This window comes from Hoplias malabaricus, chromosome 9 (genome assembly GCF_029633855.1).
Source record: "Hoplias malabaricus isolate fHopMal1 chromosome 9, fHopMal1.hap1, whole genome shotgun sequence".
Classification (NCBI taxonomy): domain Eukaryota; kingdom Metazoa; phylum Chordata; class Actinopteri; order Characiformes; family Erythrinidae; genus Hoplias; species Hoplias malabaricus.
Genome location: NC_089808.1, coordinates 21,989,585 through 22,133,763, shown reverse-complemented (window position 1 = coordinate 22,133,763; position 144,179 = coordinate 21,989,585). Strand labels below are relative to the sequence as shown.

General features: G+C 40.3%; 5 protein-coding genes across 11 annotated transcripts in view; 4 read left to right on the top strand and 1 right to left on the bottom strand.

The window, feature by feature from the left end:
• zgc:110158 (uncharacterized protein LOC553590 homolog) overlaps positions 1-2,444 on the top strand; it is an 86,058-nt gene extending 83,614 nt beyond the window's left edge. For both annotated transcript variants that reach the window (XM_066680562.1, XM_066680561.1), the window contains one exon: positions 1-2,444. This exon is cut by the window's left edge and continues 1,256 nt beyond it. The gene's annotated coding sequence lies outside the window, so the exon portion shown is untranslated.
• Positions 2,445-4,777: 2,333 nt separating this feature from the next.
• Positions 4,778-10,238, top strand: znf622 (zinc finger protein 622). 3 transcript variants are annotated; one of them, XM_066681197.1, is made up of 7 exons: positions 4,778-4,905; positions 6,484-7,038; positions 7,842-8,096; positions 8,264-8,426; positions 8,679-8,782; positions 8,896-9,039; positions 9,308-10,237. In XM_066681197.1, exons 2-7 carry the CDS (start codon positions 6,486-6,488, stop codon positions 9,439-9,441), a joined length of 1,353 nt encoding a protein of 450 aa, XP_066537294.1. In that variant the 5' UTR covers positions 4,778-4,905; positions 6,484-6,485; the 3' UTR covers positions 9,442-10,237. The 3 variants fall into 3 exon arrangements, with proteins under 3 accessions (XP_066537294.1, XP_066537297.1, XP_066537296.1); XM_066681200.1 differs by lacking the exon at positions 4,778-4,905 and adding an exon at positions 5,618-5,627 and having other exon boundaries at positions 9,308-10,238; XM_066681199.1 differs by lacking the exon at positions 4,778-4,905 and adding an exon at positions 5,655-5,764 and having other exon boundaries at positions 9,308-10,238.
• Positions 10,239-10,846: 608 nt separating this feature from the next.
• Positions 10,847-15,826, top strand: d2hgdh (D-2-hydroxyglutarate dehydrogenase). Of its 4 annotated transcripts, none has more exons than XM_066680380.1 (10): positions 10,847-10,961; positions 11,398-11,709; positions 11,960-12,017; positions 12,100-12,239; positions 12,788-12,981; positions 13,183-13,351; positions 13,453-13,596; positions 13,946-14,088; positions 14,696-14,861; positions 14,976-15,826. In XM_066680380.1, coding segments are annotated over exons 1-10 (1,590 nt in total). In that variant the 5' UTR covers positions 10,847-10,960; the 3' UTR covers positions 15,239-15,826. The 4 variants fall into 4 exon arrangements, with proteins under 4 accessions (XP_066536477.1, XP_066536480.1, XP_066536476.1 ...); XM_066680383.1 differs by having other exon boundaries at positions 10,850-11,007; XM_066680379.1 differs by having other exon boundaries at positions 10,850-11,043.
• A 359-nt stretch (positions 15,827-16,185) lies between these two features.
• Positions 16,186-25,172, bottom strand: acvr1l (activin A receptor, type 1 like). Its single transcript, XM_066680384.1, has 11 exons — positions 25,039-25,172; positions 23,581-23,660; positions 22,336-22,415; positions 21,784-22,035; positions 21,245-21,456; positions 20,385-20,484; positions 20,101-20,247; positions 19,452-19,727; positions 19,005-19,202; positions 18,771-18,901; positions 16,186-18,347 (listed from the first exon to the last, which is right to left on the bottom strand). Exons 3-11 carry the CDS (start codon positions 22,400-22,402, stop codon positions 18,213-18,215), a joined length of 1,518 nt encoding a protein of 505 aa, XP_066536481.1. The 5' UTR covers positions 22,403-22,415; positions 23,581-23,660; positions 25,039-25,172; the 3' UTR covers positions 16,186-18,212.
• A 2,789-nt stretch (positions 25,173-27,961) lies between these two features.
• otomp (otolith matrix protein) lies at positions 27,962-124,837 on the top strand. The gene is made up of 9 exons (XM_066680240.1): positions 27,962-28,043; positions 28,486-28,622; positions 28,829-28,931; positions 29,670-29,855; positions 30,338-30,512; positions 31,692-31,759; positions 33,478-33,662; positions 34,448-34,619; positions 124,515-124,837. The coding sequence occupies exons 1-9, from the start codon at positions 27,962-27,964 to the stop codon at positions 124,835-124,837; spliced, it is 1,431 nt and encodes a 476-aa protein (XP_066536337.1).
• The last annotated feature ends 19,342 nt before the right edge of the window (positions 124,838-144,179 follow it).

Here is a 144,179-nt window from a genome sequence, read left to right as displayed (position 1 = left end):
GCAACGCTTCAGGACATATTGTAAACATGTAAATAAGCCAGTCTAAGATACCTCCTACTGATTTGTACCATTGTATCATTGTCTGTATACTCTCCAGACTGCTGTTTCCTCCCTCCGGCATGTTCTGAAAAACAAGGTGTCCTAGGGACACATCCAGGGAGACACAGTCACATGGTTTTTGTTTTTTTATCCTTTATTTCTTTTGAGATAGAGCGTAGGCTTGTTTCGGCTCGGCGGCGCGTAGCACGGATCGGCTCCAGCTCCTGGAACACATTTTGTTTGACTGCCACCTTCTCAGAAGACCAGCAGTGCTTTTACGCTGATATTTCTGCAAGGTACTGTCCACGGTGTCTGTGTCCACCCCCCTCCACCCCAAGTCTGTTTTACAGACGTTCAGTTCTGCAAAACCGTGTGGTCGAACGCTGCTTGTAAATACTCCTCGGCTACCACCGGCCATCTCTGTGTTGTCACTAAGCCAGACTGATATGACTGTGATATATATCATTTTTTTGTTTGTTTGTTTCACGTGGGAGCACTGCTTTCGGGATTTCCTCAACCGAATCAAGACTACCTAGAACTGCCGCCCCGGACCACCATCCGAGTTTTCTCACGGACTCCCGCGTCTCCAAAAGGGACTCCACCAAATGGGTGCTTCTCTCGTCGACCAAACAGACTTTTCCCCGTTTCAGACTTTGTGTCGGGAAACGTGAAACACTGTGGTTGCTGTGGAATCTGCACCAACGTACTTTGTGTCAGTGCAGTGTTCCTCCTGCCTTTTCCTTCACCACCCGATGTTGTTTGGGTTACATTTAAGCAAAATGTGTTTTAGGAGTCCTGGAATTATCCACCCCCTGCCGAATTAGCCACAGGAGATGTTCACAGAGGAGTAAGGCTCAAGATGGACCTGGCCCTCTTCTTTCTCTCTTCCCTTCACCTTACCATCCTCCCGGAGCCTCTCCAGATTTTTCAGCCTGTCGCCTAAACCCTGAACACGACGTGTCCCTCTTCTATATTTCTGTTCTGTTTGTTTGGCTGTTGTAAATACTGTAAAATGCATTTTGATATCATTGACATGTTTTGATATTTCTGTCACATACCAATGAACACATTGCTGGTTAAAAAAAGAAAAGGATGTAAAGACAAAAACAAATCACCTTTATAGCTGGACAGCAGACTCTCTTGTCCCGGGCCACCCCCCACTTTTCACTGTACAACCGCTAAAAGATGAGTGGAAAAGGAGGGAATGTTTAAAGGGCCCCTTTTTGTACTTATTTAATGATGACAGTTTGATATGCTGACAGGCAGCGGGTGGTGAGAGGCAGCTCTGTAGCAGAATATACACACCGTCCCTCCTCACACACTCCCACAGCCTCAGGATCAACATTCATGTTTTAAGATAGACAAAGTTACACGGTTTCCTTGGAGATGGGAAATAGCAGGAAAAAAGTGGCCTCCAAATTGCAGAGAATGGCGCTTTACCTTCACAAGCCCACAGTCACAAAGAAATGTTTGTTTTGTTATGGTTTTGTGTGATGCCCCGCCCCCTTTTCTTACCGACCAATCGCAGGCTTTGTTATCTTTTCCTTTTTCTGTTCTGGCTCTTTTTTTTTTTTTTTTTGGTCCATAAATTCCAGTTTTTTTCATCTCCAGGGAAACAAGTGTCACGTTTTAAAAAACAGAAACAAATAGCAGTAGCCATTAGCGCAAAAACGTTTGGGGGTTCATGCGAAAACACTCGCAGCTCCGAGACATAAAGGGACCACAACCAGACTTTGTTATGAAGGATTTCTCTTTTTTAAAATCTATTTAAAGTTTTAAAATATGTATAAAAAAGAAGAAAATTAAGAAAAAAGCATAACTTACGACCTGTAAAAAGTAGTAATAAAGAGGGAGGGAAGCGTGTGGAGAAGCTGTTTTTCTAGGTCGCCGTTGTCCTCGCCCTTGTTCTCCGTATAAAACTGTCCCATCAGCCTTTTTTGTTCCACTGTCGTGCTGTAAGATAACATACCGTTAAGCAGGAATGGCAGGGAGGTCAGGACGTGTGAAGGGGTCAGGGATGAGGTCATTTTCTCCTGCGCCGTTTCCATAGTCCTTTCCAAGAAACAACAACAAAAAAATACAAACACAGTATTGAGTATGAAGCAGTAGCCTCCACGGTTTTGCTTTGTATTTCATTGGTAGGTTAGTTTTGGATCCTCGTCTTTAGGGACTTCTTTCGTGTTTCGTGTAGTTAATAAAAGTCCTTTGTATGTTTTCTTTATATTGTAAAGTTTCTTTAGACAGAAAAAAATTTATTAAAAAGATTGGAAAAACTGCATCAATAATAAATGTTTTTTTTTTTTGTCTATTTGTTTTGTTTTGTTTTGTTTTTCATGGAGTCGTCACTTATTTTTGCTTGTGTCCCTTTCGTTGTAGATACAAATTTAAGACTAATAAAATAACGTAACCCCTTTTATCAAGAACTCTTGCTTTTTTCCCTGCTTTATTATTATTTGTTTCAGGAGCACTTCGGAAATGCATGCTTGCTTTTCTATGGCTTGGATTTTCTTATATTTGATGCAAGCTGCCATCCCTAAGAATCAAAAAGCCTCATGCGTTTATTCACACTAATGTTTTTAACCACTTCTATTCCCTGTGATGTTACTAACCTCACTGGCTGGATGAGCATTGAGTCCTCTGAGACACGCGTACATAAACCACAGATGTCAGGCCATTCTTACCGTCCTGATGTTAGGCCCGAGCGATGTGGTAAAACGGTTCCAAGCCGAAGATTTTGTCCTACAAACACATTCCCATTGGATATCACAGGATCCTCTAAATTATGAGGTCGTTGTTGACAGTTTGATTAATAAAACATACACAAGGACCAGTCTGATGTTTAGAGAATCAGGCTTGGGACTGGAAGGTTGCTGGTTTGAACTTGGGACTGGAAGGTCACTTCTCAACAGGCAGGCCGAATTGCACGTGAGAGGGAGTGGAGGAACGGCACTGTCTCCTCCCTCAACATCCATTGTTGAAGCTATCAAGGCACCTAACCACCAACTGCTCTGTCTGCACACACTGCTCTGTGTGTGTGAGTGTTTAATGTGGAAGACATTGTATCTTGTACAATGACAAATGAATGCATGTTTACATGAAAAAAAGCCTCATTGAAATGACATCGGATGACAGTGATCACATAACTGCAGCAGCAAAGATATTGGCTACTGCTCCCAGAGGAGCTTACCTTCCCACATTGGATGCTGCTTGCTCATTTGACTGCAATGTGAAATGTTAGCTTATGATGAAATTCATATTTTGACTTCTTTTGATCACATCCATCAAGAAACACATAAAGCATATGCCAATCTATAATGCAGAATGTATTCATCTGCTGTGGATACCCCAGGTGGGAAAAGCTGAAAACAAGGACCTAGACCAAGACTGATCTCTTTATTCAGAAGGTCCAGTAACAATCAGACAACATGTAATTCTATACAGACAAAATATCAGACTTGGAATAGTTAACTGAGCAGATGTATCAAAAAATCCTATTTGTTTTTATTAATGGTAAATGCAGGTTTTAAATTCTGGAATTCCTTGTATGGACATACAGCTGATCACAATATTGGCACTGAACCCACCCAGTTATCAGACTGTCATCTTACTGGAGGTTGCCTTTAAAGTTTGATGTGCCAGAAGGTTCTGGTTTCATCTACTGCCCAGAGAGTCCATCCTGTGTGAAAAGTGTGTCCTTGTGGAGCAAAGCCTCTAAATTTGTTAATTTGTTTCCTCCAGGGAAAGTGCACGCACGCCAATTTGATGAAACTGCAATTAACCGGACTGCGATTAATCACAAATGGCAGCAGCAAGGGCATGAGAAATGTGTTTACCAAGGTGCTTTAAAGATGTGGTTGAAAACCTCAATGGAGGACCGAGGTTGGTCCAAGTGTGGCCAGTATGTGCCTTTGTTGGTGCAACTCCAAAATACCCAGTGTCCCAAGGTTTGTAGACACTTTTTAAAATCAGTGAATTCAGCTATTTTAAAATGTGTCCATCGTGCAGTTTGTAACATTAAATCAAAACACTCTGGACGAACTGATGTGGCTGCACATGAGCCTTAACTCACTGCCCAATGCCAGGCATCTGTCAGAGGTGTATAAAGCCCCCAGTGTTCCTCAAACGTAAAGGCTGTTACTCCAGGAAAAACAGACATATTTGACTTTTAAATTTGTTTTTCACTATTTTAATCCAATACACTTATTTTAATTAAATTCAGAGTATGTTTCATCACCGTTTGCCAGCTGGTCGATCTGTTAACCTGCTGAAAAAAGGTCCGGTGTTTGTACACAGCCCTGGCTCAGTACAGTGGCTGACTCAGCGTTTGGATGGACTTCTGAACTTTGTAAAACATGAGAAAGTGTGAGGATGTTGCTTTACTCCTGCTCCATGGGTGGGTAATATTGACTTATTTTGCACTTTCAGGCTTATTATTTCTTTTAATGTGAAACTTTACAGATGAGTTCTTGTGGGAATTCGAACAGTGAATAAAATCTTGAAGGCAAGTTAATCTTCGGGGGGGGGGGGGGTGAGTAGTTCTCTACAATCGTTTTTTGCTTTTAATGCTGTTTGTTTTCATAGAAATGACAGGGGTATGTAACTAAGCAGGATGTCTCAGTCTGCCAGATAACTGCATGGATATATCCTTGATTTTATACACCTTTGAAAAAGAGAATGAAATAACCGAATCAGCCGTGGACCAATGCTTTTGTCCATGTGCCGTAAAGTCAGCTGAAGGTGTTTTTAGTCCGTTTCTCTGCCAGAGGCGCTGTAGGCCACGCGTGATACATCAGGATAGCTCGGTTTTCCTCGTGTTTTCTCCTGGAGAGCAATACCTTCGACTCAGAGAGAAGAGTCGAGAAACAGGTGAGAAGAAACAGAGCTACAGTTAACACCACCATTTTATTTACAGCTTCATTACGGTCATGAAAACCTAGGCAAATCTTCAGTAAACACCCCGCTGCGTGTTTTACAGACGTGGCTGCGTTAGCCGCTCCGCTAACTCCACTAACAGCTTCAGTCTGATAGAAAAACAAAACGGCAGTTATTTTACCTTCAATTACAAACAATTATTCATTTATTATTTAGTGACTGTAATCGCGAGCGTTCTTACATTGCCTTGACTATCGTCTACAAATTAAAAACTGATGCATTTATACATTCTGGGACTTCCGTTCCACCTTAAATGGTGCCGTAGACAGCCTCTTCGCACCACATTCATAATTACAAATTATATTCTTCAGTTCGAGATAAATAACGTATAGTTTTTGTTCCACATTAAATAGTATTTACATCCTGTTGTATCCGTTCCTCCTTAAATACTACTGTAGTTTGTTGTCACCGTTCAAATTTTAATAGTAGCTCAGCGTTATTTACATCCCGTTTTCTCCGTTCCACATTTTTAATACTTTCTTTTGGTTACATCTTCAATGATACTATAGCGGTACTGTACTTGAGCTTAAGTCTAGTCTCTAACTTAAATAGTGCAGTAACATTACATAATTTGCATTCAGCTGACACCGTTCCACCTTAAATAGGTGGTGTAATTAGCTACAGTTGTGTTTAAGGTGGAACGGCGTCAATAGAACGTAAGTGCCATGCCATTAGCATCTCAATCCTGCATTTGTGGTGGACGGGATTAATCAGAATATAAATACTGTACTATTTAGGGTGGAGCGAAATATCAAAACTTTAATGTACGGCTTTATTTAATGTGGAACGGGAGGTAGGTATCACTAACTGAATTCTGCGCGATAAAACAATGCAACTTCTGCATAGTTTAAGATGGAATGACGACAAAAAGCAAGTAATCTGGCCCAGTAAACAATGAACGTCCCTGGACGTTCAAAATAGGTCTAAAGTAGTCTGTCCGTCAAGGACATATTTTAAACGTCAATGGACGTCCACAATCCATCTTAATAAGTTAGTTATGAAGTGGTGACCAATCGATAACGTCAGTGGACGTCCAAAACGCTTTTTATACAAGTAATTTATTACGGGACCAATTAATAACGTCAATGGACGTCCAAAATACGTCTAATAGTCGTCTTTTCAATGTCTGTGTTTTGACTTCTGTTCAACTTTCATTTTCAACCTTAAGAGAACGTTGATTAGACGGCAGTCATTACGTTATTTTCATTACGTTATTTTATCATTACGTTATTTCAACGTTGCATCAACGGCTAATTGTTTTCTGTGAGGTTTCCACAGTACAGCACCTGTGTCAATGGCTGAAATACTATACTAAAGTACACTAAAGGAAGGACTACTAACATGTAGGACTCAAAATTAAAGCCTCCTTTTTAGAATAGTTTCTTTCCACCTTCTGGCAATGTGAAAGAATGTAGCTAGTGTGCCTTTTAAGGTGGAAAGGTAAATTAGAATAAGAACATAAGCAGAACATATCTTGAGTCGATTTGAGCTGGTTCTTGTCTCTTTCCACAGTCATGTCTTCCTACACCTGTATCAGCTGCCGGGTGCAATTTTCAGACGGCGAGGTCCAGCGGGCGCACTATAAAACGGACTGGCACCGCTACAACTTGAAGCGCAAGGTGGCGGACATGCCTCCGGTCAGCGCAGAGAACTTCCAGGAGAGGGTCCTTGCACAGAGGGCAGCTGCAACGGAACAGAAGACGGTGTCGAGTTCCTGCTCCACTTGCGGCAAGAAGTTTTCCACGGCCAATGCTTACACCAACCACTTACAGTCTCACAAGCACCAGCAGGCCGAGAAGAAGGCCCTCGCTGCCGTCCAGGATGCGGTCGAGCGCATGAACCAAAAGAACCTGGAGAAAGGGGCTGAGCTGGACAAGGACGCCCAGAATGAGGCTCTTCAGAAGGCTATGAAAGAGCAGCAGAGGCATGTTCCTAACAGAGCGACACCCAAAGAGGAGCAAGGCCAGGAGCGTCCAGAAAAGCCCCCAAGGCTGCAGTGGTTCGAGAAGCAGGCCAAGAAGATCGCAGCCGAAGAGGAAGCGGAGGAGGAGGAGGAGGAGGAAGAAGGTGAGTGATGTGGTGCTGAAACATAATACAGATCAGCCGTAACATTGTGATTGTCACCTTGTTTCTATTCTCTCAGCTCCACTGATCACACTGAAGCACTTTGTAGTTCTACAGGTACAGACAGTTGACCTTCTGTTGCACTGCATAACTTGTTAGCCCACTTTCACCCTATTTAATGGTAAGGACTCTTGCAGGAAAACCACAGAGCAGGTATCATGTGAGTGGTGGATCATTTTTGGGGCTCTGTGATGGAGGGAGGGTGTGTTCCTCCTTGGCCAAATGATTTCATGACCCTCACCATGATCAGGATGAAGTGCTTACAGAAGATAAATTAATGAATTATTGGATTTGCATAGTGTTTGTGTGTGCTGATTTAGGTGTGTGCTGTCTTTTAAAAAAATATACAAACATGTAAGCATTAATGTGCATTATTTAAGGTGGAGTGAAAGATAGGAGAGAAAATACTGCATTAAATAACGTGGAACGGAATAATTAAAGTTGCGCAAAAAACCTAGAAACTAATGAGTAACTCGACTACTAAGGTGGAACTGGAGATAGGAGAGTATATGCTGCATGATATAATTTGAAACCAAATAATCTAAGGTGGATCAAAAATCCTAGATTTTAACTGGTGTCATTTAAGGTGGAATGGGAGATAGAGTAAATGCTGGTATTTAAGCCTGCAGACCAGCACAGTAGAACAAGTGATAGGAGTATATAAAAATAATAGTATCAAAGAAAGATGAAAATTTATTATTGATATTCATTAAAATAGGAACTAAAATCCAGCTTCTGTTTTTCAGAAGAGTGGGAGGATATGGATGATGATGACGATGATGAAGACGAGATGGAGGCAGATGAAGATGAGCAGATGGAGGAGGAAGGTCATGCAGCCTCAGCAGCTGCCCCGGGGGCTATTCCTGTGACAGACTGTCTGTTCTGCCCTCACCACTCTCGCTCTCTCAGGAAGAACATCAGCCACATGACCAAAACCCACAGCTTCTTCATCCCAGACATAGAGTACTTGGTAGACCTCAGAGGCCTCATCACATACCTTGGTAAGGGGTTCTAGATACACACCACCATCCTAATGTTGGTAATAAGTTTTTTTAATTAGATGTTATTCCTATGAAACTGCATTGTGAACATCCTACTCTAATTTTCCTTTCCACCTTAAATGGTGCAAGAGGATTTCAGCCTGAATCATTGCGTTTTCTGTTCGCAGGAGAGAAAGTGGGCTTTGGGAAAGTGTGTTTATGGTGTAATGAAAAAGGCAGATCGTTCTACACCACCGAGGCAGTGCAGGCGCACATGAACGACAAGAGCCACTGCAAAATGTACACGGACGATGATGCAGCCCTGGAGTTCGCCGACTTCTACGACTTCAGGTGGACTTATATTTAATCAAATACCAAACAAGAACACATCTGCATTAATATTCCTACTAGTACATTTCTTATAAATACTGTAATACTGCAGTATACAACAAAAAGAACAAAACCAAATTTAGGGCTGTGTAATTTAGTTTGTTGTAAGATTTTAGAAGCTTGAGTACAATAAGGATTTATTTCATATGCTGTAAAAAAAAAAAAAAAATGCTTGACACTTTACCCAGAGTTCTGTGTGTCTGTGTGATTTAGAAGCACCTATCCTGACGCCGATGTGGAGATGAAGGACGGAGATGTGCCTGAGGTGAAGACGGTAGACTTTGACGATGAAACACTGGAGCTTACATTGCCTTCAGGTATATCTCATCTCATGTGAACACTTAATACCTGCTGGTAATGCAGCTGGCCCCTGTTTGTTGTGTACTTATACCAGCCTGTTCGCTCTGCTTAATCCTGGTTCTTTTTTCAGGGGCTAAGGTTGGCCATCGCTCTCTGATGCGCTACTACAAACAGAGGTTCGGTGTCCAGAGGGCAGTAGCAGTGGCCCACAATCAGAGAGCAGTGGGACGGGTTCTAAAACAGTACCGGGCGCTGGGCTGGGGAGGAGAAAACGGTGAGGAATTTAACACGTGGTGATTAAATGTTGCAGGACAATGCCGTATTTATGGAACACTTTACCCAAGTATTTTAATAAAGCCATCAGTGTATAAAGTCTGGTGCAAGTTGGATTGGGAGTTTTTAGGATATGGGCTCTTATAAAACTTCAGATGCCTGGGTCCTGTCATCAGTACTTTGAAAGAAATTCGCTACGCTGTCCCAAACAAATATTAAGCTGCATTTTATTAATACTGTGTTGTTATCTCTTGTTGTGTGTCCTCCAGGCAAAGGCTTTGTGAGCCAGCAGCAGAAAGACATGCAGTACATGAGGAGGATGAAGTCCAAGTGGATGTTGAAGATGGGCATGAACAGCAACGCCACCAAGCAGGCCCACTTCAGAGCCCAAGTCATGTTCTAAACACCACCTAAATCAGTCCATGTGAGGTCAATGTGTTACATCCATTGCCTCGATCCTAAAGGACGGTGTCCTGGGGCTTGTCTCAGCCAGATCTGTTGAAGGAAACCTCTGAAGTCGTTGGATTATGGACAGTGTGATGTGGACAGACTGCCGCAGAATAAATACCTCATCAGATTTAATAGAGAGTGTACAAACCCCTGCTAATGAAGTCCTTACTTAGAAGTTCAGCAATTAATGCCAGGAGATTTATTGGCTGTTCTATCAATTTTGGATTGTATCAGTAGATAACTACTTGATTGAAAATGTCTGCAGAGAGGTTTTACAAAATGTAGCGATATCAGTTTGGATTGTTCACAATGGTGGTGATGGTAACCTGAGCTCTGAATGGTTTAATGCCTCTGCTGCATTCCTCAGTTATGTTGAAAATTCATGAATTTGCTAAGGCAAAACTGTCTCTAAAGGAAATAAGACCAATTCTGAAATATCTATTATTTCACCAGTTTAGTTGACTGGTGGTTGTGGGGTGTGAATAAAATGGCTGCACTTTTTACACTAGGGTGTTTATCCAAGTCACCTCATATTAAAAACCCACTGAATTACTTTCAGTTAATTAAATCTCAATGCTTGCTAGAAAAATTGAAACCTGGGTGGAGTTTCCCTTTAAAATCTTTTTTTTTTTTGACTACAATTAAAAGCTAGCTATGTTTTCGGAGGAAACTTGTGAGGAACTTTTCTTTCGTAGTAAATTTACCAAAGGTCAACTTGGGTAATTACTACACTAAATTGTGTTTAACTAATAAAGATATATATATATAATAAATTGTGTGTTGACGCGTTTATAAAGGATTTAAACGATGAAAGTATGTAATTGAACCCACAGGAACCTAAGCTCTTTAGACACGCTCCATAACGGTAGGCGGCGTCGTTGAGGTCAATGTATTAGAGAAGAAGAGCGCAACAATGCGTTCCGATTTGCGTTGTACACTTCGAAGTGGGCTAGTGTACATATAGCATTTATGTGACTACACTAGCCATATCATTTAAACAATTTCATTTGTGTGTCTGTTACAGCAACTAATATAATTCAAAGAAACCGGAAAACAAGGATATAATTTAAACACTGGTAATCGTCTGTTAGTAGTGCACTAGAGCTAGTTTACTAATACGCCAATTGGCACGCACCCTTGGTGAACGATTAAAGCAAAGCTTGAGTCTTGTTTATTTTGACTAGCTAAGCTTCACTTTTACGTAGACATACATAATCACAGCGGTTAATACTTGCTTCGCTGTCTTATAGGTATTTCAACCAAGATAGCTGAACTACAGAGAGGCTGAAGGAAAGTAATTAAAACAGTGGTAATCCTGTACTTCAGTAGTGCACCATTACGCGAATTGGAGCGCAGCCCGGGTTTGTTGTTAAAGCTGGAGCTGCAGTGCATGTTTGTGTTGTGAATGTTTTAAAACAGTCACAGCGTGTAATTCGCAGCGCCTACAAAATAATGAAGAATCGGATTTAAACAGCAAGTTACTTCATTATTTAATAGTGTTCTCTGTTGTATTTGGGAGGTAACTGTAGCCTAAACCCGTCATGGATTATACCAAGTGTGTATCATTTGTGTTGTTCTGTTGGATATATTTATGCTAAAATATGCGGCCAAACAATTTTACACACCCCTTAAATGAGTGGAGTTCGATATTTTAAGGATCACATTTTGCAAACACAGCTATAGACTGAAATGAGGCGCTGTGAAGTAGCTACGAATAATCACTGGTCAAAATCCTCAATGTCAAGTGTCGCCTAGAGGTGCATTATTTCCCCAACATTAGGCTGTGGAGCAATGCAACTGGAATTATGAAGTACAGTTAAATTACTTCTTGTTGGTGTTTGTGATCCAGAACTAATCATCCAACATGAGCCACATCAGATCAATGCTTTCTTCACCTTCATCTCCGCAGTGATGGCTGTGTTTGAGAGAGTGACCCGACTCAAGTCTGCCTCCAGGTTTCTGCAGTTCTCCACAACTCTGTGGCCGGTGCCCTCACAGAGCCCGGAGAGATGTTCACCACAGCGGTCAGTGGGATGTCTCCAGCAGAGGCTTGTCCACGGAGGAGGATCTGGGGCTGTGAAAGCCGCCCCGACTCGTCGGCCTTTCTCTCGGGTGACCACAGGTGACCTGAAATTCTTCAGGCAGCTGCTGTCGGACCGAGCCATCACTGACCCAGACCTGCTGGAGTCCAGCAATGTGGACTGGCTCAAATCAGTGAAAGGTAGGTGTGAGTAGATTATGTTAGGTTAAACCAAATGCAGAAACAGTGCTTTACACGAGATGCCTGGAACATTGCTGTGAGGATTTGATGGCATTCAGCCACATTAACATTAATTAGGCCAGATAATTATGTTGGGTTAGTTCTGGACCCCAAACACCACTGGTTTTTGCTGGTGGACTTTATACCCGGTTGCCATTTTCATCATCACCATTTCATATACGAGCTCATTTTAGAATCTTTCTGTGTTCAGGTAATAGCGAACTTCTGCTAAGACCCAAGACGACAGAGGAGGTCTCTCAGATACTCAGGTAATACTTCACTTGTCCTTGCTGTGTTGGCCAGATACTGGATGTTCCACATCTGATCCATGTGTAATTGTATTTGTTCTAGATATTGTAATGAGCGAAACCTGGCCGTCAGTCCTCAGGGAGGGAACACTGGGCTGGTGGGAGGCAGCGTTCCTGTGTTTGATGAGATCATCCTCTCTACATCACTCATGAACCAGGTTCTTTCTTTTGACAGCATCTCAGGTACGTCAGTGTGTGTGAAAAAAAAATTGTGTGATACCGTTGTTAGACTAAGACACACATCTGTTGATTTCAGCTTGTGTACGTTAATGACAGAATCTGGAGCCCTCCAAAACACACTGATTTGCCTAAGTCAGAAACATGGAACAAAACGAGCCATTCTGATTTTGTGTTGCTAACTATGTAGAGTGCAGAGACTTTGGGTCAGGGTGAAAAGCGAGTGGCTCATTATCATTTAAAGGAACAGGTGCTGAAAGCTGCCATTGTAAACAGGGCTGTTTAGACGAAGGAGAACCCTGCTGTGGTGATCCTTGTGTTTTGACCAAAGCAGGTCACACATGTTTCATTAAGACCCAGAACTGTGTTCATTTGGGGAAAAAGGGGGAGAATATGTCCCTTTTAACATCTAATTACAAAAATCTGATCATGGCGAGCGCACACACAATCCCAATGTGTGTTGGATGAGACAAAAGATGCATTGGTTGCAGTCTTTTTGGACAGCATCACATAGAAATTCAAAGGTATCTGATTACGCTACCTCACCTGGACAGGTATCCTCACGTGCCAGGCTGGCTGTGTACTGGAGAACCTCGCTCAGTATCTGGAAGAGTGTGACTACATCATGCCACTGGACCTCGGGGCAAAGGGTAGCTGCCACATCGGGGGGAACGTGTCCACCAATGCTGGGGGCCTGCGGCTGCTGCGCTACGGCTCCCTCCGAGGGACAGTGTTGGGCCTGGAAGTGGTGTGTGAGCTTTCTAATTTATTTATACTAAATTCCACCAAATTCTGACACCAATGTTCCAAAATTGGAAATAGACTAGGCGTTGTGTACATTTGCCATTTTTAAAGTTATATACGCACTCATCAAACTCAAACCCCACCCCAGCCCCCCCGGACTGTCTGACCAGTCTGAAGGTCTCTCTCTGCTGTGTCCTATCTCTAGGTTCTGGCTGATGGCAGGATACTGAACTGTCTGGCTACACTGCGGAAAGACAACACTGGTTATGACCTGAAACAGCTATTCATTGGGTCTGAAGGAACGCTTGGGGTCATCACTGCCGTGTCCATCCTGTGCCCTCGGAAACCCGCATCGGTCAACGTGGCCTTCTTAGGTGCTCTTACCTGTCATTGATAGGAATCAGTACACACTAAGAATCCTAAAATATATATTTAGGAAAGCAATACACATCTCAGTACCTCTTGGTTCCTTTAGGCTGCGCCAGCTTCCAGGACCTTCTGGCGACATTTCAGACCTGCCGAGGGCTGTTGGGAGAAATCCTCTCTGCTTTCGAGTTCCTGGACGCCTCCTGCATGAGCCTCCTGGAGAAACATCTCAAACTGAGCAACCCTATCAGAGGTACAGGAATAATGTGTACAGCACATTTATTTTGATTCTACTTCTTCCCATCATTCATCTACTGACCAGTACTCTGCTAAAGTTTTCCTTTGGCCACAGCAAATTTACAGTCACTCCTTCAGTAAAGACACAAAGGAGCTGCACTGGCTTCTGGCACCTTAAAAGCTTCCATCCCTGTTGACACCACGGAAATGTGCACTTAAAGAGGGCCTTAGGGCTTTGTGTAAGAATTGGGACAGAGGCTAGGTCGCCTGTCCAGCTCCTGAAGGCCTAATAAGTGGGAGAGCTCAGCATAGCTGTACCTACCTAGAGACCAATGAGAACATGAGATTTGTCTGATGTTTTTCAGAGAGTCCGTTCTATGTCGTGATCGAGACAGCTGGATCTAACGCTGCCCACGACGAGGAGAAATTGCACCGATTTTTAGACAAAGTCATGACCTCAGCATTGGTCTCTGATGGTACAGTGGCAACAGAAGAATCTAAAATAAAGGTACAGTTTCTAACCCTCAGGTCAAAAATGTTTTAAAGTAGCTCTTCGGTTTTATAGTAATTATATAAAACTATATATTTAATACTAAAACCTACTGTAACATATTTGATATTGTAATATTATAATATTTATTTTTTACTATATTGTACTACACTAAACGATCACTGGATTACCTTGTGTCTACACTCACTGTCCACTCTGTTAGACACTCCTACTTTGTTGGTCCACCTTGTAGATGTAAAGTCAGAGACAGTAAAGTCATCTGTCATTGCACAGTTTGTGTTTGTCATCTTCCTTCATCAGTGACACAGGATGCTGTCGGCTTGATGTTTTTGGTCGGTGAACTATTCTCAGTCCAACAGTGACACTAAAGGCTTTAGTAGCCTTTAAACTCTAGCAGCACTGCTGTGTCTGATCCACTCGTGCACTTAGCACAGCACACACTAAAACAACATCACCATGTCAGTGTCACTGCAGCACATTCCACTGCCCAAATAATACCTACACTGTGGTCAGCGGAGCTGATTCAATGTACAATGAGTATAAACACAAGGTTGGTGTTCCTAATCCAGTGATCATTCAGAGTAATCGTCTTTTGGTTTTACAGGCTCTTTGGTCGATGAGGGAGAGGGTCACAGAGGCTCTGACGCATGATGGGTACACGTATAAATACGACATCTCTCTGCCTGTAGAGAAGATCTATGACCTGGTCACTGACATGAGGCACCTCCTGGGGAACAGGGCCAAAAATGTGGTTGGCTACGGACATGTTGGTACGAGGGAATGACAAATTTATAGCTGTGAATTACTCTGTAGAATTATTAGCACTGGCGGGACCTTTTGTTTGTTTTTAATTCCCAAACCCTGTCTTCTTTGGTTTTTCTCAGGAGACGGCAACCTTCACTTGAACATCATTTCTCTCTCCAAAGACCCGGCACTGCTGGCGGCTATTGAGCCATATGTGTACGAGTGGACGTCCCGATATCAGGGGAGCATCAGCGCTGAACATGGCTTGGGCCTGAAGAAGAGGAACTACATCTACTACAGCAAGAGCCCTGAAGCAGTGAGTCTCATGGGCAACATCAAGGCCATGCTGGACCCCAAAGGGATTCTCAACCCCTACAAAACGCTGCCGGACAATATCCACTAAAACAGAGAAAGGGCTTTTACAGTCTGTTTGGTTTTGGGAAGCATGATTATCACAATAATGGAGCAAACTGATTTTCTCCAGTGACATCTAGTGGCTTGGGGGATTCTGTACTAAATTATTTCTAACATGGATACCTCCATGTGTGGAACACACTCCAAGGAGCATATGCTAGGTTATTTAAGTCAAATAAAGTCAACGGATTCTACTTCTAACTTTATAGAAAAATGTAATCATGCTCAAATCATTTCAGCAATGGTGACGACTGTTAATATCATTGCTGGTTGCAAACATTTAGGTTGCATTGGTTGTGGAAGAGTTGTTTCCAGTAGAATTGGATGGACAAGTTATTCTGCTTGAGGGAATTAAGGAGACGAAAAGTACTGCTGCCAGAGAGGTGCTTTGTAAGGAAGAAATCTAGTGGAAATCTTGGAAAACCAAGAATTATGAAACTGTATCTTTATGGTGGATTGAGTTGATATTGAAATAGCACATTATTCCTAATGTAGCACTGCCACGATGATACATTTCAGATCCTGGGGTTAATGATGTCCACAAATTACCATCATAAACCAGTCATACTGGGCGGTTACTGAAGGCGTTTTATTAAACCAGCATGACATTTTTATTGTAATGCATCATATAAATATGCTGGCTTTCATTTAAGGTTCCTTACCTATAAATTTATTTCAATCTACGTAGGCAATAAAGAATTATTTTGGTTAAAAATTAAGGGAATTTTTTTTTTCCCCTGGCATGTAAAGATGTGCAGAAATTCTTTAAAACAAAAACACCTTAATGTAAACATGCAGCAAAGAAAAAAAACTGCTGGGGAAAGCAACAACAACTAAATGTTTTCTAAATTTTGTTTTCTTTCCTGCCTTCAAAAATGCGTAACAAGTAATTTTTGAACAAAAAAGTTTTCAACCCCGTTTAACACTGTAGAGGTGGTCAGACAAGCACATGTATGATTTCCAGTTTCATGCCTTCACCCCCGAATACACTTGATGAACACCTTAAAGGGTAATTCCACCAGTTTTGTAAACATTTCTACATATTTAAATGGCATTCAGAGTGGTTTGATGTTAAGTGTCCCATTCAGAAATGCTGAGATTTACAGCCCTATGACTGAATTATGCAGAAATGTCAAAAATTGGATGGAAGTTCCCTTCTTGTACAAAACAACTTGCTAGAAGAGAAAAGTAAAAAAAAAAAAAAACAAACAAACAAACAAAAAAAAAAAAAAATAAAGTAAGAAAGCCTTATTGATGCCTGATCTAAGCTACACTTTTTTTTAGTTCTCCTATCTTTAAATACAATATATTACATTCTATTACAGTCACAGTTCACATTGCAGTGTCTAGCGGTATTCCTACATCTTTGTCCTCTTTCATTATAAATACGAGTGTCCTACTGGAGGTAGGCTGCGTGAGTGCTATGGAAGCTGTGCCCACAGTAAGAATGCCAAAGCAGGGTTCCACATTAACAGAGTTCAGAAATTAGTGTTCTCCTTCAGGTGTGTTGAGACATAATGGTATATCAATGGCAGTCTGAAAAGAAGTAACGGCTGGCTTTGTGTGTCTCAGAGGACAAATTTCCTAGCTTTTATTCTTCCAGGTTTGTGAAATTCTGCAGCTGGGAGGAATATAAACAGAGGATGAAACTGAAAAAGATATTGAGGATGAAAGTGGGATTATAATATTATAACCTTGCCTGTAAAGAGGGAGAATTTAGTAAATAGAAAATATCCCTGGTGGAAAACACTGCTTTTGTGAATTGATGTAGACCATGCCCACACTGGAGCTGTTGTGCTTATTGTATTTCAGTACTAAAGTCCAGATGCAAATCCAAGCTTCTGGATGTTTATTCCCCATTTATGTTTTCCTGTCTGCAGATAGAGGGCAAACTGTGCTTATCTTGTGTACTGTCTGCAAGGTAAGGAAAAAGGTTAATGTTGAACCCTGCCCAAAGCTTCTCAAACAAGCAATCTACCAAGCTTAAAATCCTGACATTTGACTTCTATAAAGCTGATGCTAACCAACTTGTGTTTCAACTGCCCTTGCTCTGATTAAAATGCAATTCAACCTCAAATAAAGCACTGAACTGAGGGGTACACAAAGTAATTACAAGACTCATGAGGGTGAATATTCAGGATAATGCTAAAGAGAGTGACAGAAAAGGACCTACAAAGTATTTACTTGATATGACTCAAAACATTATGACAAAAAACACCCATAAAAACGCAGCATAGTTATTGAGCAGCAGATGATTGTCACTTTAGTTTTAGTGTTGACTGCAGGGGCATGAAGGAGAAAGAAGAGAAGGATGAAGATAAGAAGCATGCTTTTAGTGCCAGGATGGAGCAAAGCAGACAGAGGCAAAACTACAGTGGGGCACTAAGCACAGAACCAGGTGAACTGACCACAGTTTGGAAATCCACCGGGCCAATGAAAGGATGATGGAAAACCTGTTGAAAGGGGTTGGTTTCAAGAAGAAAGGCTCAGGTTCTTTCCAAAACTTGCAGTAGTGTAGAGTCTGAAAGACATCAGGGGATGTGTCTTAAACTCTCTCCAGTGTTGTGAATAAACTCCAGGATCAACTTCCTAAAGTCCAGGTAGTTTAAAGAATATGAGGTTCTGAAGCCTCACATTTTACTGTTTGTATTTCTCCTTTCTGGGAAATAATTATATGGCATCTGAAGGACATCCAAAGGACAACGCTGCAAACGTTGATATTTTTGTCAAATACAGGTCACAAAAATGAACTTTGCTTTTATTCCATGGATGTGAAAAATATGGCCCGGGTGTCAGCTACAGTCACAGTATAAAAAGAAGAACGGAGTGGAAATGAAACCGCTGGGATTCACAGAACAGAAAATGACTCACAGGTAATGTTATATTGTACTGAAGACCATGAGTAGCAGATCCAGGAACAGCTGTAGCGCTCAGTGATTAAACAAATAGGACAAGCTTAGGGCTCAGCTGTCTGGCTTGCCCTTCTCCAAGGAGCTGTGGATTTTGTCCAGAGTCTTTTTGATGCGCAGGGCTGTGAGGCGAGCTGATGGGTTCTGGTACCAGCACTCCTTCATCAGCTTCACCAAGGCTGACAGGGTCTGAGTAAGAAGGCACAAACAGGCTTTATAACATTGTAACCAGTGTTAACCCATTAAGGCATATACAGAAACATATCTATTTCTGCTAATAACAGTTACCAAATGCTGCTCCATTGAGTTTCATTTGTAAACAATGTAATAGGATACAGCTGTAAGTGTGTCTATACCATATAGCCTGGCTTTATACCTCTCTAGCCAATGTTTAACATTCAGCATGACCTAGGGCTCATGTGCAGCTGCTCCAGAGCAACCTATTACATTTTATCTGTTTGTGTAACTGAAGGCTTGTGTCCTAAATGAGTGTTAAATTCAGAAATTATGGTTGAATATCTGTATATCTGTAATCTGTAATATAACTACACCAAGCTGTAGAAACTGCTGTACCCAAAATCAAGTAGCCACCACAGTGTGAGTGATACATACAGGGTCTGAGAACCAGCGATTTGGGATAAATGGTCTCTGCTGCTCCACACACACCACTTTGCGCATGTCCTCGAAGCTGGGGTCATTAGGCACCAAGTCATAGAATGGAGGCCTGTAGTCCTCCACGATCCCTACAATGGATGGACAGCAATTACTCTCTAACCTGCAACACTCCTTAACACCCACAATTGTCAATGAACATCCATTCAAATGATTGTTGATTTTGGAGCTGACCATTACTGTAAGTGCGACGGGCGATCTCCCACAGCACCAAGCCAAAGGCCCAGATGTCCACTCTCTTGTAGGCATCAAAGCAGTCTGTCTGAATGGACTCATCCAGCACCTCAGGGGCCATGTAGCGCTTGGTGCCCACTTTAGGATTATTCCCCACGTTCAGCTGATTGTCTGCCTGAGAGTGAGTGACCGCCAGGCCTGGAGAGGATGAAAGAGGTTTGAGAAATGGATTTATCTGTTAATAAAGCTCAGTTTAACTAAAACTACAGATGTATAAAATCTATGTCCAAAGCTTCGTAGCTATATACACCACTAGCTGACCCTTGGCACTGGGTATAGTGAGGGTTGTGTACATTCTCCCATTTTTTTGGAAATGCTTCCTAAGGAGACATATAAAGTAAACAAAATAAAACCTAAAACAGGCATGAGGCGTGTAGGGGCACTCACCGAGGTCAGCAATGCAGCAGTGCAGATCCTTTTTCACCAGGATGTTCTTGCTTTTCAAGTCCCGATGGGCGATGGCTGGTTTACCCTCCGTCCCAAAAATCTCAGTGTGCAGGTGCACAAGGCCATTGGCCACTGAGGCAGCCATCTGCAGACCATCAGCCATGTCCACTGCCACTCGCTGTAGGTAATCGTACAGCGAGCCATTCTCGTGGTAGTGCGTGATCAGCCAGAGCTGAGTGCTGGAGTTACGAGATGTCATGTCCGACGCCATAAACCCTGAGGGCCAGACATTGAAAGAGGCTTTAAATCAGTATTTATGTATCAGTGTTTTAAAAAGGAGCACTTAAAGGCTAAAATTGAAACATTTAAACAGAACTACACCTGGTGTAGAATGAGTGAGACACTTAAGTACTAGAAACTCTACTTCAGAAGATGTGGGATTAACTTAGATGTGGATAACTACAATATTTTAAAGTAGAACTTTACAGGTGTACTGAAAGCGAGAGAGCTAATGTAACAACTAGGGAACACAATATTATATCTGTATTTATTAGCAAAGGGTAGTTCTGTGAAATTCTCACACAGTGTTTCACCTGAATTATATGACACAGTAAAACAGGAAAAAGAAGGCATAGAAGGGAAGCCCCACCTAATATGTTTTCATGCCGTAGCAGAACAGTGTTGTAGATCTCAGTTTCCCGAAACCAGGATTTCTCATCTCTGGAGGAGAAGATTTTCACAGCTACGTTCTCTCCCTGCCACTGTCCTCTCCAGACCTCCCCATACCGCCCTTTCCCTGGAAGAAGAAAAAAAAACAAAAAAAAAAACAAAAAAACAATGACAAATCCACAGCAGAGAGCTGATATTAGCAGCTGCGTATGGGGTTCAGATTTCAGATGTGTATCATCATGTGTAGCAGTCAGTCTCACTAACCAACACACTCCACCAGGCTGATCTGACGAGCCACAGTCCTCTGCACCAGGAAGGGCAGTCCTGACCCACTGCCTGATGTACAAGAGTGATCCAGGAGATCCTGCAAATCAACACATAATCAAGCCATTATATGGTGGGAGGAGGAGTACATAATTCAATTAAAATCTAAATTACCAACTCTCCTATTAAGAGATTATCAGCTTATCAAAATGTGTTACTTGTTTAAAAACGGTATATGATTAAGCTTTTTTTAAAATATACATTTTTCCAAAGGTCAAAGTACAATTATTTAATGTAACAAAAATAATTTGTTGTGGACTCATTCATGAAGTAGCGTAGATAGAGCAGGGCAGTTTACAATCTACAAGTCATGACTTATGGCGTTTTTCCACCACAAGTTCCCTACACTATTGGACCTTGTAGTGGAAAACCACCATAAGTCATGACAATTTTGAAGGGGTGGGGGGAGGTGGTTTATAGTGGAAAATCAGCCAAATATCAAGTGATTAGAGCCGTACAGAGTCGAGCAGAGTAGTGAAAAACATTACGACTCTAGAGTAGTGAAAAACACTATAAATCAAAGATGATTTTTTAGAGCTGATGATTTAAAAACTCATTAATTAAACGTTTGCACAATGGTAAAGGTAAAAGAGGAGCATAAACATCCATTATTTGCAATTATCGGAACCACTGATATCATCATGCAAACCTCAAACTGAGTTGTTAAACAATGTAATTCAAGTGCAATACAAAAGATGCAAACTTGCCTGCTTCACTATAAATACTGTAAAGGAACAATATTTAAAACTTGTTTGCATAACCTCCTATGCCCTAGAGAGAGGTACAGCAGAATCTCGTACCGCCAGGGTGCTCTCTCCCACGTTAGGAGCGATGAGTCCATCGATGGTGCCTTGCTCTGGGTCAAACTCATGCAGTCTTTCCAGCTGACCTGTGTGAATTCTGCGGAAGACCAACACAGCTAGAGTGGCTAGCAAGGCCAGGACCACGATGAGCCCAAGCAGAAAGAACACCAGGGTCTCCACAATGTTAGGTATAGACCTTTCTTCTGGACCTGCTCACAACAAATGTAAATGGAGTCAATGGGTGCATTTGAAACTTTATTATTTTTTTTAGACGCATCTCCTTAGATAATTTACCGAATTTGTAATTACAGGCCAAGAATTCCTGTGTTATTTCCTACAGCCAGCTAACCCAAGAAGTATTACTAACCCACAGGAAGAAATACACAGGTAACAACATTTAAATTGTAAATACGATTTCAGGTTTGGATTTATCATCTGACATCAGCCCAATATCATCTGGAGACGACTGCACAAACTACATCCCACAAAACCCAACTAAACACGTGCTTTTGTCAGAACCAAGTGATAAGTCTTACCCGTGAACAGAAGCTCAATGAGAGACTCGACCGAGGCATTGACATTGCACATGGACTGAGAGCAGCACTCCACCATGTGATTGGCCGAGGGGGCAGCCGAGCAGGTCATGCGCCTGCTCTCTGGGCCGATCAGACATCCGCGTCTGAACGAGGGCACATTGTTGCTCACAGTCACTGAGGTATAGCATTGGTCTCCCTTACACTGCTTTGACACGCAGTCGCTCCCCATACACACACAATCGATGGACCCATCTGGAGAGACACACACATGGATGAAACAAAGCAATCACTTTTGGAAGCTGGGCTAAAAAATTAATGACATAAATAAGCATAGCGAAGTCTTTTCCTGATAGATGATCAAGCCCGTTTTCTTCCTTTCTCCTGCTTCCATTTCCTCTAGCTCAAGTCTTATGGGTTTGCAGATTAGAAAGCTTCTATAATGTCTTAATTTGATTTAAATTTGTTACAAATATGCAAATACTCTACAGAGCAATTGTTCAGGAATCAATACATAGCTATGAAATGCAGAGGAGAAGCATGTCAAATATGTACCTTCAGCAAAAATCTGCAACGCCTGGAGCAGCAGGAGGAAAAATGTTTGGGTGCAGCAATGACCCATTTGGTTCACTGCACTGGAAAAGAGAGACGGAGAGTTAGACAAGCACATGCTTAGCCTAGATCCACAACCTGTAAGAGACTGTGTACTGAACACTGTGTGACAACAGTGGACAAATGTAAAATGAAACTAAACCTTATTAGCTTGGGAGTTCCTTAAATCTAATCACGTAAATTAATGATTTATTTGTTTCCCCGCAGTATTCTTGATTGCCTATATAATGTATTGTATAAGTTTTGACCTCACACCAGTAGATGGGGATAATAATCAATAAATTGTATCCCATTTCCCCTTAGGCCTGCCACAATATATCCTGAAGGCAAAATGGTTAAACAGCCAATTTAGCCTTTAGTTTACTTGTCGTTTTTCTTTGCTTGTTTTATCCGACAACAACACTGTTATTGACAAATTTTTTTTGTAATTCTTCATCAGGCAAAATCTTCATCATCGTGACAAGCCAACCCCCACCACCTCCACAATATATTACCTAATATTTTGTGAATCATGCTACATGAAGGAGCACCCATTGTGGACATACAGCTTGTGTAATCTCCACTGAAATACTTGAAATAAACTGGGAATCTCTGGAGCAGCTGCAAATGAGACTGAGGTCACCATGCTCACTGCGGAGATGCAGCTAAAAGGACATGAAATCCAGAGTCAGACACAGACCACTCACATAAACAATTAATCAACAAAGACTAAAATTTGAACCAAGGGGCTTCAGGCTGTTTGGACAGAGTGCCAGAGCCGGCTGGTAGTCGGACTCAGTCACCATGGCAACCCGGAAGCGAAGGGCTCAGTTGCTGAGTGGAGCAGAGCAGCACGTCACGAAAAGATAGAAAAGCTTGATTTGAGAGGCTGGAGGGGTACCATTAAGCTTTTATGCAGAAAGATTTCATCATTCACTCCAGGACATGGAACAATTATTGTCCCAGTTGTTCGCTAAATTGATTTCTTACACATTAGAGCCAAGTGGACTCTAATTCTGACCGGCTCCTCAGTATGTCAGAATAAAAAGCAGGAACAATTTAGATGGAGCAGAAACATGTTCAGTAACGTTTCTGAACATTTAAAGCGTCTCCTGGACCAAATATTGAAGCTCGTTCACTGATTGGTGCTCATACTGAGAATACTGTGTGTGCTAGGGCAACATTTACAATCAAAGCAGATCATCTTACTGGTACAAATGCTGATGTTATTCTCAACACGGCCCTTATATATCCTCATAGTCTGCCGTCTTCGCCAGAACTGTCATCTCCTTAAAATTAAAAGCAGAGAAATATTAGTGGGCCTTCTACTTCCACAAATACGGTTATTCATCTAAAAGATCCCTGCCTGCGGACCAACAATGTTACCCAAACGGGTCCAAACTGTAAAAACACTGCTGCCATGTGAACATGTTTTCCAGGGATGGGGAGTAGATAAACAATGAACAAAGTTCTCTTGGCTCCAGGACAATTTCTTTCGCCTAATACTGTCCTGCATTTGGCTCTCTGCCATGAATGAATATAAAAACACACACTGATCAGTAAAAACATTTAAAATAAATTAAAATGTTCCTTGTTTCTATACTAATGGTCTAGTTCATACTGGTTAAGGGTTGTGTGGATCTGCATTGTCATGGTTGTCAGTATGACTAGTCCACCAATCAAAAACTTCCAGCGTCCTGTGTCCACTCCACTAATGAAGGATTAGCACCAATAGATGGTTACAACTACAAGGTGGACCAGCAAGGTAGCTGTGTCTAATATAGTGGGTAGTGATTAAAACCTCTAGCAGAACTGGTGTGTCTGATCCACTCATATCCCATTAACTGTACATTTGTGGCTACTTTTTTTTTTTTTTTTTTTTTAACCTCGCCACCCAAACTAGTCATTTCTTGTGAGAGGTTCCAACATTCATTGCAGTGGCGAACCTGTATGGTCAATGGAGCTGACAAAATGGACAATTAATGTAGAAACAAGAAAGTAATATTAGTGCTATTTTATGAATGAACATGTTTCAGCCAACTCTGTTAAACTGAGGAACCCATCGTTACACTGGAGGAAATAATTATTAAATTGAGGGCACCTTTATTAAATTAAGGGAATTCATAACTAAACTGCAAACTAGGTATAAAACATTGGTAAATATATATTAACTTGAACAATGTTTATTAAACTGAGATAAGTTAACAATTAAACTTTTTGTTAAATATCTATATTAATGATTAAATAACTTGGATTTGACGTTAAATTTGGGGTATATACTCACAAACCTCTCAGAAAACTGGTAACATATTAGTAGTTAGAATTTAAGGTGGAACTGAAAACCTAATATTAATTTATTAATTTATTAAAAGTTCAACATATCTACAGACCACAAACGCTGAATAATATGGAAACATTCATTTAACACCGCTTATTAATATCCATATATCATATGCAATATGAGTAATGAATGCATGAACACAATTATCGCTAAAAAGTAAGTATCACACAACACTTTCCTCACAGCCCGGTAATGTAGCATTAGCTCTGAACTGAACTGCTGCGCCCCACACTCATTTAGCTAACGTTACCCAAAATTAAAGCACGCACAACCCACTTATGACAACCTCCTGTCGAAACACAATAACCGCCCGAGTTTGTCTTTACCTGAGCTACCGGTACTGACCCATTTCTCGTCACAAACTGTGTTAAATCCACGCTTTTTTGTTGGAAACACTGGAAGTGTTCTGGCCGTTAGCAGATGGAGCGCCACCCACGAACACTGCCACAAAGACGTCACCGTAAACAACCTGAACGGAGCACTGCATTATGGGTAGTGTAGTTCTGTAAATATATATTTTCTGGAAAGATCATCAATTTTTCAAAAGGTGTACATAACAAATAAGGTTTGGTTAATGTGGGAGTGAATGAGGTGGATTAACCATCAATTCGCTGTTGTTTCGTACACAAAACAACACAACAAACCCACTTCTTTTAAACTATACAACAACACACTTATTTAAATCAACCAATGAAACTACAAAGTCCCTTAATGCTGAGACTGAGGGGTTAGGAGCCATTTTGCATGGTCACACCCTTGAGTCCACAACAAAACATCCCATTAAACGTCTAATAGGATTTACTGTAAAACATTTAATTCCAAGCTTGTTGGACCAAAACTATTGGTCCATTACCATTAAAAATTTGCAGTGAAGAGAAAGTGTCTTTCCACAGTCAGACAAAAAATATAAACAAGTAAAACTGAAAAACAATGCTTGAACGAAACAATTCTATCTAATTCTATCTCTTGATGCATTTATATAAATCTTGGACTACTGTGTACAGATGAATTTGCTAGATCTAACACTTTTGAGATACTGTCACGCCCTCGTCTCGTCATGTCTGTTTTCTCTGCACATGGCTTTGTTTTGTTGTTGTTCCTGTCTCCGCCCTAGCCCCACCTTGGTCCTGCCTCTGTCTCATTATTGTCTTCAGGTGTTCCTCGTTTGCCTTGTTCCTATATAGTTCCTTTGTTTCAGCGCTCCTTTGTCTGGTGTTGTGTGTGTAACTCCCTTTTTTTTTTTGTGTGTCTCACAGGTCTACCCCAGTTCATGGCTGTCTCCTTTCTGTCTTTGGTTAATTCATAGTTTAGTCTTGTCTAGTTTACGTGTATCTACCCGTGTTTATTTTGATTCTATCTGTGTTTAATAAAACTTCCTTGCGTTTACGTCCGTCTCCTCGTCCTCCATGCACTGCCGTGACAGATACAGCCACGAAGCAGTCAATACGTTCATCGACCTCTACTGCTAAGTGGTCATTTTAGCATTACATAATAATAATAATAATAATAAATAAATGAATAAAACATCCACCTACCAACGTGTGTTTTTGGACTGTGGGAGGAAACCGGTAGGTGGATTGGCGACTCGAACTTTTCCGTAAGTGTGAATGTGTGTGTGTGTGTGTGTGTGTGTGTGTGTGGCCCTGTGAAGGACTGGCGCCCCCTCCAGGGTGTATTCCCGCTTTGCGCCCAATGATTCCAGGTAGGCTCTGGACCCACCACGACCCTAAACTGGATAAGCGGTTACAGATAATGAATGAATGAATAAATAAAACATATGCTTTTATTAATATTTTACACATAATATATGCATAAAAGCATTTAGCGACTTTGCAACAAAATACTGCTAATATTTCACCCCTTACATATTAAGACATCTTGTAGGATAAAAATAAATTATATGAACAGGTTACTAAAGTAATATCCTTTTAAAGACACCACTAAAATGGTAGAATCACTAATTCGAATGTAAGACATTCAGAACAAGAGGTTGATTTGAGACATATCCAGAAAAAGAGACGGAGAGTGGGATGGAATAATAATTGGCTTGTTACATGAAGATACAGTTTTATATTTGGACAGTTATTAATTTTTTTAAAAAATCAGTCAAACCTGCTTTAAGAATAGGTTAATGGGCTCATACCTTGTTCATTTTACATAACACTAGCTATGTAGCCTTATAAAGTCACATGCACACACATATACATACACAGGTACGGGGCTGATTTAAAACAGCAAAGTGTCCTTGCAGTGATAAGACTCAAGGAGCCAGTGGCCCGACAGTTTTTGTTCTAAAATAGCCCCTGATTAATGGCAATGTCATTTTCTATGCAGTGAGAAAGGGAAATGATGTCAGAGGCGCAGAAGGGTAAAAAGATAAGGGCGTTGACAGGCCTCAGGTGCACTGTAGCAGAGAACAACTGCTTCATACCGGCCACTGTGGATTATGGGACTGTGAGGAATAGTCTCTTAACACTTTCCTGGAGCCATGATAAATTCATTGCAGTGTTATGGAATCTTGGCTGCAATATATAGATATGATAGAACTCTACACTCTACAGCCCAGTGCTTAGAGGCATTTACTCTTCTAGTCATGGTTTGGTGTTGAACATAATGATCTTAGCTTGTGCTGTTCTCTAAGATATAGGTGAACATTTGCATGCCCATAAAATTGCTTGCAACCATCTTTGGCTCCTAAAACCACTCAATGATTAGAGGGTTGGTAACACAGGAATTAGGGACCAGATCTGGTATCAAGAAACCTATATGTTTCTTAAAGTTGCCGGCCACTGGAACAAAAGCATCGCCTGTGTTTCTATCAATAATCTCAGTTAGGCTTGGACTCGCTTCCAGGCCCTCAGGTTAATCCCTCAGGGCTTTAGTGACCGTCCCACAAAAAGCCATTGTGCCATTCTTAATTATAACCTCCGCTATCTGACCTGCCACGACCAGGGGAGGTGAAGTGTGCAAGAAAGCTGCATGCCATCCTCTATCCCTGTGGATAGAGGAGGAAACACTAGACTCGTAAGTGGAAAATAACCGCCGGACATTAGAACTGGGAAAAAAAGGGGACAGTGCAACTGGTAAGGGCTTAATGGAAAGTTCGCCTCTCATCCAACCCTTGTGCCTCCCCCACTCTAGCTTTCAGATCACTGAGAACCTGGAGAGGTTTGGTTTTTTTTCATCCTTACTTCCCACAGTAGTCCTGTGGCTTTGAGTGCATTTGGGACGCTGACGCTTGAAGGTGACATGGAACGGAGAGCTGGACACACATTGGTTCTGGCTTTCCTCATGTTTGGGAAGCTCTGCATGTCTAGTCAGAGCAACATTAGTGAGTAGTACTTCCATGCTATTCCCAGAATGTCATAACTGTGTAATATGGTTTTATTTGGATTTTTCCTAGAAATGTCTTGTGAAAATGAAGATCTTTACTTAATGACCATTTCGGCTAGATATTAAAGTCATGAAAGTTGATATTTGACTATTGCACTGTACAGCAAGCAGATTTGGTGGTGGATTATCCTTGGCACAACAGTTAGAGTGTTAATTGTTGTGTGGGTGCAATTGTATACATGTATAATACACATTACAGCATCAATGCTAGAGTCACAGTGGCCTCTGACCCAAACAAATGCATCCAATAGCGCTTTTGTTATCAGAAACTGACGACTGATAAAGGGCTAGAGGATGACTAACACTAGAAGGAGTTGATCTACGAATATTACATGTGACTAATTCTCAAATATAAAGGTGGTCCTTCTCTCTTTGGACAGTCACTTGGTGTGCAGTGTCCGATGCGGAGGAGCAGAAATGTCTGGACCTGGCTGGGAATGTCACAGCTCAGAATATTCTCGGCAAACTGCAGTGTGTCCGTGGCCTGAACCCTACAGACTGCATGCAGAGAATTAAGGTGGATGGGAAACACAGAATGACAATCTGTATCACCACTGTACACCTCAGTTAAGATGCATTGGGTTTAGAATAATTTCCTTTATGTTGCTGCATAGGTTGTCAATTTGATACATTGCCCACAAACTGTAAAATAATGCTCACGTGATGTGAACCTTGAATGAAATGTAATAGGAAAATGATCTGAACCTAGCTATATTTTTCCAGAATGGCACAGCAGATGCAGCCTCTATGTATCCAGATGAGATCTACACTGCTGGAATTTGCTATGGATTAGATGTTGCAGTGGGAGAATCCTACAATGGAGTAGGTAAGTGGTTGTGGAAAGAAATGAGGTATCTGTTAAATGTACAGTAGACGTAGCCCATATTTACAGTACAATCTCCAAAGACAATAATAATAGTTACCACACAAAACATTTAGTCATTTTTGAGTCATTGTCAGGGTTTTGGGACAATTTTATAGCTTGTGCTGGTTTAGTGTCGGTGTTCATTTTAAGATTTGAATTTATTTGGAAGTTTGGGTTGATATTACATTTTGGGCCAATTTCAAGGTTTAGTCCTAATGTAATATTTTAGTTCATTTGGATGTTTTTGACAACTTCTAGGTTTGGGGTCAATTTTAGGTTTTGACACAAATCTAGTGTTTGTATACATTTTAAGTTGTGGGCCAAATCCAGTGTTTGTATACATTTTAAGTTGTGGGCCAAATCCAGTGTTTGGATCAATTTCAGCATTAAACTTCAGGCTAAATCCAGTCATTCTGTCAGTCATTTCAGGAATTAGTCCAAAAGACTATGTGCTGGGCAAATAATAATCTTTTAGCCAAATCTAGTGTTTGGGTCCATTTTAAAATTTTGACTAAATCCAGGGTCAATTTCAAGTTTGAGTCTTTTTTAAGGTTTGGGCCCAATGCTGTATTTGGACCAAATTCCCTATTTGAGATTTCAGGTTTTGGGCCAGTGTTTGGGTCAGTTTTAAGTTTTGGGTCTTGTCCAGTGGTTGAGTAGTTTGAGATTTGTTTGCGTGCCCTTTCTTCCGTTGTTTAGATGGCATAAATTACTACGTAGTGGCCTTGGCCCGGAGATCATCCGGTGATCTTTCGTTGTTGGAAATGCATGAGCGCAGTTCATGTCACCCAGGAATCCGGACCACCGTGGGCTGGACGGTGCCCATCGGCTTCCTGGTCAATACATCACAGATCAGTGTGAACGAACAATGCAACTTTCCCCACGGTAAGGGTACTTCCACTCACTGGCTTACCATATTATTAGAAACACATACTTTCCTTGTAGTTTCTCTCCACCCACCTGATAGATACACTGTGTATGAGTACTATTACAGAGAGTAGGACAATATAGTTGCATTGTAATATGTTTGTGCATTCTCTACCGCTACCATTGGTAAGTTATAACCACAGAACCACTGTTAAACAGATATTATTTGCGTGGTGGATAATTTTCAATGCAGCACTGACACTACTTCCATGCCAATTAGCTATGGGCATGGTTCACTACCTAACAATATCCAGCCAAACTGGCCATCAACAAAGGGCAAAATCAACAGTATATCAACAAGCTGTGGCTGCAATGTATGTGGTTCTAATTAACCGAGTTACACTGGCTCAGTGTGCATATGAAAGCTAGAAAGTTGTATAATGTAATTAACTATTTCACTGGCAAATTTGACTATGTTTCTTCTCCCTGGTGGTCCACAGCGGTGGGGGACTTCTTTGGCTATAGCTGCGTCCCAGGAGCAAAAGACCCAGAGCATGACCCCAAAGGCACAAATCCCAGAAACCTGTGTGAGGCTTGTATAGGGGACGAGAATGACCGCCACATTTGTGTGAACAACCCACGAGAGCGCCACTATGGGGAGGCAGGGGCTCTGAGGTACATTGTGTGTGTGTGTGTGTGTGTGTGTCAGAAAGAGAGCCCTGGCCTTTGGGCTTATATGTATCCGGTTTTAAAAACTTATTGAAAGACACAGAAAATAGGATTTTCAATGGTGGAAGATCCTCACGTTTAGATGCTTGATATAAAAACTGGACCTCTGAGATGTGAAATAATATTTTATGAACTGATGACATTGTCCGGAGAGTAACAACTGTATTCAACTAACTAAACTTTGGAAGTATAATCATTTCCTTGTAGAACCTGTGGGAATATTGTACTTAATGGCTGTTTTGACTGGAATTTAGAGATCTCTGACTTCTGCAAACCTTTGATCTTACATTAAATTAGGATTGTTGATTAAAAAAATAAACAAATTGATCACAGTTTGCTAGAGTTAAATTGCAATTAATCACAATATCTTTTCTGAAGACTGAAACTTTTAATAATGGATATTTAAATGTAAAACAATGTATCAACACAGATCAACACAATGGAATTATATTTATATTTGTTGTTTCTGTCTATTGAAAGCCCATGACTGAAATGTGGAGGGATTAAGCAAGTTAGTAGATGAAACAGGAGCTCCCTCCCTCTCTCTCTCTCTCTCTCTCTCTCTCTCTGTGTGTGTGTGTGTGTGTGTGTGTGTGTGTGTGTGTGTGTGAATGTGTGAATGAGAGGGAAAGAGCAAGAGGTAGGAAGTTTGTGAGAGTATGTTATTCTATATTCTGAACTCGGCAGTAGTGAAGCTGTGGTTACAACCATAAATAATGTCATTACTTATTTAATTAAAAAACGAATTAATTAATTAGCATTAACCCCCTCCAGGGTGTGTTCCTGCCTTGGACCTAGTGATTCCTTGTAGGCTCCGGACCCACTGCGTCCCTGAACATTCATGCATGCTACTCAAAATTGTCCATATGTGTGAGTGTGTGAGTGAACGGGTGAGTGTGTGGTCCCCTGTGATGAACTGTTGCCCCATCCAGGGTGTGTTCCTCCCTTGTGCCCACTTATTCCAGATAGGCTCCGGACCAAATGTGAGCCTAACCCTGAACTGGACATTCGTTTATGGACAATGAATGAATGTATGAAGAATTCCCACATGCGTTAAGGTGTCCATTTTGTCTGCGTTAATATATATCTCTCATGTGTTGGTTCTGTTGGCCCTATATTCTACAGATGTGTAGCTGAGAACCTTGGAGACGTGGCCTTTGTGAAACACACCACAGTCTTTGACAACATGAACGGTAGGCTCATGCTTGATCCTTCTCCTTTCAACTAAGGGCTTTAGAGAGAAGCAGCTACATAAGAACCTTGGAGGTTTCATGTTTACATCTTAAGAAATGGAATATCTGAGAGCTACAGTGAGGCTGCATGCTTCTAATCCCTGAGAGTTCAGCCAGAATTCCCTGCCAACCTCTGCATAAACCAAGACATGTCATTTTCTCTTACAGACAGACACTAGGGGGCAGTGTTTCCCAACAGTGTGGCTAACTTATACGAGTTATAGAACAGCAGTCAGTCATGTCTGCCGCAAAATTGTTTTTGTTGCTTGGGAATTGGTAATTGGACCCTCCACATGCTGCTGGAGTTACTGCCATTTTATGATGCATCCTTATTTAAGTCCTAACATGTTCCTCGGTATCAGAGCGTATTAGATTACTACCTAGTATTACTAGTACTAACAAGTTTCCGTGAGAGTATGTGCAGTTTTACAGGACAAAGAAATGTCAGTCTGTGAAGCAGTAATTCAATGAATAAATGAATAAGCAAATAAATATTACATACCTGTTGGTTCCTTGCTGGCATTGGAGCCCTGGGCATATTGACAGTGTCACTGGATGGTCATTTTACAGGGGAAGGGAAAAAAATCATTGTTAATTTTGAATTGGGGTGTAGCCACAGTTGGGCCAAACTGGACCAAGGCCCACCCAGTCAGCTAATTCAGCTAGCCCCTCGCAAACAAGTTCACACTCCTTTCTGGCTGTCCTAACCCTAACCTGCCACCCTCAAATTAAATGTAGTTCACCATACTTGAAGCTACTTGAATCATAGTATGCAAATTTGTAAGCCAGTTTTAACCCACCATTTGCCACGCCCTCGAATGACACTATCCTCATACTGGAGGACAGTTTCCATTACAGTGGCGTAGTCAGAAATAGACCTTTGGATGCGCATGGTCAAAAGTGGGTGGGCTGCCAGGGGGCTTTATAACAGATGTATTGGAGAGAATGACATGTAGTTTCTCCAGGACACGGTGCTAATTTTTTCTATCTAAAAGCATGCTGTAAGTTCCCAGTATTTTAGCACTAAATTGCTGCTAACTCTGGCTGCTGAATGGCTTAATAAATGTGACAACTAAAGATGTTTAGCTGTCTTGAAGTATCTGCCCCTCTCTCCAGCTAAGGGAACCTCAAAATTATGGAATGAAATGTGTCCTGTATTAGTTCAAAATGGCTTTTAGTGTCCAAATACCGGATGACTGGCAATCCTAAACATGTCCCCTCATGCTGTAGTAACCGCATGCTAGGAATTAGCTTAGGCTGACTGGGTGGGCGGACCATGGCTACACTCCTTGCCCATTAGTACTTTTTTGCTGCAAAACACCACTTTGGTCTGCTTACCGTGTGTTTTTTCTCCATCGTTATGCAAATGAAAACAACAACACAGCAGAGCTCTGCCTATGTCTACAACGCCACTCAGTGTTTTCAGCTGTTTCAACCACAGACAGAGTTAGCTAAAGCTAGGGCTGTAGATATTTTTTTCAATTAATGTGAAGAAAATGTGTCTCAGAAAGATCTTTATTAAATCATTTAAAGACAATGACATCACTTTTTGGTAGCAGAGTAGTGGATGATTCTAGAACACCTGAGAAAGCTGTTTAACTTGTTGTAAGGTTGGAAATGGTCCTAGATCAGCTGAAGTACACAGAGGAGTTTAACTGGAACTGTGCTCTAACCTTAAGGTAAAAATCAGGAGTCTTGGGCTCTGGATCTGGAGATGGAGGACCTGAAGCTGCTTTGCCCAGATGGAGGCGAGGCCTCGCTCTTTCAGCACAAACGCTGCCACCTGGCTGTGGTGCCCGCCAACGCTGTGGTGGTGCGCCTGGAGGATAAGTGCCGCGTTTACAAGTTCCTGGAACGCGTGCAGGTCAGCCGAGACACGAGCAGTGCTGGACGCTGCTTGCCAGCTGGCAGAAACACTCAGTGACCCACTGGAATGAGCACAAAACACACACACAGACACACACACAGACACACACACACACACACACACACACACACACACACACTAAATACAACAACCTTGTTTCTAAACTCACTGACCATAGGTGCACTTTATAGGTCTACATTTACAAAGTGTAGTTCATCTGTTGCTCTGCATCCTTTGTTAACCCCTTTTTGTCAGGAGCCACAAAGAGCCGCTATTATTTAGATGATGGTGCATTCTCAGTGCTGCAGTGGTCTGTAAATGTGTGATGTGCTGGCTTTTAAACACTGTGTCCACTCACTGCCCACTCTGTTAGGCACACCCACCTCGTTGGGGCACCTTGTAGATGTAAAGTCAGAGACAATAGCTCATCCTTTCCTGCACAGTCTGTGTTGGTAATCCCCAGCCCTTCTTGAGTGGACACAGGACGCTGCCCACTGGAAGCTGTTGGCTGGATATATTTGGTTGGGGGACAATTCATTCAGCAATTAGTTCAGCAGTGACACTGAGAGGTTTAAAATCTCCACCCATGCTCCTGTGACTTATCCACATGCCACCAACATACCTATCTGTTGTGGTCCTGGGGGAGACCATTGAATAACACAGTGAAAAGATGCTAACAGTGTGTGCAAAGCAACAAACTGATTGCAATCTCCAGTTGTAAAACTACTAAGTGCACAGTTAACCCACTGAATATTATCTCTTGCTTGTTCCATTTTCTCCAGAATGCCTTTGCCAACACCACGCAAGGTTTCTCCCTCTTCAGTTCAGTGGGGTATGGTCAGCCCGATGTGATGTTCACTGACTCCACTCAGAAGTTCCTGAGGGTCCTGGGGACCTTCTCATCCTGGCTTGGGCCCAGTTACACCACCATGCTTCAGGCATTTGAATGTGAAGGTAAAGTTACCAAAACAACAACAACACCATAACAGTCATTTCATTACAGAAGAAGTTCATTCGGATGGGCAGAATCAAGCAAAACCAGTACAAATGGTAACATTCTTGTATCTCTTTACCCCAGTGCCTTAAGATATGACTTGGATCCTTATTCATTCAAAACTGCCACCAGGAAATACTGTTCTTACCAAATATACATCTTACTATAGGAAGTATACAAACAAATCATGTCTTTGAAGCTGGAACAAAGAGTCAAGCGTGAGTCTTGGCTTATTTTATCCAGAACGGCTGTTGTTAGTATCAAGTAAGTCAATCTCAAATATCTCAGTTCCATATGAACAACCCAGATAGCAGACACATTTGGGCCTAAACTGTGTCACTTTTGGTAATGGCTCAGAAACGGCACTGGCAAGTGTTGTGTGGGAAGAACGTGGGCTGAATGTCATGAGCTGGGCTTGACTTCAATTGTCCAACTGTGAATTTGGCCCTGATTTTATCGACATCACACAACAGAAATTGGCTGGGTTGAGGCAACCAAACTCAACCTGAGTCATTGCCATCATTCAAGGCCAAGTGTGCAAGCATAATGATGCTTTTCCACTGTATGGTAGCTACTCTACTCCACTTGCTTTTTGGGACATAGTACCTGGTAGGTTCTCCACTCTAATGACTCCCCTGAAATGTAGATTGTGACTTTGTAAATCGCAGTCTCTAATAAGAACAGCTGTCTTTGTAAACCACAACAACAGCAGCTGTAATGTTGAGCTGTGTTTATTCATCATGTGTTGGTGGGTGTGTTGTTATGGTTTGGGACTGAACACATTTTCGTCATCCGTTCAGACAGATCCGTAGAGTTTGTTCCTTCCTTGTTGCAGTGTCCAGCTCTCACTGGTTTCTTTTGTCTGCCACCGATCCAAGGATCGTTTGAACCACTTCAAAAGACCACTGCGTAATTTTACGAACTGCCGTTTTAGGTTGGATAAAAACAAATATGAACTCTGCTGTAGTTTGAAAGTTTTACAAATGCTTAGCTTGTGCTGGATATCTGCATCTCATTACGAATGACAAGCCTTTGTGGCCAATCAGCATCCTGCAAGGTTTAACACCTACTTGATTCAAGTAGAACTGAGTTGAGTCAAGTGGGTCCCATGCAGTGGAAAAGTGGCAAAACATTATTACTGAACCAGGGTGGGGAAATTAACATGGCTGAATATGAAAGTAGAGCAACACTATCAAATATCAGGTAATTCAGAATCAAGGTGGAGATACCCATACTTATGCCACCATATTTCAAATGTCCATCTATGTGTGTCAAAAAACACAACTATAACTTTACTTGCTTGGACAGCAATTACCAACACTCCTGGAGATCTACCTCCTTGCAGAGTTCACCAAAAATCAAACTCTTATACACCTCATTGAAGGTTTAACAAATTTTTATGAAGTCAACAGTTAGATGGATGTTGTTAGTGGTGCTAAGGTCTGTAAGAAGCCAGATCTCCAGAAGGTGAGTGAATGACCACTGCTCAAAGAAGTCATCAGCAACACAGAAAGTCATGCAAGAAGTCTTCAGATCAATTCTCTTGTTTAAAGTTGTTGTAATACTTTAAATATCTCAAATGTCCCATTGCTATGCATTCATCCTATTGTATTCCTGGCAGCAAATTCTCAAGCAGAAACCCAGCTTTTGAAGCTCTACCTTTGAGAAATGCTTTGTGATGTATTATGTACTTTGCAAGGTCTTTACTCAAGTGTGCCTTTTATTTGCCCATACATTATGCTAACCTACTGTAAGATGCTTCATTAAATAGCACACTGCACTGACCTTCTCCTTTCATTCCCAGGTTTGTGCTGATGTGATTGAAAGCCCCCACAACTCCAGACTCCAGCCTCCCATAACTCCCGTAATTCCTCCCACTCTCTTTCCCACTCTCACGGCCACATCCACCCTATTAACAAAGTGCTTAAAGACTGACGCTGGCTGTACCTAGGCCAAAGGACTGCTAGGTCCCATGCTTCATAGTCTCCCTCCCTCCCCTCCCCTCTTCTCCCTTCTGCTAGCGGCTAAATGCAGCACATTAGCTATACTGTTGCAGATCTAGGCCACTTGATCTGCGATCTCACGATGGAAGAAGGTTAACGCCAACATGCCATGATTTCCAGGTAGGGGGAGCCACTTCACACCATGAAGGGGTTCATTCTTTTGAGCCACTACTGAGTTACATATGCTTCAAATCCAGTGCAACTCAATATCTTCAGCTAATGCTAATGGCAGGTTGCTAAACCAGTGGTTTTTGATCTTGGTCCTAGGGGCCCACTGCCTGCAACACATGGAGTCTTAGCTGGAAATTGGAGCTGGATTAGTTTAACCTGACGAAGTACTGTTCTCTGAACAAATCTTTGGTCTTAATCCAGTATGAATTTGGAATGCGTGTTTTCATATTAATACAGTACAGTGAATGGCTTTCTGTAATTGGCTGACCCTAGAGCTCCATCGATTACATTACTATTCCCATAAAACCAAAGCTACCAATATACCAAAAACAAAAAAACATTGAAATTCTACCATCACAGACAGTAGTCCATTTGTTGATCTGCAGACTTTGTTTGCCCCCTTTTACCCTTTTCTTCAATGCTCAGGAATCACCATAGAGCAGGCATCATTTAGGTGTTGGATTATTCTCAGTGCTGCACTGACCTCCAGTGTGTTGCACTGGAATGAGTGGATCAGACATGACAGGGCTGCTAGAATTTTTAAACCTCTCAGCATCCCTGCTGGACTGAGAATAGTCCACCAACCAAAAATATCCAGCAAAAGAGTTCAGTTTCAACTGATGAAGGACTAGAGGATGGCTTACACACATTGTGCAGCATAGATGAGCTACTGTCTCTAACTTTACATCTACAAGGTTGGCCAATGAGGCAGATATATCCAATAGGGCAGACCAGCAAAAGTGTACTCTAATACACTTGGGTAAAACCTGTCCAGCTCCAGTAGAGATTAACACAATTATGTTAGAAATGTATGGTGGCACAGTGTCACTGTTCTGGGTTGTCAGGGTCCTGAGTTTGAAACTCACCTTGGGTCATTGCCTGTGAAGATTTTGCTGTGTTCTCCCTGTGTCTGTTTGGTTTTCCTCCAGCTGGCAGCCTTCCACATTCCAAAATCATATCCTTGTTCAACCCCATCTGTTGAGTCATCTGATTTCAGAACTATTCATTTTAGTTTTCATTCCTTTAATCCATAGTCATCACAAATTCACTCAGTCACTCCCACACCCACATCTGTGGAAAACTCCACACACTCACTCACACACATTCATTACCTACCTACAGTACATGTGTGTTTGGACTGTGGGAGAACACTGGAGCTCCTGGAGGAAACCTATGCGGACAGAGAGAGAACACATCACACTCCATGCAGACAATGACTTGAGGATTTGAGGACCCCAAGGCCCTGGAGCTGTGGGGCAGTGACCTTTACCTGTTCCAAATAGTGGTTTCAAATGCAGTGGGTATGAACCATAAACTGTACAAGGCGTGTGGTCTTCAGGCTAGACACTTTTTTTTAATTGAACAACTCAGCAAAGTCTCTGGAAAACGTTCTCCACACCAGCCCAACATTTTTCTTGCTTCTATGTGGATGGAACTCAACACGGTGCTCGTACAGTGCTGTTTTCCTGGCTCATCTCCAGGGCAACACTATACCGACTTGAACAATAATAGTCATGTAAATAGCCTAATAGTCTTATGTTGCTGTTTGTAGAACTATCTGCTATTATCAATAAAAGACCCCAACATCCACTCTTGTGTACTGTGTTGAGTTTCAGTTAAAGGACAGCAGCAGCAGGGAGACCGGGTTAATGAAAAAAATGATGGCAGCTCGAATTCCCGGGATGCTGGAGCATATGTGCTCCCCTGAACAGTCGCTAATGTATTATAAATGATAATGGCATCTAATATGGGCTCCTAATGGATTGGTTTCAGCGTGCTGACACAGCTAATGAACATTAGTGATTTTGATTATGGGTTAATTAAGCATTTACGGGCGCATGTACGTACGACCTTGAGAAAGCTGCCGCACACACATACACATGTAGTTACAGAGACACATATCTTATTACCGTCTGACCATGTGTTTTCATGCGTACTCTATTTTTCACAATTTGGGAGCTTAGGAACGTTAATTACGCACTCATTCCTTGCAACACCACAATTTAACCCTTTCATCCGCAGATGTGTATAAGATTCCTGCTTAACCCCTGCTGGAAAACATCACTGGAATTTCTCTGGACTCATCATCAGTCATGGTCATTAGGACCATTTTATAGTAATAAATAGCTTGCCCCTCTCTGCTGAGGTAGGGTCTCTTTTCTGTAGCAGCCACCCCATGAGCCTAAGGCCATCATTCCCAGGGCCAAGAGTTGGTCAGAGAGGTATAAAGTGACTGGGAATTCTCTAGAGCAGTGGTTTCCTAAGGTTTTCTGTATTGCCCCCCTTTTGTAGATGAGGATATTTTGAAATCCCCCTAAAATCCAAACTCCAATGGAATGTATTTTAATTTATTTTTCTAATTAATACAAAACTGGACAAAAGAAAATAAACAGAGAAATAGACTTTACAGTGTAATTATTAAGAGTGATATGCATTATGTATCTCATTAATTTGCCTTCTTGTGCCTTCCCTGCAATGACCCCCACTTTTGGAACCACTGCTATAGAGTGGTGGCGCTCCATACAGGTCCTTAGGGATAAGTTAAAGTGGTGTTTCTGATGAGGTACTAATTTTTCAGCATCAGGACCTGACTTGTTGGCTAATGCTCTTGTGGCTGGAGCATCAAGCCTTTCTTGAAGAGTAGAAGCCATTACACTTTTGCAAAATGGTGGCACATTTTTTGTGAATTCCCTGGATTTCAGAACTGTTGGATGAACTAGTGCCTCTGAGGCTGTGACTCACTGGCATCACTACTATCATGCTGTATTGAGCAACACTGTGTGGGTGTCGTAATTAAAGCACAGCTTGATATTTACGCATGTCTTAGATTGATTATTTTTTTAATTTTATGATATATTGATGAATATTTAAAATAAAGGGCCCCCCTCGAATGTCTAGCTTAGGCCTGCTTGGACTAGTCAGAGACTGGGAAAGCTAAAGAGGAAAAGAGGCTTTTCTAGATATTTCCACGGGAGACGTTTGGTAGCAGATGGCCTTTCTGGTGCTACACTGCAGAATCTGTGTGTGTGTGTGGCTGAGAGGTACCAGGCTTCATTAAGCTGAGCTTTATATAACACACTCCCCGGTGACAACGCTTGAAGTGTCAGCCTTCAGAACGGCTGTGGCTGAAGCCTGGTGCATGCTAATAGCTACACGACATGGGGGGAGAAGTCACATGGCCATGTTTTAATGGGGCAGTCTGGCCTAAAAGTCACACTTTAATGTGTTACTCTGTAGTTGCCGTTCTTGGTTCTTTCATTTTCTGTGACACAACAAGATAATTTTTGGGAATCCCTGTGGTGTTAAACATTCGAGACTAGATTTCTAACTCTTGTAACAGAACAAATGAAGACAAACTGAGCAGTGGTGTTGTTATTGGGGGAATTTCCACAAGACAGGTCCTTGGGATATAAATGTCTGTGACATTCATTCATTCATTCATTCATCTTTTAATTCAATTATTCATTGTCTGTAACTGCTTCATCCTGGTCATTGCCGTGTTGGGTTCAGACAAGGCAAGGATCATACCTGGGATGGGGCTCCAGTCCATTAGAGGGAATCACACACTCACTCAGTGACTCTCACATTCACATATCTGGACACTATTGAACAGCCAGTCTATGTATGAGCATGTGTGTTTGGATGGTGGCGGGGTGGGTGGGGGGAGCTGGAGCATCTGGAAGACACCCACACAGAAACAAGGAGAACACACCAGTGATTTGAAGCAGGTGTTTAAGCCAAAAACCCTACAGCAGCATTCTACCTTGTCTAAACAGCCCTGTTTAGAAAGGCTGGTTTCAGTATCTGGTCCTTTAAAAGATAATGAGCCACTCGCTGTTCGCCCCCTTCCCTGAGTGCACAGCAGTGAGGAGCATGGAGCAGAAACTCTGGTTCTTGTTCTTCTCCAGTTTTACAGTGCTCTCATTTCTCCATGCTTGTTGTGTCTGTTTTGCTCTATTTAACCTCACGTCTCTGTTCTCACTTATAGGTAGGTCCAGTTTTGTGATTGGAGAGACTCAGAAGAGGGGGCGGGGCAATTCTAAGGTGTCTGGACTTGATGTCAGAATTGGAGCAAAATGAAAAAGACTCATTATATGTAATGTTCCCTGACTTAGGTGGCCCATAGAAAACTAACTGAGTGGTCTTGTTTCACAGTGTGTGTGTTGATGGGCTCAAGATCCACACAATACCGTGCATGTACACTGAGCAAATTATTTTTTCATTATATGTCCCCTTTTAATGTTGCACATTTAAAAGTGTAAATACCTGCAGCTTGGCAGTACTAATCTAACCCTCACTCCCATATGCACACACACACACACACACACACACACACCGTGCTTCATCTTGCTCTGGCTGGCTGCCTCTCGGGTAAAGGATTGGGAAGCAAGCAGAACCATCCATTACTCAGGATAATCTTTCCCCTCCTGATCCTGCGCAGGTCCACAGGCCATGATCTGAGCCCCTCTCAGCTGCTGTGATCACGTTTCAGGCTTATCGAGGTGTGCCAGGGTGGGCCTTGGTGGGTTGGGGCACCTTGGCGAGCTCAGGTCACACTGGGTCAATCTGGCACAAAGCAGGTATACAGAGAGACTGTGGGCAGTGGAGCGTTGGCCATACAAAGCCCTGTCCAGTCCCTCTGGAAATGTCCACAGCTCAGACTGACCCTACCTCTGGGAGCTTTGTTCCATTCAGGATGGGGAAAAAAGTGAAAAGACTTCACAACCCACAAACAAAGCAGAGGGCTTATTGCAGCCAAGCAGTATGAGTGATGTAACATGGTCTCAGACTCATAATCTTAGAATTGCGAATTAAATGACAAACAGGTTCATGTTGTTAGATTGACCTAAAGATAAATTACAGGGTATAAATCCATACATGAAGTATATAAAGTGTATATAAAGAAAAATCTTATGCAACATAAAAGAATGTATTAATTACATTTTTGCAATGTAATTACTTTACAGCTGATGCAACAAGATCTCCAAAAGTGGTATATATTTTACTAAAAAGGCACTCCAGATATACCTAAACTTATAATTCTTAGTTATTTAATATTCATGATGTAAGCTCTTATCCACTGGTGGCACTATTTCAATTAATCCCCTCAAACCCATTTTTTTTACATGAAGAAAATTTTTACAGTTAAGGTTACTCAAACAAGCATAAAACTCTGTCAGTGAGTATCTCTGTGAGTCTACACTGGTTTTTGGGTTATATTTTGGGTTTGTATTTGCTTTAGGGTTAATGTTACATTTAGAGTAATGATTTGAGGAAATTGTAAAGCTGTGGTTACACTGGGTTTTTGTGTTTTTCATCAGGCATATTTTGAAATGGGAATGGCTGCAAGTATCAGCAGTGTAAACAGTCCTCCATTTTGGTTCAGCAGTTTCACTCAAGAGTTTCTCAAGAGTGCTGGTATTGTAACTACTAAAATCTCGAGATGAAAAAAATAATAATTTTCATCTAATCACACCTCTCAAGTGATGGTGTACCAAGGGACTCCATTTGCATGTCAAGGTTTACTAAAGTTGAAACTGATGTGAAAGTTTGAATGCAAAATGGATTCACATGTCATTTCTGTGAAATTTGTCTGTCACAAGGAATCTCATTGAAATGCATGATATTTCACATGCAAAAATTGCAGACAAAAACCAAGTGTGACCATGGCTTAAGGCTGATTATTCACACTGGCTTGCCAGATAATCACTTAATAATAATCAAACATCCACAAATATGCTTAGTACACATTTTATGAGTGCCAATCATACTTTGTACTCATTGTAGGAATCCTGGGAATGACCTTTTAGTTAAATTAAATCGTATGATTTTTGGCAAAGCATTTGACATTCATGGATCATGGTAAACAGAATCCATTACAAATCATTTGGTGCATGTCTCAGATTCTGATTGCAGACCTGCTCCAACAAGTGCTGACTGCAGACTATGGGAATGTGGAATGTGCATTAAGGGCTTGGGGTTTTTCACCTGACAAATCCACAGGATGGTTTGGTGAACATACAGCTTGGGTTAGATTAAATTTTATAAGTGGTCAGAAACTTGTAAATAACTCATGAAAGAATAAAGTTACGCTAAAACCAATTCAAAATGGCCGACTTCAAAATGGCCACCATGGTCACCACTCATCTTTTCCACCCAGTTTCCCCCCTCCCATATACTAATGTGCCATAAACAGGAAGTTAATATTACCAACCATTCCCATTTTATTAAGGTGTATCCATATAAATGGCCCACCCTGTAAATTAGACTCATCCTGTTTTGCACAAGCATTCACAGATGTCAAAACAGTTAGCTTCTGGTCACTGATTAACTGCCAGTAACATGACAAGGATCTCAAATATGAAACCCTATTTGGATGCACTATTACTGCAGTTGGGTGTTGGTGGTATAGTGGTATACTTCTGCTCTAAATTGATGTTGATATACTGACAGGCCTTTGATTGGACTATTTTGGCCTGAGAAGATTGTCGTGATTTCCAGTGCATCTCTGGATTGACACAGAGAGAGAGAGAGAGAGAGAGAGAAGGAGAGACGACAGGGCGTAATGATAGCATCTCTGACTGTTGTGTGACAGACGCTGCTGTAGTCAGTGTCTGATGGACACCTCAGGCAGGATATTCCTGCAGTAGATTGAAGCTCAGAAATATAAACGTCCGTGTATTGTCATGGACACCTGGTTGATAGCTGACATTAGCTTTGAAGTCTCAAATTATTACAAGACCATCAATATACCCCATCTCCTGATCCCTGATGGAGGTTCATTCAAATGCAGATTGAAGTTGGACTGTGTTTCTGTCTGTGTTCTACAAAGACATGAAAGTGTGACACTTCCAGTTCAGCTTTAGTAAAGATAAATGAGCTGATCTACCTACACAAATCAGCCATGGCATTAAAATGACCTCCTTGTTTCTACACTCATTGTCCATTTTATACAACTTGATCCATGTTCGCCAGACTGAGGCCCAATCAGAAAGCAGAAAATGGCCTTTAGTGTGTGTTGTACTGGTATGAGTGGATCAGACACAGCAGTTGCTGCTGGAGTTTTAAACACCTCACCAACCAAAAATATCCAGCCAAAAGCATCCTGTGGCCAGTGTTCTGTGACAACTGATGAACAGGATGACCCACACAAACTTTGAAACAGTAGAATCTATGAGTTGTATTCTTTTGGACTTAGAATCTTACCTTTGCATATTTACCAGTTTAACTAATTTATGAAATTACAGGCAAACTGAGATGCAGTCTTCATATTTTTTTTACTATAGGTCCAATGTGTTTTGCTTGTCCTTAATACTTAAGCATAGTGATTAAACTGCAGGAAGACAGCAGAGGGATTTCTACTTTGATGGGGATTAAAAATAGGATGGAGATTTTAAATATGGGGTACGCCCCCATCTTCCCCCAAAATCTCAGCAAATTTGAACAGATAAATGAATCTTTACTGTGTTCCTCACCTTCCGGAGCAGTAGATATTCCATGGTAATGTTCCCTGAGGAGTAGGAGACCTCCTCTAAATTTTTTTAAGCAGATATTCCCACACTGGTGGCAATAAATGGAATTTAAGTCAATGGGAACCATTTATCATGGTGAGGATGGTTCTGACGGGTTTCCGTCAGCTTTCACTCAGTCTTAGTTATGTTAGCATTTACTAGTGAAGTAAAATGAAATGGTAGGTTCTGGAGAGCCCAATCACGAAGAGATTGGTCAGTAACCGATTACCATCAAATCTTCACTGCAATGTTCCAACATCTACTGTGAAGCTTTCCAAGAACAATCTCTTGTTTATACTCTTGATGTTTACCTATAGCAAAGTTCAACATGCTTGGAGGAGAATGTAAAGGCCAAGGAGGACCAACTAGGTATCACCATGGAAAGCTGAAACTTCTTGCTAACCTCAAGTGGACAACAACACTTGGTATTTGCATAGTTTCCCACAGTAAACTTGATGACAGTCCTGCAGATGGCAAAGCCAATCCCAAACCCTGGAGTGCAGTCCAATCTAAATACACGGCAAATGATTGGGAGGATTAACAACATTTGTCCAATAAATTCGAAATGATCCACATCAAGCCTTTGACTCAAACCACTCCCAAGTGCTTCAGGAAAGACAGACGATCAGCGTCAACCAAACTGGGCCACACTGCAACTACAGATAAAGACATACACAGCGAGGTGAGCTGTTGTTGGAGAGTCGTAACAAGGAGACAGTGACAGAGGATGGGAGAATGCTGGAGTGACAAGCTATCCATCTGGGGTCTGGGCTGCCATTATTCAGAGTTTCAGTTTTAGAACTGTAGCCTTATGCCTAGAGAAACATGCTGAACTGTGCACATGTACCAAACCTGAAACTCCTTTAACAGAGCAACCACCCAAATCTGAGCTATACCCCGTGGCTTGCGTACAGGATTGAATCCCAGTTGTGCCTTTTTCTTCCCATGGTCAGGGGTCCGTGAGATCCCAGTTGGCCATGTTCTCATTGGGTGGGAAGGACATGAGGGGATTCTATTATTTCAATAATGGCCTTGGGCCACCTCTGAAAATTTGAGAAATTCTGTTGGGTTTGAACTTCTACTTCTTGCTCTGGAATTTTCCATATTCAACTGATACATGGTCAACACACTTTCTATTGGGTAGCTAGGGAATTTTTCAGCAGGTGTGGACAAGCCTACAAGCCTCTGGACTTTATCGCAATGCTTTGCCTGAGCCACAAACATTATCTCTCATTTGTATTTTGCTACATAGTGAGGCATTTTTCAGTTCATTATGTAGCACTAAAAACAAGTGAATTGGGACACCGTCTGTTACTTAGTTGCAAAGCAACTTGCAGTGCATTCTGGTCCACTTTCAGCTCATGTTACAAGGGCATTGTGGGACTTTACAATATGGAAACTCCGAAAAAATGATCACACATCCAATAGTGCCCTAAAACATAAACAGGGAGCCATTTTAGACACAGCCATAGGTAGTGGAGGAGTTGACTCCCAAGAATAATTTCTTCCAGCGTTGTTGCAGAATTTTCCTATTTATACACTTGCAAAGTTCTGTTTTCAAATCTCTCACACTACCTTTTAGTATTTATTCTTTGAAACATGCAAAACATTTAATCAAATTTTTATTGTGAAAAATAGGTCATCAATGACCATTTTTCATAGTAGTTTTTGTTAACAAAATTAACTTAGCCCTGCAACCAGTATGTGTGGCCCCTATTGCTGACAGCCTTTGAGAGAATGTAAGTTCTGTGTGTGTGTGTGTGTGTGTGTTCCCAGGGTCAGGTGCAGTCACGTGTACAGACTCTTTGTGCAGTAACTGATACCCTTCACCTCCAACAAGAGCCCTTTGATAAGCAGCCGGATGAAGCGAATCCCGCGCCAGTCATTTTCCCAGCGCGTATATCCCTTATCAAGCCCTGTACTTCAGGTGGATGGATGTATGAGAGAGGCCTATCACACTTTTCCTTATGTAACATGCCGTACACGATAGTCCTGAGCCTGTTATCGGAGGGTTAGACTCTGCTGAGTGTTCTACGTGGAACCAGAGGTAACTGAAAGCTCAGTAAGCCAGCAGGGGAAGGCTTTTCTCCCACAGAGGTGGGAAATAGGTCTCAAAGGTGTGATGAGAAAAGTGGTTCAGGGTGTGTGGTACCAATGAGGATCACCACCGCAACCAATAAGCCTCCCTTCAGTAACCCCCTCTACACAGAGATGGCTTTGTGGCACTGTAACCTGTACAGTCATGAGGGACTTACCAGCAAACCTACAAACTCCTGTGTTTGCTTCTGTAAGAATATTAACGGAAGCAAAGTTCTCAAGATGGACATTAATGGGCTCCACTCACCATACAGGAGCACTTTGCAGATCTACGATTACAGACTGTTGCTCTGCATACTTTGTTAGTGATTTACTTCACCCTGTTCTTCAATGGTCAAGACCCCCACAGAGAAAGTATGATTTGGGTGGTGGATCATTTTCAGTGATGCAGTGACATTGATGCAGTGGTGGTGTTAAGTGTGTTTTGCACTGGTATGACTGGATCAGACACAGCAGGGCTGCTGGCGGTGCTCTATTAAACACACCTACCTTTATTTCTGCACCTTATATAAGGTCAGAGTATGCTCTTCACAGCATGCTGTCAGTGAGAAATGTTTGGTTGGTGGACTATTCTCCACCCTGTGGTGGAGAAACCTCGAGCAGCAATGCTGTTTCTGATCCATTGTACCAGCATTTTGGCAGATCAATGTATAGGTCCCTGAATTGTGGCCCAGTCAAACTATGCCACTGCAGTCAAACTTGACTAGTCTAACCTAAAAGGGGGAAAAAATGAAGAAATCTGTGTCTAGGACACTTTTGGTATGGTTGACTCTGTGTTGAGCTGCTAGTGAGCAATGAGGGATGAATTGGGTTGAATTGCTGCTGTGGAAACTATTCACACCACTCTGCAAAAATGGCTTAGTGGATGAGCTTAGTTCAATGCCATTTCTGTTTTAATTCTCCTGGACATGGCATGATAATCTCTCCAGTGAAAACAACCAAGTCAACAGTATCCACTGGAGTGTATGAAAGAATGAAGGATAACATCTCTGTGATAAGAATCAGGATAGCAGAGTGGACACTGTACATTCTGAATGGACCACCGAGGGAGGAATAAATAGAAGAACGCTATTCTAACTCCATGATTCAGATTGCCTTTGACCAAAAGTGACAAAGCCTGTCATGAATCGTGCTGCGGCGTAAAACATAAGCCGAGGTACACAACTTCTTTCAGACCTATTACCCGCGCCCAGAGATGCCAATTGGCAGATGACAGCTTCTCGCAGTGTTGCCATCCATCAAACCTTCACGCTGCATTCAAGCTGTTTTGGAGGGGTGAACGCAGGGATAAATGGCCCCCTGTTGCAGCTCAGAAAGGTCCAGAAACACAGCTTCTACTTGAATTCATTTGTACCTGTTCAATATCAGTTATCCACAATTATCTAACAGTGAGCTCATGTAATGTCTTTAAGTTCCTGGTGATGTAATATTACCTGGATTGACAGAACCAATCAGCTGTGCTTCTTGAGGGCACTTAACCCCCAGTAAATCACCATCACATTGAGCAGAGGTGAGGTTTATCCCTCTTACAGCTCCCATTTCATGCCCAGAAAGCGATCACAAATGGATGACTCCTCTCAGTGGCCACTTTGTATAAACCCATCCTGTGTTTTCTGTTTCCTATCACTTTATAAAAGATGTATAAGGCTTTCTTTATTGTAGGATGCACTGTGATTTTTGAGCATGCAAGCTTCTTCAGGGTTCCCCTTACTAAAAACAATACTTAATAATTAAATTGAATTTTAATTCCAAGTATTTTATATAGTAAATATAGTAAAATCTGGATTGGCAAATGTTGCAGAGCATTCTCAGACTAAGATATTTAGGGTAAAGTCAGAGTAATGTCCGGGGCAAATATTGCGGGTGTGAGAGGGGCACCAGTATTCCTACACTGTTAATGGTGAATATCTGGCAACCCTTAACTCAACCCTAACTGTAAACCTAATACTAACCCTAACTCTAAAACTAACCCGAAGAATACTGAAACTAACTAAAGTCCTGAAAGTGAGAAAAACAGTGTTTTGTATATTAATCTTTAAGAGAAAACTCTGCTGTCTCATAGACCTTCTTTGGGTAAATAACAGAGCGTTTGAGTGTATGTAGTGAATCAGCGCCACCAGTGGATGGGAGCAGATTAGTGAACATACAATGACTACAAGTTATGATGAAGCAAAGTGTTCTCAATTTACAAATTACATCATTTTCATAGTTATGGTCTTTCAGTAGTTTATTTACTTTTTAGATGTAAAATCATGCTGTTCAAACCTTGGAAGCATATTGTCAATAAAATCAGCCAAATATTTATCCATTTCTGTTTTGGATAACACTGAGTTCAGTTCCACCTATGTATTATTTACTCTCAGCTGTTCCACCTCAAACTACAAGCCAAATATAAGTAAACTTTATGCATGAGGCAAGAATTCTTCATAATACTTTTCTTAAGTGTATCTCAATCAAAATATTAAGTGTAAGTATACTCTGGATAAACTTAGACTTTTCTGTTTACTTGTCAGTGTAAGCCAAGCATACTTAAGTATAACAATGTTTAGTGTATCACTGATAATACTCTCTTAAAAATGATTTTAGTAAAGATCATATTCTTTAGTAAAGAAAATAATCCTGAACATGTTAAGGACCTTTTGCACAATTAATGGGTTCTTTGCATTGTGAACTGTTATGAGGTCAATCTTGTTATAATAAAACCACCATTTTTAGTGCCATATAGAACCCTTTTCTAAAAGTGCTGTCTATAGCACATTCTCCATCAATCTGAAGAACTCCTTCATGATGCAAAGAAACCTTTAATAATATACAAGATTCTTCATTTTCTTTACTAAAAACACTTGTAGAACCATGGTTTAAACATGTAGTGTCATAGCCACAATGCTCTTGTGGCCCTGGGCCAAATCCTCACATTGAATCATTGTCTGTGAGACCTACAGCTCAGTGTGGGTTTCCTCTGGTTGGTATATGGATTATCTGTTTGACACTGTCCACTGCTGTGAGTGTGTGAGTGACTGGGTCCTGCTGTATGAAGCCCTGTGATGGACTGCTGTGGATTGGCTGCTGTTGCATCATCCAGGTGGTGCTTGAGGCAAGGTTGGGGGTATAGAAAAAGTACAATATAGTGACCAGTGTCAGGAGCACTCATTACACACACACACACACACATACACACAAACTCAGATTAGCCAGTGTTTTGTCCACTAGATGGCACTAGATTGCCATTCTGCTTCTTAGTAAGAGTCTGGCTGTGTTTACAGGCTTGTGTACAGTATTACACGCCACAGACGCATGCAGACCAGATATCATGTCCGGTTTATCAGCTCATAGATTGTCCCACTGCTCTGTCCAGTATAGTGTCCTTCAGGGAAATCAGTCAAATATCAGAGAGATGGGGGTGTTGGTGTCTAAAATAGTGTCTGTGTTGACTACAGGAAAGGAGATGAAGGAGAAAAAATGTGTTTATCTGTCTAGAGAAGACTGAAATTATAATTATAAATTACAAAACTCTCCTCCCTGCACTGCAAAAGTCAAGAGCAAAGCAAATCAAAAACGGTTGCTAAGAGAAAATATACACACTGTGACATAAATATAACCAAACAGCATCTTTGAATTTGACCCCTGTGGGGCGCTTCATATCTCACCCCAAGCAGATTCAGTTCACGGTGGAATAAAGATGTTACTACATGTCAAAGAACTATAAATGACACATGGCACACTAGAAAATCCTAATATTGCATAGTTAGAGTTTTTAATAATATATCTGTATGTTTAGAAACCTGTCTGTAATGCAATGATTAATATAATGTAATGTATCTGTATCTGAACACATTAGAGCTAAAATATATGACACTGGATGATTTCCAACTCATCCCAGATGTATTGCGTAAGACTCAGTAGCTTGTTACCCCTCTAGCTGACTCTTGGCTTTGGGCATAGAAACCATGGTGACTCCAGAGCATTCCATTTTAGGGTGACCAGACATCCTCTTTTACCCGGACATGTCCTCTTTTTAGACTTAGAAAAATGGCCCGGCAGAATTTCACAAACAAAATTTCAAGAAGCATTTCGTTCACAAACTAGTCCCGCCCTCCCCTACTCCATTTGGTTCACTTAAGTGAGAAAGGGGAGTGGTGAAGTAGCCTAAAATCTTCGGATTGCACGGTCTGACTATAGACCTACCGTTATTGGTCGATAACCTTCTCTGTAAACATTTAATTGGTCAGTCTGCACGTCAGTAGTCATTGTTTACCCCCCCCCACCCCCAAAAGTGTCCTCTTTTTCACCATCTCAGATCTGGTCACCCTATTCCATTTATTACACCTTTGTGTGTCTGTCTGTGAATAACTGAATTCTCTGATTATATTTTGACATTATAGCACAGGTAGAAGTAGGTAGAAGAGATTAGTAAAGGGCAGCAGTGTCCCGCTGTCTGACCCGCTGAAGCAGCTGTACTGTTGGCCTGTTACTGTCTTGGATAATGTGTATGTGTGTGTAGGTGTGTGAACGTATGTGTGCAAATGTAAACATTCGAGTCCACATACAGTGTGTGCAATTTGTCATCAGCAGTGTCTTTTGTTGGTGTGTGTATGTGTGTGTGTGTGTGTGTGTGTGTGTGTGTATGAGGCAGTAAGCAAAGTGTGAGACTGCCAGCATTTGTGCTGCGTCTCTGGAGCCTTTACAGAACCTAGCAGGCGGCTGAACAAGTGATACATGTCCCAGTGCTGATTACTCTCTCTCTCGCTCTCGCTCTCTCTCTCTCATTCTCTCTCTCTTCTCTCTCTTTTCTCTCTGTTTCTCTTTCTCTCTCTCTCTCTCTCTCTCTCACACACTCTCTCTCTCTCTCACTCTCTGGTCCCTACAAGGAGTTAAACACACACACGCATACACACACACACACACAAACGAAAAGGACACAAAAGCGTATTAGAAGCATATTATTGGAACGTAATCATGTTCCACTGGCCGTGAGAGGTTTTACGTTCCGTCGCTGTAAATTACTTGGACGTCCACACGTCGAGGACTAATCTGCCACGCGAGCCTCATTTGCATAATCAATATAGGACACGCTCAGCCCAAATGAGGGGATCAATGGGACTCGGAGCCACTGGACCCCTGCGTTTGAACATGATTATCACGCATCGTGGATCAAATCCAGCCACAACACAGAGCTAATAAAGTCTCGGAAAAAATCCCACCGTTACGCCAGCTTCGGATTAGGCCTGGAATAAAAAGAACTGCCGTAATTGATCTTCCTTCCATTTGGTCACACACTGATTGGTCAGGCCCAGCCTTGGGTGGCCATTAACAAGATGGCTGACTGTCCACTCTGCCATAACTGTTGTTGTTTTCTGCTTTTATGAGAAAACGAGAGGAGATTTCAGGTGTTTTAGAAAAAACTGTATAATAAATGTATAATAACTGCAGAATAACTATAGAATCACTGTAGAATCACTGTAGAATAACTGTAGAATCACTGTAGAATAACTATAAAATCACTGTAGAATCACTGTAGATTAACTGTAGAATTACTGTAGAATAACTGTAGAATCACTATAGAATAACTGTAGAATGACTGTAGAATCACTGTAGATTAACTGTAGAATCACTGTAGAATAGCTGTAGAATAACTATAAAATCACTGAAGATTAACTGTAGAATCACTGAAGATTAACTGTAGAATCACTGTAGATGAACTGTAGAATACCTATAGAATCACTGTAGAATAACTATAGAATAACTATAAAATCACTGAAGATTAACTGTAGAATCACTGTAGATTAACTGTAGAATCACTGTAGATTAACTGTAGAATTACTGTAGATTTAATGTAGAATAACTGTAGAATAACTGTAGAATCACTGTAGATGAACTGTAGAATACCTATAGAATCACTGTAGAATAACTATAGAATAACTATAAAATCACTGAAGATTAACTGTAGAATCACTGTAGATTAACTGTAGAATTACTGTAGATTTAATGTAGAATAACTGTAGAATAACTGTAGAATCACTGTAGAATCACTGTAGATTAACTGTAGAATCACTGTAGAATCACTGTAGAATAACTATAGAATCACTGAAGAATAACTGTAGAATCACTAAATAACTGTAGAATGACTGTAGAATGCCTGTAGAACCACTGTAGATTAATTGTAGAATCACTATAGAATCACTGTAGATTAACTGTAGAACCACTGTAGATTAATTGTAGAATCACTGTAGAATAACTGTAGAATAACTATAGAATCACTGTAGATTTACTGTAGGACCACTGTAGATTAACTGTAGAATAACTATAGAATCACTGTAGAATAAGATGAAATCACTGTAGAATAACTGTAGAAACACTGTAGATTAACTGTAGAAAACTATAGAATCACTGTAGGATAAATGTAGAATCACTGTAAAATCACTGTAGATTCACTGTAGAAAACTATAAAATCACGGTAGAATCACTGTAAAATTACTGTAGATTCACTGTAGAAAACTATAAAATCACGGTAGAATCACTGTAGAACCACTGTAGATTAACGGTAGAATAACTATAGAATAACTATAGAATCACTGTAGAACCACTGTAGATTAACGGTAGAATAACTATAGAATAACTATAGAATCACTGTAGAACCACTGTAGATTAACGGTAGAATAACTATAGAATAACTATAGAATCACTGTAGAACCACTGTAGCTTAACGGTAGAATAACTATAGAATAACTATAGAATAACTATAGAATCACTGTAGAATCACTGTAGATTAACTGTAGAATAACTGTTATAAATCCTAGATCTAATCAGTATATATTTGTCACTGTGGGAGTGGGGCGTCTGCTCTGATTGCGGTCCAAGGAACACCTGAAACTCTGACACTTGAAAGGTATGAATGTTGGGTGGGGGTACTCCAATCTGGAGGAACAGGGTGACCTTGCCTTTAAGCGAGGGAATACCTCACACTCGAACGATTGCTCCTATGGCCAGCAACTGACCTGCAAGGAATAAAGGGTCAATTCTGTAGCTACAGTCTCTAACGGAGCAACTGTATGTTATCTATAGGGGGCCATTCAATTAAAGTGAGACTCTCTGTTTGATCTCCCTTCTCCAAACAGTGACCATAACTCAGAACGAATCTTATTAATGACCCTCGTAGCTCCACACTGGAGGAAATGTGTGGCGGATATTTCCATCTATGAGATGTTTTAATAGATGTCGAGTTAGTGGGCAGTGGGACGGATGTGCCAAACAATGCCTGGGTAAAGCCACTAGAAGCAGGCCCTTGCCTTCCTCATTCAGCTTTTTCCCCTGGTACATACCCCACTCCCCCTGCCCCAACTACTTCCCTTCCCCTTCCAGTTTAATGGCAAATCAATTACTCATTTGCGCAGTGCTTCTGATTAATTACCCAACACTTAATGTTTTTAACGACTTTGTAGACTAACCGGACTATTTAATCACCCGCAGCTCAATCCGCCGGCGAACGCTGACTTTTCCCGCTCTGTCATCGAGGGCCAGGCCACCGGCCGGCATCCATCATTCCCTCACTTTCTCTCCACCTGACCGATCATTACTATGGGCAAAGTTTGCGGAGAGAGAGAGAGAGAGAGAGAGAGAGAGAGAGAGAGAGAAAGAGAGAGAGAGAGAGAGAGAGAGAGAGAGAGAGAGAGGGAGAGAGAGAGGGAGAGAGAGAGAGAGAGCATATAAATCTAAATCTGTGAACCAGCTTTGTTAGGAGAATTGTAAACATCCCTTCAGCAATTTGTCAAGGTCTGACCTGAAATCCCCTGCTTAGGTAAAAGTACTGCTCCTGCAGAGATTACACCCTTTTTTTACCAGTAGGTACACAGTGTAAAAGCATTTCTAAAGTATTTAAAAGAGAGTAAACACACTGTAGAATTTTAAAATATGAAGTTTAAATGTCAAGCTACATACCTGGAAAAGTAAAAAAAAAAAATTATAATAATTGCAGGGCGGCACGGTGGCGCAGCAGGTAGTGTCGCAGTCACACAGCTCCAGGGGCCTGGAGGTTGTGGGTTCGATGCTCTGGGTGACTGTCTGTGAGGAGTTGGTGTGTTCTCCCCGTGTCCGCGTGGGTTTCCTCCGGGTACTCTGGTTTCCTCCCACAGTCCAAAAACACATGTTGCAGGTGGATTGGTGACTTGAAAGTGTCCGTAGGTGTGAGTGTGTGAGTGAATGTGTGTGTGTCTGTGTCGCCCTGTGAAGGACTGGCGTCCCCTCCAGGGTGTATTCCCGCCTTGCGCCCGATGATTCCAGGTAGGCTCTGGACCCCCCGCGACCCTAAATTGTATAAGCGGATACAGATAATGGATGGATGGATAATAATTGCACAATTTTCTGTGATTAATCATTATTAATCCCATTGTCCCTTTTTAAAACTGAAACTTTTAATAATGGACAGTTAAATGTGAAGTAAAGAGTCAATGCAAGCCCAGCATAATGAAATTGCTATTTATTTTGGACAAAAAGAAAAATGTAATCACAACAATAAAGCCAAAATTATAATACTGACTTGTATTTTTGGGTGGGAGATAAATGTGTAGCATGATATGACAAACTGTTGAGAGGAAATCGTTTTTTTTTTACTTTTTATAAAATCTCAGTGTAGTTTTGATCATTTTTGAATATGAATCTCTTAATTTGCTGAGTAAATGTTTCAGTGAGAGCTTATGCATCAGACACAGAAGCTTTAATATAGAGAAGGAGGAGGAAGTGTGAGTATTAGTTATGATATTTAATAGATATTTCAGCATAAATACAACATAATCTACGTTCCAAACTCAACAGTACATTAATGTGTGTTAAAAGGCAATATAACAGTAAAATAACTTCACTAGCAAAGTAAAGTACTTTACACTATAAAATTAATATATTTTTACTTATTACTAGTATTAATATTTAATTTGTAATTTACATATTGCCAGTAAAGTTTTTTTAATATGTCAATATTAAAGTAACTAAAATGCTTCACATTTTACTGTTAAAGTAATTGAATTATTACTCAAATTGTTTCACATTAAGAATCATTTAATAAACGTATATTGTACTATTAAACTGATAAGCTTACTTTACTTTAAGTATTTGCATATTTTATACTGTATACTATACAATGAAAATAACCAAACTAATTTAAATGTTTTAATGAAAGTGATTAAAATACTTTTTACTTTACTGCTTAAATAATAAAATTACATTTTTTTATATTTTACATTTACATATTCTTATAAGGACAGCTCTGGGGTCGTGAGGGCAGCTGATCGCTGGGGTGAACCTTTGCAGGAGCAGCCAATAGTGAAAAATAAATAACCAATAGTATATAACTAAATTAATAAAAGTATGGTATACTCTAATGTGAAAGTAACTATCTTTCTTTATCTTCTACAGGATTACTGTAAGAAATAATGTATAATTCCACCATATAGACCTCCATGTACAATTTTGCCAGTTTCGAACACTGGATTGTTTCTGTCCAGGTATGAAGTAGATATATGGCACATGTCTCAGCCTGGTAGCAACACTGATATGATGGTGGCACGTTACAGTGTTGTTGCTTGAGTTTTTGCCCACATCCATGTCACTGCTGCTCAAAAATATCCCGCTGAGAGCAGCTCAAAAAGTGTCTGGGTTTAGGAGACTTATTTATTTATTTTTTTGGCCTGTTTTTGGCTGTCTGTGTTTTGACTTGTTTGGGCTTGAGCTTGTTTTGGTGCTGTCCCTCCTGCAAGTCTAAATTGACCATCATTACATGCTACAGGGATGCTCTAATGACCTTCACTGGAAATTATATCATAAAATCACAGCTGCTGCTTACTGTAGTCTATGGCAAAATATGAACAAAAAAGGCTGGGTAAGAACAAAAAAAAAGGAACGAACAAAAGAAGGCTGGGTTTGCATAGCATTATAAGTGTTTGCATAGCATTTTAAGTGTTTGCATGGCATGCAAAGTACCTGTATAAATATGCTTAAGATCATATGGAGATTATATGAGTTTTCAATTACCTTTTTATAATAAGTTTAGAAAAAGATATGGTTGTTCTAATCAACTAATGAAGACATGCTACAATGAAGCCTGACTTTTCTTATCTTTTCCAGAGTCTTAGAATTGAACATATTCTTGAAAGAATCTTTACCTGACCGTTGAGTTCCATCCAAAAATGTATGTGAGCTCAGCATCAAGGGACCAAGACTGGCCTAATAAAGTGGCTCCTGGTCCATCACTTGGTTTAAGCGATGGCCCTGGTGAAGAGGGATGGCCTTGGGCTCCGGCTCTAAACTCAGCACTGGGCTCAAGGTTACAGCTCAGTGAGAGTTTTTGTTCCTGACTGAGAATGAGGTAATTCATAAGCTTTTACGTTTCCTCATTTACTCCTGTACAGTCTGAGCTTGTCTTTACACTTCTCACAATGGAATCAGGGTTGTGGTGGGCCCAGAAACTACCCGGACAAAGTACTGGTCTGTCACACACTCACAGCTGTGGACATTTCCACATTGCCAATACTCTTAGCAACATCTGTTATTGGATGGTGAGAGGAAACCCACAGAGCCACAGGAAAAACCCACCAACCTCCCCAGAGACAGTTGCCTAATGCAAGGGTTGAACCCAAGACCCTGGAGCTGTGAGGGAACCACACTACCTTAACATCAACCACTACCTCAACCACAACCAACCTCAACCTCACACTCAACCACTGTGTTTCCCAGATGCCAAGCATCTTGTCACTGATTTTTGATTGTTGGAGGTCGCCCAGCAAAGTGGCTAAATTTTTTGTATGCCAGGAGGTGGAGCCACAAGACAGATGTTTCTAACCAGGTGACCAGTACAAGGGTGTAATATTGGGTTGAACATTGTGGGGACTGAAATTAACTTCTGTTGAGGAACTAGGGGCATCTAGCAATGAGAAAGAAAGGGCAATGCAACTAGGATATTTGAATAAGACTTTTATCAGGTTTTATGGACAAAAAAGTGTCTCCAAATGAAGTACTGGAGTGTTCATACACCTAGGTTTTATTAACCCACCCCTAGCACCATTAAATCTTTCAAATCTTTGCGTTTTTGCCCCATGTGTTATTTTGAATAGGATTCAGACAGACTTTATAAAAGCTTCAAATCCACATAAGCATGCTGTCTATCTCTCAGTACCAGCCCCGCTAACGAATGTCTGGACACGTGAATTCAGCTGTGTTCGTCTGCTGAGGTCCAGTGTCCTGCCGTTTGACTGGAGAACTGCTGAGAGTTCCCCAGCCGGGCAGTCTGCCTTTGATTGTAACGTGGCTTGGCACAACCTGCAGCCCCCCGAGGAGATGAAATAAGCTGGATGATGATAGAAATGCTCACATACACGCATGGATAAGAAGAGAGATGAACTTTTAGCCCTTAGCAAAGCGATTATTTTGTGTGCATAGATGTAGGAAAATTAAATGTTTTGAAAGTAGTTTTGATGTGAAGACACTACAATCAGCCTGAATTAGTCCAACCAACTATGTCAACATGATTAGACATTATTCAGCATTGCTGAAAATGTTTCCAAGTTCCATATATATTCTAATGATACAGTGTATAATCCTTTGGTAAGTAATCCAGATAAATTTCAGGTGATGATCATAATGAGTGGGTGGAGGCAGGGAGGAGCTGGATCACACTGAATCAATGCCAGTTGGGGCAGACTAAAGCCCAATTTATGCTTCTGCATTGAAGCCATGTGGTAGGCAACACGTTGAACCCTACGGTGTAGTCTGACAGGCACCTCCCCAGAAATTTACCTATGCTTCGTGCCAACAAAGACAACAATGACTGTGATTGGTCAGTAGTCCGATGGGCATTGTTTAAGTTGAACCAATGAAGTACAGAGACGTGAACTCCTCTTCTCCACACAGAGATGCAGACAGCAGCAAATTCATGGTGAGAGTTTTCCTCAGATATGGTGTGAACAAATACAACGTCTCGGATTAAAAAAAAAAAGCCTTGCAAGGAGAAATGGGACCACATGGGAAAAACATGCTGGCTTTTTATTAGTTTCTTTCCTGGCATTTCATTTAAACTATGCTCTGTCCCAAACAACCTCCTACTCCCTAAATAGTGCACTTTAAAGATTTATAAAAGTAATACTACTACACCACTGCATTGTGTACTACATAGTGTAGTGAAATATGTTTGAGATTCAGCCCTAGCGGTGCAGCGGTTTAATTGCAAAGAGATGCAGGCACCAATGCAGAAGTACAAACGCTCACAATGGCATAGGTTTTTTTGTGTAGATTCTGTGTCGAGTAAATGCAGAAGTATTAATCACACTTAAGTGATCACACTGCTCAATCTTCAAAAGGTGGTTTTAAGCCCCTTTAGATATGATTATGACAAGCCCATATTGAATTACATCCACCCAAATTTGACTAATGTTGTAAATACACACCCTCTAGACAATTAAAGCTGGTGTTCCTGCAGAGTCCCATCTACAAACCTCTCCACACAATTCATCAAGCAGTATGGTGGCAGAACCCCAACAAACTGACCCTTCTCACGCCTTGAGGAATGAGAAACAATGTGCCTTGTTGGGACACCACCTGACCCAGTTAGACAAACATCTGGCTGCAGCTTGGCACTGGTCCTCCAGATGGGGATTAGCATCTTGGCTATGTAGGAAACCATCCATACTCTAATGTGGATTGACTGGAAGGAAATTGATTGGACTGTGGCTGTCAGGCAGAGTGTTGGTGATCATCTTTGACTGGAATCCATTTGATCTTGGCCTGGACGCTGTTGGACAAATGAGCCATAATAAGTCAATGTTGCAGGTGTTTGAGAGATTGACAGACAGACAGAAATATGTTTTGTGTCTATTGCTCTTGCTTGGCTTGATTCTAGCATTTATTTCTTTTTTATCAACATGTTTGGAGGAGAACACTGTTAAACAGCTTTGTTACAGAATCACAGTTGGTGATTGGGTGGCAAGAATGCCATTATTTCCATCAAGAAAGAATGAGACCAATAATGCTGTCCTAATTAAATACTGATAATGATTTCAGAAGAATCATTAGGTTTAGCTAAACCTTTCAGGAATGTTGTTCCATAAGACTTTGCCCCTTTTTACCCACCCATACCTTAATCCCACACAGATTAGGAGGGGACCAACAGACCTGCAAGCACTACCACAAATCCAGACCCCTGGACCTTGAGGAATTCTCTGGGTGTTTTCACACTAGAGATATTTTCCTGACCTTGGTCCACTTGCTCAGTGGGATTGGAATGTTTGGTAAAGTGGTGTGGACTCAAGTATCTGAGACAAGTGTGAATACACCCTGTAAATTGAGACACCCTTAGTGAGAGAAACTTCAACCTGGAGGAACAGGGTGGCCTTGCGCTTAAGTGTGGAAATGCCTCACATCCTGCTGAACCTGAAACCAACCTGCAAATGCAGGGCAGCCTTGCTCTTGTGCAAGACAAAGCACTGCACCCCAAACATGCAATCTCCAGAGTCAACCATCCATTCACCAGACATGTGATATAAAGTGCATTTGCACTGTTCTGCAATGTCATCCAGAACTTTTCACGTCACACTTCTGGAGAGTTGAATGTTGTCTCTTTAAAGATTTGAATAGTTGAAGATAAATAACATATAGATGCTAGACTTTTCCTCACTTAAGGGCAAGGCCTCCCTGTTCCTCCCCTGGATCTAGGGTAGCACCCGTTTTTCCACCCATGATATTAACACAAAGTTTTCAGTTTCTGAATGAACTCCTTCCTTCAGTCCGAATTGATTCATCATAGGATCGTAAAACTGAGCCTTGAGAACTGGGTTCATAAAAGAGTTCAGTGCCTTTTTATGGTCAAAAAGGACTCAACAGAGGTGTAGAGTAGAGCAATATGGCAACTCTGAGATCTCTTGATTAAATAAAGCAGAGGGGAAAGCAGGTATGAGTTTATCTCTCAATACAGAAGAGAAACGAATCACTGGCATTCCTTTTGTTCATCAATGTCTCAACTTAAGAGAGTGGAAATCTAAGGTAATGAGATAATAAATAATTGGATGCTGGGGAAAGTTATTTCTCCTCAGGGTGTTTCTTTATCACGGACAAATTCAATTACAGAGATTCCATCTGCTAATTTGTGAATTGATAAGGGGAATAAAACTGTTGATTTATTTGAGTCTGCACACCTGAGTTGATGTCTTTTGTGTTATCCATAGATAAGAAGCACGGTTCCAATTCTTATTGGGTACAGAAGTGATATTATTACTGGACTATGCTCATCCAACAAGTTTATGATTAGGTGTGTTGTCTTACTCAGATTCAATAACAGCTTCTACTCTTCTGGGAAGGCTTTATACTATATGCTGGAGCAAGTGATTACAATCAAAAGATCTTTAGTGGGGTGAGATATCGATGGTGGATAAGGGAAGGTACTCTGCCACTCCAGAGAATACAGTACCACTGCTCCATAGCCCAGTCCTAGGGACATTATTTCCTCTACCTGACTCGTGGCATACTCTATGTTATGTGCAGATGAAGTGTAGATGGAATTTAGATGTGTTTCTTGTAGCCACAGCACCGACACTTTGTACAACACAACACTCACTTCTCACAATTTTTATTTGCCAGGTCCCTGTCCCACCTTAAAATATTTTTACCTTAAAATAACACAATCTAAATCATTATTTCTGTAAAAGGGAGGATAGAGCCACTGTTGTTGCTACTCTGGACTATGCACTGCAGCAACTGTACTATGTATCTTTTGGACAAGGGTAGGAAACCACCCCCCCCCACCACCCTCCATTGATTTAACTAAAGTGTTGTGAACTACACTAGGGGGAGCCATAGGAGCAAAAATAAATAGATAAATAAATAAATAAACAAATCTTACGTAGTGTGAAAACTAGGTAAGATTTGGGTTTCTTGCTTCTGGGGCTCCCTCTAGTGCAATTCATTTTTACAGCACTGAGCTGAAATCAGTTTGGAGGAAGAGGGAGTGGAGGTGATTTTCTACCCTCTTCCAAAAGATATATAGTGCAGTTTCTGCAGGCAGTACTGAGCCCAGAATAGCAACGACACTGGCTTTCCTTTTTACAGCTCAGTGAAGCATCACAATGATTTTTAAGCTGTAATTTTAAAGTAAAAATATTACGTAGTGTTCCTTTAAGTAAACAACCATATTATTAATATTAACCAATATTAATCAAGAAGCTTTGTGGTGCTGAATGTTTTGTCCAAATTTCCTTTGGACAGTTATTGTATCTTGCCTGAAAAAGCTATCTGTCAGAAGCTGAAGGAAAGGATTGCCTCCTTTAAACTACACCTAAGACACATCGTTGAAGGATCACTTGACACGCTCCGAAAAATTCTGTTGCTGATCCCAACTGAGTGCCGACCAGAGATTCAGCGGCTATGTCCGGGCTCAGATCCACAATTATAAATGACATAAAAGCGAGCAAACGTCCTACATAACTCCAGTCTTGATTTTTTTTTAAAACAGATTCCAGTAGAGCATTTTCGAAGAGCTCAAGCACATCCAGGCCAGTCTGTGCCAGGCTGTTTTTAGCCACCTTAGTAATCCCTCTATCCACCACCTTGGTCTGGGCAGTGAGAAAAGGACAGGAAGTGTGGTACAGGGAGGGGGAGGGGGGACGAGGAGGACATCACCCAGCAGATTTAAGAGATGCTCATGACATGATAAATGTTGCGCAGTGGCATTATTAGATGTCATTCCTGAGGGATGGACCCCAGTAAGTCCATCATGGCTTGGCCATGAAATTTTAATGCAAGAAGTCCTTTTTCAAAGCTCCCCCTTGTTCGTTTATGGGCCTCAGTAGCTCAAACACTGCAAAAAAGGTTTAAGGAAAGCATAAAATGATCTGATGATGATAGTGTAATGTGTAATAGGTTCTGTCTTTCCGCTGAGGTTTGAAAAAGGCAAGGTTTGTATTTAACCCGGGCCAATTTGTGCCACACTTGTTTGGCATCTTTAGACAAAGGCTACAATGAAGACAAAATTTTAGACATTAGATTAAAATTTAGATTCAAATTTAGACATATTTTAGACTAAATTATTAGCACCATTTTTTGATGCTCATTATAATGAGTGATTTTTTACAACTTGAAAACGTACCTAATGTTGACACAGGTTTCCAACTGTGCACACACAAACAGAAGATAAAATATAAAAGATAAAAAAGATAAAATATACCCCATAAATAGCCCCTTGAATGCACCACACACAAGATTGCGGTCAACAAAGCAGCCAATGGAGTGATAGAGATCCATTCAACACATTGGGAATGTGCGTTGGTGATACAGAAATAATCATCCAACATTAATACCTGTGGCTGCATGACATCTTATCATCATAGCAATGTTCCAAAATCTAGTCTTAATCCTTCCTAGATGAGTAGCTGAAGCTGAAAACTACCTGTTCATACCTATAATTACAGAAGAAAGTTGGGAGCACGTGATCCCAAACATTTGACCACACAGTGTTACAGTGTTGACTTACAGCCTTTTGTAAATTGCTCTTCCTGTGATTTTTCGAATCACTAACTATTTCTAAACCATTTGTGAAGCTCAATGTCAGCTCTGAAATCATTGGTGAATTAGCGCTGCTCATTGTCTGCTACCTTCTTTTCCAGATAAATAACGAGGCACATGTGATCTGGGGACAATGATATAACACTGTAACAAACCAGCATCTGTCTTAAATGCTTGGGTTTGAAACTAACAGCATGAGATTTCTTTTCCCATGAGGTCTTCAGCTGCTCGCATCACTTTTGGCTGCACATGCCTCCTCCAGCTCGGATGGAGCCTGAAGGCTGTCACCCGTTGTCTCCAGCATTTGCCCACGCAGTGAGCTAACTGTTAACTGTTCGCTTCTGTAATGCAGAGGCACCACTGGCTGGACTGTCACTTAGTGACATGCCAGAATATTTCTCTCTGACAGGGACCAGGCCTTTGGACAGCTGGGATTTGAGGCTGGCAGCCAGCTTAAGGACTCACCTCTGCACTTTTCTGAGCACATTCAGTAGATGTGCCACTTGGTGCTATCATTCATATCATCGGTGTCCTAAAAAACTTACACAGAATTCTAAGAAGTCAAAAATATTTTTGAGTATTGTGCAATTTCATGAGCCCCATCCATTACTAGAACAAGACCATCATAGCCATGGTGGTCACTCTGGTAGTCAACAGTTCAATGGAGGCCTCTTTATTTAACTGCTGAATATGAAGAAGTCATTGCTTTGGAAAGGGAATTGCCAAAAAAGGAAACATTTACAAATGGAGCAGTGTAGCTGTTGGTGTGATTTAGCAGGAGAGTGTTAGCTATGATATCCAGTCTCAGGGTGTCCTACTCCTTTTGCTCAAGAAAATTTCCTGAGAGCATGCAGCTTAATGGAACATAATAAAACCAATAAGCCAATACTGCAAGATAACGACACTCTGACTGGAACGCTTCGAGTACTCCACAAAAGACATGTAACCTAGCAATGACGCAAGTGTCATGCACTCGTCCTGTCATGCCTGTTTTCCCCGCCACGTGCTCTCTCAGCACATGGCTCTGTTTGTTATTGTCCATGTCCATTTGTTTTATCTTTTGTTAAAAGTACTGTTTTTTAGCGTGTGTGCCCCCCGCGAATCGTGACAGCAAGCACTTACAAAATGGCATGGGTGTGCTTTATAGCACTTTTCCATCAGCATGGAACTGATTCGGATCCCATTCATGCACCTAGTTTTAAATGGCATAAAACATATATATAAACATAAATATGTTCTGGAACTCCAAAGTTTCATTCTCAGCTTGAACCAAAGAACAGTATATATTTCAGTACGAACCATGAACGCGTGTATCACTATGATCTGAAACACTATCATTTATCTGTGTCTATGGCACTTTTTAAATCACTGTTTAAATCAGACATCCTTGGTTCCCATCAAAACTGGTGCAAATACCATGTGTGTGTGTGTGGGGGGGTCCACTTTATTTAGTGATACACTTCTGACCACAGTATGTCATACTCATCCAGCCATTGGTACAAACAGAACACATGGCAAAGGTGTAACATGCTGCTGAATATAGACAAGGGGCTAATTATAAGCTAGCACTAAACACTAGCACAATTTCCCAATGCTCTGGATAAGTTAAGGTCAGCTGGAAAGTGGTCTCTATGAAGTCTTCAATCAGAAATTACAACATCATAGCACAGGCTATTGGTCACTGCGTGGTCATAAATCCTGGTCGTCTGGAGAAGAATATAGTTTTCCAACAATGATTCTGAAATTAATGGTATGCATAGGAAATGGAGGCTTTATACATTTCTATATAGTGTGTGTGCCATTGGAGTCTCCATTTTAATGTCATTGCATTTCATGGCAGTATTATGCATAGCATTATACTTCTAGCCAGAAGTAACCTGTTGGCCTGATCCTCTCTGGAGACGTGGGCTAGGTGATGATGGCACCCTCCCAGAACACAGACACTGTGGCTGGGGAGGGGGTGGAGGAGTGGGAGGTGCTGAGATGGAGATAGATGTGTTGAGGGAATGTAGGTCGGGGTGGGAGAAAGGTTAGCTGGAGATGATGATGCAAGAATTCCCCTGAAAATGCTCCTTAAAATACAAGTGCAGTTACAGTTTTATTAAGCAATAAAATGATAATAACTTTACGTATATACATTTAATACTTTACATTTTTATCTGACAATTATTTCATTTTTATTGATTGGTTTTTTTTTTTATTGAACACAGAACTTGCTACTTAATATTATAAATTAATCATTCTAACTCTTTTAGAGCGTTACCTATATAAGTATGTAATAACAAATGCATAAGCAGTGTGTGACATATTTATGAAGCAAAACTTGAACATTTATGAAAAGCATATGCTAGCAAATGCAAGATGACAAGATAGCCAGATATTTTATTATTAGGTGACAATGATGTAACATAAGGGCAGGTATTATATTTGTTTATAAAATGTTATGAAGCATTATTACAAGCAATAATTTAAGCCTGTGTGTGGTTTATCAGCACTAGGGAAGATTCTTATTGCCTTAATTTTTTTTGTCCTGTGTGATAGTAGTGTGGATAGGTGCACTGGGACCAAATGTCAAATTACAAATCCAACCCAAAACAATCCATTTATTGGTTCATCTTCTTTAACTGCTTCATCCTGAGCAGGGTCCTGCAGGGTCCAGAGCCCACCTGGAATCAGTGGGGGCAGGGCAGGGACACACCATAGACAGCATACCAGTCCATCCCAGAACAATACCCAGGCTCCATGCAGGATAATATTAACAACTTCACCTTCATTTTCTGATATGTCCCAGCAGATATTTTGATTGTGATACGAATGTTTCCCTAGAACGGAGCTATATGCTTGTGCATGGCGCTGTGGAAAATTGCTTTTTCATTTTGTACAACAATGTGATGACTATCCCTCCCCACAATCCCTCCAGACATTCTCTGCTTACCACTGCAACTCCCAAAGAGAACGGAGCAAACGGAAAGTTTACAAAAAAGCAAATAAAGCAGAAAGTCAGCCGGGAGGCCGGGACAAACACTTTTTCACAGCAGCGTGGATAAATGGGCAGAGTTGGGAAGAATGGCAGTATCTGGGAAACTGGATAATACAAGCACAATCTGGTTGAGGGTCTGTGTTATGGTTTGCTAAGGCTATTGTGGGGGCAAATAAACCGGAATGAGATAAACACTGGTTAAAATCTTATGAACGGTCTTTGGAAATTGGTGGCTTTATACAATGTAGAGTATCAGCTCTGGTTGAGGTGGGGGCCAAACATTTTGCTCACAACTGTATATACACAGACTCGCTTCATAAACACACACATGTGCACACACACACCCGCACACACTGGGAGTTATTTCATTAAATGTTGTATTTATGATTTATGCCTTTGAAATGTCATTCCGAGTTGATGAATTATGCATGAGGGTCAGTGAGCGAGGAGAGCCCAAAATAACTCCCCATTTGTTCGCCAGATGAAATAAGATGTCATACGTGTGAGCTGTCCAAATAAAATGTCATAAATGCTTACTTATTTCCCCAACAGTCAGATCAAAGATGACATACCCTTAAGTTCAGGCTTTAGTTTAAGCAAAGTAAACATGCTATGTCGGTGAGATCAAGACGTCGTCTGTCTTGTCAGATGTTGTCTTGATTTAGTGAAAGAATTCAAAGAAACAGTTGGCCATTTTTACAACCAAAGAGTAACAAAGCAATTATTCATTGCTTTATACTGCAACTTACACCAGATGAAGAACCAGACTGCTTTGTAGTTCCATTGTAGCTTCAGAATGAGCCAGATTATGCTCCACAGTGTGGGCCTCTAACATGAGGTGATGTCTTAAAAAGGCTTAGCCTGGACTCCCAGATACATTCAGGCCACTAGGTGTCTGTATAACATCTTCAGAGTTACTAAAATATTTTATTCTCTATATTGCTGGGAGACACCTCAGGTGGGTCCTGGGTCTCCCTCAGGCCTTCTTTCCAGCAGGTCATGCCTGATATACCTCCAATGAGTGGGTTGCAAGGGGCACCTTTAGCAAATTCAACCACTTCATTTGTTTCCTCTCAAAGCAAAAAAGCAGCTAGACAAGCCTACTCCTAGCACCATCCTGGACTATAGTGCTGTATCTTTGCTTGAGCACTGCTCCAGGGACCTAGAGATTTTGGGTTCGGGTCCCGCCCTAAGTCACTGTCTGTGAGGAGTGTGGTATGTTCTCCCTGTGTCTGCGTGGGTTTCCTCTGGGTGACTGTCTGTGAGGAGTGTGGTGTGTTCTCCCTGTGTCTGCGTGGGTTTCCTCCGGGGACTGGCTGTGAGGAGTTGGTGTGTTCTCTCTGTGTCTGTGTGGGTTACAGATAACGAATGGTGCAAAAATCCCCTACTCATCACATATTTATGATCTGCTAAAAATATAACCCCAGTCAGCCTGGTGCTACCTTAAAAATCCCCACCCTCAGTTTGTGGCTTGGACAAGTCTTGTTTTTCTGTTTGCCTTCTGTAAAGCTGTGAAAAGCATTTGACATTAAAACATTATTTGATTGTTTTTGTGGAAATACGTTTGCTAAAGTGATTAAACTGGGGTCAATTTTTAAGAGACTCGTTCATGTCAAACAGCTCCTAGCACACAAAGGAAAATCTGCTTGAATGATTTAAGGTGGAATTGAATGTTAATGTTTGTGGTAGAATATTTTCAAGCACTGTTTAAGGTAGAAAGAGAAATCTCAGAAATGTTTACTTAATTTAAGATGGGGTAAAAGGAGCACTCAAATATAATTATAGTGCCCTTTAAGGGGGAATAGATTGTGGCAGCATTTAAGGGGGAACAGGTTTGTAATTCTGGCTGGAATGCGTTTTTCTTTTTGTTGTTGTTGTTGTTATGTTTGAAGTCTCTTGTTGTTGTTGAAAATAAAATGAAATATCTAAACTAGCACATTTCTACAGCTCAATTAGTAGAAAATTGGGACGAGGAGGTGAGATTGGGTACCACACCTTGGTTCTGCTACTGTGCCATATTTCCCAACAGAAAATAAACTTGGGTTACATTCTGTGTCGACTGAGCTGTCTCTGGGAGACTGTTACCATAACTATGGTATTACTAAATGTCAGCAATTTTTACCTTGGTTCATTGTGAAACCTGTAACTGTTTCATGTCTAGTCATGTTCTGCATTTTGAAATGAATCTCTTCACATATTGAGTCAGTCTCTTTTTTATGCCCTCACTCATCCTCTTGGCACTATCATTACAAAGTAGCATTGTACCAGCTGTTATACAGCTGCTGTTTCTCCACTTGCCTGTGCCTTTACCAGTAGCCTGTCTCTGCTGATGTAGACCACAGTCCCTTGGGTCACTTTGCAGAAAATGCTTGGGCATTTTACAACTGGCGTTTCTTACATAGTGCCAATAAAGCAGAGGCATGTGCTTCAGCATAGCTGATAAGTCCCAGGACGGACTTCCTGCAGGACATCAAGTTATAACCTGAGGGAGTCCAAGGGGAGATGGTATGCCATGGAACATGGTACCCATTGCAAGACCTTGGTTCCCTTGCAAGCCTCATAGCCTTCAAACCTCACAGTTCACCCTGCATAGCATTACAGAAGACCTTGAGGGGAACCGAGAAGTGCTGGATGCTGAGGTGAAAAGAAAAACAGCCTGGATGCGTTTGATTTACTGCTCTGTCTCTGGGAAGACTCTGGTGTGGCCTCTCTGTCTTCCTCCTGGAACACTGTGCTCTGCTAAAAGTTATTTAATTTGTCCATCACCACTGAAACCTTGATCCTCTCCTGTCCGACCCTGCCGATTTAGCTCCTCTACTCCTGACCTTGCCTTGGCCGGCCTTTTCCTTAGAGGCTTCTGCTTTTAGCTTTGCCTGGAACCATGCATCATCAGATAAATCATACCTCTGCTCCTGCAAACCTAAGTGAAACATTACACAGGAACACGATAGGGCTTTGTTGCTGCAGAAGGTAAGATACAAACACTGGGGACATGTGTGTCAAATGCAGTGGAAAGTCAATATACTTATATTATTAAAACCATAAAGCATCTTTGCAATTCAGTTCTACATTTCCTAGCAATGTCATGGGACACCTCCTTCAACCTGGTCTCATTAAGAATGCATCAAAAAGGGGGGAAGTCTTGTAAAAAATGAAAATTCTGACTCCAAAATGTAAAGAAATCCTGTGAAATAAAGAGTAGCCAACTGCATAATCTTATTCCCAAACAGATCCAGGATCCCAGAACCCACTTTAAGAAATGTACATTATACACTAAACTCTTCAGAATGGGTGCTATCAATTATTCCCATTGTGCATTTAATTACATTTTACCATTGCATATAACTTATAACGTGAATGTATATCATTTTTTTTCTCTGTATATTGCAAATATTAGCTTCCTGACACTAATCATACAGTAAATACAACACATTAATAAGAGTCACATAAATATCATATTAATGAGAGTCACATGAATCATTTTTTAAAGTTGATTTTAATATTACAAAGGTCTCACACTCTGGTGATTGGCATGAGCCTTGTCCAGTCGGTGTTTATATGGCTACCTGATTTGATGAAGTGCCAAAGCTCATTAAGTATTCAGTTCTCATTAAACTACTGGTTTAATTTATTCATCGTAAATTAGCCTCTTATTGGGGTCAGTTTGTAATGGCCTTCCTTGCACAAAAAAAAATAACATGAATTTGAAGTCACTTGAGCTCTTATAAACATGATAAATTGGCCAAAACTTTTAAAATTGTGTTTGAGTGGTGACAATCTGCAACTACTTGGGTATATAGTTGGACTATACATATAATAACAATAACAATAACAACAGTAACAAGAATGAGCAAGATATTCGACCCTTGTAATTGGCACTGGTGAGCCATAAGTAATTTTCCAACATATTTACCTGAATTGCCTGACCTCAGTAATATAACTATGGTTGAACACCTTCAAATCCTCACCGCAATGTTCCAAAATCTAGCACAAATCTTCCCAGAAGAGTAGAGGCTGTTATTGTATGCAGCAAATATATATATATATATATATATATATATATATATATATATATAAAACACACACCCCCTTCATTTTAGGACTAATGTTTCATGACCAAGTGTCCAAAGGCCTTTAACAGCAGCATTGCCTCTAAAAAAGCAATAAACAAGCTGCTTGAACAGAGTTCACTTTGTAAGGAGGATCTTGGAGGCAGAGAATGATGAGATCTTCTCGTCGAACTCAAGAGAGAAGCCAGTGTTTACCTTTCAGCCTGAAATAATTTCACCCAGCATGATTTATTTAGACTCAATTTCCCAAGCATCCGATCAATCAGCACGCCATTTCCCTCTGGACATTTTATTTGATTTGTTGAGGTTGCTGTAATTCTAACAGTAATTATCTGTGCTGGACATTATTGAAAAAGATCAAATCCAGAAGCCGAGCTTCACTCAAACAAATAATAATAATAAAAAAACTCCTCTGATGGCTGAGACTGAGGTAAAAATGCAATAAAGAATGGCATAAACAATCTCTCCCGTCTTTGACTGAGAAAATTAATTTAGCTCTTGTGCAGTGTGACCATTCAGTTGTGAATCATAATATTAATAGTCAATCGATCACATCTGTTTCATGCTAATGCTGAATGTAATGCTGGCTGTCTGTGTTGAAATGACTCTTCAGTGGTCTTGATTTTTACACTTTTTGCATTCCATGTACCTTGCTACAAAACAAGAAACTTTTTATCAACTCTCTGGATATTTTATAGGCTACCTAAAACACAATTTCCAAAAATAAGTTATCAAATTCTCTCTCTCTCTCTCTCTCTCTCTCTCTCTCTATATATATATATATATATATATATATATATATATTTATATATATATATACATATATTTATATATAGCTAAAATACAAAAATTGGTGATTTGTTCATTTTTTGTTGTTCATAATTTTGTATCATTTCATTGTTTTATATTTTATATAATTTAACTGAAAAAGGTACAAAGAAAAGCTTTAATGATTTTCACTTACTGAATTGTATTTGGTTAAACTTTTAATTGAAAAGATTTTAAATTTAACGCCCGCAACACATTCCAAAAAAGGTTGAATATTTTTCAAAATAAGAGTACAGAATATTCAAGTTCCATCCTTTTAAATCCTTCCAGAATAAGCAGGTAAATCACACACACTACTATCAAGGCAATGTTTTTCTTGGGAAGTCCAAGGTTATTTCAGCAAGACAATGAATGTCTTCAAACTGTACATTCTATGAATGCATGTACTTGACTGAACTACCTGCAGTCTAGATCTGTCTAGATCGGTCACATCAACTATGACCACGGACTCGTGAGTTGTTAAAGTCTTGTATGAAGCACTATAACGATTTATACAGTGGAACCTCTACCTACAAACTTGATCCATTCCGTGACCCAGTTCGTAAGTGGAAAAGTTTGTCTCTCGAGTCAATTTTCCCCATTTAAAATAATGGAAAAGCAATTAATGCTTCCTAACCCCCCCCCCCCCACCCCCCCAAAAAAGTCACCCTTTTTGCACTGATATATAGTTGCACTGATGTATAGTTAGTAGAGGTTCCACTGTATTCTCTATTCCTAAATGAGGATAGAGAATGAAATGAGAATGTGAATGAAATGTGCATTTAAAAGCACAATGGGAAAATGTCTTAACCTTTTTGGATGTTTCAGGCATAAAATTCTATATTTATTTATTTATGCAATATATAATCAAGTTGGTACATTGTCCTTTGAATTTTGCCATTCCGTCATGTCTTTAACATTTGGAATACTACTCAGACACTCATAATTATTTCTTACTCTGCAACATTAATGAATAATACAAATCAACAAACAAACTAATCAAAGCAATCCTTGCCACACTGACATTTAATGCCATGTATTGATTAGATGTCACCTTTGGAGATGGGTTTGGAAGATGATAACTGATGAGCGCTGAAGGAAGAGTTCTTATAAGCCATTCTTAAGCATAAGGCTATGTGTTACATGGCATTGCTTACCCATGAGATCTATGTGTTTATTGTGCACTTCCCATTTTCTTGTGGCTGTGAATGTAAATCTTACAACAATGTTTATTTGGATTTATTTGGATTTTAATAAACTAATAAATAATTATTTACCTGTACTTTGAATAGGATTACTTTGCTTCAACATATATATGGACCATTTCTATTTTTTGTAAATAGCCATTAAAATGGAGATACAACATTCTAAAAGTGACAAAATTCTTATTTTTAACTGTTATTTCCTGTTGTCAAAAGAGCAGTCAGTCATTTTATTCAAAGTTTCTTCTTTAGACCGACACTGTGGTGTGGATTAAACATAGATTCTGTATTAACTGATGTGAAAATATGGCCATCCCCATAGGGAGACCCACATTATGTAGCACATATGCTGTTTCGGACTCCAAAGCAATTTGTATCCTAATATATATAGAAAATGTAAAAATAATACATATACACATTTATAAATATCGGTTGCACCATTTTGATGGTATTAGTGATCGGTTTCAAATTTGATCACATTTATATTACAATTTAGATGAAAATCGTAAGTGTTCTAGAGGTTTTGAAAACTTTCTAGCCTGACTGTAGAGACTGTAGTGATATATGGGGGAAGATGCTGTACTTTAATGTTCTGGTCGGTGGTGGTCTGGTAGGGAAGATGAATGGAGCTGCAGGTTGCAGTGATCTCCGACTCAAAAACAGGAGTTCCCCTGCTGAGCAGCACACACTTGTGTGCTATAAATACACACCTCAACATCTTGGGATTCTACACACTGCCTTAATGTAGCCCTCTCCTGTTTACCTTTACAGATAATAATTCCTCAGTTCATACTTTCTCTATTTACAGAACTGTGCTAATATGTATAATTGCTTTAAGAGGCAAGGAGGTCAGAGGAATGCTTACCGCATATGAAAATGATTTAAACCATATACTATGGTCTTCACACTCAGCAGATTAAAACACTAATTTAGGGAATATTAATTAAAAGAATGTTGTTCTATCCAATCAATAAGTTCTTGAATCCATTGTTATTCCTTGACTTTTCCTTGATGAAGTTCACCCTATTAAGATATTCTCAGTGTCTTACGCTGTTCTGAGCTAGATTTTCAGTGTTGTCCAGAACTATTTTCTAAGAGGTTCCACAGCCCAAGCCCACTGAAACTTCTCAAATTGGAAACTGAAATGGTGAGAACCTCTGACGAGGGGAACCGTCTACCCTGAGGAACAGGTTGGCCTTGGTTATTTGATTCATATACAGCCTCTGGCAAGCTGATGGTAGTCTCTTGCCTTCTGCAGTGTGTGAATTGTTGCCTTGCTTAAGGGCAAGACCACCCTGTTCCTCTGGGTTTACCCCTACCGAATGTTCCCACCTTTCAGGTTTCTAATGTTCTAGGATTTCTTCGGCATCCAGGAAGCAGTTCTGTAGTTTTACAAGCCAGTGCAGGCTTTAGCTCTGGCCAGGAGACTTTTTATATTGGTATGTCACATCAACTGTCTCAAGGGCTCAGCTGCATCTGGGTGCTATTGGAAGGTTGTATATACCAGGTGGTACTTCACTTCGTTCGGGTGCTTTGCTGAAGATCCGTCCACTGTCCTCAAAATGTGATTTATCATGAAATAACAACTAAACACTTTTTAAGTAATCCATCCATCCATCCATTATCTGTAACTGCTTATCCAATTTAGGGTCGCGGGGGGTCCAGAGCCTACCTGGAATCATCAGGCGCAAGGCGGGAATACACCCTGGAGGGGACGCCAGTCCTTCACAGGGCAACACAGACACATTCACTCACACACTCACACCTACGGACACTTTTGAGTCGCCAATCCACCTGCAACGTGTGCTTTTTTTTTTGACTGTGGGAGGAAACCGGAGCACCCAGAGGAAACCCACGCGGACACGGGGAGAACACACCAACTCCTCACAGACAGTCACCCGGAGCGGGAATCGAACCCACAACCTCCAGGCCCCTGGAGCTGTGTGACTGCGACACTACCTGCTGCACCACAGTGCCGCCTTTTTTGAGCAATCAAATCTTATAATATTTGACTTTTATTTACAGAAAACACATAATGCATAGTTGCCATCTTCTTTTGGGGAAGAGTTGAAAAGTCATGATATACGCCACATCTCGTAAACTCCAGTATCATCTAGAATCCCAAGTTTACCTGTTTTGGTGCAATTTACAAGTTCCAAAATTGGTATTTCCCAGTTTCTGACATCACTCAAACGCAGTATTAGTAATAAACCAAGAAGCCGTGTGTGTGTGAGAGAGAAATATAATTTACTTGTAATTTATGCTTCTCTCACAAAGATCTGCAATATATATATATATATATATATATATATATATATATATATATATGAATATCTGTTTTACCCATGTACATTTAAAATCAGAAGATCGTTCGCTGTTTCAGGAGGTGTGTTTATTATTTTTCTAGATTCAAAAAAAAAGTTATTATAGTGCTTTTTGTGAAATAGCTGAATAATCCTGCCTGCCAAGGTGGAATGGTGTAAGAAGGCTGCATCTTGATGTCACTGGAAAGATCTGCCTCAAAGCACTAACTTGACTGTAAGTTCAAATAGATTGTATTTCAGTATTACTGAAATGTAATACTGGACAAGGACATGACAAATACTATTTTTATAATATAATTAAAACCCATCAACTTTAAACATTTAAAATTCAACTCGGATTAAAAATAAAATACTACTAAATAAAATATATGTTTTCTAATGTACTGTAATTTTTTTTTAATATTACACATATTTTAATTAATTAATTAATTAATTAATTAATTAATTAATTAATTAATTCACTGTCTGTAACCACTTTTCCAATTCAGGGTCAAGGTGGGTCCGGAGCCTACCCGGAATCACTGGGCGCAAGGCAGGGACACCCCCTGGAGCAGGCGCCAGTCCTTCACAGGGCGACACACACTCACACATTCACTCACAATCTCAGACCTATGGACACTTTTGAGTCACCAATCCACCTACCAACATGTGTTTTTGGACCGTGGGAAGAATATTTTGATTAATCATTTATTTTACACTTTACAAGGTAAACAAACTCTGCTCCTGAAACTTCTGAGGCTCAGTTTTTCGCCATGTCTTTACTTTCTCAAACACGCCGTACATGCGTAGAGAATTGTGGGTAACTGAGGGCCATGAAGGACATGTCTGTTGTGTCCTCCAAAAGAACCTACCTTTGTATACAAAAGATCCTGCACATTGTAACAGCTTTCTATGATGTAGCGGCCGAGCTGATTCAGCTGATTCTAGGCTTTGGAACACATAAATAAATACAGAAGAAGAAGACAAACAAATGAACCAAGACGGAAACAAACCCAGACCAAAACAAAACTGAAACAAGGAGGAGGAGCCAACTGTGAGGTAAGATCCTTAGAATAAGATCCTTACAGTAAGATCTGTTTCTTTAAATCATTAACTTAATACAACAGATTGTGGAGTGTGGTATTATGCTTTATTCTACATCTAGCACTGTTTCCATTTCATGTTAGTTTAAAGCTGAATGCTAGCAGGTAGCCAGAGGCACTTCTGCCATTATGTGTGTGGGTAATGCAGACATTTCCACAGATATATCTTGATATAGCTGGAAACTATTGTGTAACATCCCTTCAAAGATTTAAAATAGCTTCCAGCACGTACCACATACTTCACTTTTATACTTCAGTTTGATTTTGCTTTAAGTTGTTATTATTTGTAATATAGTTTCTTAGATGGCATGAAAAGAGGCTTCCAGTTCCATGAAATACTTGTAAGGGTAAAAAAGTACACTTCTGGCTCATTTGTATTTTTCTGAGATGGTCAGTACAGTATAAATTTCAAATGTTTTAGCTTTCACAAAAAAAGAAAAAAAAACCCACACCAAAAAAATGGCTCTCACTCTCAACCAACATTCATCTATTTTCAGTTACCACCAAATATTCTACGATAAAGCAAAAACGTTTCATCGAAATACTAAATAATTTTAGAAATAAATGAATGTGATTAGTAGAGATTTGTAAACATTTTGATATGGTTTTGATTACTAATTTATATGACTATCTGCTCTTATAAACAGTAGTAATACACAGGAACCCAGTAAACATCTGTTGAGTGTATATCAGTGAAAACATAACACTTCACATTAGAATTAATACGATTTAAGAATGGGAACAGCTTCCAAAAACATTCCTTGAAGTAACAACATGTTAGAGGACGACATGTCTTAAAACAAAGTGAAAAGGCCTTTATATGTTATTTAATAATTAATGACACAATAATTGCAAAATCCTTAAGAATTGTACTCGTCTGTACCATAAATGAGGTAAAAGAAATGTGAAATGTGTGAGTGAGATTGATGAAGGTAAGTCTTTGTGCTTTTTAAGATACAGGTTATCAGTAAGCAGAACCAAGACACATTGCTTTGATACGAAATCATTTGTTTTTAAAAGTGTGATAGATGGTGACTGTACGAAGATATTCCACTGCAGTTCTGTGGGGAACTTGGAAAAAGTTGGTTATTTCTAACTATTTACTTCTCCTTGAGTCATTATTTCGCTGAACTTACTTTGCTCACAGTGGATGCTTGTGGACCTCTATACTCAGCTCTGAAATCTTTGCTAATGGCAGTATGACTGTGCACAAGTAATGACCTGGTACTGAATATGAGGCTCCAATTATCTGCTGTTGAGTCTGTTTGGATACTGCTGAAGACGTGAGGGAGTTGTAGTCTCCAAACGAGTTGTTAGTACAATCCAAACCCAATGTTTGTGGTAAACAAACGAGTAATGACTTATTAGCATTGCCTGCTTCTAATGGCTGTTCCTTGCAGGTTTGACATCACAGAGTAATTAGTTTCATAAATGTTAAATATGGAAAATTAATGTTGCCAAAGCCTTGCTTGGCTTGGGGCACAATATTGGAGTCTGCCAGCCTCCTTTGAACAACACTACAAGTCTGAGTTATTGGGTGATTTGACGAATATTTGGGTGTTTAAATATTCATTTCGCTTTCCATTTTGTTTGTATATGGGTGGGCTCTGGGCGACCACCTGTTCTGTACTGTTGCTTGGGCTGGATTTGGATAGAAGGCAGTCCTACACAAACCCAGATCCAAACCTCTGCAAGCTATATAGCCCCTAGATTAGAACCTTAAATGCAGCTCTGTACTTTCAGTCTCTGGGCACTCTGAGCTTCACCAATATTGTAGGTTTAGTATGTCGTCCAGACTCAAAATCATTGATTAGTTTCTGACCATAATTGGAGAGGGGTTTCCTAGTCTTTAAAGCAGATCTTACTGTAGAGATGTCCGTGGTACTAAAAGGAAGCAATTTAAAATAGATGTAAACCTGGCGGCATTTTTCATTTTGGCCAGAGTGGCACTTTAATGCAGTATGGACTCATTGCTGCACACAAAGTAGCTTTACACCTTACTCACTGGAGGCAGTCCAGATTTTCTAGTGTCTGATGCTGCTTTTAAAACTCATGCAACCAAATAACAGATCCAGTGATATTTGATTTTTGGCCTGGCTTGTGAAACCATCATCCTGATGTGATGTAGGGATCACAGTGGGGCTTGGAAAACCAAGAAATGCCTTATCAGGGTTTCTGCACACTGGCCTCTACACACTTTCACATCATCCACAAACCTTCCACAAACACCCCATTCACTGGATCCCTCTGGTGGAAATTGTGGAATCCTATTATGTGGCCCAACAATGCCAGAACCTCAAACTGCATTAAAGCATGGCAGTGCAATTCCCAGATTGCCCAGAAGCTATCTGTTTCACCTTTATTAGAGGAGTAGGATATGTGTGGTGAAAAGAGATGGATGATTCCCAGATGATGTGTTTGGAAGAAACTGAAATATAAGGATCCATATAAAATATTGTAGCCTAGGTTCCAATTATGGCCTGTAGGGTTTGTTGTAGATTGATACATACAGTTCTCTCTCTCTCTCTCTCTCTCTCTCTCTCTCTCTCTCTCTCACGCACACACACATACACACACACCAGTCAATGCAGATATCTGTCTTTCTCCTTGTAGTGGTTCTGACTGACCTTACTTCCACATCTCCAGGTAGAGCAGCAAAGTAAACTTGCCCTGGGCAGGCTGTACTTCATAGCTCTGCTGGGACAACATGATGGATAGGGTCTGCATATAGAAAACCCCATATTGCACTGTTTGTGAGAGTGTGTGGTTTACGAGCACATGGTTTAATTTATGCATCCATTTTGTGTGTGTGTGTGTGTGTGTGTGTGTGTGTGTGTGTGTGTGTATGTGTGTGTGTGTGTGTGTGTGTGTGTGTGTGTGTGTGCACGCATATGTTTAAGTGCGAGTGAATGCACAGTGCGTAAGCTTTGGTTTGTGGAGTGGATGTGTGAACAGAATACGCAATACTCCAGCAGAAGTTGAACATGACAGACATGAATCTGAGAGGGAGGCATTAGAGGCCATATGGAGGAAGAGTCTCCAGAGTGCTGGTTTAGCATGAGATTTCCCCAGTCCATATGTTTGCAGAGACTTGGCTATAACAGCTAAAAACAGGTGTACATACATTTCACAGCTGTAATTCTTTTCTTTTTTAAAGCTACGTTTCTCTGCAGGATAATTTAGGCAACTGTACTAATTTGTATGCAGAAGTCTGATCAAATTTAATATTGACAAAAAAAAAAAAAAAGCAAAAAAGCTCCCAGTTATAGGTCATCTATCAAGCACATCACATTCAAATTTGCATAACATTCTGGGGACTGTGAAGGGCATTTTGAGATAATAAAATAGAATTTCTTGAAAAATGTCAAGGTTGGTATTGGTGCATGCTTTGAATCATTGTCTTGAACTTCACTTTGTCTTCTGGTCCTGACGTTGGGTGATTGGTTTTTGATCACACACCACCTCAGATCATTTTAAAGGTACTGGATGGAGCTCCGTCACTCCAAAACAAATAATTCCATAGCTAGACACTGTAAATAAATGATAGATAATGAATGATGGTTACACTTATACATATAAGATGTTTCCAGACCCTATTGCACCTTACATTCTTTGGAGCATTAAGCTTTATTAGGACAGGATCAGTCATTTTACCACAGGATGTCAGTAATGTTCAGGGGGGTTTCATACTGGATAAGAAATCTTGTAAGAAAATAAGAAAACTTGGTGAAGATAACAGAGATGGGAGTGGCTACATTCACACATTGCCGTCAAAGTGGATCAGACACAGCAGAGCTACTGGAGTTCTTATACAGTCACTCACGGTTCTGTGAACAGCCCTCCTGCTAAAAACATCCATCCCACAAAGACCTTATCCTGTAGCCCTTCATAACAAATAATGGGTGAGAAGATGGCCAGTTATTATATTCACCACATATCAGATAGTAGGTAGGATGATTAAGAGGCCAGAATGGACCACTAGGGGTAACACCATGGCTCCTTTCCAAGAAAGCTCCAGGGATTGTTTAAGACCTCAGGGAGTCAGGAGCTTGGTTTTACCCCTCACCCAAAGACAGTAACATTTGTTCAGTACAGTGTCCCCTTCACTTCAATCAGGCATTGGGACCCACACAGACCATATTAAAGGTAATCCCTATTGACCCCACCATCACCAGTTTCAGACAACTTAGCTTCCTTCTGGGGTCTCCTTTCCAGGAACTGGCCAGGCCCAACTGTGCTTAGAATCAGTAGGTTGTTCAGGTGTCATGCTGTGGAAGTACAGCCCTGTACTGGGTGTCATCTTTCCCTCTAACCCAGTGGTTCATAAAATCTTTCTGCAATGTGGATACAAATATTTCTTCTAGACTCTGTTTTAAATTATTTTAAACAGTGTAGTTCATATAAAACTGCAACATTTTATCTAAAAACTTTAGTGTAAGTATTAAAAGTGTATCCCATTCATTCATGTATCCCATTCATTTGCCTTGCTTTGGCCCCTTGCAATAGTTCTGCTTCGCTCCAGGGGACCCAGCTGCCACTACCACTGGTAAAGAGCTGCTCCAGAGTATACAACTTCATTACATAGAATAAAAATGTATAATACTATAAAATCACCATCCACATTGATTTGTCCTCTTTGCAATGTCCTACTGTCCCACCTTCTAGGGTTAGAGTCAGTGGGGGTCATTCTAAGAAGCAACTGAAGGGACTTCTGCAAACGGTAAGTAGTTATATTCAGAACATATAGAGACAGGATTGCATTCACATGGCCCAAATATGATTTTATTTTAGGACAAGTATGAACCTTTATGAAATCTTTGTGCAATACAAGCAATATATCTTCAATTACAGTCATGATAATGTAAGTTATGAACTGCCCAAGTCATTACAGACCACTTGAATATGAAACATCATCTCAATACCTTTCAGAGTTCTTGTCTATGGTGTTTAATCTCCAATTCCTTTCCATGCTTGGCCTTTTGCCTCGGCACTGGAGGAGGCTGGTGCAGATGTAATGTATATGTTACACCTTGAAACAGAAAGGTCAAAGCCATTTTGCCGTAAATGAATTGAGTGCTTGTTTATTTCCATAAAAATGAGTGCAGTCGCTCTCTCTCGCTCTCTATGCCAGTTTGCTTGTCTATCGATTAAAAGCCAGTCAGTGATGCTTGGGCAGCTGGGTTGCTCTCATTCACAAGCGATTTGCCCCTTCCCTCACATGCACACGATGATTACCAGACCCCCGTTGAACTCTATTAAATGATGCGTAATTGTCCGGTAAGGGTCTCCTTTGTTCGCAAGGCAGTCAGCAGGATCTCTTTTGGGAGTCATTGCAACACGATCAAATTGATTCCTCCTCCTTCTTGCAGTTTTTTTTCTTTCCTCAGGGGCCCTTGGGTTGGGTGTCATCCACAGTGCCCGAGGCCTTTTATCCCACCTATTCTTCAGGAAATAAATTGTGATTTTTATTGTCATTGCACATCAGCACAACAAAATTGGGCCGCCACATTTAACATATCCATGGAAGTGAACACGCACACTAGGACCCCAAAGCAATGGGCAAACAATGGAGGAGAACACCAGGGCTATGTCCACACAGAAGGTAAAACTGGCCCAACCTGATCAGCTTTTTCAAATGTGATCCATATCCAATCTGTGGCAATGTGATTCTGTCTGAACAGTCAAATTGGAATTCATGTGACTTTTACATCACTCCAACTGTTGAGAATGATCCGTGGGCTCAGTTCCAAAGCATTTTCATTTAAATTTGTGGTGGAACATGGAAACCGACTGGTCAAAGCATTTGCATTTTGTAAAAAATATTGGGAAAAGGAAAACCTATGAAACGTCTTAATCCAGGTTCCTGTCTCACATTTATGGGAAAATAAAAACTCATGGACATTTGTATGAAGTGTTTTTATAAAACAAACATGAGATTTGCTTATTTCTTAGAAGTTTTATATCAGTTTTATGTTCTTCATGATGGTATGAGTTGCTTAAATGTACATCATGGAAACATTAAACTCAACCTCTTTGGAGCCTTTATGTTTGAGAGGTAATTCTACGCTTAGTGTGAAAGAAACATCAGTTCATTTTTTTAAATAAACTGTTAGGTCTATACTTTATACTCTGTTTTTAATACAGAGCTCATTTGGAATAAAGAAAATGGTTATTTTGCGATACAGCACTGCACAGTAAAACAGCAGTCTGGTCCCATTCCTTCAATTCAAAATGAAAGTGGAAACAGATTGGCATTTTCTTCTCATAAGCACCTGAAACATCATACTTTTCTGGGTTTAAGTCTGTTTAGGAGTGTGATCTCTTCAGACTGTTTTTAGATATAGGTCACATTGTATAGACAAGTGTGAAAAGCAGAACAAAAAAAATCTGAAAATAAAAAAAAATTTTTTACCTGTTGTGTGATCGTAGCCTGTCCAAAATCTTTCATGTAAGTCATGTAACACCCGCCCACATTGGTTAACACACCACCAATTGAATATGGTTCACAACGGTTCAAACCTAGCAACTAGTATTAAAAACTAAAGCTGTAAATGCAGATGATGGTATATTTGCATTCGCTCCCACTCAGCTCTGTAATTTGGGTGGCTGAAGGCAAATGATTTGATACATGAAGATCTCACATGATTTGTCTTCATTACGGTGTCTCATGAGATGAAATAAAGGGATGAATATGCAAGGGGGAAAGAAAAAAAAGGCCTCCCCCGTTGACAAATCACTTGTGTAATGAGAACAAATTGTGTTTCTTGTGAAGAAAACATGGGTCTGAAATAGAGCTCTCAAGAGGGTTGTGCAATTAAAAGCATAGGTTAAAGTTAATATTACTTAGTATTCACCTTGATTTAAGTTCTCTCTGGATTATTTCCTGCCCTGGTAGACACAAATATATATATATATATATATATATATATATATATATACATGCACACATACCTGTGTACTCCAAATACTCAAAAAATTAAACTGCCAGAAAAATAGTGTAGTCTGTACAAGGCAAATATTGTTTTTTTTTTTTTACCTCTGTAATTAGAAAGAATTAAACTTGAAAAAAGGGAAAAGTGCATCTACTTGTATTAATTTGGAACCAATAATTTGTACTACATTATTACTTATATAAATTTAAATTATATTAAATTTTACTTAAAATATACTTATTGTATTTGTCATCTAAGACACTCTTCATATAGCAGACTGGTGACTTTTATTTTTATTTTATATTTTATTAATCATTTAAGCAAGATTTTAAAATGTTTTTAGAGTTCAGTCAGGCATCTCCAAGAAATATACTTCTATTGTATTTAAAGAGTAGCAAAAATAGCATATGGCTATATTTTAAGTGTAAATTACATATAAGTAGTGATTTAGTACAGATTAGTGGTTCCAAAATTTTTTTACAAAAATTTTTTTTAATTTAAATACAGTTATTTTTTATCTGTCACTGAATTAACGGCATATTTTGAAGCTGATGCTTATTTTGATTTGAAATTATGGAGAGATCAAAAACGAAATGTGAGAGCAAGGCATTAGGTGCTCTGGTGGTAGAAATACTTGGCTGCCCCCTTGCATGGTGGAGGACAGCTGATGGGAAAAAATTGTCAACACTAAAATATACATTGATTTGAGATTTGAGTTGACCTGAAAAGTTTAGCAGTAAATGCCCCCCTTTCCAAATAAAAAGTAGTACCTCACACTTAGTATCTTTTTAATACCTAGAACTTCAGCAACTGCAAAAGCCAAAAGTGCTGCCTTAAATACAGCTCTGGTTAAAACCTGTCAGTCAGTCACACACACTTGGAATGGTGGAACCGTGACAGATGTAATACATTCTGGAACATTCTCTGTGTCCCTGTGTCCCAGTGACTTATCTCAGGTGCTGGGATAATTCAGATAAAGTGGGATAAGGCCGGGCCACATCCTGCAGACTTTTCCAATATGGGGAAGTAACTCCTTGTTCAAGCCTTAGGTGCTCCCCAGCCCAGTTACCAAGGTTACAGCACATTCGCCGAGAGACCACATTAAACCACAACTCTAAAAGAAGGACACACAGAGGGGAGAAGAAACATCATAAAACATCATCAGAAATAATCAGAAAATAAGTATCTCCTGCACTTCTCTTTCTCTTTCTCAGTCCTTCTTGATCAGTCCCCTCATTAGGTCAAGAGGAACCATGTCCCTGGGCAAGCGTTGCGCTAATGAAAAGTTATTAGAATAATTTAATGTGAGCTGCGACACTCCAGGCTTCATCTGGATCCTGATTAATGGAACACACTAGTTTGGGAGCTGGCATTCTGCAGAGACTGAGCAAAGCAGCCAGGCTTCCAGCGGAATGGCCTTTACAACTTGGAACTACTCTATCTACTGGTAATCTATCCCCAAATCTGGCTGGATCTAGTTGCTATCCACTGGGAATTATTACAAAAATCAGAAAGGATGTTCTGGTTGGCTCTTTATTCTTTCATTATGGGGATGGTTGGGAGGCCAGAAGTGACCACAGTGGCAGATTTAACTAGACATCTATGTAACAACTTTACACTTTTTATTCATGACCTCAGGACCTTGGTTGTATGCACTGTGCAAAATAGATGCTTGTAATCAATATATGCCAAACACTTCATTTTATACCGCTACTGAATGCTCTAAGCATAACTGAACTAGATAAATCCCATCATACACGTATATGCTACTTAAACTTTAAACAAAAACCACACTACTGACTCAGCATCGCACATAACAACCACAATTCAGGAGGCATTGGAATTCTCCTTTTGGAGGGTAGCTAAAACAGCTGAGGGAGAAACATTGTTGCTGTTTTTTCCAGTAGAGCATACAGGAGCGAGATAACTGACCAGTTCACTACAGCGCCACCCTGTGACCGACCAGTGCTGCTGTGATAGGTATTTAAAAAAAAAGAAAAGAGAAAGAAAAGTACTAAGAACTTTTAGAACTCTATTTTATGGCAAAAGCTGATTTTCTGGCTTTTGGGGGGTCCAAAGGGTTTATTAGGGGGTCCTGCCCCCACAGGACATTCTGTATTTCACATTTGGTTGTACGTCTTATATGAAAGATGATGCCACTGGTTCATTGCAGTGTCCCTGTCACTGCACACAGGCATTAGGATCCACAGACCACAGGGAGAGCAACCTCAGCTTTCCTAATAGTTCTCCCATCCAAGTACCGGCAAAGGCCAAGCATCCCTAGATTCCCTGGGTTAGAGTGAGGTGATGTTGTGATATGGCATGCTGAGTGCTATTGGCTAGGTCACTGCTGTATGATTAATGAAAATAGGAGAATTAAAACCTGAGCAAATTTGTAAGTGTGAATGGATGTAATTAAATATTAAATGAACAAATTGCATATTTGACTTGATTAGCCCATGATTGGCTTCATTAATGGGCTGAAAATTGAACACTTCAGTGCTAAAACCATCAGACAGACTTTGTGTAGCATCTTGGGGTGCCTTTTTTAATGTAGCGACGAGCTTGAAAATTTGCCATCCAGGTTTGACCACATGGGTAATGTGTAAGTATTAGTTACAAGTATTCCAAATGACTATTACATGCTTTAGAAATTATGAAAGAGAGGCACAGAGTGTTTCAAGGCCATTGCGTCCTTCAGGGCCTGATGGAGCTTGAGGCAACAGTGGAGTGTATCACGGGGCTGCATGTGTGTGTGCGTAGGGGGTGCTTGTTTAGTGTGGCAGTGCTTACAGACTGGAATATTTACTACAAAAATACAGACAAGAACTCTCCATTTGAACAAATACACCATGACATTGGATATATACTTCATTCCCTTTAGAGTGAGACAGAAGAAACAGTAAGATGGCCTCCTCCCAAACAACCCCTACTCCCAAGATGCCACACACAATAAAGATAGCAGCCTTGGAAGGTACACAGGAATATTGAAATTGGCTAGGGAAATCGTTTCTCATTGGTTTCATTGCTTGTAGTTGATTTGCTAAGGCACAGTAGGAGTAGTTTAACAGAAGGTAAAACCCAACTCGAGCCTAATTTGAGAGAATAACTGCATTAAATAGCAATATTCAAATGTTTCTATGTTGACAACATCCTGAGTAAACTGGAGCATTAAAAGGGATAGACATGGGCAAATATTTATTCCACACCTGTAACTACTTCTGAATGGACTTTGGAAGGAAACCAGAGCACCAGGAGGAAACCCACTCAGGCACAAGAAGAGCTCCTCACAGACTGTTATAAATTTGCACTATTTTGCAATTAGCTAAGTCAATTAGCAATTAATTGCTATAAGTAATTATTAAGCCATCTGAAAATATATATTTTTTTTGTTTTCTGAAAACATGTCAATGGATTCCAATGGGATTCTATTTAATGATGATATTAATTATATACTAATATTAAAACTTAGACCAAGTGGGAAGTGGATATAGTTTTAAAAAATGTCACTTGTTCAATTTGTGTGCACATTAGTTTCTGAGATCTGCCCACCAACCCACAAACTGTGAAACAACACCACCCAGTCTGTTTTTTTTTCTTCTGTGGTTTACGTAAGTCAAAAAACTAAAATTAGCCATTCTGGTTTATCTCCACTTCATGTGCATGCTCATTAGATTATACCATGCCCTCATCTGATTATGCCCAATCACAGGGCTCATGTTCATGTCCGCAAAGCTTATGTAAAACAGATACGACCAGAGAGAGCACTGTGCAAAAAGCAGGGAAAATGTGAAGAGAATGAAAAGAGCTGAACTAAAACAGCTTTAAACACCAAAATTAAGAGCTTGTGTGTGCCTCTCTTGATGCTGCTGCTTGCTTGGGGGTGAGCTGCATCTGGCTCATTTAAAGGAACAGGTGCTGAAAACAGCCGTTCTGAACATGGGGAGAACACTGCTGAGGAACTTGATCCTTGTGATATTTTGACTAATGTATGTCACTAACATTTCATTAAAACCCCAGAATTGTGATCACTTGGGGAAAAAGGGTATGATACATCACTTTTAATATATTGTCACTTTTGAAAATCATCAAAACCATATAATTTTATTCAAGGTGTCTGAGACAATGGAAATGACTGTTTATTCACATGAAGCCCCCCTCCACACACGATTGACAGAGCCTCTTCAACAGGCTTTGATTGTCTCTTAGGGAGGCCATGAAGAGGTGATGTGTGTGTGAGAGAGAGTGTGTTATGTCTGTTATGAGATGTGTGTGTACTGTATGAATGGGGTGAAGGAGAAAGCTGATGCTCGTCTCCGACTGTCATTTTAAAAGTGAGTGAGATTTTGAGCTCTTGTGGGTCCCAGCAGGGGACTGCATGTTTGTGTGTGTGTGTGTGTGAGAGAGAGAGAAAGAGAGATGGAGTGAATAAAATTTGGCTGCTTTTAGAGCCCATCTCTGTGACTAGTGACCCAGCAGACAGGTGGCAGAGAGAGAGAGAGAGAGAGAGAGAGAGAGAGAGAGAGAGAGAGAGAGAGAGATTAGTTATTTTTTAATAACTAGCTTGGAAATACTAAAGCTTTGTGTTAAGAGTTGAAACATTTCGGTGATGATTTGATTGTATTCAACCTAATAAACATTAATGACCATGTGCAGATGCTAAACATATATTTCTGGGTCACAAACACCACACCAACTCATCCTAAAAGTCCAGAGTAGACATAACTTTACTGTATGGACATATTTGGACAAGTTCTCAAACTGCAGTGCTACTGGACGATTAAATATTTTTAGCTCTGGGTAGTGTGATTAAAATATGTTCTCACTTATTCATGCCTTGGAAATGTTAAAACACTTCCAGTGGTGTTTTATTCAAATGCATCTGGAGCATTAAAAAGTGCAATGGATTATTAGGAATAATTTAGTGCCACTATTTTATAGATGATTTAGATGCTTTTATTGGAGCTTATCATTGTAAGGTTAATAGTAATACGGATAATGATGGACAACATACAACTTGAATGTGGCACAAATCAGAGGGTTAGAACTATGCAGTTTCACACCATATTGAAAAATGGTTGTGACTTGTCAACACCAGTTAAGGACTTTCAAGTCCAATTTTTCATATATATGTGAATGTGTCCAAGCTTAACCAAAATTTTTATCAGGTCTCCTCACTTGGAAGCTTGGTTTTAATGATCAAATAAAGAGAATACAATCCTCTTGTCCCAATTAAATGATTCCTTACAATCACAACACAGTATAGATGCTTGGAGGAGAAAGTTGTGAGAATGTTGTGAGTGACAACAATACAAGGACATGAATCACTTCATTTCAAGCTGCTAACAACAAAGCACATCTGTACAACTCAACATGCTTTGAGGAGAATGCTCTATGTGGTCAATCTGGAAATGTTCTGATGATCTGAGGCCAGCCATTGTTTCTTTTCTTGCAGATTCCAACACTGTATCACTAGAGAGCTAAACACACTTGCAGGAGAATATTCTGAGTTGACGGTATATGAATGAACATTAAAATCCTACCTATGTTTCTTTGCAATTTTGTAAATCTTTCCCATTTTTTACATTGTCTAGAACTACAATAAAAATTGGCGCAGTAGGAAGGCTTGAAAATTGTTGGTAAAAATTAACTTAAATCATTTTTTAACCTATTGCCATTTCTAGTGATACTTGTTTTTTTGTACAAATATTATTTACAGAAAAGGAAACAAATATAATAGCTTTGAATCTGCAAGTTACAAGAGTGAGCTCAGGACCCTGCTGCAACAAGTCTCACTTTGTGGGAAAATAATACAACAGAACGACTCTCTTTTTTATCCTCTAACCTTGCGGCCACTCAGCTCAGTTGGACCGAACATGAATGCCATTTAGGGGGCTATTATTTTGAACATGGGCCCTTGATGGGGCTAGGCTCATGACTGCTGTTGTGCTGTTGTTGTGGACACGAGCTGGAGACAGCCAGTCGATGACGCTGGAGGTACGGTGTACATAGTTCTGTCCTCTAGTCTTGGCTTCTGGCACTGAACTTTACATCCATGATATATATTTCCAACGCCTCTGTGCTGTTTATACCCTTGCTCTCTTTCACTCTCATCTCTTCATCTCATGCTCTTCCTCTCTGCTTGGCTGGAGTATTGATTCAATCAGCGAGGCCAGAGGTTTTCCGTGTATTGGTCAGCGTTAGGTGCTTGTCACCGATACGTGGAAAGACTTGAGATTTGAAGTGTTACCTTTTGGAATGAACACAGCACCATGGCACAATATGAGAACAGAGAAAGTCTCTTGTTCATTTTTGTGCAGTATACTTTTCTTTAAGTGTAATCTAACAGTGTGCTCTTAACAAAGGTTCTACAAAAGGGCCAGGTTTCCTGAGCTAGATTAGGTCTAGGATTAATTCTAATCACTTATTGATTAAGCAGTTCCTCAGTTAGTCTATTGATGCTTTTTCACTGAGTACCAATTCTACTAGGCTCTATTCACTTTTTAGAAGCTGGTACCTGATTGGAAGTATTGTTTACTCATCGTGTATTCACATGTTGTTGTTTGGGACTGAACATAGCTCTGCATATCTGTTCAGACAGATCAGTGCAGTGGTTTTGTTCCTTCCTGCAGTGTCCAGCTCACTCTGGAGTCTTTTACGTGCCATCGATACAAAAGTGTATGAACCTCTTCAAAAGTTGACAGCATGATTTCCACAGCTGCCCATTGTGAGTTGAATATAAACAAGTATGATCTTTGCTGTCGCTTGGAGATTTTGCAAATATTTGCATTTTGATGTGACTGGAAAGTCTGTTTGGCCAGTCAGGGCTCTGCAAATTTACACATCACATTTAGTACCTACTCAGCTCACACTGTAAGACTATAACTATTCCATGTTTGATTTGCTCACCGAACAGAACGTTTAAATTCCCATAAGAACCACATTGTCCAAGATAAAAAGGACCATGTTGTTTAAGTAAAAAGAATGATCCTTCACATTTGTATTGTAGGTTCTGCAAACTCCTGTTATCTTACAAGAAAAAAGATCCAGTAACCAGTGCAAAATCTTTGGTATGTGACTGAAGACCATGTATTAAATCATGTATTATTTTAAAGCCTAGAGTAAAATAAGATCAAAGACATACAGTTAAATGATCCACTTAATACTCTGAAAATAGATCTCTGAGAAAATCCCTGGAAAAAAGGCATGAAGTTAGCACAGGAAAATGCAAATAAACTTTCCATGCAGGTGGTCCAGGCTTGGGACCACCAAAGATTTACATGAAAAAGATCAATTAGGCCTCACTGGGTTCAACAATTTCTGTGAATTGCAGGTTATCCATTAGCTCTAGTTCATTTTCCTACACCTGAATTTGGTATGTTTTGTATCCCTTCATCAATATAGCAGTTATCTCCAGTGTCCTGTGTATGGAGTCCTCTGCAGGTGTGGAATACTAATGGGAATGGCACTTGGGTTCTTCCGGCCTGGAGGATAGAAGTGATTATTCCTTCCTTGCTCCTCTCCAGGGCCTGGCACTCTGGGACCGCCGTGGACGTTTGGAGGAGATTGGAGGCCAGACTTTAGTTCTGTGCTCAACCTTGACCTTATCCTCCACGGGGAGCTGGGTTTCCATCTTCCATCGCTGCTGAGAGGGCTTGCTGGCTGTGAAACAAACTTTAGCCTTTTTCCCAATATAGGACAATGCAGGTCGTTGAAGATCTTGTAGGCATGCTTGTTTGTGTTTTGATATAAATGGTATATTTGTAATGTGTTACCATAGATTTTGTTTCATAATCTGTGCATATTACAAACATTTAAATATAAATACACAACGTGAAATACTGCCTTATAAGCAAACTCATATTATAATCAATTCTGAAATATGAAAACATTTAAAATAGTTACAGTAAAAAAGTAAAATCGGATGCATCAAAATATTTGTTGCACGATTTACTTTTGAAAACTGCGCAATTGTTTTTTAAAAGTCGAATATTTGCATTTCCAGTTAAGCTCAATGAACTCAATGAATTAAAGAGGCTCTAAGCTACTTGACTGAACCATCTCATGGAAAGAACCCCAAGGAATCTGCTTCACAACAGCAGTTTTAGCCACTGTTTGAGACACTAAGAAAATTTTCAAATACTTTTGCTCTCTAGTGCTGATCACAAAGATGCCCCCACACCATTCAATGATGCTGTACGCTAGCTTGATCAACCACAGACTTTGCTGTATCTTAGGCTAATGATCTCAGCAGAAAGCAAAATCATGTAAGTCCACTGGCCAAAAGCCTCTGGCATTGATTTGATCTCTGTCCTTCATGACCCAGAACCCCGGACAGGCTGGCCATAACAAGGCGCCCTGGTCTAATTTAAGAGGCTCATGAATATGGATGCAACTACAAAAGGGACCTGTAGAAATTTGGTCTCTGGAGTCTACAAGAAAGCCTGACTGTAAAAGCTGAGCTAGAAAGATTTTGCATACCTGATAAGCCATGGGGCATTTCAGAGATTTGTGGAACAAGGAAGGCCCAGGAATTAAATTATATTCAAATGATTTTGTCACTGAAAAACGTATTTGGTGACATTTCTTATGAGCCTTTTATAAGTGAGATGTTATGAAGTTGTTACAAAGTTTGATAGCACTGCTGTGCAATGATAATATATTTAAAATTACATTTACTTTTAAATACCAGATCAAGTTTAATAATATTACAACATTATGTGTGTGAATGAAAGCAAATTCCTTTCGGCCTGTGTAATGCACCATCACTTTTCAACACCACAGCTTGAATGTAGATTAGAATTTTTTGGTAAATTGGTTAATCTGGACTGGCCATATTTCATGGTTCTCATTTCTCCAGCCAACAGCTTAGTGTGTGGTTCCCCCTCGGAGCACTACTGGGTTCTCTGGAAGTGTCTGAGGCTAAATGAGCTCTGGCACTTTGTCCTTTTACATTACTGCTCAACCCAGGGACAAGCACAGTTGGAAACTTGTTTGCTGAGACCTAACAGCGTGATAATTAGCCGAGTGGAGGTAATGAGGTAATTTATGAGAGAAATTAGAAATCCATGCTTGGGCATTAGCTTTAATGTGCCTAATGATGGCAAAACAAATACAAGAGGTTGACAAGGAATACAGAAATTACAATTTGTTAGATTTATGGAAATATGTCCATAGCCTAATGAATTGAGGGTGGTTGCGTTGAGTCTGGCTAGACATTTTGGGTTGATATGAACATAGACATAAATTCTATGTGCAGAAGTTTCTGGACACCACATATACTTACCAAATTGAGTTATATTAAGGTGCACAGTTTGGATACAAATGTTGAGCTAAACCTAAGGTCATTATTGCCTTTGCTAAGCGTGGGCTAGAAGGCAGTACAACCCCTTAATATTGGGCTGTGGAATGGTGATGCTGTATTCCCTACCGTGACGCAACTCTGTTCAATACCTAATGAGGAGTGTGTTTGTGTTCTGACATTAATATCTGCCCTGATTTTCTTGGGCTGAATGCCTTCAAAACCTCACAGCAACCTTGCAACATCTAGTTTTAAGCCTTCCCTGAAAAGTAGAAAATGAACAAAATCTACGTTTATGCTCTTGATTTTAGAAGGAAAGTTGGATGAGCAGGTGTCCAATAAACCATTAGCTATTTAGTGTATTAACGTTGATTTAATGTAAGTCTAGGGGATTCTGTATACACACACACTCACACACACACCTCACACACACACACACACACACACACACACACACACACACACACACACACACACACACATTCTAATGAGACAACACAAAAATGCTTATCTTTCTTTATTGAGCTTTTACTGAATGGAGGTCATAGGGGATAGAAACAGCCTTTCTTGCTAATTTCACTTCCTCAACATCCTGGCATTAGTCAGAATATTTCTGGCTCTTTGAGCTGCTGAGTGGTTTGTTAAAGGTGCCAGAAGTACTGGGACTAACCATCTTTCATCATCAGATCCGATTAGATCATCAGATCAGATAGATATAATATATAATATTATTTTAATTAATTAATTAATTTAATGAATGAAACCAAATAAGCATTTACCAGTATTATATTCAATAGTGTAATATAGTAAATCCATATTGAATTTCAGTGTAATAGTAATATTAAATGAGGGCATGTGATTATCACCATGACACCATTAACAACCCAGTGTTGAATGCTGCCAGTGAGTTGACATAAATATACAGAATCTTGTTTATATATACCTCCAAATTTAATTAAGATTTCATAATGCATGGGAAGAACAAACTATTTTTAGGGAATTGAGGTAATTAATATGTTGGCACGATTAAAGTATTTGAACAAAATATTTTAATATTGCCATGCCATATTAGGTCTTTTGGTGCCTTAAATCAATAATGTTTTTTTAAGTATTTGCCAAAACAAAAAATATTCTTAGCTGACTATTACATTTTAAAAAAATGTTATACTGATGAGGGTGTTTGGATGAGGGTTTTGATAGTGGCATATAACATCAGTTATGACAACACACTATAACATGGGTCTGGATGATGATATTATGAAACCACAATTGAATGTGTTATGGAACCAGATTTTATAATACCCTATATCCAATTATGTCATTTTGAGCATAATGGCAATTTTAATGCCATATAATGCCTTATAAATGCAATCAAAAAGTCTTGTGAATGCCCTAATATTCCTGCAACACACAGGAGCAGATGTCCATCCTCACCATACAAGTAGAACACAAAGGCCTACAATTTATTGACTGCTCTGACACCAACCCATTATGGGAGTGCCTGTCTGACAGTGTGTGTGTGAGTGTGTATGTGTATGTGTATGTGTGTGTGTGTGTGTGTGTGTGTGTGTGTGTGTGTGGGCAAATGTGTGTGGAATAATAGGATCCCTGTGGGCTCATTTGCCAGGGCTTTGCTAGTCATGTCTGTGACAGCTTAGGTCACCCACAGAGTTTAGCCCCTCTGTGGACTGTACATTCCAAGCCTAAAACAGCTGCAGTGGTACAGCAGAGTGTTCATTTCAGTCGGAAGAAACTGTATTGTCCACTGGCACCTCTAACAGTAGTTTTCATGTTAGTGTTTTGGCTATGAAAGCTATTCCAGATTGTGAGTGTTTAAGGTAGTTGAGTCTACTCTGCTAAAATTGTTGAACAGTATTAATGTTTTGTGTATTCTTTGATGTGCATGATCATTGTGCTATTTTTAGTGGGTATCTTACAATATGTATAACAAGCAGAGGGTTAGGTATATAGACAGGCCTTTCAGTAAACACTTGTAGTGCTGTTTGTCAATAAATGTCAATAACCTTGACCAAATGATTCAAAGCCATGACTGAATAATAAATCTTTGCCACTTTATTCCACCAGAACATCTTTAATATGGATGTTATAAATCTCTGGGGGCTGGGGGCAAGTGGCACACCATTATGGTGAAGGATGATCTAAGCATGTCCCCTTTTTCCACATCCCTGTATCCCTGTGTTGGAAGTAATACTACTACTACTACTACTACTACTACTACTACTAATAATAATAATAATAATAATGCATTTTATTTGTAATGCACTTTACATTTCAAAGAAATCTCAAAGTGCTACAGGACAATCAAAAGCAAACATTTTAAAAATCCATTAAGAAACAAGTAAATAAAACAAGATCAGTAGATATGCAAAAAAAGTCCTAGTAAACATTTTTGAATAAGAGAGTTTTAGTTGTAATAGAATATATGTAACCGTATTCTAAAAGATACAATTCAGAGTACAGTTACATTGATGTAATTAATGGATTACGTGAAGGTATTTACATATTTGACATGATCATTCACTCACAAATTAAATTACAGCAATTGTATATTTCTACAAGTCCTTGAAAAATAACAATACATTAGTTGCCTGCTTGCTTAGGATCATGGAGCTGGCACGACATCAATATGGAAAAACAAATCCATATTTTTTCATTTGGTGTGGCTAAAGTCAAAAAGTAAGCTCTGATGAGATGGTTAATCCTTTGGTGCATTTTTAAATAACAAATCAGACCAAAACAATGCATGCCATCTTTGTCTTCATCATTATCATCACAAATCATTGAATATCTTTTGTTTTTGAATATATGCTTATAGATTTGACTCTTTTACAGCAAATTTTGTAAACATTCAGGAAAACTCTAATATATTCAACTAGTTGCTACAGTCGAAAAATACAACAAAATATTCTTATGGTATGATCGCTGCACCAGTTTTAAAAGGTAAGAACATGTTGAATTATTTTAAAGCATTCCGAATTCATTACTCACATTCAGTAATTTTAGGGCATGCCTTTTGTATTTTGTACTAGAAAGCATTGTTTTTTAGGACACTGATGTCTCATATATTTTCACTGTCCAAAAATAATAGGTATCTCCATTTTTATCAATTTTGTTTACTACATTGTTTGAACACAGCAGCTGTCCTTCACATTGTATTACAGTGTCAGTTTCATGATGAATGGACCAATAGAATTTCTCCAACATTGCCCAGAAGTAAAACTTTTTTTTACATTGACTTGTAAAAGATGTAAAGTTATAATTATGTAGATATATGTTTTTGTTTGGACATTGAAAATATGCATTTGCCTTTGTAATCAAGGGTTAATGTACTGCAACCATACATTCTCAGTCACCTGTGAAATTGTTACTCTGTACCTTTCTTACAAATCACACTAATGAATCAGTGTCACACTCATTGATTTCAACAACAATTTCCAGCAAAGCTCACTGATGTCTTACCCATAGATCAAAATGCAGAACCAGGTCTCTGTCTTTTCAAAGAATTTGTGAAGCTGTGATGTTGAGAGACATGGAATTTGTCTAAATGGTGGTACTCTGCTATGGTTACAATATACATGTCAGTACACTGTCTATGGTTGTTCAAGATGGAGGAAATTATTGGTTTATAATGATTTTCCCTCCTCCAATATGCCTTACTGTGCTATTCAGTTGCTTATCAGTTTGAATTGAGTGTTTTATGTCGAGACACTTTGTAGAGAAAATCTAGAAGGTTTGAGAGGGCAAGAAGTAGTCTTGATTACCCTCGGTTCCAATCGTCTGTACATTCCACCCTGGGAATGGCACTTGGTTCAAAATTTCCACCACTCTCTTCCTTCTAAGTGTCAGACACACACAGTTCGGGTGTGATTAACCCTCCAGGAAGAGACACAGCAACTTGCCACATGCCTCATCAAAAGATACCATCTGTGCAAAGCAAGTTGTTTTGGACATGGCTCCAGGGTGGCCATTTCCTGTCTTAATATATCCCACTTAAAACGGGTGGATATTGGGGAAAGGAGTGTAGCCGATCACTTTGTGACCTCAATCTGACTTAAAGCTGTCAAGGACCTGAATGGACTCAAGGCTTTTGATCCAATTTCACTGTGGTCTCCTGGCAGTATCTCCAGTATCTACCCAGATGTCCATTAGCCCTCGCTGAGATTGACATATCTTGCAAAGCTCTCTGGGACCTTGTAGCAGAGATCTGTGGGCATATTAGCCCTGTGAGAGGGAGGATTTTCAGTTTTTTGAGGGTCACCATTTTAATTTCTTGAGACTTACAGCCACTTTTCACAGTACTGTGAATATGGATAAATTAATGTGGAAATTCCACTGATTTATTAAAGAAGACTATGTAAGAATTGTCTTTTTAATGTCCTGATCTCACCTACCTAATGCTGAATATAATTCATGTTTACAGTATTGTTGTGAAACAATGTCTCACACACAAACATCTAACTTTCTCTCTATTTCTTACTCTTAAACACACACACACACCTGTGCTGAGGGATATTCACATCGGTCATGACCAGCCTTCTGGTCTTCAAGTGATAAACACACTCCTAAAGAAAAATACACTAAGACACTCCCTCGATGTTGAGACTGGGGACTGTGTGTAATCAAATAAAAGGACACTGACTACATGATAAAAGCTATATATTGCTGATAATATACACTGTACCATGTTATTACAACCATAAAGTGTTACTTTGGTGGTACTCTTGCCATTTCAACCATACAGCAACTAACAGAAAAGCACTTATTGCTAGAATAGATGTCAGATGCTAAAAAGTGAGCTAATCTGGCTAAAGTTAGCCAGCAATACCACTCACACTTGTTCATCAGTAACTCTCAAAAACCTGAATATTACATGGTTGGCAACAAAGCTTATCACTATCTAACCTTTGCTGAGATTATTTGATGGTTATACAGAAACACAAATATCTGCAACTCAGAAACTTAAGATCAGTGATTAGTTCTGGATGACGAATGATGCTCTAACACAAATCCCAAACTTATTAAATGAAGAACATTGTAGCGGGGCATTATAACCCTCTGGCTGATACTTGGCATTAAACATGGTGAACTTATATTTGGGCATGGCTATAACAGTCTGTTGGATCCTTTTGAAACCTCAACTACTTAGAAAGAACTATTGAATGTGAACTTTTGACTTGTGTGTGTGTGTGTGTGTCATGGCTGGCCTCCATGGTGGTTTGATTGAACAGCTAGCCCCTCTACCCAGATTACTTCCCTCGGCTGGCCGGGCTTGAAGGGCACACCAGTAAATTGTACTTTGCAGCTGGAGAGGACGATGATATTTACAGCCACCAAGCAGTAATTAGAGTCTGCTGCCACCTAGATCCGTCTACACATTATGACCCACTCCAGGTTGGACACTCTCAGAAGCACTAGACATTTGTTGGAATATGCAGTTTCCAATGACAGTTCATGATACCCATGTCTGCAAAGAGTCCTATGACATACACCATGAACAAAAGTTTCTGAAGTCTCACTCATCAAACAGTTCATCACGTTATAGCTGTAAACAGTCTTTAAACCATATACCGTATACCATACACATAACATTGCTGTGAGGATTTGATAGCACTCATACCATAAATGAATAAATGTATATTCTCAGCTTATCCTTTAATTCGATACAATTCATCTTTGAGGTGTAGGAGCAACCAGGGGCATTTTTTTCATTAGGATGATGGGGCGACGCACTACCAAATAGGAAATTGAGCTTGAGCATTTTTTTCTTTCATTCTAAAACAGTAACATGGTTCTGTATTTTACCAAACTCTGCCATACGGTTTGTCCTGCCTCTAAGTATCACAGTCCAATCAGCGTTAGGTTTGGTTCAGTTCAATCCTGCCTCTTTTTGGGGCAATTTCAAGATGGTGGAAAATTGCCCCAGACTCCTCTCATAAACATTCAGGTTAAGGCTCTTTTTTTCAAGATGCAGACCCTTCAATACATTCTCGGTGGGTTCTGGGAGGGTTCGCCTAACAGTCTTTTGTCATATACAAGGTGATGCATGTTCCAAATGTACCCCCACTCTATTCCCTACATTGCTCACTATGTAGTGAAGTATATAAAGAATAAGGTGCATCCCTGTATGGATACCCAGAGACGTGTAGAGAGAGCAGCTAGTGATCTGGTCAGTACAACTTCACTCTTTATTTTAGAACTCTTGCACCTAAAAGAAAATAATCTGAAGACTGAAGAGTGAAAAATGTATAGATTTTTTTATGAATAGTGATAAAGCTGGTCTCTATTCAAAATATTTGTGGGGGTGACTCAATGGTAAATTGTTTGTTTATGACCACAGTTGATTTGCTGTAGACACTGTAGTAACTTTATTGAAGAGGACTTTCTAAAGAATTCCTGGATAATGTTCTCTACAAATACTTTACAGTATGTAGATAAAGAGAAAGCTTTATGAATCTAGTGGTTACTGATGGTATTTCTACATGAGTTGATCACAGAAGTAAAACTCTTCAGCGTTATATGACACTGTCAAGTTAGATTCCTGTTTAATTTGTACAGTGCTATGTGCCATTTGGCTAGTTCTTAACCCCCCGAGAAATTTGGCAGAAACCTCCACTGAGCAAAATTATTGTATTTTCTGAAAATCAGGCAAATTCCCAGATTTTAGTAAAAAAAAAAATCCTTATGTCCAGCCTGTCTCCTTTTCACTTTACACACATCAAAATTAACCTTCCATACAACAGGACAGAGTTTAGTTTCTTGTCCATCTCCCCCAGGCAATGCAAGTTCATTAAAACCTTGTTTATCCTGGAACACATTCCTTCTCCTAAGCGCTTTATTCACCAGGAACATTAGGCATCTGGCTTTGAGTGAATGGAAATGACTAATGGTTGGTGTAGTCTCTGAAGGTAATCTCCATTTAAGAGCCCAACAATCAGCTTTGTGCACTTTGCCTCATCTTACCCCCTAGTGCTACCAGTCTGGGTGTAATGGACAATTTAGAGCCACCCAGTTGCGACAGCCGCCCAGAATGAGGGCGTATATTTCTCTGGTATCTTTTTTGCTTTTTTTTTTTTTTTTTTGAAAGTTTTCAGCTTTCAAGTCAAAGTCCTGGCACGTCATAAATATTTCAAAGGATTTGCAAACAGTAGCATTGTGGAACTGTGTATTCTGCATCAAAACCACTTTCCTGTCTCTTCCAAATTAATGCATAGTGAATGACGCTACAGTACTCCCTCCTGAACTGGGTGCCTGTTCATTTAATTAGAAACCTCTTCAGAAATAAAAGATGTGCAACGAGCTGCATGTTGTATTCTGTTCTCTCAGGGTCTGGGTATGGTTGGCTAGACAGATACAACAAAATCTGTTGTCAAAACATTGGCCCTATCTTCAAAAGGGGCTCAGTTCTCACACAGGCTTGAACAGTTAGTGTTCTCCTCCAAACACTCTGAACTGTTGAATGAGTTTGTGTTAGTAGCAGTGGTAAACTTATCTTGATGTTTGTATGTTCTGCATTCATGTTGTCATGTTTTGACTCTCTGGGCCAACATATTCGTCTGGGCTTTCTGAAGCACAGCAATCCAGACCAACAGGCTTTAATCAAACTGGCAGCTTCCAAACCATTTGTTTGTCCAGCCATGTCGATCATCCTCCAGGAGGTCCAGGAGCTGCACAATGATGGGACCATTCCATATATCTTTCCAGGGTTCAGTCTTCATGGGAGTGTTGAAGCAGTTTCAGTTCAGGTCTTTAATAAATGATTATGTAAAAATAAACACACAGTGGCATTATTAGAAACACACATTATTAGAAACTCACAACCTAGCTTCTATTTACACATTCATTCATTCATCTTCTGTAGTCACATCGGATCCAGAGCCTACCAAGAATCATTTTGCCCAACATATCCTGAACAGTCCATGACAGCACATAACACACTCACCCAGTCATTCACACCAGTGCAGTTTCACACCTTCACCCAGTCACTCACACACTCACACCTGGGGACAACTTCACACCAAAAAGCCACTACCTCCATGTGTTTTTGCACTGTAATAGGAGAGCACATCAAACTTCCTCCCAGACAATGATCCTAGGCAAGGTTTGAACCCAGGAGTCCAAGAGTCTGGAGCTGTGTGGCAGTGAAACTTCCTGTAGCACCACTGTGCAAAACCACAACCAGACCATCCCCAGAAAGTATGACATATATGATTAATGGCCTTCATTTTGAGTCTTCATTGTGTCATAATCAGCAATGCCTGCAGAGTAGTGATCTAAATGGTTAATCAGAAGCAGTTGCAGAGTTTAGGCAATTACTGTTGAAGATGAGTTGACCTGGTCATTTTCATGGCATGGTGCAATGAGATGAAGAGAAGTGGGATCAATATACTGTGAAGATCTCTCAAATTGTGGAGTTTGAATGGCATCTGTGATCCAGAACTAATCGTCCAACATTGGTACCTGACCTCAGCAATGTTTATGTGTCTGAATGTCAGTAAGTCCTCAAAGCAGTGTTTCAATATCTAGTATAAAGGCTTCCTAAAATAGTACTACACTACAGCAGGACCATCTACATATTCAGAAGAATTCAGAAGAATTATTTTAAAATATTATGTAAAAAAGGTAATGAATATAACCCATGAAATATTTTGAGTTGCATTTGCCTTTATATTACTAAGAGGGACTTGTTATGAGTTCATTCAATTCAAAGCCATCACACAGGCTCCATATCCATATTTATGCCTTGCATAGCCATTGCCGTTTTTAGGAATTCTCTTTCATCCGTTTGCCAGGTGATCCCTGAATCTCCAGAGCCGCTTTAGCTGGCGCTGAGGAGAACAAAGAGACTCACTGATAGAGTGTCTTTTCCATTATTTATCTGGGTGCCTGCTGTCAGCAAACAGCTTTAACCTGTCTGTTTTGTGCTGCCATCTTAGATTTAGGGAATTGCAAATATTTGTCCGGCCATCCAACGGACCCTTAACAGGACACGTCAACACAGAGCGAGAGGTGGGACCTTTTTGTTGTTCATCTGCTTTCATATGTCTCTTTGTTGCCCATTTATCATTGTCTCTACTCAGGCCATGTTAACTTATATCCTTAATTCCTAACTTTCATCCCTCACAGTTGCCTTTGCCCCCTCCTCCACTGATCTTCAAGACCTTTATGTATATCTCTGGACACCCAAAGTGACCCTAGTCCAGCTGCAGGCCACATACTTGGTCAGAGATCTCTAGATGATCTTCTCTCTTTAAATCCATATCTGAGTGATCAGATGAGTTGTGCTTTCAAGAACATCCCCCGAGAATATCCTGACTGGGGTCGTTTGATCGTTGATGTTCAAGCAAGTTCAAGTAAAAATAGAGAGGAGTCACAGGTTCAGGATGAAAAAAAAGTGCATGGCAAACTTCAAAAATGAACTTGGATTGACCTTTTACGATGTATTGACCTTCAGCCCTATCTGGATTTGATTGAATCCTCTGTAGTTTTACTTTTGTCCAAACTGAGCTTGTCTTTCACTGATGTCAGTGGCTATCTGATCATTTTAATCCTGTCCGGGTCCAAATTTGTAAATTTACATAGGTAGATCTAACACGTGTTTGATAAATTAGGAGCTTGGACACTGCTGCACACCGGATTTAGCCTCTGAGTGCACATTTACATAGAGACTCTCAGAAAATATCTTCAGAGAAGCAAAACAATATGAAAATTAAAGAGTTACTGAATTGACTTGATATAATTTGGGAACCAGAAACTCACAAGTCCTTTAGTTTTTATCTCCGACTGGATGTAAGTGTTTTATCAAAGAGAAGACGTGTCAAATTTTTTTTACTGTCATAAAGTTACTGAAAAAAATAAATCCAATCTGAATGGGGCTTTACGTTGTCCAATGTCCTGCACATATGCCATGCTTTAACCTTCCATGCAAATTTGACATAGTCTTGTTTTGGTTCTTCTCAGGGTTTTTACTGAATGTCTCTGTGATCTTCTCCTTCTGAGCCTTGGTCCTGCAGAGTTTTTCTAAAGCGTGTTTTTTTTCTTCTGAGTGTTGGCTGCTTTGAAGAATCCATTTCTTCTGTTGAGTCTTGGTTTCTCAATGAGTCTTTTATTCCCATATTTAGTGGCTGTTGTTTCTTCTGAGTCTTGATTCTTTCTTGTCGTATGTGGTTCTTTGTTTTGCTCATAGAGGCTTTCTTGTTTTGAATCTTAGTTCCATTTTCTTGAGTTTTATAACCTCTGAGTATTTCTCATGATTTTCAACAAGGACCACCCATTCTCTCTCTCTCTCTCTCTCTCTCTCTCTCTCTTTCTCTCTCTCTTTCTCTCTCTCTCTCGCCCTGGAGCCTAGGACACCCACAGCAGACAGCACCCACAGAAGGTTTCATCTGTTCTCTGCATGGTCTTATCTGCTCAGTGAAGACATACTAACTCACGAAGGCAGAGCTCCATTGCAAGCCTTAGCGTGGGCAGACCACAGTGTCACAGCAGGAGCTGGGAAATCAGTTCCCTCTACCACTACAAAGAAGAAGAAGGAAAATGCTTTGAACAACTTTAGGTCTGTATGAAAAATTATTTGGCCAGAAATTCTGTATGGATGCAGTGGATTAACAGTGGTATATTTAACTCTGCCTAGTCTTGATGAAGGTGTGACCTGCATCCAGTGGATGATTATACACCACCAGACAATGAGAACTTCCATGAGACCCAGTCAGATTCAAGCCCAATACTTGCTGTAGTCTTATACTGTAAACACTACACACCTGCTGCAATGTCTCAGGAAACTACATCAGCATCAGTTTTCAGTACTTCTTACAAATTACAGCATAAATTACATATTTGGTCAGTTGTTTGGTCACTACTTGTATTGTGCAGTGTGTCTGGGAAATGACATTTGTTCTTAACAGTAGGTTACTTGCAGTATCTATGTTCAAGAAGTATTGTGCTAATTTTTTGAAAAATTTGTTTTTTCAACATTATTTTTTAAATATTTTGGTTAAAAAGTGAAAAAATTCTGATAAAAAAGTTAAATAACCAGAACAATTTACTTAAATATTATTTCCAAAATATTTTTTGCATTGACTAAATATGGTTCTTTAGCAAATATAGCAGTTTAGTATTAAAGCAAAATTGTATATAATTCAGTAAAAGGGCAATCCTATGACATATATACAATATATTAAAAAATTGTTTACGCTTGGTGGATGTACATTTAAATTTCTGATGCACATCTAGCAGGAAAAAACCTTAACCCTGTCACTAACACTAACTCTAATCATAACCTTAAACCTAACTTTAACCCCAGCTGTGCACTTAACCCTAACCCTTTCTCCATCTTCACCATAGCACCACCAATGAATGGGGGCTTATTAATATACAGGGTGCTCTTTCTTGTGGTATAAGTACTCATGTTTGAAGATCTAAAGGCAACTGCTGCTATGACCTGCTCTGCAACCCTTTGAAAATTGACTAAAGGTGCCACCTGAGCAGTTGGAGTCAAACCTTCACCTATATGATAATACATTTGCAATTTTGCCCATTAGTAAATAGTAACAGCACATTTACTGCCATCAGTCCCTGACCTTTGGGTCATGCACTGATTGGCCGATAAGCACTGTGTGAATGTAAACAGAAATTGAGAAGCATCTGCTTTCTGCAAGAAACTCTGAGGAGACTGTGAGCATTTGGTTGAGGAGAAGTTAGAGCTGCCAGAGCAGAATGGACTGCAGAAGGTGGTGATGGAAGTGGAAAACATTCTCTAATTGACAGCTTAGCAGGGGAGCACAGTGACAAAATTAACTTTGCCCAAACACTTGCAGCTGAAGGTTGGGGGGCTGGGAGTTGACTGTGAACTCCTTTACAGATTTGGCTCTGTGAAGGCATTGCTGCCCTGTCCTGGTTGTAAACTGTAGGCAAAAAGGTCAGAGGATGTGATCTGGGAGGGATACATGGGCCTAAGGTCTCCATGCTCAATGTCAACTGTCAGCTTGAGAGGTATAAAGCCCCATTTTTGGGATGAGTTGGAGTTGCATTTGTCACTCAGTACTAATGTCCAACATCAACACCTGACCTTACTCATGGCTGAATGCTATCAAATCCTCACCGCAATGTTCCCTATCTACAGCACTCCTTGAGCTGGAGAATCTCACAAATCTCAGAAATGTAAAAGGCCATTGCCTCTTTGCATCAGAGGGTAAAGGATCCCAGTGTTGCATAATAATAATAAGAAGAAGACAGTTATGCACTGTTAGCAATATTAGCATTTTTGTGATAGGATCTAATGGAAAACTGTTAGAACAAGAGACTCCAATGCATTTATCTGCTCTTGTGACTGGATCTGTGAGTAATTCATACATAGATCATTTTCAAGCTTCAGTAATCATTTAATTTACTGTTGTTTAGTTTTAGTGCGTGAGAAACAAGCTACAGACACAAGCTACATATATTTTTTATCTCAGTCTTTTCCAAGTTTTCTGGGTAAATATTCTGATCCCATTGTCTATGTTCTCTGAGAGTTTCTTGCAGAGTAGTGTTGTTTCGCAACTGTCTGCCTAAGTTTCTCTGATTTGAAGTATAATAAAGTGGTTTTGTCTGAAAATGTAACTGATCAGTGAGAGATATTTCTATGCCACAGAAAACTGAAGCAGAATCTCAAATATCTCCCTACAAAGTGTGTAGGGCACATTGTAGTTAATAAAATATCGTATTGCATTGTATGTCAAAATTTTTTTTTAATCAGCTATAATGCTCATTTTCCCCTGTCATATTAGTTTCTACTGTCTGGTAAATTATTAGTATTATTATGTGTGATTGACGCTATGTATGTATGGTGCCATTTGAATTGTGTGTTTTGAGTAACGAATATGTACCCAACATGGCGGCTGCCATACACTGTGACATCACTTTCAACCCATGGATACAGACAAGCCAGTGTGTTCTGTGCTTCTTTCTATGAGGGTACTGAAGTTTCTAAATGTGGTCTTGTGGTTCGGAGTCTTACTTTTTTTGAGGTGAGTTTTTGAACTTGAACTTTTTTATAATAATCAACATCCATTTAGCAGCCATTTTGAGCAGGAGGTAAATAAATGCAGTGTTTATTTTAAAGATACAAAAATTTCTGGTGCACTAACTATAACACTTGCTGGGTGTATGATTCAGATGTTTTCAGAGCTTCCAGCATTTCTTTAACGACAGCATGTAAGACTCTGCTGGACCATGACTCACTCATCTGGTCATTACTAACATTTTCATGCCTGTAAATCTGTTTAAGACCAACTCCATTCGTTTATAGCTCTTTTCGTGATGGAATCTTTAGAAGCTGGAGCATGACGAATGAGCAAGATTCTGAAATTACAGCTGGCTCATCGTTCCAGTTCCTGCTTTTAATATTACATCGTAGAGGTTTGTGGTTCCAACGCTTGCCAACACTCACAACCCAGTGATTTCATGAGTAATCGTAGCTTAATTATTAACATTGTAGATATTATCGTATGCATATTTAAAATCCCATTAAGGATATTTAGAACTTGAAACTTTCACATGCTCCTCTCAGTGTATTGTTCATGATTTATCTACAAATGTTGACACACTTTCCTTAGTTCATATCCTTGATTGAATGTTTATTCATGATAGACACTACAAATTGAATAATAAAAATACACAGAATGAACAACTGCACATGAGCACATCATCACATATTCAAACTAGAAGCGTATACATCACATACTCAGCTAGAGGTGTATAACATGCCCCAGCATTGGGTTATTTTGAATTAGAATCACTTTGGCCACTGTGCTTGCACACAGAGGAATGTGTTCTCTGCATTTAACCCAATTCGTGCAGTGAAACACACATAGAAACAAACACACAGCCCTAGCCACGGCACCTGGGGAACAGTTGGGGGTTAGGTGCCTTGCTCAAGAGCATTTCAGTCATGACCTGCCAGCTTTGGACATTAAACCGGCAAACTTCCAGTTAAACGCCCAATTGCCTCATGGTTCTCCGGAGTGATTGATCTCAATCTAGTACATTCTAATATTCCAGATATCACTAGTGCTGTCATGGCCATTAGATCCTCACAAAGATGTTCCACCATCTAGATTTGATTAGAATCTGATGTCACCCAACTCATTGCTTATTGTTCATTGAAAAATGACTATTATGCCATAGCTTCCCAGGCATTATTTGTGATCCCTGGATTTCTAATGCCTTCAGTTGGCACAGTGGGAATGAATTTGGAGAATGAAGAAGTCATTTAAGGTGATCTGATGGAAGCCTTAAAGAACAGGAAATGAGCAGGGCTTTCATTTTAATAATCGTGGTCCATGGCGCAGAGCGAATGGCATTTACCCTGGAGCTAGTGTTTGGTTCAGTGCAGGGGGTCGCTTTAAAGAAATGAAAGATGGTACTTGTGCGAAAGTCATTTTAATGCTGCAGTATAAAAGGCCTTCAAAAGTTGACATATCTCTTCTTTGTAAATTTCGGAAAAGGACATTATGAACACAACAGTGGTCCTTCACATTTTGTGAAATTTTCTTAATAAACGAACCAATAGCAATGCTCCAAAATTACTTGCAATTACATCTTTTTACATCAACTTCCATTGAAAGGTAAAAATGTTTTTTTCCTTCTCCTGTAAAGTTTTGTTGTTGGAAATACATGATATTCACTGGACAGCAATTTCTGTCTTTTTGAACAGACTAAACACTGTGGGTATGAACGAGAAACGGGTTTTTAATAAAGTCCCCCATTTCCAAAGTCCACTGTGTTTTCAGTAAGTTAGTGTTACGGTTAGATTAGGGTTGGGGTAAGTCCTGGGTTTGGCTGAGGGTTAAGGCTGATTTATGCTTCTGTGTTGACTCAATGCTGAGCCTCTACTGTTGCCTGGGCAAGTGCCCTACACCTGTAAATGTTTATACTTGTACATTGGGGTCTGCGTCGCTCTGCAGTTACACCACCAAAACACTAGGGCTGTATCACAAAAACCTTCCTCTACGCTATATAGTACACAATGTAGCCGTGTAGTTGTATTAGGTTTAAAATCTGTGAACTGCACTATGTAGGGAGTAGAATTATATTAGGAATAAAGTGCAGTTTACATGCAATATCAGGAAAGAAACTGCCATCACAAATTATTTTTTTCATAGTGTTTTTTTTGTGTCTATGTTTTTGCCTCAATTTGCTCCACATTGTTATACATTCTGCGATGTCCAAACCAATGTCTTAGGAAAATCTCTAATGGTGAATTTGGTGTTGTCTCAGCCTCTGTAGTGTGGAGAAGAAGAGTTTCTGTTTCTGACTGCGGTCAGTCACAGTGATTGTGGTCGGCCTTGACTCAACTTGTAGGTACATTTCGGGGGATGTGCACTGCACATAGTTTGGGTATATGCAGGACAAATATGCATTGCGTAAGTCATAGACTCTATACACAAGCACACACTTGCATTTGGGATTAGGGCAATGGTTAGTTTAAGGTTTGGTTTTGCTTTAGGGTGTCAGGAGTGGGCGGACTGATGGCGGCGGATGCACACGCTATAACACAGTGACTTTATTTAGAACAAATCAGATAGACAGTCTTGGATAACTTGACAGGAAACTTAGATAAAGAAAGACCTAGACAGAGAGACTTTGATAGAGTGACCTGGATAGAGAGACAGATAGAAAGAAACAGACTAAACCTAGACAGAGGGAGCTAAACAGACAGAGAGAGCTAGAGAGACTAACCTGGACAAAAAAAATTAAACAGACAAACCTATACATGGAGAGCTAAACAGAGACCTAGAGAGATAGATACAAAGGAACCTAAACTAGAGACAGATACAGAGAGACCTAGACTGAGTCACAGATGCATAAGAAACCTAGACTGGGAGACAAATACAGACAGAGGAAAATACTGAAAGACCAGAGACAGGAAAATGCTAACAGACAAACCAAACAAGTACACTAAGCACAAGGAAGGAACAGACAGACCAGACTGACATACAAAGGGAAGTGAATCGAAAAGCGAGGAACAACCGAGACAAACAGTCTAGTGATAGACGATTGAATATCCAGCAAAGGACGTCTGAGACAAAGGACAACTGAGGAAGATAACGAGGGGGCAGGATTACAAAGCAGACACAAATGGAGACAGTGACAAGGAGGTGGAACTAAGAGACTAGGGCGGAGACATGAACCATAATAAACAGAACCATGTGCAAGAGCACATGGTGGGAAAAGAGACACATGACAGGACCAAGGCGTGACATAGAGGCAGTTTTAGGGGTAGGGTTTGGATTAGGGTTAGTTTTAGAATGTATTTCTCTTGCTGGGCAAGCATTAGGAATTCATACATGCATCTTTAAAGGGTGAGCTGTATTTAGTACACATTGTATGTTCTGAATGTCCTATGTATGAATTTACAATATCCAGGAAGGTTCTGGACCCACCGTAACCCTGATATGGATGAAGTGGTTACTGGAAATGGGTGAATGAAAGATGTCTTCAAACCCAAAACCATTTAAGAATCTTTTCATGAGGTCTATATGATTGTATCTGTGTTACTTTTTGATTTGAAGCTGGATGTCCACAGATAAGGGGAAGAGTATGAAGGGAAGGGCAGAAAGACGGGGCAGAAGCAGGAACCTGTGCTTACTTAATTTGGAGAGTTACTCAGGCGAACAACTCCAATCAATGTAGCAGGTGACCCAGAGTGGCCTCTTGCTTTCCCAAGGACCAATAACTTTGGCCGCTAATGCATAGAGACTCTAGAGCAATTCCAGAATTTCCCCATAATATTGCACCAAATCCCTCGGAATTTTACCTCCGGTTTTCCTTTCACTCCATTAAATATTTAGCCCATAAAATGTTCCTGAGTCAGAGGAGTCTTTAAAGGGTCAAACACTCTCAGAATAAGTGTGAGATATAAAAATCTAATATTCCTTTTAAAATGAAGGTTGTTAGCAGGTAGTCTGATCAGCTGTTGCTGCAGATAGAACCAATAATCTACTAAGAAGACCACTGGAACATTACTGTGAGGATTTGAAGGCATTCAGCATTTAGACAGCTTTAAAGAGCTCAGATACCGATGATATGATGATTAGCTATGGATCATAAACACCACTTCATTTTATTCCAAATGTACTGGATAAGCAGGTGTTTGTAATACGGTAGTCAGTATGAGTAAACACAGTGAGCCAATGTGCCTTAGACAGAGTAGAGGATCATGTTTCTGAGTAAACAGCAGTTAGGGCTTCTCTGTTAGAGCAGAGTAATGTAAGCTCTCTGTAAACACTATCTCGTCCTTGTCCCAGACAGGAACACATGTCTTATCCAGGCCCTGATTTTGTTTGGCGTCTGGACACGTTCATTAGTAACAAAGTTAATGTTCAGTTAATGGGCCTGTCTGTGGCCCTCCCCCACCCCTGTCTGACCCAAGCTACAGAGACACATAGCTTAGCTTCTGACGACTACAACCTTCATTATTACTGTCTTATTAAATCATTTTTGCCAGGAAAAAGAAACCGGACATGCTGAGATTAATCTCTGAATGTCTGACAGCAATAGAATACTGAGCTTAAAACAAACGAGAGATAAAATGATAGTTAGAACATGAAGAAGAGAATAAAAATGTCTGTAAATTGTATTCTAACATTCGGAATCAGTATTACAAATGCTATAAAGCTTGTTTAGATTAAGTTTCCCATTTAAAGTGTTTCTGATGGAAGAACAAACAATTGTTTCTAATAAAGTGGCCAGTTGTGTCACGCCCTTGTCCTGTCTTGTCTGTTTTTCCCCGCCATGTGCTCACTTAGCACATGGCTCTGTTGTTGTTCATGTCTCCGCCCTTGTCCTGCCTTGTTCCTCCTCCTCGTCAGTGTCTTATTTGCAATCCTGCCCTCTTGTTATCTGTCTCAGGTGTCTCTTGTCTGCGTTAGGTATTTAAGTTCCCTTGTCTCATGTCCTCTTGTCAGTCATTTGTTTCCTCTGTTGTCATTTTGCTTCCTATGTCATGTTACTCAGTCTAGACTGCCTGTCTTCGCAGTTTTCCTTTGTTGTTTCACTCGCTAGTCTGTTTGTCTCGTCTGTTCCTCGCTTTGGTTTGCTCTCTTCTCGTTTCCTGTCATTGTGTTGCCTATTCTGTCTGTCTCTGCTTATTCTCATTAAGGTTTGTTCTCTGTTTAGATTTCTCTGTTTTATACTCTGTTTAGCTCTCTGTCCAGTGTTAGTCTTTTTATCTCTCTAGTGTCTCTGTCACCTTTGCCCTGTTTAGCTCTCCTTATTCTAGTTTAGTCTGTTTAGCTCCCCTTGTCTAAGTCTGTCAGCTCCCTGTATCTTTCTGTTAAAGTCTGTGTCTGTTTTGTTATTTATCTTTTGTTTAAAATAAAGTTTGTTCTGTTTTAGCGAGTGCGTCTGCCTCCGTCAGTCCGCCCTGCAGTCCTGCCAAGTTGTTTGGAGTACATTGTGGTGTTTCTAATAAAGTTGCCATTTATTTGGAGTATTTGATGGTGTAAAGGTTTTTCTAATAAAGTGGCCAATACTTTGGAGTATACAATGATGTTTTTAACAAATTGGCCAGTGAATGGAGCCACAGTGTTTTGTTTCCAATAAAGCGGGCAGTGTGTGAACATACAAAGTTGTTTTTTCTTATAAAGTGGGCCGTGTGTGAACATGCAAGGTTGGTGTTCCCAATAAAGTGTCTAGTGAGTGGGCATAAAAGGTTGGTGTTTTGTAATAAAGTGGCCAGTGAGTAGACAGTCTTGGTGTTTTTAATAAATTGCCCAGTGTGTAGATTTACAAGGTTGGTGTTTCATATAAATTGGCCAGTGAATGGATGTACAAGGCTGGTGTTTCCAGTAAAGTGGTCAGTATGTAAACATACAAGGTTGGTGTTTCCAATAAAGTGGCCACTGTGTGAATATGAAAGCTTGGTGTTTCTAATAAAGTGGCCAGTGTGTGGATGTACGAGGTTGGTGTTTCCAATAAATTGACCAGTGAGTGGACATGCAAGGTTTCTAATAAAGTGGTCAGGATGTGAACGGGAAAGGTGGGTGTTTCCAATAAAGTGGCCAGTGTGTGAACATAAAAGCTTGGTGTTTCTAATAAAGTGGCCAGTGTGTGGACATACAATGTTGGTGTTTTTAATAAAGTCCCCAGTGAGTGGACGTACAGTGTTGTGTTTCTAATAAAGTGGCCAGTGAGTGGACGTACAGTGTTGTGTTTCTAATAAAGTGGCCAGTGAGTGGACACACAATGTTATGTTTCTAATAAAGTGTCCAGAGTGTGGATGTACAAGGTTGGTGTTTCCAATAAAGTGGCCAATGTGTTCACAAAGTGTTGGTGTTTCTAATAAAGTAGCCAGTGAGGGGAGCTACAAGGCTGGTGTTTCCAATAAATTGGACAGTGAACTATACTGCATGGTGCTTTGCCATTTCACAGAACACAGTTCCACAGATCCACAACTCAGTGCTGGGGGGCATCATACCACTCAGGCCAACTCATATGACAGGGCTTAAGTGTCCACAGCTGTGGATGTGTCCACCTTAAATTATTGGACATACATTGTACATAAAAGTGTTCCTTTTACAATATTTATAAGCTGTTCCGGGTTATTACTTTATAAAATAACACTGGTATGACATTTGAATTATAATATTCTCTATACATTTCAAGGGCCATTAAAAATGCAAAATTATAAATCAGCGATTGTAGAGCTATGACAAGAGCTTTCCATATCCCCCAGCTTTCATTCCCCGACTTGTGTTTTCTCAACTAATGGCCACTCCACTGTCCCTCAGGCGTCTCTGTGGTCATGCCCCTCGACCACAAGAGTGGCAGGAATGTCAGGAGTGTGTAAGATGACTCCAGCACTTGAATAGCTCTTTAAGGTGGACCGTGGGTATTTGCAGTCAAAACCCACACAAGTCAAAGTCCACCTGAGCCACTGAAGTGTGGATGATATTAAAGCACAGTGGATGGCATTGCACTTTGCATAATGGAGAGAATCAGCATTTTGAGCTCAGTGAGAAACACATTCACCAGAAATAAGACCCTTCTGCTGCCTTTCGGTGTCTAGGGTTGAGTACACTCTACAAACATTTCCATTTTTTAAAAGTTAATACAGTGCTAGTGTCATAGAAGGTACACTTTTTCTGCTTGCAATAAAACAGGCCGTGTCTCCTGGACTGAAACTTTTAAAATTCAGAAACTCAAAAAGGACAAACCCTCTGGTTAAGGCAAGTGCAAATTTGCTCAACATGAAGATCCAAAGTTCTACCAGCCAGTGTTAATTGTGCCAGCTGATTTTGATTTAGTGTTAATCTGAGTCCTTTGATTAAATGTGTATTAGTTGTAGTCTCATTTTAGAAATTGTATTATTGTTAGTTTTAGTATAGTTTTTGTTAAGTAAAACATTAATTGTAGTCAAGTATTTTTAAAGGTTTTTAGGCAAATTATTCATTTCATTGATCAATAATAGGGTACAAATGATGTTACATTTGAAAATATGCTAGTATACAAAATTATGGATTTTCACTATTCCACTTAGCTGCTCCGGCTGGCCTCTCAAGACCAAATCGATGGAGCATTTTCCTGTTTTATTTTCTTGTAATTTTTCAAATTTGAAATAATTTAAGCATAGTTTAATTAATCAGTCTGTCCCATTTTTGTTTAGTGTGTATTCATTGATGAAAAGGGCAAAACATTTTGTCATATATCTCATCTTCAAATTATTTATCTTTGTTCTATTCTTGTCTTGATTTGTTGTGAAAAATAGACCATATAGGAATAATTTTCATCAAAGTATTTTTTTTAATTGGCAAAATAAACACTGCTACCAGCTGAGCCAACAAGATTGTATCTTTCCTCTGATGTGTTGAAGGTCATCTATCAAGGTTGTGCTTCCTTGTAATGCAGGATGCTAGGTATTCCTTCGCTTAAGGGCAAGGCTGCCCTTGTCAGTTGCTCTCACCTTTTCACTTTTAGTCTTCTGGGAAGAATTTAGATGTTAATCACATTTCTGTGAGGATTTGTGAGCATTAGTGAAACATTGATGGTTGAATGATTAGTTCTGGATCACAAATGTCACTCCAACTTATCCCAAGGGTATTAAGAAGTGCTCCATCGCTCCAGAGGATGCAGCTCCACTGCACCCACCACAGCATTTTACACAGCCAATCCACCTACCAACATGTGTGTTTGTACTGTGGGAGGGATCCCAAAGGAAACCCACACAGACATGGGGAGAACACACCAACCTCCTCAAAGACAGTGACCCCAGGCAAGGATTAGAGGAAGCATGCTACATCTAATTTGAAATGCTTTGGTGTAGCATTTAAAGCTGTAAGTAAGCTTAGTCTTTCTCAGCCCAGCTGGCCTAACTGCACTTATCTCTCAACCTCTTCTGCCCAAAAAGAAACTTAAGACAGGAGGCTCCAATTAGGTCATGGCAGAAAGACAGCCATTTGTCTTTTTTCGGTGCGGTGGGAAAACAAGGGCCATTAATTGTGGGACGATAAAAAGATGTATGGCTCACCTCTGCTGATGAGACAGCGCTTTCCTTGTTTAATTCATGGGCCGCACTTGCTGCCATTTACGATGAATTAGTTGGTAATTAAAATACAACCAGTTCCTTCTCTTTGATTGCATGTGTATTTTGTTTGTATATTTTGCACTTTACACAACCCTCAGACAGAACTATGCTTCCAAAATAAAGCGGCGGAGAACTTACCAATCATCTTTCAACAGGACTTGATTCTGGTGTCTTTTGAAGGTCGAATAACCAGTACTTTGCCTGAACGTTGCATTCAGGTCTGGGTAAAGGTATTATTAAAAAAACACAAGAATTAGCTCTGTACAATTAGACATTAAAGAACCAAATGTTCCTGTCGGAGGGCAGAGGGAAAGGGCTTAGAGCTGCTGTAATGCTCCAATGATTAGTCATTACTATAGTATTACACCCAACATGTGACATTATCCAAATGCTCATTTCCTGGGCTTGTTAGCACCATCGCACCCTTAATGTGGATTTTCAGACTTTACTGTCGTGTGCTTTGTTGGACTAGTGGCGAACTAAGGCTAGATATCTCAAGGTTCCTAATAAATGCATCTAAATTAATTATTAATTATTTATCTAAATTATATCTTATCCATAGTGAGTTACAATATTAGTTATTAATTCTTGCCCAAATTCACCCAGGGTAGAGCACAGAGTCCTTACTGGGACTCAATCCCTAGTCTGCTGTTAAGATTATAACATTGTTATCCACTACACCAGAATGCTCAAACTATGGCCCATGGGCCATATTTGGCCGTCTGCTTTCAACACATGTTCTCTGGATATTTTGCACCATGAAACACAATGTATATGCACAAGCAGAATAATATGCCTTCCACTAACCCACAGTGACATTCTTTAAATTTTAAATAACTACCCTTTTAATTTTTAAATAATTATGATGTGTTAAACTGTTTTTCTATACATTTCCCCTTTCAGCCTCAGACAGGCCCTTCGAATAACTGAAAAACTGTAGTCCAAGATAGTAAGGGTCTCTGACAGTTTCGCCCTATACCAAGCCCAAATTGCTGCTTGATCACTTCTTCCTTTGTGCCTTTTTGTCAGGAACGCAGGGCGGACTGACGGAGGTGGGCGCACTTGCTAAAACACAGAATGCTTTTATTTCTACAAAAAATAACAAAACAGATAGACAGACTAGGATAATGAGACAGGATACTAAAACAAAGAAAGACCAAGACAGAGAGACTTGAACAGAATGACCTGGACAGAGACACTTTGACAGAAGGACAATACAGGAAGAGCTTAACAGGGGCCTAGACAAAGAAGCTAAACAGAATAAACTTAAACACAGAAAGCTAAACAGACAAACATAAACAGAGGGAACTAAACAGACAGAAAAAGCTAAACAGACTAATGATACAAACAGACCTGAGACAAGAGAGATACAAAGACTGACTTAAAAGAACAGACAAGACAGACAGACTGGAGAAAGCAAACCGACGGTAGAAAGAAAACTAAAGGTGGAATGTCCAACAAAGAAGCACAGAGACAAGGGAACTTAAATGAACACCACAGACAAGGGACACCTGGACTGATAACGAGGGGGCAGGATTACAAATGACACTGACAAGGAGGAGGAAGAAAGGCGGGACATGGGGGGAGACATGGACAATAGCAAACAGAGCCATGTGCCAAGTGAGCACATGGCAGGGACAACAGACACGACAGGACAAGGGCGTGACACTTTTGTCCTTGTTAGGGTGTTAAATAAAGGTTGCCTGTTGCAGTAATAGCTCAGACTCATTTCTCTGCTTCTGATGATGTCACAATACTACTGTGAATTTATATTACCTAATTTGTAAAAGTACTTTTGCATTTATTAAGGGAGTGACATAAACTTAAAAAAATATTAGATAGGCATTATGGGACCAACCATGTAGGCATTAAATCTAAGACACTGCAGATTTAACTTTAACTGGTTAAACTCTTCTAAAAAAGAAAGTTAGTGCAAGTTGTAGGCCACCCTACTGACCTTCATATTACCCCAAATAGTTACCTTGTGGTTTGGAGTTTGTAACTCACATTCCTCTGGGTAGCATTCAGAACATGAAGGACTGCACATGAAAGAGTTACCCATCTCTGTTTTTTTGTTAGGGTATTGTAAAATACTCCTGAAACTGCAGCCCAGTGTTGGGAATGAGTACATGTGTCTTGATTTCAGCACTGGACAGCTCCAGGCAAGTCCCGCGCCAGTTGTAAAGTCCAATAAAACGGCTAATAATACTGTCCACACTGACTCACTCCTACATAAATAAGGATGATCGCAGAGCAGTGTGACTCTCATGAATAGCAAACAGAATATGTGTTTTCCGGCGAGTCAGGAAATAAAAAGTAAGTGATGCATTTTGCTGCTCAAATTGGATGAGATTGAGTCATAATTCTTCTCAGTGAGAAATGAGTTGAATAAGAAATGAAAAAAAACTAAAAAAAAAAAACCTGTGGTTAATATTAATGCTGGAACATTGAGAACTTGTCCATAGTCTGCAAAAAGGGCATAACTTTGGGTCGTGTTATGGAGGGGTTGGAAGACCTTCAATGGTGGTCTAGCGGCAACAGAGGAAATGGCAAAAGGCAAATGACAAATCTCAGTTATTCAATATAAATATCTCTCCTAGACTAGTATGTCATCTAGCATAGAAATGAATTTGGACTGGAAGTACCAAGCTTTTCAGGCCAGATGTTCTTTATGCCTCTTCAGTGGGCAATCCTTGGCAACAGCTGGAATAAAAATGGGTGTTGCTTATGAGGCTCAACTTGTTTGGCTGATAACAGTAGCCATTAATTCTCAGTGAGAATGCCCTGTACTGTCCTGCAGGGTCTGACCTTCATTGGTGCGGCCAATAAGCAATAAGCTCTGCGGAACAAGAACCTAGCCGTGCTAGATTCATTATAAGGACTTTTAACTCTTGTGGCAATGTGTTATTCTCTCTCTCTCTCTCTCTCTCTCTCTCTTTCTCTCTCTCTCTCTCTCTCTCTTTCTCTCTCTCTCTCTCTCTCTCTCTCTTTCTCTCTCTCTCTCTCTCTCTCTCTCTCTCTCTCTCTCTCTCTCTCTCAGTGATGATGCCAGGCGATGTGCCTGATGTGGCTCTCTGCCGTGGCGTGATGCGTCCCCCCACTCTGGATTAAGTGCCTCATTTTTATCCTCATAAACTCAGCAGAGAAGAGACTGCTGAGCAGTCAGTGGTGCATGGCGAAAAGTGGCTGGGGTAGCAGGGAGAGTGTGGGAGGGCCTCCATTGGATTATTGGATTCTGGTTCTTATTGATGAATGTGGGCAATCAGTTCTAGCAGTGGCGTGGGCCTGGGGCAGGTAAACAGCTTGTCTGAATGCTCCACTCCCATAATAAGGTCATTAATAGAAATCAGCCGGCATAGTGGACTGCCATGGAGCCAAACAAATCCCAACCTTTACTCCACTGTCATCAATCTGAGGCCGGCAGTCCCAGAGCGGGCTTATGTCAGCTTTAATGCACGACTCTGCTTTTGCATAAATGGTTCGGGGTGATGTAGAACAGGAGGGGGGAAAGCGTACATATGCACATGCTGACAGAACACCTATTGTTTGGTGCCGGCAGTATGCGTTTGTTGTTCTCTGCCTCTGTTCGGAGTCTACGCAGAAGGGCGGGGAGGTTGGGAAGTGAACTGTGAAGCAGAACTGTTTGCTCTGTTCTGTAGATACCCCCTCCATCACGTAAGGACTCGTGCTATTAATCATCTCTGCTGGCCGGTCGATTAGGGTGACACCCTGAACAGGATGACGTGGTAACAATTTATGCCAGATTTATTTTAAAGTCAGTATACACTATTTCTAGCATACAGCATATCACTGTAAAAAATTCCTGTAAGCTTACAATAAATAACTGGTAGCAGTTTCGGGAATATTGTTTATTTATTTGTTTGCTTGTTTCTTTCTTTCTTTCCTTGTTACAATACAGATGCTGTTTAAATTCAATTACAATTGGTTACAAAAATACGATTTATTACTGGTTTTTTTATTACTTTACAACCATTAACGGTTAATTAAGTTTAGGGCTGGACCCATATATTTGACTATTCAGACATTTGTTATATATATATATCAGTGGCGATTGCTCTAAGACTGCAAGGGAAGCTCAGCTTCCCCTAAAATGCCAAAAAATAAGTGATAAAATATATACTGTTGTGTGTACATGTCATTGAATAAATATGCACTACAATGCGCTCAACTTTTGTTCAGAGTCAGCTTCTTATCACTGGTAAAGACGCGGCTTTCCTCTCAATCAGATTCACAGTGCTTTAAACAGTGAGGACGCTGAGCATCCACAGAGTTCAATAGCGAAGCGGCGAAGTGCAGCGAAACGAGATGAGCCATTGGATAAATGCTGGGCTTTGTCCCACCCATCGGACGCTCAGCATCTCTGGGGGTCTATGGGGCAGTGGGCTGGCCTCGGCTGGCCCGGACACTCAGCTTCTGCATGATGATTGGATGATCTGTCTGAGGCTGAATCCCTTTTTGATTGACAGCGAAATGAGTGAATCAGTGATCCTTTGGTGTAAAGATCCGTGGGAGCATTACATTTTCATTCTGTTCTGAGTTGAACCGGAGACTGTCTTAAGCCTCTTAGCGGCATTTTTTTGTTAAAAACGACTAGCGACAAATCGAGCTTCTATTTCTGTTTTTTTTTTTTTTTTTTTTTTTTGTAGCTGCGTGTGTTTGAAGACTTCTATCACTCTTTCTGACTTCTATCTCAGTTTCTGTCCAGCGGGTGCTGCTGAGCCCCTCGACCGTCACAAAGCACTCACATGCGGACACACTTCACATGGGCCAAGGCCGTTTAAGCAGCCTAGCTCTGCTGGCCATTGAGAGGACACTAGTCAAGTCCCTGGAAAAGACGCCTTGTTGGTACGACAGGGTCACAGATCATTTTCTTAAAAAGGAACAGAGGGTAGAATTTACGTATAAATAAACTGACACATTTTATGATGTAGGCCAAAATTGAGCTTCCCCTCCTTGAAAGACCAGCATCCGCCACTGATATATATATTTATTTATTAGATTTTTTGTGACCAATTGTAAGCTATAGCGTAAGGCAACACTTCACCCATATTCAGGCTTGTCAACATAAAAGTCCTTGTACCAATGAACCTAACATGGCATACTTACAATGAAACGTCACAACACCACAGTTCAAAACGTCAGCTTCGTACCTCAAATTCGCATCCATGATGCTTTGGTTAAACCATGCATAAACTGTGCCCCTATAGAGCCCTCAGACAGGCTAGGGAGCAAAGCTGCATTATGAACAAATAAAGCAGTCTGGAGACTGCTGTCAAAAAGACAAAAAGCAAAAGTCTTAAATAATTAAACACACAGGGTACCGTAAACTTAGGAAATGTTCACATGGGGGCGATATACACTCATCGTCAAAAAAGTAGTTGCATCCAAAAGGAATCAACTGATAGGACTGAACCTAGGTGGGTAGGTTTGACATCATGAGACAACTAAATGATTCAAGTTTCACACTCGGCAGCAAATGGGACGTGAGCAAGAACGGGCCTTAACCCTGTACTTGACTGACTAAAAAAGCTTGTCATATTGTGCATGCCTTCCATTCTAATTCAAAAGTGTTCGAAAGCTCAAAAGCATTTGAGCAGTTGTAAGAGTTTGAGAGGGGTCAGGTTGTAGGGCTCTGTGAAGAAGGATGGACTTATCTATGTTTTGGGCACCATTCCAGTCATTGTGATATTACCATTGCACTCTGCTGTCAGCAGTGTCCAGGACAGATTAAACTGTAAAAAATGGAAAACTACACTGTTAAAAAGGTTCTTATTTTAACAGTAATTCTTGTGTAAATGTAAATTTTAATTACACCGGAGAATAATTATATTCACATTATATGTATGTTAGATTATGGGAATATACCAGGCTTATTTAAATAATTAAAAGCATGTGTAAATCCGCTAAATCCGCAAATTTTTAAATTAGGCAGAATACCACTTTTTATGGTAATTAAGGTATTTTTTACAGTGTACACACTATTACAGCCTTAGTTCCAACTTTGTTCTAATTTTCCATTCTACCTTAAATGAGGCAGCACTGTGGTACATACTACTGCTAATGTTTCTGAAACATTTAAGGTGGACAGTAGCCTTAAGTGCTGTTCTACTAATATCCAGCTTCACTGACCCCCTGTAACTGACAGATGAATCTTCCTTCTTCAATATATGGCTTCCAGTCAGTAAGGTAACACTAGACCTTATTCAAGAAGTTAAAAAATCATGCCATTCATATTGACGTGACCTTAGCCTTGATTCTCTTGCAGTGAGTGTTTTGATTTCCTCATCTTGGCCTCCCACCATGCTAATTTGTTCCTTATTTACATAAACGCATACATGACATGGCTGGTTAAGTGTAGGGAGCTGCTGGGGTGCAGCAGCTGGCTGGAATCTAGGCTTCGCTCTCAGAGATTAAGCAGCGGCGAGGTGCAAGCGCAGGGAGATAAGCAGAACTCTGTGTGGGGCTGTGTGTTTACTACAGGGGCACAAATCCGTGATCAAATGGAAGCTGGAGTTTTTGATGTGTGAACCTCGGCTATAGCTCAAATACTGTACACACTCAGCAGAGCTGCCATTAAAACACTCAGCTTGTACTTTCACAATATATAGGTGTGCATTTACAGCCCGGGGGTAAATCTGCATTATCACTGCTTCTGTGACTAGAACTACTACTACTGCTACTGCTACTACTGCTACTACCCTTACTATTGCTATTACTACTACTGCTACTGATATGCTATTACTGCTACTGCTAATGCTGCTACTGCAATTACTGCTACAGCTATTACTATTACTGCTACTGCTGCTACTGCTACTACTACTATTGCTACTGCTTATACTGGTGCTATTGATAATATAGCTATTAATGCTAATGCTGCTTCTACTACTACTACTAATACTACTGCTACTACTACAGCTGCTGCTACTACTGCTACTGCTAATACTGTTGCTACTGATAACATGGCTATTACTGCTACAGACTGAAACAGACTGTGACAGAATTAACCTCATCCCTCCTTTTATCTCCCTTCTCTTTTTCATGCTTATTCTGGACCATGACCTATATATAAGAGCTCTGATACATTTATGACCCGAAGTCTGGGCCATTCTTCAATATTCTGTATATATATATATATATATAAAATTACATGTCATTATTTTGAAACTATCATGATAATTTTAAAATATTAATCCTCACCCTGCAAACTGTCTATGAGTATGGTGTGTTCTCTGTGTTTACTTTGGTTTCCTCCAGGTGCATCCAGGTGTCCCACAGCCCATAAACCCATGTTGTTGGTGTGAAATTGTCCACACACTGAATGTGTGATGACCTGTGATGGATGGACGCTCTGTCCAGGATGTTTTCCTGCTTTGCTCCCAGTGATTCCGGGTAGACACTGGCCCCACTGTGACCCTGAGGATGAAGTGGTTATGGAAGATGAATGATTACAGTGCTATAGTAAGAAGACAATGCTTGACATAAAGCATTGAAGACAAAATGGAATCTTGACCGGTCAGTGAGGCTATATTTATTATGGATTCTAGCTGAGCCAGTATAGTCAGAGGGCTGACAAGTCTCTCTCAGGCCTCCACCTCCACTTCCCCTTCAACGTGGAGAAAGGTCACCCATGCTGGACATACATAAGCTGGTGATTTATGAACCTGCCAGCCTCAGAAAATCATACACACCCAGGGAATGAAAAAAACAACAACAACTAATGCCCGGGTGATAGACCTACAAGAAGAATGAATAATTAATGGCTTCCATGTCTGGTAAATAAGATGGTAATGTCGTATAAATAAATAAGAACGGGAACGTGGTGTGGGAATTTGTCACCGTGGGCCATTACCAAATGTCAAACATTTCATTAGCGGGGCCCATGTTTGTTTTTGTACTGTTTTTTTTATTTCTTTCCTGAAACAACAGCAATTGGTTGGAAGGGAAAGGAGCGCAGTTAATGAATAAAAAGTTTTTTTTATTTTTGCAGTCCTGGTGGATGCTCTGTTTTTGGCTCAATTAATGCCAAATTGCTGGGAGAAAGAAACAACACCATACAAACAAAACAAAGTAAGAAAAACAGGCTAATTAGGAGCTCTGTGGAAGAGTCTAAGTTTCAGTGCGGGGCCTAGAAAACTAAAGATAGCTAATGAACGTGGTTTGTACCCCCTTAGCATCGGCAAGGTGAATACGGATCCAATCCTAAAGTGTACAACATTCTGACATGATTGGACCCTCAGAGGGCTTGACGTTCTTGCTGTTTTATAATGTTCTGTTACAAACTTACAAGGAATAATTAGCGATGCTGCTGATTGAAGTATTTTGAGAAACTCCGCATGGGCTTCACAGGGCACTGAAGACCCCTGCCCCACCAGCAAAGGCAACTTTCATCTCTGCTTGGGCTCCAGAACCATAATCAAGTGAGGGAATTATTGAAATGATGCAAAAAGCATTTCTTAAAAAACAAGAAGCAAGCTCAAATGAGATGGGAATAGACTCGAAGCAGTGCTAATTTCTGGAGAGCTTGTTGTAGGCTCTTGTTCCTAACTTCCTTGCTCTGGTTTCACTCTGGTCCTTGTCCATCTAACCTGGTCACTTTCTTTTAAACACCAATCCTTCATTTGCTGTCCTCTTCATTACAAAAATACACATTTGTTAGGCCTCCCATGACCTTTGAGGGTCTGGTACACCACCATCTTCCATCATCCCCCTTACTATCTCCCTCCTACCATCTCAGTCAGAGCTCCTGGCATCCATATATTGCCTGAATGTAAATAATGGCCTGATGAAACCTGAGCATCTGTTTACATCCTGCCGCATTAACCACTTAACCTCCCTGTCACAGTGCTCTGATTGATTCGTTGAAGATGGAAACACTCCGTGAAGGAAATACAGAACATTGGCCCACCTCATTCATCGTTAACTTTCCAGTAGAGTCATGTGGAGGCTACAGAGCAGGATGTAGATCGTTGAAATGTCAAGAAATGGAGAATCAAGCATTGAGTGATTGGGTTTACTATTGACAAGAAGCAACCTTAACCACTGGTGGTGGCTTGTGGTTTATATAAGATTTATAGTCATGTGTGGAAGTTTGGGTGCCCCTGGTCAAATAACATGTCTCAGTGGTCTTTGTAAAAAAAAATAAAGTGAAAATAGTGAATAAGCAACAAATAAAAATAACATAATTTTGATTTTTGGTCATGTCCAGACATTTGACCAATTTTGCCAAAACCATTGTAGATGACCACACGTGTGAATGTGAGTAGGGACTGTGCAGGAGGCCACTGGAGAGTATAAAACACCAGATTTTTTAAAGAGACCACCTCAAGCTTTCCATCCTAGTCACTCTCTGCCAAAGAAAAAAGTCAAGGGTCATTTAGAAACTCTTGCTTCATAACAAACAGTGACCAGTTTGGGAGTACATATATTTGCCGTTTAAAAACACTTATTGTGGTGTATTTAACACATGAACTTGCCCTGTTTTTAGAAAATATACAAGCAGCCCTTACATTTTTGCTTCCATAAGAGGAAAGAAAACAGCAGGAGGCAATTCCCCCTGTCCGAAGCTGAGTTGCTGCATTAGGCACAACAGTCTGAGTCTCTTGGGGGTAGCTGGGACCATCCGACAAAGGCCGGTGGGTTCAGCAGAGCACTGTAATCAGTGGCAGCACTGAGCAATAACAAAGTGTTTACAGGGTGCAACCCCACCGGGATTCCTTTCATATCCTGCAAAGCTCCCACCTCTCATAAAAAGCCCCCTCATAAATGAACATGGATCGACAAGGGTAGCCAGGCACGCAGAGGTTCATAAAATATGGCATAACAACTAATTCATCTGCTGGAAAAATATTTGCTCTATGAATAATGGCAGGCAAGGAGCTTTCTCAAGGTCGTCTTCAGGGGTGAGCACTCTTGCTCACCCTGCTGGTCAAAATATATCTCATTAATGAGCCTCCAGCTTTGAAATGACTATTGCCTTTTGTATTTGGCTGGGCTGAGATCAATGGCACTAAGTGGAAGAGATGTGGAAGGGTCATCTAAAGCCATCTGAGCACCCCCCACCAGTACTTGTCTGGACTAGTATGGACAACCCTGGTCAAATTACATGTAGGATTGTTATTATTCCGTACTGCTACTGATTACAGTTCTTGGTCTGCTGTGGTCACCAGCCTTTGTCGGATGGTCCTGGCTCCCACCCTGAGAGATTGGGACTGCTGTCTCAAATGCAGTGACTCTGGCATTGGTCAGAAGGAATGTCCACTGTTTTTGTAGCCAAGAGGTAATTGGGATGAATACATTTATGAGATTAATGCAAATAATAAATAATGTTTGCTATAATTTTGAAGCTATGATAGGTAGACAAATTAAAATTAAAAAATTAAAAGATTTACAAAAATAAATACATACATAAATAAAAATCGCATATGGAGGTCATTAATTCTACACAGTCAAAGACCAAATTAAGCACAGTTGCCATCTGGGCCAAAGTTAGCAAGGGCATGGCAAGAACACTAGCGGACAACCTTCCAAAGGCACCAAATGGAGGAATTCCCTTGTTATAGCCCATCCCCAGCTGTGGCTTTCTGTTTCCAGAGCAAAGTTCCCATATTGTAACTGGCCCCAAGGTCTAATGAGACCAGATCCCTCCTTTACTCAAGTCAGGAGTCAAGAATTAATTTGTCTTCGTTCGTTTCCATGTGAGTCATTGATGCACTGCTCTGCCAAAGATGTTAATGATGTGTGGAATAATGGATGGCACGACTCAATAAAACATTTGGCTTCATTTTGAGCAGATGCGGTTTTAGCATTTGGAAATTTGATCTGTTTAGAAATGGCTTTTTGAAGTGACTGTTCTTGATTAGACAAAACAGACCTCAAAGATAATGCTAATTTTGATTCTCTATGAGATTATACTATTATTTTAGCATGATTCCTCAAACAGTTTCCTGCTTTGCCCAAGATATGGCCACTGGGTATTCAAAGACATACTTTGAAACATTTAGAAGCTTATAAGAATGATATCATGTCATAGTGGCAAGTGCATACTAGTTTCCTGTGGGTGTATTTTTGTTTTAGGCCCATTTTGCCATAACACTGGTCTATGGTTGATCAATTTAGATATTATTCATTTGATTGCCCTTTGCTGCTAATTTAGGTGGGTCTTTGCTGCCTTTCACATCTTGCCAAGTATATCTTTTGAAAAGATTAACTCTTGTCTATAAGTGCACATTTATAATGTAGATGGCACTCATAAAGTGATCAATGTGTGGCAAAGAACACATCACCCTGAGAAGAAGGATGATGAAGCCTCCGCTCAGCTCTATCTGGCTCTCACTCGTGTACCTGTGAGGTGTCTTACATTTGGACGATGGTGGCAGGTAATCAGCAGAGCCACAGTGAGTGAGAGGAATCATGTGGTCAACCTAACCCCTGTCCACGCTCTGTCATGGGGCTTGGGTCCAATCTCTGCCTCCAAGTTCTTCCCTGGCTCCCTTGCTAGAGAGTTGGGGTGCCACCTCTGTCCACCCTCTCAGGCTCATGCAATTCCACATACTGTCAACTAGACAGTATGTGGAATTGCAAGGTAGGTATTTACCAGAAAAGTGGCCATGCAAATTTTTTTTTTCTTTTTTTTGTTCAACAAAGTGGTCATAGCCTCAGTTTTTCCACAACAAAAGACCCTTAAAAGCCTCAAGGTACATCCACAGTTGAAAAAGTCTTGGGAAAATCTGTCCGATTCTGTTAGAAGACCCAGAAGCGATGGTTCATCTCCAGGTCAGAGTGAGTCAAACCGTTCCAATTAATGTTTCAGAGAAGCCTGCTGCATATTTAATGTGCCTTGTTCACCGCCGTAGCCAGCTGCTCGTGTCACTGGCATGCCTTCCCCCTGCTCTCTCCTTAAGGCGCCATTCCTGTGCTTTCTTCTTAAGGCAGTGCAAGGCATGACATGGGTGCTGCTGACTGTGCTGACAGCTCATGAAAATTAAAAGCTGCTGGCTTAAAAGGAGAGATAGAGTGTTTGGATGAGAGAGACAGAGAAAGAGAGAGAGGGAGAGACTACATGAACATCTCATGGGGTTTTCCTCCATCTCTTGTAACATGGAACAAGACAAAAAAAAATGTGTGAACAAAATTTCATTGATGTTTATTGGAGGGACTACAACACACAGCAGTCATTCCTTAATAATTCTGACAGATTCTGGTCCTGTACTCATTTCTTATATTTTTTTCTTATTTTGTAGAACCAGGAGGAAGCAGTAAATATAAAATCAACACTTATTGTTTTATTTTTCTTGATTTTCTTGACTGTAGCTCTGTAATTATGTAGTAATGTAAGTTAAAATGACACTCCAGTTATCTGGAAACACAGGTCAAATTAAAATTCTTGCATGTAAGTTGAAATACTACTCAAAAAGCACCATTAGATATTTCCAAAGACTTTAAGACTCCTAAAGGGTGATTATTGGTGCTTCAAAGTGCATCCACTGCTGATGCATATCCAATGCCCAGTATCAGTACCTGATTTAACACATGCAATCAAATACTCACAGTAATGTTAAAGCATCTAGTTTAAGACCCTTTTAGAAAAGTAGGAACTTTTACTGCAGCAAAATGGGTCAAACCACCAATTAACACAATTCATTTTAGAAAAAAAAAAAACGCTGGACATGCTTGTGTCCACCAACGTGTTTTGGCAGTGTTGCATAGTTCAATGTGAACTCCTCTGCCCCGATCATGAACCCATCGCAATTAATCTCCACTTCACACCAAGCTTCTACTGCACTGAGGTTCAGTTTTTTTTTCCTGGAGCTTTACTATTTGCCCTCATTTACTGAAGCACCTGCCTCAGCTCTTCTAGGAAAGCTATATTCTTACATTTGAACACTTCTGTGAGGATTTGATGGTAGTTGCCATTACATATAGTGAGGTTAAGCTGTTCCATTTTATTTCATGCTTTGGTGCATCCACTTCACATATGTATACAAGAGGATTTTGAAAAAATAAGAGCTTCTTTTTCTAAAAATCCAACCTTTGAGGCAAGAAAACTCTCCTGATTTTTAAATGGGCGCCATGTCCCTAGACTGTCAATGAATTCCAAGTGCTTTTCAGATCCTTGTCAAAACAGGAGCACATAGGCCATCCAGGAAGGCTCAGAAGGCTGTCGTTGATACACCTCGGTGACCCAACAGCGACTGTTTTTTGCATGTTAACGTGACATCAGATGACCCTTTTGGCGCCAAGTTCTTATTATGCCAGATTTGGCAGATCGTACCCTGAGGTCCTCTGTGTCTAAGTGATGTGACAGGTACTGTTCGCGGCTTGGAGAAATGTCAGGTCAGTGGAGAGATATCACTCACAATGCTGTCAGACACTGAGACTTCATCTCATCTGGATGTTTCATAACCGCCAGATTAATTGCCGTTAAAGGCAACGTAGACGATTCTGGAGAATTATTGTTTGTGTCTGTTCAAAAGCTCTTATAATAATCTATTTAGAAGCATCTTTTAAGGTGGAAGGGTGTATTTGAGAAAGAATCCGACTGTAGCTTGTACGTAGCTGAGGTTTAACTTCTCAGTAAGAAACATAATCTCGATTTCATAAAAAATATTTTTTGACTATTTTTTGATCACAGAGATCATTACCAATTCCACCCTTTGGTAAATCTCCCTCCTGTCACACAATGCTTCAAAGAGAGCATGAGCTTCATTGTTAATGAACAACTTCAGTGCATTGGAGGAGAAAGCAAACTGCCCAGAACTTTATCATCAACTGACAGATGTGTGCAGAGGTCTGATTAGAATCTCAGCTATCACCTGGACACATTGGAGTCTGAATATTTCTGAAGATTATTTGGAAATCAGCAGGCAGATATAATAAAGAAAACCCAGTGTTTGGTTCAGTGCCTATTCTTAGTCGAGGGGAAGACTCAGCACAGCCACACTTAGCTGAATCATGTTTAAGTTGGCTCTGGAAAGTTTGCTGTTAACTTGTTTGATGAAGTTTTCATTAGGGAAGAATGACAATAAGCTGCTCTTGCTTCATACAGAGGCTTAAATGCGGGGTATACAGGGTGGGCCATTTATATGGATACACTTTAATAAAATGGAAATGGTTGGTGACATTAACTTCCTGTTTGTGGCACATTAGTATATGGGAGGGGGGAAACTTTTCAAGGTGGGTGGTGACCATGGTGGCCATTTTGAAGTCGGCCATTTTGGATCCAACTTTTGTTTTTTCAATGGGAAGAGGGTCATGTGACACATCAGACTTATTGGGAATTTCACAAGGAAAACAATGGTGTGCTTGGTTCTAACATTATTTCATGAGTTATTTACACGTTTCTGACCACTTATAAAATGTGTTCAAAGTGCTGCACATTGTGTTGGATTGTCAATCCAACCCTCTTCTCCCACTCTTCACACACTGATAGCAATACCGCAGGAGAAATGCTAGCACAGGCTTTCAGTATCCGTAGTTTCAGGAAGTTAATATCACCAACCATTCCCATTTTATTAAGGTGTAATCATATAAATGGCCCACTCTGTAGAAACCCTACCTAAAAAATTCTACTTTTTTAAACATATCTTTGTGAACATTATTTTGTCACTATTAAATACACAAACAATTATAGGTGTTAAAAGTGACCAAGGACTGGGTTAGCCTGGACTCACAGGGGGAGCTCCCAGCATGCCTAATGGCACCAAATCTTATGTGGTTTTCAAGGATTATTCAGGGTTTCACCATGACCACCTTCCCATTGGCAAATATGGATCCAATATGGTGGCTTTTAAGATGGCAGACATGTTGATAGGCTCCCATTACTTGCTGGGTTATTCAGATATGTTATTCCCCCTTTGTTTCTGAAATAAAAAGGTGTCCGGTGACATTTTAATCATCCTGTATATTGTGACCATATATTTTATGGTGAAATTCTGGCAACCAAAGCTGCAAGTATTTTACCATATATTATAATTTTGTTTTTCTTACACTGCATACCAAACCATGAGGGCTAGAATAAAATCTGTGTTCCTTTGCAACTTGATTCCTATTGTTACCCGTGTTGGGATTTGTTTGATAAGAGCTTTCCCAAACTGTATAAAGTTATTGCATGTGCTCCAAAATTAGGATTTAAATGTTTCTCCACTGGAACAACAGGCTTCAACCCAAACCATGAATAACAACCCCAGCCTATACACTTAATTGGTGACATTGTTTAGCACATGAAAAACAAATTCATTCAACCTTCTAATCTGATGTCTGTCCATGAAAATGGGAGAGTTAGAAGTGGATATGGCTTACGCAGCTGAACCCTTTACCTCCTTTTTGTCACAGATCACGGGGCGGAATGACAGAGGCGGATGCACTTGCTAGATCACAGGATATTTAATATATAAATCAAAACAAAGAAACAAAACAAACATAAACAGACTTAAGGGCAAGCACGAAATGAGGAAACAACAAGAGAGGGAATTTAAACAAAACCACTTGACACGGAGAAGGAAGGAATCAACACGACATGACTGGGAAACGAAACGACTAGACTAGGAGAGGGAAAGAGACAACATGATAGGACTCGGAACATAGCAAAAACACGACTTGACTAGGAAACTAACAATACAAAATGAACGACAAACAGGAAGTGATGGAAGGGGACTTAAATACACAACATAGACGAGACGCACCTGGACAGATAACGAGGAGGACGGGTTAACACATGACACAGACGAGGAGGCCGAACAAAGGCGGGACAAGGGCGGAGATAAGAACATAAACAAAACATAGACCGGGGAAAACAGAGGTGACAAGACGAGGGCGTGACACTTTTAACAGTTGGCGGGCCATTGGTTGACTATTATATGGATGGTTTGAATAAGTGGATGATCTCAGGACCATTAAAATTTCCAAATTGAAATTACCAGTGACTTTTATCCATGTTTCATAAACAATGACTGAAGTCATTTGAAGACGTTCGTACATTTAGGAATCTCAGATTTCCCCTGGATTGTTTTGGTGTTCTGTTGGGTCTACTCCACTTTTGTTTATTTCTTATCTATATTGTTGTGTGCATGCCCTGACATATTAAGAGACAAAGCCCCAGTAGAAAGGAGTGCCCAATAGAAGACGCTACACTACATTGACATGTCAATTCATGCTGAAGGTCAGTGAGAAAACAAGCAAGGCAAAGAGAGATCAGTTGTAATCTTCCCCAACAACATGCCCTAAAGGCACAGGGCTCGATCACAGAAACAAGTCTGCTCTCTTGGCTTCGGCTCACTCGCTTGCACTCTCATAATTCTTTCAGCAGCTGCATGTAAGGCCTGTTGAGCTTGAATTTAGCTCACTAAGGAATACTGTGGCTGACTGTGTATGAAGCTAGTGGGGATGAGTTAGCTTGACCCAACCATTTTCGGTCCTTGTTATTTATGTACAGTATCCTTTTAAATTAACAGCATGCTATGTTCAGGTTTTTGTGAAAAAAATAGAATTTGTGGACCATAGAATTTGTCACTCCTTACAAATAGGACCACTTAATCCCTGTTTACAGTTCTAATTGATGGGAATCAGTGGCACAGTTCCAAGAGTTGATTCCACAGCTTGCCAAGTATCACGATTTGGACCGGAAAGTTAAGGCTTTAGCTCCACAGTCAAGTTGTCAATTCCAAGAACTGATTGCACATTGGAAGGCCAGGTGTGTGATTTTGTACTGGAGAGTCTGGTTTTGAGCTCATTACTCTAAGGATGCATATACATACATTCTCTTCCAAGCGTCTCACTCACCAGAATACTAGTTTAGGTTCTTCAACTGTATCTAATTAACAGCTTGTTTGTTTGTCACCTTGGAATCTCTTCCTGGTTTTCTGAATGATTTTGCCTTTTGACCTGTGTTCTGAGTGATTTATATGACACTGTATATGGTTAGAAACCCTTTAGCACACCCTAGAACATTGGCCATCAAACTTTTTTAGATCAGGTATCACCGATTATCAGACCAAAACCTCAAAAGTATGACCTATAAGTCATATCGCACTGTAAAATGTATGGACTTAAATCAATAAGTAAACTTATTTACTAGTCACAGGGTGATAAAAATGATTAAAACAATCAAGTGGTAATAAAGATTGCGATATGAGCATGCCCAGGAATCTGCGTTTAGACTGGTTTGATGGCCATGTGGATAATTTCAGTGGAAATATATATGTTATAAAGTTTAGAAAGTTTTGTTATAAAGTATATTAGATTGCTTGTGAATAAGCAGATACTGGAATCTAGTTGAAAAACATCGCTCAGATTGTGCGAAGTTGGTCAATTCTCTTTATTGTGGATGTGCACATTTAATTATTCATTCATTCATTCATTCATTCATTCATTATCTGTAACCGCCTATCCAGTTCAAGGTCATGGTGGGTCCAGAGCCTACCTGGAATCATTGGGCGCAAGGCGCAAATACACCCTGGAGGGGGCGCCAGTGCTTCACAGGGCAACACACACACACACACACATTCATTTACACACTCACACCTACGGACACTTTTGAGTTGCCAATCCACCTACCAACGTGTGTTTTTGGACTGTGGGAGGAAACCGGAGCACCCGGAGGAAACCCACGCGGACACGGGAAGAACAACATTTAATTATTTGAATGCAAAATAAAAAAAAATCAAAAACAAAACAAAAATTCTGGAACAGATTTCAAAGTGTAGATATTTAATTATTCAACAACTCTTTTTTCATTGAATGGAATACGTTTTCAGATGTCATCTAGCGTACCACCTTAGAATGCTTTGAATGCCACCAGTGGCTACAGTTTGAGGACCACTGTCAGTGCAATTCCGATAACAATTGGTCAGCAGCCTTCTAGCAAAGTCAAAGGAGCATGGCAGCTTTGCCCTAATACAAGAGAATGCCTCACACCCTGCAAACCCTGAGTGTGTAATCCTGATGGATACTGTCAACTCACCAGAGGTGGTATATGAACAAAGTTTGCTCTACTTTGGCAACAAACAATGTACAAACTGTTCAAATACCACCTCTGGCAAGTTGGGATTGTGTCTGTTTTTAAAACAACTGTTTCATAAAAACCCAAAGAACAAGATCTTGTTGCAACAATGTCATTTTCCACTAAACCTATGACCATTTCTGCCTCCTGTCACCTGGTGTCTCCAACATCTGGAACACATGCACGGTTGGTCATGGCCCTCCATCAGCCCATGGAGCATTGCAAAAGAGGCAAAATAAGTTATACTTAGTATTCATTGTGTCCCAGCAGAATGTGGCAAACTCAGAGCTATGCATTATTCATACTTTGCTTTAGTCTCGTTCTCTTTTTTCCTCTTGTATTTCCTATTCCTTCTTTGTAGGGGCTCTGCCACTATGCTGCATCTCTGGGGCTGACAGTCGTGAAAAATATAGCGACTAAAGTGAGAAATTTTTCTCTCTGTCTCACTGACACTTCCTTCTCCTGGAGAAAGAGAGAGAGAGAGAGAAAGAGAGAGAGAGAGAGAGAGACAGAGGAGAGAGAGAGAGAGAGAGAGAGAGAGAGAGAGAGAGAGAGAGGGAGAGAGAGGGAGAGGGAGAGAGAGAGAGAGAGAGAGAGAGAGAGAGAGAGAATCCAACCTACTGACACCATCAAGGTATACATGAATTTGTTTGTAAATTTGTTGTACTGAAGGCTTCATGAGGTGATATGGATTTGGAAATATGAGCAGTTGCGTGTGTGTGTTTGTGTGATGTCTATGCTGACTTTATAAGGTGAATTGGAAAAGTCAGCATGAGGTGGATGAGTGGTGCTCTTATTTGAAAATCTGGCCATCAGATGAAAACATACCCTATGCTGGTAAACTAACTGGTTAACCAGCTTTTGACCAGCATACCTTTTTTTTTGTCCAGCTCAGGCTTGTTGGTCGATCTTGCTGTTTTGTTATCAAGAACCATTCTCCAACGTCAACACCTCAGTAACATTAGTTCTAAAGGTGATTAATGTTTAGTTGGGCTGGAGTATTGGAATATGCCTCAGCTTAATTTTCCTTGTATAAAATATGTTTCCATTTGCTTAGATCTCAGCAGGAGTTTATAGTTGTCTCTTTGAAATGTGAACAGTGTGAGACATTCCCTCGCCTAAGGGCAAATCCAACCTTTTATGCCAAAGGTTCCCAGATTTCAAGTCTTAGGAGTCACTTGAAGTCCAGTGGACTGTGTGTATGGTAGAACAGGCAGACTAGTGGAAAAGGTGATGAGATTACAGACGCCACACAGTGTTACTCAACAGTTAGCTTTAGTGTTAGCTTAACTCTCATCTGACAAAGATTGCTAAGGACAAAAATGTGGACAACAAAATTGATGCTCTCCTTCATTTTTCTGTCTTCCTATACTAGAGGAAAAAAAAATTAAACGGAAGGATTGTGATCGCGGTTTAATGGAACATGTATATCTCACAGGCCTCTAACATGAACCGTTTGGCCGCTAGAGTAGATGCATTAATACCTACTTAAATTATTAACTATATTAACTATATTAACATGTGAATAGGACAAATGATACTGTGGTACCTTTCATGTACAATGCAGTTCTAAAGAGTGGCCATTCAGACACAGTAAGAAAAAAATAGCTTTAATATAATCTCACCTCACCCTGACCCTGAAATGGATTAAGCGGAAAAGAAGAAGAAGATGATGATGACGATAATCTCCCCTCTACAGGACTTTTGGCTGTTAGCAAAATGCTGCCATAGTCCCTATCAAGTGCACTTCACAGGGAACAGGCTAATGCTTAGCAAAGCATTTTGTAGTGGGTCTTAATAGTCTATCATTTAATTAGGAGGACATATCGCTTGTGTATAGCCTCTAATGTCTCACTGGTCAGCTTTGGTTTATTTACGGTATGTCCAGTTGACACATGGCATGGTGGCACTACAGGTAGGGTCAATGCCACATAGCTCCAGGGTCTTGGGCTCATATGTTTGATCCTCACCTTGGATTGGAGGTACAATTATTTTATTGGAATTTTTTTTCTGTGAAGTTGCACAAAAATGTTGCTAGGCGGTTTGTGTATCTTTTGTTAATTGTTTTCTAATATTGCAATAGAAAAAAGAAAAAAATATTTCCCAATATTATAAGATATGTGGAAAGGTTCATGGAACTTTCTGGGGCTCTGCTAAAGCTGCATGCATTTGGCTTTCTCTCTTCACAGTGCTGCTGTTTGTTTTAATCAGGACAGTACCAGAGACATGGTTAAATCATAGAATCAGTAAAGAGTCATGGTTAGTCCACTGTTTATAACAGGTTCAGATCATAGTGAAACATTGATTAACTTACAAATGATTGAGAGATTTGGCAGCACGGTGGCACAGCAGGTAGGTGTCGCAGTCACACAGCTCCAGGGACCTGGAGGTTGTGGGTTCAAGTCCCGCTCTGGGTGACTATTTGTGAGGAGTGTGGTGTGTTCTCCCTGTGTCTGTGTGACTCCGGGTGACTCCGTGTGACTCCGGGTGACTGTCTGTGAGGAGTGTGGTGTGTTCTCCCTGTGTCTGTGTGGGTTTCCTCCCGGTGACTGTCTGTGAGGAGTGTGGTTCTCCCTGTGTCTGTGTGGGTTTCCTTCGGATGACTGTCTGTGAGGAGTGTGGTGTGTTCTCCCTGTGTCTGTGTGGGTTTCCTCCGTGTGCTCCGGTTTCCTCCCACAGTCCAAAAACACACGTTGGTAGGTGGATTGGCGACTCCAAAATGTCCGTCTGTCTGTGTGTGTGTGTGAGTGAATGTGTGTGTGTTGCTCTGTGAAGGACTGGCGCCCCCGCCTAGGATGTATTCCCGCCATGCGCCCAATGATTCCAGGTAGGCTCTGGACCCACTGCGACCCTGAACAGGATAAGCGATTACAGATAATGAATGAATGAATGATTGAGAGATTTGTTTGTTTTAAGTTCGCTGCAGAAGGCACTGACAAACTAAGACTCACTCAACTCCAAGAGTTTAGATTCTCTGAATCATTGCCAAATGTTAACTCCTAGAGGCTCAAAGAGTCAACTCCTAATCAGTAAATACGTTTAGACTTTATTCTGTTGGCTCTCACTGTGCAGAGAGAGAAATTGGGCAACTGGAAGAGATTGGGCAACTGGAAGCATAATTTACTAATAATTTAGGATATTTTACAGCAATATCTCTGAAATTCTTAAAAATTAACATGCTTTCTACCTCGTGACATAGTCGCAGATACTGCTGTGTCTTATTTTTGTGTCTGGTTCTGTGTTTTGGTTGTGCATCTGTGTCATTCTTTGTTTTCATATTGCAGGATTAGAAACAAAAATACATGAAATATGACTCGTATGGCCCAATCACCATCTATCAAATACAAAATTAACATACTCTTCATGCTTTGACATTTATAGATCCTGGAAAACGGGAGGGGGCTTTGAAGGGCTCTGAAAGATCAGCCCCGCCCTTGAGATGGTCTTTCCTCCATCACGATTCCTGAAGCTTCTTAAAGGGCAAATATTATGTGCTCTTAAATACATACACCCATCAGCCACACCTTTGAAATGACCTCCTTGTGTCTATACTCAGTGTCCACATTATCAGCTCCACTGTCCATCTATTGTCATTCCCATTTTTCTTTTACTCCAATGGTCAAGACCACCACAGAGCCAGTGATATTAGGTGGATCGTTCTCAGCTATGACAGTGATGTGGTGGTGGTGGTGGTGCGGGCATTACCCTGACACCTAAAGGTCAGAGATTTTGTACTAAGCCTATATATCCACTCTTTAAATCATAAGTTTGTTACAGTTTTTTCCAATTGTTTACACACAAATACTGGTACTTGTGACACAATGACCACAACATGTAACTCATGCACCAACCCCATGAACCAGTTCTGCTAAACTACAAGCACAATTCCTGCTTTACACTCAAATTGCAGTTCTAAAACACACTTTTTTCAAAACACTCCACACAATTTTCTGCATTTGGCACAATTTTCATGAAGAAAATATTTTGTTTTCACAAGGAACGCACTGTTATTCAAAATTCTAAAGTTAATTGCCCTACTATGCACACTGACCATCACACGGGCAAACACCTATCACACTGTTAGCACAATTAGCAAGCAGAGCTTTAGTATGAAAGGGCAGCAGGTGAGCTCTTCTGTTTCGGAGCAATGGATGCCAACATCGAAAACAGAGGCAGAGCCAGAGCTAGAGGCGTCAGAGTAAGAGGAGGAGGACAGGGAGGATTGGAAGAGGAAGGCCAAGGACTGTAATCTTTGATGAGATCAGAGCCACTTTGGTCTAACGATGAGGGAAGCTGGGCAAAGAATACAGCCACATTTGAGCAGGTACACTATAGCATCCATCATCCGGACTTTCTGAAATGAGAATAGGTAAGAAATGTACTCTCACTACAGTACTCAGTGAGTTCAGTTGTACAGCGTCGCCTGTGAACTGTTCTGTAGGACTGTAAAAATAAACTATGTTTCAAGTATTTGGGAAATTAATTCCTACTTTGAATTCCTACAATGTTTACAGTATTTTTCTATTTGTATTGCAGAGCTGAAAGATTACCAACACAAGGTGGATGGGAATGTCTTCTATTCACAGTGTATTTGTGTATACCCCTTCTCCAAGCTATGATAGACGCATGTGGAGATATATCAGCTGATACTTTTCATGGTTGGATTTGCCATGCTATGCTATTTCCCCTGCTGCTTGGCCAAACATTGCTTGTGATGTGGGTGAAGCCTGCCTTTTAGCAGAACCTTAAGCACTTTTCACTTATTAAGACACAATTTGCAAACATATTTTCACCCACTAAAACACATTTTGCACTGTGATGCACTTGGGTTGTATAATGGTAAGCAAAAGTGAAACTCAAATAAAGCACCGGTGTCCCAACTTAAACACAGCCACTCTAAATTGATCATACATGTGACAAATGATGTGAAGAAACCAATATAAGCCAGTACAAGGGTCCTGGTCATAGAAGTTTCACTATGGATATAAACAGAGAGGCAGAGTAAGGGGAAGAGGTGGAAGAAGAGGAGGGACGAGACGAAGAATGATAATTTCAGATGAAATAGGGGCAATCATCATTGACCACGTTCTTGTCCATGGATTGACTATGAGGGAAGCAGGACTTCAAATTCAGCCCAACCTGAGTAGATTCACCGTGTCCACCATAGTCCGAACATTCTAAGAGTAGAACAGGTAATTGCTTTATTCATTTCGTGTATGTTTACAGTATGACTCAATACAGATCTGTAAAAAGGTTTTTCATTACATAATTTTCCTAAAACATTTGTAGGCTTAGTGCTGCATGTAATATTTTGTAACGGCGTGTTCATTTGTAGAATCGCAAGATTGCCACATCGCGGGGGAGGACGTCTATGTTGAACCCACACTAAGAGACCCTCATTGTTGACATGGTCCCTCAAAGACAAGTGTAATCATACTGCGTGAAATACAGCAGCGAATGTTTCAATTGGATTCCTTGGACCGTCCACATGAATATATTTATATGGATGAAGCTGGGTTCAATCTCGCAAAAAGGAGGAGGAGAGGCAGGAACATGATTGGCGAATGAGCCATTGTTGCAGTCCCTGGCCAGTGTGGTGGCAATGTCATGTTATGTGCTCCCATCAGCAATCATGGGGTTCTCCACCATCATGCCACATCAGGGCCTTACACGCCCAACATCTCTTGGCTTTTATGAGTGATCTTCGAGATACTGTGTTAGGGCGTGAACATGAACATGAACAGACAGGACATTCTGTCCATGTCATTGTGTGGGACAATGTGAGTTTTCACCGTCCCGTCCAGGGACAGTAGTTCAATATCAACCAAGATTTCCTAAATGTTTTTCTTCCACCATTCTCCCTTTTCCTCAACCCAACAGAGGAGTTCTTCTCTTCATGGTGTTGGAAAGTTTATGACCGGCAACCCTAAACTAGGGAAAATCTCTTGCAGGCCATGGTCTGGTCTGTAATGACATAGGGGTGGATGCATGCCAAGCATGGATCCGGCATACTAGGAGTTATTTCCCATGCTGCCTGGCCAGGGAGAATGTGGCCTGTGATGTAGATGAAGTCCTGTGGCCTGACCCAGCATATCGACATAATGCTGCCCTACAGTAGATACTGTATGCACTTCTGTTATAATGTATATATATATATATTTTTATTATTATTTATTTATTTTTATACACAGCACATAATTATATTTTTTGTTAAACAAGAGTTTTGTTTTGAAACTGCATTTTCCTTTGTGGACAATAAAGATTATTTGTACAGCTTCATGATCTGATTATTGTGTTTTCCTTTTTTTCGGTGTTGTGTGTAATGACTGTTCAGTGCTGTTTTTCATTTTAATTGACTCGAGGCCTGATTTGACAACATTGTTTGGTTTTGAGCACTGCTTGGACTGTTTTGAGGAAATAGTTTGGTTTTGCAGGAAGAGTCAGAGGTTTTGTGAATTTAGTGTGTTTAATTGGGTTTTGTGTTTACAGTTTGGAGAAATGGATGCATGGTTTCAGGAAACATGTCTTGGCAATTGAAAAAAACTGTAACTGTAACTGTATACAGTAAATTCTTCGGTTGTTTTGTATGTAAACCACTGTATGTGCAACTTTGTGTTGGTTGGGCTGTACACTTTATACTACTTTTGTGGGGAAAATAAAATATATTTGTTACAGTGTATTTGTATGATCTGAGTATAAAAACAATATTCTAAAATATTTTACACACTTATGTACATACTGTCTGTAGTAAGTGTAACACTGAACAAAAAGGCCTAAGGCATTATGCCGAATGGAATAGAAGTGTTTTCCATTCATCAGAGTGTTTTACATTGGGCACATCGGTGTTGCACTGGTTCTTATAAATAAATACCATATAGTCTATCCATATGAATGTTTGTGTGTGTCATCTGAAAACAAAGTACCCTTTTGAGAAGAGATAACATTGTTTTGAATGTAAGTTGAAAGTTTCATTTTGCAGTAGAATTGAGGGGTTTTGCCCACTGGGTGTGTGTTTTTTGATTTGTGTGTAGAGTTCTGACAGTATGAGGCATGCTTTCAGAAAATGTGTGTAAACAATTGAGAAATTGCAGTCTCCTGTTACTTTATAGAAAAATATAAATAATTAATAATCACTTTCACAAATGTTGTTTACAAGTTCTGTGGTGGTGGTGGGAGAAATGACTCGCTCCTTAAATCCCCCCTCAGCTTTCATCACAAAGGGTCCTTTCTAGCCAAGTGGAGGGAGGCCTGAGGTCTGGAAATGCCTGGAGAGGAAAGCAGAAGCAGGGCTGGGAAGCCGAGTACATTAAGGGGTGTCATGGAAACTGTGGTAGATTGTATCTGGCCCCTGAGAGGCTGTGGTCAGGACTTTTAACTGGCACAGAAGCCAAGCAGTGTGGTGTGAATTCCATCATCTTAGAGGCCTTTTTTGTGAGCGCCAAGGCACTTTACAAGCTCCAGCTTGAGCTTGGCCCCTGATATTGTCCCTCAGAACAAGGGCACTTTGCATCTGAAGATCTCTGGAGAGATTAACTTTTGACTCTTGGCCCAAAATGAGAGGGAGGTTTGGAAACGTGCTGCTGGTTTAATTTGCTCCGCTATGTTCTTCAAGGTTTTGGGTCTATGCACAAGAACTCATCAAGGACTCTCAGCAAAGGATGTGGAAATGGCCAGAGCTGATGATAGACAGGGGTCTGTTGAGGAGGTGGCCGTATTTGTGCCAATTTAGCAAATAAAAGACAAACTTTTGACACTTGGAACACTGTGAAGGAGGTGTTAAAATCTGACCAAATCTGAAGGGGGGAGAGAGAGAGAGAGAGAGAGAGAGAGAGAGAGAGAGTGAGAGAGAGTATGAAAGAGAAAGAGAAGAAAAGAGAGGTGAGAGAGAAAGAGAAATATATAGAGAGAAAACAAAGGAAGAAAGAATAATGTGAGAAAGAAACAGAGAGAGCATGAGAGAGAAAAATAGTGTGAGAGAGAAAAGAGGTGAGAGGCAAAGAGAAATAGTATGTGTGTGAGAGAGAGACAATAGAGAGAAAAGAAGAAAGAGAGGTGAGAGAGGGAAAGAGAAATAGTGAGATAGAAATAGAGAGAGTGACAGAAAGTGTAAGAGGAAGAAAAAAGAAAGAAAGGTGAGAGAGATACTGAATTTTGCATCATGTCACTATTTGTACACTATGTCTATCTGAGAGGAACAGCTTCAGTCATTTTAATCCTCACACAAAGCCATTGTGTTAAGTAGGCACAGCTGGACCATTAAAAATGAACATCTGGACACTACAGATCTTTAGATTTGACGTATGACATACCCTGGTAACAGTTCCTTTGAATCCTCATAAATGCATTTGTAAGGTGTTATTATAATATATTATAATGCATATCATACCATACAAATCTATAGCTGCTTAATACAAAGTCATAATTTAAAATCAAAACAAAACAAGGCTTTATAATATCAGCTTTCAAATTGCTTTATTACATAGTGTCCCACTTGGGTCTGTGGCCTGGTGGCTGGCCACATTCAGAGCCATCCAGTATCAAGTGACTCTGCCTTCTACCCTTCTCTAAACCAGCTCTAGCTGCTTCTCAGCCCACGTCAATCAGATAAGGCAACCACACAGTCAACAAACACCCATGTCTTTCAACAAAGGACAGGCTTCTAGTGGCTGTTTTACTTGGGACAAGGCTTGCATTGCATTCATACTTCTATCTTGTTAATGCTGCGGTGGATACTTGGTGCATTTCTGTTCAGCACAATTGAACAGGCCTAATCAAGCCTGTGGCGTTTTTCTAATGGTTCCCCGTGCCCTTGAAACAGTGGCCTTTTCTTTCGCAGTGGGAAAGCACCTCCCTCATCAGTCAGTCAAGAAAAGCTCCAGTCATCGTTGACTGCTTTGCACTTCCAGAGCTGCCTTTTAACAGGAATGTTCTATGATTGTTGGGAAACACAGTTCTCGCTGGTTGTTTACATTCAGAAGCTCTATGTCTTTTAAATTGGAACAGTGTGTTTAAAAGGAAAAAAGTTTGACTTGTTTTTATTCACTGTTTGATTACCATAGAAACTCATTTGTAACTTGAGTTGTTTAGTTTTGTAACACTTCCGGGAATGCAGTTAGTCATCTACTGAGTCTGAAGACATTACACCTTAAGTGATTTAAAACAGCAAATACAAAATAATATTACCCACCTATGGAGCAGAAAAAGAGCAATATCCCTATTTCAGTTTGTGCTTTTCAATATACTCTAAATAAACTCCAGATTCCTCTGCCTGGAGCAGAGAAAGCCTAGCATACCAGACCGTTACCATTATCTTTTCCATAAATAGTTCTTGCTTAACCCTAACCTTAACCATAAATCATGTCTTCACCTTAAAATGTAATGATTTACATTGTGAGGATAAGCTGGTGGTACATTTGGCTGGTAGTCCATCTGGTCAGCTGTTTGGCACTAGATGTGAAATGTTGCCAAATGTAGCCTAAAAGTACTGGTCAAATAAAAACAGGCTTTGACCACAGTGGCCAGTAACCCCCTGTTATAACTCTAAGACATTGCTGTGCTAATACAGGCCCTTGGGTTTGACGCAGCAAGAAACAGTCCTCGCACTCCAAAGCATGGCCACCAAAGCATATTGATGCCACAGCTTGAGCTTCAGAATTCCGCCACAGAAAAGCGCCAGCCGCCTCCAGACTGCATGCTGCAGTCAGGCGTGCCGTCAATGGGAAATAGCTAAGGGTTCCAGGAGAAAGGGCTATTTTCAGCCAGGAACAAATTAATATCATGAAGGGAAGTTCTTCCAAGAGTGTTCAACAGAAGATTACAACATCTGGTCCTCACCTGATAGTGCCTGGTACTCACCTAATAATACGTGGTGTACAACTTATTCTATGTGGTATGCACTTGATAGGATATAGTGCTCACGTTATAGCATCTGATAGTATCTTCTGCTCAAATGATTATCTAGTATTTAGCTAATACTATGTGATGCTCAAATTGTAGCATCTGGTTCAGACTTAATAGTGTCTGGTGCTCATGTTGTAGTACCCATAACGTAATATTGGGGTTATTTTTAATTTAGGCCAAAAAAATAATATTTTTATATTGTGACTGTGACAAAATGTTTTTAGGCCACACAACTGAGCCCAAAAAACATACACAGCATTATTTTGTGACCTAAATATATTATTTTGCAGCTTCAATATATTATTATGTGTCCACTATGTCTTCTTAGGGGCTTCATAATTTAGTGCTCAATTAACATTATCTGGTGCTCACAGAATAAAAGCTAGTGTACTCACTTAATAGTATCTTGTGCTCACCTGAGAGTGTCTGGTGTTCACTTGATAGTAATTGATGTTGCCATCATAGTGTTTTGGTTGTTGCTTGTTCGGCACATGGTGTTCATGTAATAATACTTGTTTCTCACCTAATAGTTTCTGGTGCTACCTGATGGTACCTATTGCTTAACTCACAGAATCTGATATTTCCTTAATGGGACCTGGTGCTCTGAATAGTACCTAGTGCTAACATAATAGTATCTAGTGCTTACCTTATAGTAACTGGTAGTCACCCTTGTCAAGTTCAAATAAACACAAATGTTGTCACCTACCAGTGACATCTACAGTCCATCCACTCTGGTGGTCACCACATTAATTTGCCCCAAGGGACATCATGCCACCAAAGCCTTGGCTTTAGATTCTTGTGTGGTCAGATCTCCAGCCTATTGATGTTCGTTCCATTCTTTCATTTGTTTGATTGGAAGTGGCTGCTCTACACATTAGCTCATGTTCAGATGGGGCTTTGATCAGCAATGTCTGGACACTGGGCAGCCTACAATGCTTTTCACTGTGTATGGTGGTGCTTGGGGGTGGGCAACTAACAGCTACTATTGTGTGGTTTTCTCTTTCCAGCAGCCATACCAGCAAAGGCCTCTCTTGCGCTGACAGGATATTTAATTCAGAATTCCATGCTTTCACTGCACCATTTTATTAGCTGTTAACTGGAGGGATGCAAATACCCTCCAGCTTTGAGGTTTGGGATAGTGGAACTGGTGTTTTTAAAATGGGATTGACTGGTAAATACAGAGCTTGATTTCAAGGGTTCATTGGAGCCTAATTCTCAAAGCAATGTTTTGGCATGTAGTGTGAACCATTCTTAAAAGATTAGAGGTTGTTACAGTAGCAAAAGTGGACTAATGCCCTATTGACCCATCTTGATTCAAGAAAAACCTCTTCAACCTTACATTTTTATATTTGCATTGTTCTTACCAGTCCCTATTTTCTTTTCTCTCAGACCATCAGGAGATGGGGGAAGATACTAGAAGAGCAAGGTGGTTTTGGAAGGCTGTGTGGGGCTTAATCTTAATCTTAACGCTTCAGCAAATCAAGACATTTTGGAAAGTTGCATGCGTGGGAACAGTTTGCTGGAGGCTCTTTTCTGTTCCATGACTGTGCCCCTGTGCGTAAAGCAAGGTCCTTTAAGGCATGGTTGATTAAGTCTGGTATGGAAAAACTTGGCTGGCCCACACAGAGCTGTGACCACTCATCCATCAAACACCTCTCTTGAATGAATGGACAAACATTTTCACAAAAACAATCCAAAATGTTGGAAGTTCACAAATAGTGGAAGCTGTTACAACTGCAAAGATGGGACCAACTGCATTGTAATATCTATGGATTTAAAATGGAATAACATAAAATCTCCAGTAGGTGTAACATGTCAATGTCCACATGCTTTTGTCTACGTAGTGTGTTCACATGTATTTCTGGCTACCTAATGTGAAACATCAGTCATAATTACTACAAATAATTTGGTGATCTTCTTGAAAAAAAGAGAGAAAGAATAAAAAATAAGAAAACATAAGAAAGCAAAAGCATGAGAGAAATTAATTGGATAACTTGATGCAATGTGGATCTGATGGTGGAGGGTTAAGTGAGGCATCTGCTTTTGAGAGGCGTCAAGCCTCGAGTATTTATATCCTTCCACTCACTGCGTAGTTGTGTGTTTAATTAGATTACTTGATTATTAATGGGAGTTTAAAGCTGTCATGCAATATTAGGCTCAAAGAGTGAACAGGACTCGTGGGGAACTGCTGGAAAACTCAGTAATATCCTAATTACGCCTCTGTGGTTCCTTCCCTGGACGACCTGAAGGTTTGTGTCCTGTCCTAGTGATCTGCTAAATGAGAGCGAGGTTGATCTTCCCAAGGCAATACCATTCCATGTCAGTCATCCTTTTAGTCTCATGGGTGCATTCTGTGAGGATTAGAAATGATTCATGACAAAATCCGGGACTGACACACAACTGGAGGCTGGAGTTTTTGAAAGGCTACACCCCCACCCACCCAAGAAATGCTTGGTGAGTTTGATGTGTTCTCCCTGTACCTGCATGGGTTTCCTCCCACAGTCCAAGCGTGTTGGTAGGGGAATTGGCTGTGTGAAATTGTCCACAGGTGTGTAAGTGTGTTGTGCCCAATAATTCCATGTAGACTCTGGACCTGCTTCAACCCTGAACAGGACAAAATAGTTAGAGATGATAAATGACTGAATGAGATACAATTTGAACATCTGTGTCAAAAACAAACAAACAAAAAAATGTCTGCCTTAACCTGGCATAATTCATATATAAAGTAAATTACTGATAAATGAACATCCAAGAAATATCTATATCTATCAAATATATGCTGCAATTTTATTATTCAGCTGTATTGCTTTATCTCTGATCTGTCCCCATATAGAGGACTCGTGGACCCAGTGTAAGAGGACAGGACGTCTGACTCCCCCCTCTACCTCCCCCACAGCCTCTCTGTCCCACCGTAAAAAGACTCTCCATCAGTAGATTTCATTTCAGGCTTTGAGAGGACGCCCAAGCATTGCCTTTGAAACAGAGCCACTGCTTCATCAACTTCCCGG

Excerpts from the sequence above, each read along its gene's own strand:
- d2hgdh (XM_066680380.1), top strand. Across the intron at positions 13,352-13,452 it reads GGTCAACGTGGCCTTCTTAG|GCTGCGCCAGCTTCCAGGAC; the intron begins GTGCTCTTACCT and ends TGGTTCCTTTAG. Across the intron at positions 13,597-13,945 it reads ACTGAGCAACCCTATCAGAG|AGAGTCCGTTCTATGTCGTG; the intron begins GTACAGGAATAA and ends GATGTTTTTCAG.
- znf622 (XM_066681200.1), top strand. The coding sequence starts at position 6,486 with ATGTCTTCCTACACCTGTATCAGCTGCCGGGTGCAATTTTCAGACGGC. Across the intron at positions 8,097-8,263 it reads AGGCCTCATCACATACCTTG|GAGAGAAAGTGGGCTTTGGG; the intron begins GTAAGGGGTTCT and ends TTCTGTTCGCAG. Across the intron at positions 8,427-8,678 it reads GCCGACTTCTACGACTTCAG|AAGCACCTATCCTGACGCCG; the intron begins GTGGACTTATAT and ends TGTGTGATTTAG.
- acvr1l (XM_066680384.1), bottom strand. The coding sequence starts at position 22,402 with ATGGGTCATTGCTGCACCCAAACATTTTTCCTCCTGCTGCTCCAGGCG. Across the intron at positions 21,457-21,783 it reads CATTGAGCTTCTGTTCACGG|GTCCAGAAGAAAGGTCTATA; the intron begins GTAAGACTTATC and ends TGTTGTGAGCAG. Across the intron at positions 18,902-19,004 it reads CCGTCGCACTTACAGTAATG|GGATCGTGGAGGACTACAGG; the intron begins GTCAGCTCCAAA and ends CATCCATTGTAG.
- otomp (XM_066680240.1), top strand. The coding sequence starts at position 27,962 with ATGGAACGGAGAGCTGGACACACATTGGTTCTGGCTTTCCTCATGTTT. Across the intron at positions 30,513-31,691 it reads GGGGAGGCAGGGGCTCTGAG|ATGTGTAGCTGAGAACCTTG; the intron begins GTACATTGTGTG and ends TATATTCTACAG. Across the intron at positions 31,760-33,477 it reads AGTCTTTGACAACATGAACG|GTAAAAATCAGGAGTCTTGG; the intron begins GTAGGCTCATGC and ends TCTAACCTTAAG.